The sequence below is a fragment of the Callorhinus ursinus genome, unplaced genomic scaffold (assembly GCF_003265705.2).
Source record: "Callorhinus ursinus isolate GAN/ISIS: 27379988/994484 unplaced genomic scaffold, GSC_fseal_2.0 scaffold5, whole genome shotgun sequence".
In the NCBI taxonomy this organism is placed as follows: domain Eukaryota; kingdom Metazoa; phylum Chordata; class Mammalia; order Carnivora; family Otariidae; genus Callorhinus; species Callorhinus ursinus.
Window position 1 is genome coordinate 76,000,752 of NW_027397067.1, and position 125,569 is coordinate 76,126,320.

At 45.3% G+C, this 125,569-nt stretch overlaps 3 long non-coding RNA genes across 8 annotated transcripts; 2 read left to right on the forward strand and 1 right to left on the reverse strand.

Moving 5' to 3' along the window:
- Positions 1-4,615: 4,615 nt before the first annotated feature.
- Positions 4,616-98,036, reverse strand: LOC141372854 (uncharacterized). 4 transcript variants are annotated; one of them, XR_012378364.1, is made up of 4 exons: positions 97,899-98,036; positions 93,321-93,409; positions 80,149-80,213; positions 4,616-4,854 (listed from the first exon to the last, which is right to left on the reverse strand). It is a non-coding gene; the product is annotated as an uncharacterized lncRNA (long non-coding RNA). The 4 variants fall into 4 exon arrangements; XR_012378362.1 differs by lacking the exon at positions 4,616-4,854 and adding an exon at positions 59,697-59,942; XR_012378361.1 differs by lacking the exon at positions 4,616-4,854 and adding an exon at positions 77,573-78,329.
- LOC141372856 (uncharacterized) lies at positions 10,306-71,483 on the forward strand. Of its 2 annotated transcripts, none has more exons than XR_012378368.1 (3): positions 10,306-10,409; positions 65,700-65,866; positions 71,370-71,483. It is a non-coding gene; the product is annotated as an uncharacterized lncRNA (long non-coding RNA). The 2 variants fall into 2 exon arrangements; XR_012378367.1 differs by lacking the exon at positions 10,306-10,409 and adding an exon at positions 65,473-65,576 and having other exon boundaries at positions 65,680-65,866.
- Positions 98,037-99,457: 1,421 nt separating the features above from the next.
- On the forward strand, positions 99,458-108,201 carry LOC141372855 (uncharacterized). Of its 2 annotated transcripts, none has more exons than XR_012378365.1 (3): positions 99,458-99,565; positions 104,284-104,397; positions 108,051-108,201. It is a non-coding gene; the product is annotated as an uncharacterized lncRNA (long non-coding RNA). The 2 variants fall into 2 exon arrangements; XR_012378366.1 differs by lacking the exon at positions 108,051-108,201 and adding an exon at positions 106,626-106,864.
- Positions 108,202-125,569: the final 17,368 nt, after the last annotated feature.

Sequence of the window (125,569 nt, forward strand, 5' to 3'; positions counted from 1 at the left end):
CATTCTGACTGAGGAGTTCTCAATTTCAACCCTTAACTGGTCTTAACCCTTAACTTTTAAACTGCTTAACCCTTCATTGTTCTCTCACTCCTATGCTTGAAACCTGGACATACAATATTGAAATAGAAAGGAGACTTCAAGTTCCATGGTTTCTAGGAAGGGAAATAGATATTTACCTCACAGCCAGTGGGAAAGGCAAATCCAGCTAACTGTGAACTGATCTTCTCTAATTTCTGAGCTGAGAAGCCTGGAGCCCGGAAGGTCATTGTCTTAGTGTGTCTTTGAAGATGATGGAATTAATGCCAGGGATGGTGGTTTGCTTGCCATCTGCACAGCTGTGGGTGCAGCATGAGCTGCCGGTGTAAGAGTAACTCCAGTTTGGTTCAGGTGGCTGGAAGGGTGACGGGACCGGATGGGCTCAGGTATGGAGAAAGCCAAGGAGGAAAACAGAGATGGGGCTGTCCTTCTAGAACGAGATGTGGGACACAGAATGGAGACATGTTCAGGGCCTGGAGGGATGACTGAAGGAGGAAGCCCAAAAGACTCAGGTAGCAAGAACCCAGGCACTGGGGACAAAGAGAGAGGATCCAAGTCCTTGAGAACAGGCAAGAATAGTGAGACAAAATCCAGAGAGCAGGCGGGGCTCAAAACGAGGAATGAGACCTTGACAAGGCAGATGGGTCCCAGAGCCAGGACGGAGATGAGCATTAACTGGACACCACACTGGTTATCTCGGGATACACTAAGCACGTAATCCTCACAACAGCATTATTGGGTAGGTATTCTAACTCTTAGTTACAGATGTGGAAGTAGAGGCTCAGAGAGGTAACTGACATAGCACATGGCTGAAACTGGAACCCTGATCTTTTGTTGACAGTAAACAGATCTCTCCACTACCCCAGTGGTTCTCAATAGGGGTAATTCTGCACTCCCAGAGCTATTCGGTAATAACTGGAGAGATGTTTTGTTGTCACATTTGGGGGTTTCTATTAGCATCTAGCAGGTAAAAGCTAGGGATGCTGCTAAACATCCTGCAGTGCACAGGACAGCTCCCTGCAGAGAAAGAACTATCCAGCCCCAAATGGAAACCCGTGCTGTGGTTGAGAAGCCTTGGTCTACACAGCCCATCTCAGAAACAAAGCATTTTGGAACAAGTGCTTTGTATTTGTAATTATGCATTCATTTACTCTCCCCACATTTATTGAGTGCCTTCGACCAATATCTATCTCCCCATTTCCCCCACCCTCTAGACCCTAGAAATCATTATTCTACTCTCTGCTTTAGTGAGTTCTATGTTTGGAGATTCCATATGTGAAAGAGATCATGCAGGATTTGTGTTTCTGTGTCTGGATTATCTCACTTAGTATGATGTTCCCCATGTTGTTGAAAATGACAGGATTTTCTTCTTTTTAAGGCTGAGCAATATCTCATATATATATGAAAAATTATATATATTTATATTTATATGGTTATTGCCAAAAAGACACAAGATAAATGTTGGTGAGGATGTGGAATAAAGGAGGAAACCCTTGGACATTATTGGTAGGAATGTAAATTGGGGTGGCCATTGTGTAAAATAGTTTAGGAATTCCTCACAAAGTTAAAAATAGGGAACTATCATATGATCCAGCAATCTCATTATCTCACCTCTGGGCATATATCCAAAGTAAATGAAATCCAGGCACTGTTTTAGACTCTGCAGATACAGACTTGAATAGAACGGTTGAAGTCTTGCTGTCCTGAAATTTACATTCTAATGAGAATACTGACAATAAACACATCTGCCAGCAAGTAGGCAGCACAAAAAGCCTTGGGACTAAGTGGGTTCATCAAGTGAAAGAGTGCACAGGGAGAAGAGGGACAACATAGTCCTGGGCCCTCGACTTTAGAAACTGGAAAAGGAAACAAGATTGAGCAAAGGGCTAGAGAAGGAGTGGTCATGGTGAGGAGGAGAAGCAGAAGAGCATGGATTTCTTGGGAATCCAAAGAAGAGAGTGTTTCAGCAAAAGGAGGGATGCTCTGCTGGGGTGAGAAGTCACGATTGCAGATTACAGCCACACCACTGCCCTCCAGCAAGATGGCCCACTAGGCTTCCAAGAATCTCCGGCTATCATCCAGAGGCTCAGTTTTTTCTCCTAAAAATGGGACCTCTGAATGCTATTGTTAGAATAAAATCAGTGAATGGATATGGACTCCCTTTATAAGTTGCTTTATGAATGAAAGCAGTCATCATTATGTCCTTGAGAAATCCTGTGCATCCAGAGTTTGGTTTCATGTTTTTTTGAAAGCGTAACAAAGTGAGGTTGCTGGCGAGAACAGAAGGATCTTTTCTGATGTGGCACATCTCATAAAGTGCATTAGAAACAACCCAATAAAAGGTGGAGGGAGGGATTTTTTCAAGCTCACTCTGAATGCTTTGGCCAAATTTTTCTTTTTTTCTTTTTGTAGTTTATTTTAAACAGATTCACTGAATGAACTATTGCCCTGTCATTGGAGTAGAGCCTATGTGGTCCTATAACTGCTCCATTGTCACACAGAAGGAGGTTTGAGGGTGTTTCTCCAAAGGATATTTAGGGGATTTGGGGAAAGGGAAAATAGGGAAATGAACACTGAGTGGGCAGCCAAAAATATTCACTAAGGTGAAGACTCATTTCTTTAAATCTAGGAGGAAACTTACTTAAATAGGGATCCTCTGTTCTTAAAAATAGCAAGTGTTTGCATTGCGCTTTCCACAGGCGAGGCATTGTTCTAAGCACTTTACACATCTTGATGCATTTAATCTTTGCAACAACCTTACGAAGTGGCTGTGATGGAGATCCTCATTGTACAGATGGGAAAAGTGAGGTTGAGAAACTCCCAGAAGTCACCTACGCTCCTAAGGAGCCACGCTGGCGTGAATGCAGTCTGTGCTTGTCATCACTTTCTGGGACCCCTCCTGCCTCTCCTCTATGTCCCTTCTCACGGTGGAGATGAGCCCACAGTGGGACAGAGTGGAGAAGGGGCTTGGCCAAGCCTGGTCACTGGTTAGTGATAGAGCAAGGGCAAGCTTTCCGTTTCTCTGTCTCAGCCGTCAAAGTGATTAAGCAGGCAACTTTTGAAAATGAAGATCTTAGGGATTGTTAGGAAACATATAAAGACGTCTGTGGTTGGCCGGAGAGGGGAGGAATGGAGGTAGGGGCAGCACCTGCCTCACAACCACGGGTTGCTGCAAAATCCTCGGCCCCCACAAGGCTCGTGTCTGCCTTTACCATCCCTTGTCCGTGGGCTCCCAACTTCTGTGGGTGAAACCACGTGGACTGGCCATTCCTTGGAGACATTGTCAGCATGGCTTTGCTCTGTTCCAAAGGCTGAGCACCCACGAGAAGTGAATGTGTCTGCCTCCAGCCATTCTGTGCATTAAGATTCCATGAGTACAGCTTCCTGGGCAATGCTGAGGAAATCAGCCACTGGACCAGACAGCCAGATAAGTGTGTTTCCCTCTGGAATCCACACAGGCTACAAAAGAATTAACGAGGACGAATTAAGGGTTGTCAGACCTTGGGGAAGGCAAGCTATTTTCTACCCAGGAACAATCTGTTAAGATCATAGAAATCTGGACAAATAGCTGGAAAGCACATCTCAGGGAACAATTTTGGACCAGTGAGCAATACAAAATGATTGTCTGGCTAAGCCTTGTCCATCTCTATCATCTCTGATCCTATTTTTGGCAGGTCTCTGTAGAACCATCTAGTCAATATTATCTCTCAGCAGGGCCCTACCTTGGGACTGCCCCAGAGGAGTTAGTACTCTTTCCTTCCTCTGATTCCCCCCGCCCCCCCCCCCCCGGCCATCCAGCCCAGGGAAACTCCAACCTGAGCTCTGTCCTGAGCAAGGCATTTCATTTCTGAGTGACTCTGGTTCGTAATAAACAAAGAAGGATATGCACGTCGATGCTAAGGCTGATGGGGAAGTAGAGGCAAACGTGGCATTGTTTCTGTGTCTTTGATCTTTAAAGCATGTTTTTCTGATTGATCTTAGAACTTACACTTTTCACCCAGCCAAGAGAGGTTTATTTCTTTTATACATTCTTTGTGTTTAACTATTGAACAAGGAACATTAGCAGACTCCCTTGCGTAAAAAAAAAAAAAAAAAAAAAAAAATTATTGTTGAACATTTGCCAAAATATGCATATGGATGGATGGGTGGGTGAATGCAAATTTAAGTGTGAGAAGCACTTTCCCCAGCCAGTGGCTTTCAAACTTGATTGCACACTAAAATCACCTAGAGGAACTTTAAAAATATCCTGATGCCCAGGCCATGGCTTCCACCAATTATGCCAGAATCCCTGACATCAGACTTCATCAAGTTTTAAATTCCCAGGGTGAAAGCCCCACCTTATGAAATTTCTTCTCACCCCCCTGACCTGTGGACTTTATCCTCAGCAAATACTCACCTGTCACACAAAGGGCATAATTTGTGAAATAAGAATTTTTAACCCTAACTTTGCAAATATGGCTCTCTTGGTCATAAGCCCCTCTCCCTGCCCCCCTCCCCACCCCCGGAAAGCTTAATTGGAACAAAGAGAACTTGCCACTGGTAAGTAGGAGAGGATGTGAAATGGATTTCCCTGCTGGTGATAAGTTGGCAGCCCCGGCTTCCTGCAGATGGCTGGCTGTCGCAGACATGGAGCCACATATCTGACACATACGTGTTGGGCTCAGTGTTCTTTCCTGAGCCAGAGCAGACGGATTTGGGAAGAGAGGACAGCGGGTCTTCAGAGAGAAGGAGAGCACACTGTCCCGAGTTCTCATCGACAACAGGCTCTGTTCTTGAGGAGCAGCCAAAACGCTGATTTCTCACCAAAATTGAGTCATACTGAAAAAAAAGCAAGAAGTGGAGCCAAGATACAAACTTTTCTCGAAGACCTTTCTTCCCAGAACTTCAGGCTGGTGCCATGTGCCTGTGTGTTTCCTTTGAGCCATTCCTCCCTACACTCCCATCCCCTGGCCCTGAATCTGTGGGGGAGGGGGAGCAGAAGATACCCCCGACTAGAGTTTCTGAGCCTTCCGTGAGACCCCTGAAACTGGCAGTAACTGCTGTTATGCTTTGAAAAAGTGACACAAATCTCTGAATTTCATCCCTTGGAACATTGTAAAAGTAACTTTTCTCACCAATTTACACCCTGAGCTCATACTCCTTCCCCCCCCCCCCTTATCAAGGATGAGGACCACTGATGTTCAGGCCCTTTCAAGGGTACTATAATGGACGTGATCAAGGGAAAAGTCAAAGGCCAGGAATTCCAGATTCTTCATAGGGTTTGTCATGAGTCAACCTCTCTATCTCCATCTCCTTCCAATGCCTGGTCCTTTATTCTCACTCCACTCCAGCGGGTCTCATCCCCTGTCATGGACCCACCTGTCTCTGTCTCAGTGGCTCATGAAGCTATGTCTCCAGTCTGGGCTGAAGCTCCTGATTCAGGCAACTTGATGGCTTCAAATTCAAATTGTCCTCAAATAAACACTGTGGGGTCCCTGTTCCATATGTACCCACGTGTTCATGCCCACAGAGACATATCCGTGCACATGCACAGACACACTCACACTCAACAGAACTGGAGCTTCCTCCAGGATGCCCGGCTTGGAGGAAGTCACCACTATTCATCATCCACTATTCCTTCTCAAAACCTGGCCTTCAATTGTGCCTTTTTTCCTTTTCCCCGGCAGCTTATTGATCGCCAGCTTCTACTGATGCTGCAGTGGAAATGCCCCCGCCGCCCCACACTTCTGTGCCTTCTCCGGGCTGTGAGCCTAACCCAGACCTCTGTCCTCGGTCATCCAGAGCACTGTCCAGCCACCAGCCCTGTCTCGAGCCTTCCCAGCACATCCTTCTCACAGCAGCAAAACGATGGATCCGGAATACAAATCTGATCCTGTCACTTCAGGACATTTCAGTGGCTTCCCAATGAGCCTAGGATGAAACCCATACTTTTCAGCCTGCCTTCAAGGAAGACCCTTTGGGAACAGTCCCCACATGTCCCTACAGCCTCGATTTCCATCGGCCCCTCCTCACAGTCAGCATAGCCAACTTCTTTCAGTTTTTCAAACACTCTGTGCTTTTCCTCACCTCCGCCGCTGTGGGGACACCTGTATCTTCCTTTCTCTCAACACCTCTGTTCCTGGACATTTTCCCATCTTATAGGCTGAAGGTGTAGTTTGGCCCCCTGCAGGAAGTCTGACCTGCAGAGATTGGGTTGGGTGTCCCTGCTCATTGCTCTCACACTCGCTGAGTCTCCCTGGACGTAGAACTTAGCAGACACCTGCTGTGTGTCGACTGGAGCCCAGACCAGGCAGTCTTCTCCCCAAGAAGAGGATCCTTGTCTATCCACCCAGAGTTCTATCCTCAGTATCAGAGCAGACATCCACAATTGTCTGAGGAATGACTGCTGGCTCCTGCCATTCTCTTGATCCCATACAAGGCCGAAGTCTAGTCAACCTTTTGCATCGCTCCAACCCCACTGCTGTTAGGTCAGTTCACACTCTCACCTCCTTCCAATCTCATCCCTATTACCAGGCCCTCCCAAAATGGTTTCCCACCTTCCTACCCAAAGGGCAACCTGCTATCTCTGTGCCTCTTCTGAAAATGCAGAGTTGATCATTTCTCTTCCTTGGTTAAATTTTTTCATAGATACCATTGTTCTCAGGGTAAAATTTGATCACTTCAACACAGCACAGAATTCATGGTCATGTCCTCAGCTTTATGGATCACTGTTTTATCACCAGCATCATACCTCATTGGCAGGTTACCTTGAACCCCTCAATGATTTCCAAATACTCCAGAGTTTCCTTATGCCTTTGAAAATACATCTCTTTCTGCCCAAGATGATCTCTGCCCTTCCTTCCTTCTCTGTCCTGCCGGGGAAACACTTCCTTGTCTTTGAAGATTCATGTATTTGTTAAACAAATATTTACCAACCATCTACTCTATGTCAAGGTGTATACTAGGCACCAGGGGCACAATGTTGAACAAGACAAACATACGTATTCCCGCCCCCCCCCCCGCCACCGCCAAGAGTTCAGAATCTGCTGGGGAGAAAGGTGTGCTCATGCTTCCCTTCCTAAATGATGACTTTCCTGACAACCACCACTTCCCCTGCTTCTTTATGCTCCACTCTGCCTGTACCCACCCACCCCCACACACTCACACACCCTTATACCTTTGTGTTTACATAGCTGTCAGACCATACAGGACCGGGACCGTGCCTGATTCATCTTATTTCTTTAGCACCTGAGCACAATGTCTGGCACATGGTGGGTATTCAGTAAGTGTTTGTGGGATGAATGAGTGAGAAATCAATGATTTCTTGGTTTTTACTAGTAATTGAGGCTTTTAGGAAATGGGGCACAAAACAGATAAGTATGATAGTGGAGATGGACTGAAAAATAATGCAGAGTGGTGGTGTTCCATGGAGGAATGAGACAAGTTGGACATCCCAGTGGAAATAGCTCCACAGCCAAAGGGCAGCAGAATGGGACTCATCGGTGAGCAATGGCTCTACCATGGGAGACTTGAGGTTCCCCTTACCAAAATAGGGATTTTCCTACCGAACTCTCAATATGTCACCCCCATCTCTCCCATATTTCTACTTGGGGCTTGCCCACTGCTGGTATGGTTCTCATCAAAAGCTACACAGCTGAGTGGCAGAGCTTGGATTCAAGCAAGTCCTAGCCTGACCCTACGCCTCTGCTCTTAACCATGCCTCGGAAGTTCTGTAGCCAACCTCAAAGTAGATGACTCCAAACCTCTCATTTTCACCTGGAAAATATTCTGATTCTTGTACCTGTAAGCTTTGTCCTATGATTGAACGCATCTCTTAGTTGGCCCTGGTCCAAGAATTTGTTGGTGTTTTGTCAATAGAGGCTTGATGCCTTCTTGGTCTCCATTTACCTTATATGCCTGGGAATTGAAGCAGACGATGCAACTGGAGTTTATCACTCTAACCTCCTTTCCCATAAGTGAGCCCACATATGACCACAGGAGAGATCGGGAGGAAAGTGGAGAACCTGATCTGCAGCAAGGTTGCGAATGGATATAGAGAAAATGACAGGTGCACTGCTTTATTGATGCAAGCTGCAAATAATAGTGTCTAGAAAACTGACAGTTTCTTAAGTGATTTCTATATTGCAGAAATTTGAGGAATAAATATTAAAGGAGATGATGTCTCAGAGCATGTTTCTTCCTGAGAGTCGCTCACCATGGAAATGACATGGTTAGCCCAACATTTATGAGAGTCAGGTGGTACCCTACCCAGGTGGCTGAAGTTTGATCCAAGACTCCACTTACACTCAAATGCCCTTTCCTTGTCTCCTTCAGAAACACTGGGGCACTTCAAGGGAGGCCTTAGAGCTCGAGGAAGTGATTGACTGACTGATATGATTTACCCCTTAATTTTCCCTGCAGTTTTTCCATGAAGCCTAAAATATTGCCATTAGAGGCATACCTTGAGTTAGAAGACAGCATTGTAAAATGGAAAGATTATGCTGTCAGTATGCAAAATCACATTTGGTGAATGCATAATATCCCATTGAATATTTCTGTTATTAGACATAAAGACTATTTCCATTTTTCACTATTTTCAAGCTGCACTAATTTAGTACTTTTATATATACATATCTCTGTCAATGTCTATTATTATTTACTTAGGAGAACGTTCCAGAATATTCTATCGGGTCAAAAGTCCTGAAGTTGGTGGAGATGTATATTGGTAAAATTTTTGAAAAATAATTTTCCAACCTATACGATTTAAAAAAACTTTAAATACTTCTCATATAGGTTGCTGTTAAACCATGTATCCCTGTCCCTTACCTGTGCCATCAATTTTTTGTGTCTCTATTCATAAGGGTTAACCTTATTTCCCCATTAAATGTAATCCTGCTAGTGTGAGTCCATAATTATAGTCTGATGCTATCCCTTAGAATTTTGCTACAGCTGTCAAACATCTGATCTATCCCTCTCAACACTGGGTCAAAAGTAAGTCTATCTTCTGAGCCTCTGATCATAGTTGGAACACACCACAGGAAGCCTCTGTCTAGGTTGGAATGAATGCATTAACACTCATGAGCATAGATGTTCGTCCAGCTCAAATCTGTGTCAGTGCATTATGGATCCTGGACCGCTCGTAAGAATGTCCTTGAATATGGTGATGATCATCCCCCTCACACCATTTCAGCAACAGTGTCAGTGATGGAGAAGTACCTGACATAGGGCAATTATGTTGACCCCTGGGGACTGTCACTTTTCTATGTCCCCCTCCCCAAACTGTAGAATACTAGGTCATAGAATATTTCTGGACAGGCACTGATGTCCACTCGGAGAAAGTGATATTTAAACTTAAGGTATGAATAACAAGGAAAGTCAGTGAGATGAATATCAGGAAAAGAGCAGTGTCGAGGACTTACAGTCTCTCAGGCACAGGGCTGAGGGACTGAGGGAAGAATTTGACAGAGAATTGCAAACAGGCCTTGAAGCTGTGGCAGGTGGAGCTAAGAGAGATACCAGCTGGCCGGAGCTGACAAGGAAGGAGGGTGGAAGCAGCAAGCAGTGGGTGGATGCTGTTTTTATGACATTTTCTTCAAGTGGTTTTGCTTTCTGTTCTAAGATTTTGTTCTTCAATCCAACTTAGAATTTGCCTTCCCATTACTGATGATGTGATATGTCATATATTTGTTTATTCCCTTCTAGTTTATGCCAAAAGAATTCTTACCTACTCCAAACATGGGGGAGTATTTGTGTATATACGCATGTGTTCTTTAAGCACATGGGATGCCACTCAAGGTTGGGGTGGGAAATGATTTGCATGTCAGTTAGGGAGTATTTCAGGGGACCAAGGCTGCCCCTGCACCTCTCTGTGTGACAGAGAGATATGGAAGAGTCATGGGGACTTTGCCCAGTTTGGTCAAAACATGCCTCCTGTTACTAAGGAACAAGGGCTTAGGAGTCAGGAGATGGGGTCCGAATCCCAGCTCAGCTCCTATGTGACTTTGGTTAACTTCCTTTACCTCCACAGTTCTCCATTTCTTCATCTATCAAACAAAGATTCTCTAAACAAGTCGAACAAACCCACTGTTATGCCTGCCCTGGCCAATGAAAGCAAGCCCTCTGCTCTAGCCGATATTAGTCATCCACCTGAAACCCTGCTCCCTCCTCTTTCTGCCCATATCCAATCCCGATGAGACCCCACTAGAATTTTCCCTGCTTCTGAGCTCTGCTATTCTTGCTCTGTCCCGGATGACTGCTCTTCCACCCCCCGTCCCCCGGTTTATCCATCTTCTTGATCTTCCCAAGGAGGTAGACCAACTCTTCGGAACTAGGTACAGATACCTCTCTGGCAGAATGCAGCGGGACAAAGGTGGTTTGAGCAGACGTGCAGGCATGTAAATCAGAAAGTTTTCATATATTTCCTGAATTCTTTTTGTTTCTTTGCCCCTTGCTCACCTTACAATTTATTGGAGGCTTTGGGAACATTCCTTGTGGCTCAGCTGAACTCTGAGCACAAAACTGGAGTTTTAGCCAGGCATAAACTAGAGCACTGAAGACAGAACAGTCCCTTGGGACAGGTGCTGGGACACTTGCTCTGAGTCTTTGAGTTTCTACTTGAGGCGTCGTTCTGACCCTTCCCCAACCCCAAACGCTTCCCCAAGGGAACTCAGGAGGGGAACTCAGTGCTCTGATGAGTGAGATGGGGAGATGTCGCTGAGACCCCTGGCAGCCTCAAGAGACCCACATCTGCTTACCCATGTGATAAATTCAGCGAAGTAGCCGGCGCCTCCACCCCTGCAGTGGGGAGGCCTGAAGGCTGAGCTGGCCACATTCAATGTGGCAGAGGAGGGCCGGTGGGAAGCTCAGTTCATGGTGGCTCACCCGAAGCCAGTTCAGTTATAGAGCTGATATTTTATTTCCATTTTTCTACTTCTATGTGTCATTTCTCAATTTATTCCAAACCCTGAGGGTACATAGCTGTTTTTTATTATCCCCTGAAAGTCCCACATATTAAAGGGTTTGCCTTGAACCCTCAGACATTGGCATTGCAATCGGCATTTGGAGCCCAGAATAGCACAGAGAGACGTTGTGTCCAGCTTGGCCACAGTGCTTTGAGAAGCTCTCGTCCTGCAGGGGTTTTGCCTGTGGTCTGTAGCATTTCCACTGTGACTGCTTGAGGGTCTGTTAAACAACACCATGCCCAGACCACAGGGGAGCCTGCTCCTTGGGTTTTGCTGTCTGATTCTGACTTGAGCAAGTACCACTGAGGCAAGCATCAGCTTACAGGAGGAAGAGTCTTTTAGGCCCGGGGAAGGTCTAGTCAGAATGGCAGAGTTTCAGTTTATGGTCTTTTTAGTTGGAAGTGGGAGGAATAATTTTCTGCTTCTTTTACTGTGTTTCTCAGGGAGGGTTGTAAGCCAGGACTTAAAATTGAAAAGCGGCTACATTCCACGTGGGCTCAGAGGCACCAGGGTATGAAAGTTAGACCTTAAAATGGGCCTGAGTGGATCAACCTCCTGTGCTTAGAACCAGTTTTCCCTGACACAGACACAGTGGGTCAGGCCACGACCTGAGGGTCCAGGGACCCTGGCTGCCACTCCATCCAGCACAAGGTGTGGATGGCATCAGGGACAGAGGAAGTTGCAGGGTCCTACATGACATGACAGGTGTGGGTCCATTTCTCATGTTGAATGAAAAAACAGTGTTGTAAGTTTTACAAATCAGATGGACAAGAAAGATGTTTAAAAGTTCTGTGTCTAGAGCTCGCTTTCTAAATTATGGTTTGCCTAAAAAACTGCAGGAGAATTATACTGGCTAAAAATGTGCTTCAGATGGGGTCAGGGTGATGAAGCCTGGGGAGAAGCCTAGTCTCCTTTGTAGGGGCTGAGATTTGGGCCCAGACAGCCGAGAAGGTAAGTAAGATCCTGGGGGACAAGATGGCCTGGTGTGGAAAGGGAGCGAAGAGGGGCCTGTGCCCAACCATCCTGAGCGATGGAGCCAACAGGAAAGAAGTGCTTTAGTGGTGGCTGGGTCATAAAATAATGATGGGGGCCAAATGAATCTAATAGAGTGAGACAGAGTCAGGAATTGGGAGAGCAGATTCGGGTGATACCTCCAGGCCCAGAAAATATGCAGAAGTTCAATCTCAAAGCCACAGGTGGACACTGTAATTGGAACACCTGGACAACCCCTCCTTGGACTCCGGGAGCATATGTGACTATTTGACCTGGTCACACACACCTAGACAGATTTGAAAGGGTTTACCTGAGAAGGCTGGCAGTATTACGTAAGCCCAAGGGAAGCAGTGTAGAAAAACGTGCTCTGAGCAGGCACACTCAAATAATCTATGGACTTGGAACCCATGGAAGACAGGGGAACAGGTGAGTAATAAGAGATGACTTCGAGGGGCACCTGGGTGGCTCAGTTTGTTAAGCATCTGCCTTTGGCTCGGGTCATGATCTCAGCATCTCGGGATCAATCCCCATGTCGGCGGGGGGGTGGGGTCCCTGCTCAGTGGGGAGTCTGCTTTTCCCTTTCCCTCCGCCACTCCCCCTGCTTGCTCTCTCTCTCTCTCAAATAAATAAATAAAATCTAAAAAAAAAAAAAAAAGAGAGAGAGAGAGATAGATGAAGTGGAGGCATGAGCTAGAGGTTGGCCTGATGGAGGAACAATTCCTAGGGGAGGATGTATAGCTGAGAGGGACGCAGGTGGTCAAGCTTTGCACAGAGGCTTCTGGAAGCGGCAGCTCTTCTTGATGACATCCATTGCTGTGCTATACTCACACAGTAAAATCTAGATTTTATGTGTTAGAAAAACAAATTCTCTTGTCAGTAAGACAGCAAATGAAAAGAAGAAAGAAGGGACTCAGCCAAGGGGGCAGAAAAGGAAAGGAGCCTATTTAAGAAATAAGTTAAAATGTTAAAGACTCAATGATCATATGGTTTCACTTATTTGTAGAACATAAGGAATAGCTTGGAGGACATTAGGAGAAGGAAGGGAAAAATGAAGGGGGGGAAATCGGAGGGAGAGACAAAGCATGAAAGACTATGGACTCTGAGAAACAAACTGAGGGTTCTAGAGGGGAGGAGGGTGGGGGGATGGGTTAGCCCGGTGATGGGTATTAAGGAGGGCACATACTGCATGGAGCGCCAGGTGTTATACGAAAACAATGGATCGTGGATCACCACATCAAAAACCAATGATGTACTGTATGGTGATTAACATAATAAAAAAATGTTAAAGACTCAGCCAAGGGATTTTGAAATTAGTTTAGAAACATAGTGAAAGTGCACCATCAGGGGCACATGCCATGACTGCAGGGAAATATATGATGGAGGGAACACTTTAGCTGCTGCTGAGTCCTACCAATTACCCAGGCCCCAATAATTGCAGAGCCAGGGGAAAGCAAAGCTCTGGGGGCGAGGCCAGGGCACAGTGATCGGAATTCACACGGCCGGCAGTGTCGGAACTCCAGAAGTCTTGAGTGCATCTCTACCTTGGGAATCTGCTGAGGATGCTTCTCCAGCTGCAACAAAAAGCCAGCTTCACAGACGAAAATGAAGCCACAGCCACAGGCAGGAGCAGCAGCTACTGAAGCTCGGGCACATGGCACTGGACAGAGCTTACGCTCATCATGGCGCCAGGGACTGGAGGGAGGCAGGATCACCCCAGCACTGGCAGAGGGCATGGACTTCAAGAGGGTCTGAATGCAGCCTGAGGAAGGGGAGAGTCTCAGGTGGTCATCTGTAAAAAAACAGTCCAACATAAAGTCACCGCCACAATGTCTCAACTTTACAAGGAGACAGAAATAGCTCAATGGCCACCTCCTGAAAGAGAAGAGAGTGTGTATGAGGAGATGTGGTTAAGAAGGCACCAAAATTAACCTTCTGATGTGAGAGTGCTTCATTCACAGTTGACAGATCCAGACAATTTAGACTAGTTGGCTTCCAGAAACCAAGTATTTCTCTGCCTGCCCTAAGATGCTCCAGAGATGCTCCTGAGAAGCTTCTCATCTTTGATGACTGTGGCATTGGTCTGGATTAGGAACTGGGCCCTGGGGGCTAGTACAGGGGATGAGGTTGTCTGGACGTTGGGTGAGAAAGCCTGGCATTGATATTATTGTTCTGTTAACTCTTTAGACTCCTTAAATGGGAAGACACATTTAGAAAGACCCTTGGGTTTGAATTAATTTTGGCAGAAACTGTAATCATTCTATGAAAGGCCTTGCCCAGCAAGCCCAGGCAGGTCGGCACCATGGGTTCAATGTCCAAGTTGCCTTCCTTAGAGGATCCTTATGTTGACCACTTACTCAGCACAGGACCCCTGGGTGTTTCTGTTGGACAACACCCTGGATGTAAATGGGATTTGGAGTGAGAAATCGGCTGTGATTGTGTAGCCTAGAATTCAGGGAACCACATTTCGGGTCTTTTTTGGCAAAGGTTAAGTAGTCACCAGCAGTCCCAGGAGGAAGAAGGAAATGGGGAAGGATGTGGAGGGAGCTTAGAAAGGTGAGGGCAGAGTTTCCCGGATCTCTTCCTCCTAATGAGAGCTGCACTCCTGGCTGACCATCCCAATAAATGAGGAGGACACATAGCCCCAGGGGGGTCAAGGGGGATGCTTTTCCCTGTCACCTTGACTTTCTACTTTCAACTCCTCAGTGCGATTGCCCAAGAGAGGAAGAGACACTTGCCTGAGATGCTCCAGTTCAGTTCACAGGGACATGAATGAGGAGGTTTAGTTTGCTCACACAGATGATATCCATCCTCAAACCCTGACTTTGTCGTAATCAAACTCATATTATTTTGTAATTTTCCAATTTGCAAAATATCATAAACTGGCTGGAAGGGTTACTGCCTCCTTGGACCCCAAGAGCTGCTTGGTGGATATCAGGGATAGTTTCAAAAATTATGGAGGGCCAACAGGGAAAGTTAACTCCAAGGATGCTACTTGATCCACCTGCTTCCAAACCAGAAACTGCTTTTCTTTTCCTAAAACTTCGGAAGCTCTATGCTTTGATAGGTTGAGAGTCATTTCTCTGACACAGCATAATATTGTGTGATAATTTAATTTTGCGTCTGATAGAAGGCTGCATCCTTTATTGGCACCCTGCTATAAAATCCTTACACGAATCCTATGAGGAGCTTCTATTTTTATCCCCATTTTTCAGATAAGGAAACTGGCTCAGAAAGATGAAGTGACTTATCAGGACTACAGTAACAGCAGGTTTCAGGGCTGGGATTCAACCCTAGCTCAGTCTGAAATCGATCACAGACCATTACCTAGCCCCCGAAATGTGAGTTTTAACACTGAGAAGAGTGAAGGATGAGTCTCCACTGTAGTGCTCACACCAGTTCCCCTAGGACTTTTCAACCACTATTGGAAGGATGCTGATGTCAGAAATTAAGAACAATGGAGAGACCCCATGTTGTCAAGGGCCTGGATAAATATGAGCTCAGATACACAATTGTAGAAATTGAGGCACAACCTCGACAGAGCTCAATCCATTGATGTGTAGGTATTTGTTCTATGAAAATAATGATACCAGGGCACAAAGATCCTTGTACAAAGCCATTCTCCAAAACATCATTTGTCACAGTAAAATAGCAATTTAATCAACATACAAAACCATGTCTAGGAGGATCAATTAAATGTATTAGTAAACCATCTGATGTGTTGGGCCATGAACATTGACAATGGTCATACAGATTTGTATGCATTGATTCATGCATATGAGTCAAATATGTTAACTGAAAATGGCAAGTTACATGAGAGTATGCATAATAGAAACTATTTCTCTGAAAATTTTTTTTCTTTCTTTCTTTCTCTTTTTTTCTTTTTTGAGAGAGAAAGAGGGAGCATGAGAGTGGTAGAGAGGGAGAGGGAGAGAGAATCTCAAGCAGATTCCCTGCTCAGCATGGAGCCCAACGTGGGATTCAATCTCATGACCCTGATATCACGACCTGAGCTGAAGTCAAGAATCAGATGCTTAATTGACTGAGTCACCCAGGTGCCCTGAAAAAAAATTCTAAGGCTGGGGCATCTGGGTGGCTCAGTTGTTAAGCATCTGCCTTTGGCTCAGGTCATGATCCCGGGGTCCTGGGATCAAACCCCACATCGGGCTCCCTGCTTAGGGGGAAGCCTGCTTCTCCCTCTCCCACTCCCCCTGCTTGTGTTCCCTCTCTCACTGTCTCTCTCTCTGTCAAATAAATAAAATCGTAAAAAAAAATATCTGAGGTGTGAGTCCACACAGAAAAAGGCTGAATGGCTATGCCAATTAAATCTTTGCAGAGAAACAGTCTAGCCTAGAGGTCAGGAGTGAGAGGACCTAGCTCCCATTCTTGGCTCCTGCCTGAGACGTTGGACAAGTCCCTGAACCCTCTCGGCCTCAGCATCCTCATCTGGAAAGTGGAGATTACGGTGGTTATTTTATGGCGTTGACTTGAGGATGAAAGATGAGGCAGAACCTATACCCATATATCTTTGTATTTTGCAGATATATGATATGTGCCTCTATAATCTAATGCATGTCAAGTCTCAGCATAAAGCACATCACAGGCTGGGCACTCGGTCGATGGTGCCGATTTTGATATTTATGTGGTTATTTTGTGTGGTGTAAGTAACTAAACCCAAACTTAGTGGCTTCAACAAGTACCATTTTATTAGGTCTCACAAATTCGGTGGGTCCCAAATTGGGCAGGGCTGGGCTGTATCTTTGCTCTCTGTGGCACCACCTGAGGTCACTCCTGGTTCCTGGCTGGTGGATGCACTCTTTTGGAGCATCCAAAATAGTTTCCCTCACATGTCTGGCATCTTGGTATGTGTGACTAGAAGGCTGGGCTCAACCGTGGCTTACCTGAAGCATCAATACATGGCCTCTCCAGCATGATGCCCTCAGGGGATTGGACTTTTTATGTGGGGGCCAGGCTTTCCCCAGAGCCAGCGTCCCAAGAGAAACTGGTGCAAGCTGCTTGGTCTTTCCAGTTTATCCACAGAACTCACACAGCTTCACTTTCAGGGACTCTGTTGGATGATGCTGTAATAAGCCCTTTCTGATTCAAGGGGAGGGGACATAGACCCTCCTGGGTCAAGGATAGGAGTGTCAAAGTCTCATCATAGGCAGACATGCGGGATTTGAGATGTTGTTGCCGCCATTTTTTGAAAAATGTATCTGCGGCAGAACCTACACCCGGATATCTTAGTATTTTGCAGATATATAATATGTGCATCTATAATCTAATGCATCTCGCTATAAACAGAACTATAGGCACTTTTATATAACAAAATACTTGAGCACACAAATAGATGTGTACGAAGACATGTCTAAATTCTGCATTAGCATTGCTTTGGTTGAGGAACAGGCCTGTTGCGTGTGAAGTGTGGAGTATTTGTGTAGGAAAGCACTGGAAAGAGGAAGGAATTGCTCACTTGTTGTATATATAGCATAGGTTTTGCCCTTTACAATAAGATCATGTGTTTCATTTTGTTTTCTCTGTTGCTATGGTATCTGTCACTTTATTTATAACTGTGTCTGTTCAGCTGCATCCATGTACTTGAGAGGCTTTTCTGCTCTGAGAAGGAGCTGTAGCAAGCATAGGAGGCGCCCTGGGTCAGGGGTGGGAGAGATGGAGGTCAGGGTGTTCCTGCTCATTCTCTTTCACTACCCTGTCTGAGTTGCCTGTCCAGTCCCTTAACAGCCCACAGACAGAAGGGTCTAACCTGCATCCTGCACCCCCCAATTGCTCCTGCACCTCAGCCCTGACATCTGCCCTGGGCTCTATGGGACATTGCTGGCCATGTAAACCTGGGCAAGTTGCTCAGGGTGTCTGAGCCTCCCTGACCCGACTCTCCCCTTTGTAGAACAAGAAGCCTAAAGCAGACTTTACGAAGGCCTATGTCCAATCTGCCACTGTCCACGGCTCTTTCAGTTTCTGGATAACCCTGAGCCCGGTCCACCTGACTTTCACGTACCTGGCTTCCTCTGCTGGTTAGACTCTCCTCTGCTCCCCCTCATCTTTAAATATCCCCTCCTCTGAGAAGCCTTCCTTGGTTTGCCCATTTGCAGCAGATACATGTGATGCTCATGGGCTCACATCACCTCAGATCAGGCACTTCCATCATTTGGACATTGGCTTCCAGAGTGTGCTTTCATTACCAACAGCCAGCATCTGAGTCTCTTCATTGGCAGGCTGCCCTTGGTCTCCCAGAAGCTGCTTTGCCAGAAATCAAGGGGAGCTGAAATTCCTGGGCATTTATACTCCCCAGGCACAGCCCTTAACAGTGGAGAAGGGTGCTAGAGTGTAAATACTTAAGCTCTTCTGTTGCTGATCTGGAAAGCTATGCCCTACACTGTCTCCAGAGCTCCCCTGTTGATGGAGCCACTGTCCCTTCTTTGGGACTTTGCTTGATTTCACCCACTTGCTTGGTTTCCTCGCCAACCTGTCCCACTGCCCTCTTCCCCACTCCACTACCAGGTTGTCCTGGGAATACTTCAAAATACAAATGCTCCTCTCAGACGGTGGACTCTGAGAAACAAACTGAGGGTTCTAGAGGGGAGGGGGTGGGGGGATGGGTTAGCCTGGTGATGGGTATTAAAGAGGGCACGTTCTGCGTGGAGCAGTGGGCGTTATGCACAAACAATGAATCATGGAACACTACATCAAAAACTAATGATGTAATGTATGGTGATTAACATAACAATAAAAAATTATTAAAACAAAAACAAAAAACAAATGCTCCTCTCAGGGTCAGCGTCTGGAACACCCACCAGGAATCACTTTGGAAATGGGATCCCACTATAGGATTGCCTAACTCTGTGTCCTGTTTGTTTTCCAGGATGGCATGGACCCCAACTCATAAACACCTATTGTTTACTTTGTAAATCTCTCTCAGAAGTGTGTTCCAAAAAGACAGAGACTATTTCTGTCATGTGCACTATTTTGTGTCATAATATAGTTCATGGAATAGGAAATGTGCTCAAAAAAATTTTTTAGATGAGTCATTAAATGATTATCCCCTTATACAAATGCCCACATTGGTGCCTTCCCCTTTGCTCTTGGTGTTACTTAAGATACCCTCACTATCATGCCTCCATTCAAATTCTTTCACTTATTATAACCAGTAAATAAATGCTTGAAAAATACACAATCTCACAATTTATCAAATTAGATTAACATTAGACCAAATATATAAAGAGCTCTCATATTTAAAAAAAAAACAAATAATCCAATTAAAAATGAGTAAGTAGACATTTCTCCAAAGATACACAAATGTTAAATAAGCACATGAAAAGATGCTTAATATCATTAGTCATCAGGAATATGCAAATCAAACCACAGTGAAATATCACTTCACACCCACTAGGATGGCTAGAATAAAAAAAATCAAATAATAATGTGTTGTCAAGGATGTTGAGAAATTGGTACCCTCATACGCTGCTGGTGAGAAAGTAAAATGGCGCAGCCACTTTGAAAAGGAGCTTCGCCATTCCTCAAAGGGTGAAACAGAGGTACCATCTTACCCAGCAATTGTACTCCTAGGTGTCTACCCAAAAGACACGAAAACATGTCCACACAAAAACTTGTACACAAATATTCATGGCAACATTATTCACAATAGCCAAAGGTGGAAGCTACCCAAATGCCCATCAACTGATGAACGTAACATGGTATATCCGTACAATGGATTATTATTTGATCATAAAAAGGAATGAAGTGCTAAAAATGCTACATTGTGATGGTCCCTGAAAACATGTCAAATGAAAGCACTCGTAAAGACCCACATTATATAACTCCATTTATACGAACTGTCCATAATGGGTAAATCTAGATAGAGAGGAGATTTGTGGTTTCCTAGAGCTGGAGAGGGTGAGGGTTTGGAAAATGATACTTAAAGAGTGCAGAGTTTCTTTTGGGGGCCATGAAATGTCCTGAAATTGCTTTTGGTGATGGTTACAAAACTCTGCGAATATACTGAAAACCACTGAGTTGTACACTTCAAATGGTTGGGTTTGTATAGTATTTGAATTGTATCTCAATAAAAGCAGTTACCAAACAAATTTACAGGAGACAAAGTGACTATTTTAACTTCTTAACTTAGTTAAGCTATAATAGTCCTGGTGAGTGAGACAGTGACCAGCTCGGTACCGTCATAGCCGGATGGTGACACTGTCATGCATTATAACCCTTTGGAAGGCATGCTGATACTATTTATCAAGAGTCACCAGAACATTCATACCCTCTGGCCCTGCTGTTCCACTTCCTAGAAATGCAATTTGAGGACTTACCCTGAAATTTAAAAAGCAGTGACATACATGAAGATGTTCATCCAGATGCTGTTTGTTATAATGAATAATTGAAAAGAATCAAAATGTCTAACAATGAAGGAAGAGGTAAATGTAGCCATGTGTAAAGGTGATGCTGCTGTAAGGTCAGTAAGAAACACTGGCATGGGTAATGGCCTGGTGTGCTGATCGCACCATGACCATGCATGTAAGGAAGCCTGCTGGAAGGCGGGCTTAGAGAACGTTCTACTCCACGCCTCCGAATTCTCTGTGACATTGATGCATTCATTTTATATCAGTCCCAATGTTCATCTGATTCTCAGCCATAATAATCCCCCAGGTCACACAGCTCTTTCACTTTTCCGAATTCCTAGACGATTTGTGGTTTACAAGACATGAGGTGGCCCACGTTTGAGAAAAATCATACCAACAGCTGTCATTTACCGAACGCCCTCCAGAAGTCAAACACTTCACGTGCAGTATTTTACTTACTCTTCTCAAGACCTTGAGAAGTATATAGGGACTCTTCTACTCCATTTCTGGATGGAGCAATTAAAGATGAGAAGGAAAGTGGCATCTAGATGGCTCAGTTGATTAAGCATCCAATTCTTGGTTTTGGCTCAGGCCATGATCTCTTGGTTGTGGGACTGAGCCCGGAATTGGTCTCCCTGCTGGGCACAGAGTCGGCTTTGGATTCTCTGTCCTTCTGATCCCTCTCCCACTCACGCATGGTCTCTCATTCTCTCAAAAATAAATAAATAAATATTAAAAAAAAAAAAAGAAGATGAGAAGGAAAGGAGCCCATGCAAGGTCCACCTGCTTGTTAGTAGCAGAGCTATGGTATGACCCAGGCCTCTCAGAACCTCTCCCTGTTGGCAGGTCACCAGGTGGCTACAGCATTTCTACAGGGGAGACTGCCACAGACACTCTTGGGGCCCCATCCATGTTCCCTCGAGACTCATCTTTCACATAGGGGCTCCTTGTTTCCAGCACGTGGGACTCTGCCTGAGAGCTTCCCCTGGTCCATGAGCACGGTCCACCGATGCAGAGGGCAGGCCGGCAGGATCAAAGAGAAGCATCTCTGGAGCAGCATTCATCAGTGACAAGGGAGTGGTGTGTAAATGCCCCAGCTTGCCCTTCTGGGGGACATTTCTGAGGCGTGTTCCACACTGAGCCACGGAGGTCCCTGGGAGATTCAGTTTCAACTGCTCACTGCTGTACCACGCATTGGCTTCCTTCCTTCCCTGTCTCTCTCCTCCATAAATGTTTCCTCGGATTAGCTCCCAAATGAGATGCTTGCATTACATCCTATGTCAGGAGAACTTAACCTTAGACATAGCCACGAGGGATTTGAATCTGGTAGGAAGCTGGGTCCAAGAGCTTTTACTTAGCATTTGCTGATAATTGGGGTGGTGTAGCTTCAGGGGAAGGCTGATGGCGATTGCAGGGTGGTGGTGGGGCAAGCCAGCCATAGTGGCCTGCATGGCGTATCTGTGTCTGGTAAATTTCTCCTGGTTCTCCTGCAAGCCAGCCTCAGCTCCCATACACGAGTACCTGAAGAATAGGCTCAGGGCCTTCAGAGTCTTTGGGACCCCTGGCCCCACATCACCTGCTACATATGGTCACTGATGACCGATTTCACATGCTGACCTGATTTGAATGGACTGTGGGCTACCTCTAGGATGACAAAAGCCTGCAAGTTGAGAAAGCAAACCTACAAGCCTCAAGGAGGCCCATCTCATAGGAGTGCAGGTTTTCTCCCCCAGCAAGCCTGGGTTGCTGTCCTCCATCTGCCCCTTTGTAGTTATGTGTCGTGGATAAGTCACTCAGCTTCTTGGAGCCTCCATGTCCCCCTATTGCACAACGGACACAGGGCAGCACTGACCACGTAGGGTCGGTCTGGGGGCTGAATGAGTGGCTGGTATGAAGGTGGAGCTCAGGATCAGTAGTTATCTATAACATATAAATACACTCTGCTGCTGCCTGTTGCTGAAGCCCCCTCAGCTGTGGCCGATCTTTGCTGGAGGGGAGTGTGAGCCTGAACTCTAGGCGCATCATGGAGGCTTGGACATATAAGTAACCTCTCACACCTGCCTTACCCCAGCGGGGCTTCCCTGGCCCCTCCGGTACCCAAGACCTCCATACACTCGGCAGCTACCTCGAAGCTCTGACCTGAACTACGGGCTTCTCTTCCGAGTAGGCAACAAAGCAGCAAAATCCACCAATAGCTCAGGGTCCTTCTGGGCTTCTCATGCCCCACGGCCACTCGGTCAGCCTCCAGCCCCTTGTGCAGGTGACAGAGGCATGAGGTGCCATGCGCTGGTGTGGGTAAAGAGCCCCAAAGAAATGGGGATTCCCTAGTCAGAGGGCCCCAGCTCTGGCACAAGAAGGCACTAAAGGGGTACTTGGAGGTGGCTGGGACCTAGGGGCTGGTCATCACTCACTGACTCTGCCAACTTATGTGGTTCACTCTTCTTCCTCCCTCATCTGTAAAATGGGCACAGTAAGGGCTGGTATATCTTTCTGAGGATTCTATGAATCTTAGTTACGGTCCCAGCACAGCACCTGGCACAGGAGAGGGGCTTGGGGCTCCTTGTCCTTCCGTATCAATGAGCCCCAATTTTGCCTTCAGGCAAAGTACAAGCACTTCTAGCAGGATGAGGTTAGGGATCTGGAGTCCAGCAGGATCGGCAGCTCAGAGCAAAACCTGGGGTTTGACCTTCTGTAGTAATTGTCCTCCTCTACCCCCCTGTTTGTCCACACCCTCCTTTTCTCTTCAGGAAGTGAGACCCCGTGGTCCCAGAGGGCCTGTGGCTGTGTCCTTGAGTGCAGCAGGGGACAGGCAGTTGTCAGAGGGCTCGCCCTCACTGCTGTCCTGGGAGAGGTGGTGCCGAGGAGGGGAAAGGCAGGGGGCGCAGGGATATGGGAGGAGGGCAGCTTGCGGGGCCCGGGGCCAGCTCAACTCAGGAAGGTCCCTGGAGCTCGACATTTCCAGAGTCTCCAAACAGGGACCTCCCAGACGGGACCACCAGGCTCCAGTGCCCACCATCCACAGGGACTGGGACTCGGGCTGCCACAGCAAGAACCAGCATTTCACAGGGTTACATCCCAGAGGAGTGTGAAAGAGAAAAGGAGGGACAGCGTCACCAGCCCAGAATTCTTCAGGGGCTATCGGGAAAGGGCTGCACCCAGCGACCCCTGTTCCCTGGGCTGCCTCTACCCACTCTCTCCTTCCTCGCCCGCCGATTTCCCTGCGTCCCCTGGTCTGTTTGCCACCTGCTGATGGTAAAACCTCTTCATGTATCAATGTGCTCAGGATGGTGGCTTGGGAAGCAAATACTCCAGAGACTTCCACACTCTGTATACGGGGATGAGAAATCATCCCAGGATTACAAGAACGGGTTTACTCTGCACTGCACCTCATGCGACAGGGAAGACCAGATAGAAAGTAATTTCCTTTACTGTCTGTGTGGTTTTGCCCTTTGATAATGGCAGCAAGAGTCACTGCTAGCCTGCCAGTGGCCCTTGCTCTTCCAACCGTGACAGGTCTTTCAATGGGAAGACAGCACAAGTTTGAGTTCAGAGGAACTGAGTGTAATTCCCACTTCTGCTAACTAATGAACAGCTGTGTGGTCCTGGGAAGTTAGTGGACCTCTCTGAAGATCAGGTGCAGCTTCTATAAAACTTCAATCGTTATAATAAGTAAGTCACTCGGATGGTGGGATTATCAAGATGACTAATGTAAATGAAAATCATTTTGGAATTTTAGAGCTATTTTGGTATTCCTTTTGAGATTTTCCTCTTGCACTGGTTGGATTCCTGCTCATCCAGAGACTGTCATCCCCTAATTATTAGTAGTATTCCTGGTTTCCAGCCTCCAATCCGAATGACAATGGCAACGACAAATACTTAATGAATGAATACATGAATGAATTGCATCCATAAATTAATCAGCCAACCCATGAAACCGAAGACAAGAACCCAGGCGTGGACTCTAAAATTCCCTGTGGATTGTGGGACTGTCATCTGACTGGAGAAGCCACAGCCTCAGACAAACGTGGGGTCAGGAAAAGATTTCAATCCTAAGGTAAGCTCCACGGAGAGAAACCTTCCAAAATACAGGCAAAGATGGTGGATGGGAAATGAGGTGGGGACAGAGAGAAGGAGTGGGGGGAAGCCAGAAGGGCAGGGGGTGTGAACAAAGAAATCCGAGTTGCTCAAAGCCCAGGTCCTGCACTCAGAGGTGCTGGAGGCGGGTCCCAGGGATGGGTTAGGCCACACAGCCGGATCAGAGGGACCTAACCCAGAATCGACTGATCGCATCTTTAATAGTGGCCCAAGCTCCGCTCCCATCAACGGCCTCCTGGAGTGGGATACCAGGTGGGAGGAGTTGATGTCTCAAATCCTCTTGGAATAAGAGAGCAAAAGTAACAAGCAACAAAGGAAATACATCTCTGAATCTGGAAGGTTGGAATCTGTCATCAGACCAATGGTGGGCTGTTGCCGGCAATCAGTGTCTCCCTCCGTTATTGGATGACAACAGTAAACCCACTGAGACAAGAGCAGGGCCGCCTGTTGGCCAGCGATGTCAGCACTCACCTGGCCTGGTGAGGAAAACAGGAGCAAGGCCATGCTTCCGTCCTCACAGGACTTCCAGCTCAACATGATATTAAACACCGAACACACAGAGCAAGCCAGAGTGGACACCAAAAACTGCCACAGGAGTCATGGTTCCTAAATACATCATTCATTTTTATGATTCTGTGTCCATGCATAGAATCTCCACCTGCTCTGCCCCCTCCCGCATCAGAAGACAAGTCCCGCTCATCCTCAGTGTGCAGACGCCAGACCTCCCTCCCCAGGGCTCCAGGGGCACCCCACAGACTGCTCACGTGCTGCAGCTGCTGTCTCGACCCCTCCAGAGTAAGGGTTCCCTGAGGACAGAGACGAGAGCACACACCATTGCTACATGTCGTTGGAGGGAGGAATGAACGCTGAGTGAATGGGTTTCGGAGCTGACAGCTACCAGCCAGCGGTCCCTCGGCATGCTAGCTAACCTGTCTGAATCTCACTTTTCTCCGTAGAAAATAAGGAAGTAGACGGAATCAATGAGGTTTTTGGGAATCTATGATTTTTTTTTTAACCTTGCCCACTGTCCGCAAAGACTTTCTCCGTAATTTCTTACTATGGCTGGTATTGCCCCCAAATTTTATATTAATTTTTTAAATATAAAATGATATGATCATATTTAGCATGGTGTTATAAAACATATATGCTCCCCCTCCCTGCCCTCCACTGCCCTCTTGAGAATCCTTCGTTACTCCTTATTTCATCCTCCAAAGAGGACTTTACCCTCAGTTCTCAGGGGTGATTTCCATCAACATACTCACTCAAAACAAGTATATTAAGTATGTCCCAGGTGGGAGGTGATGGGGTATGCTGTGAGCAAAGTGTTTCTGCTCTCATGGAGCTTACTGGCTGATAAAAGGGCAGCGATGAGCAGGCAGCAGGGAAGGGGCCTGGTGGCTGATGCGCTGACACGAACGGAGAGCCTGGGTGGAGTCAGGCCCCGAGCCAGGGTGCAGCATGCAGCCCCTCGCCGTAACCCCGGGAGAGCCACGCAGAACAGGTGCTCCTGCCCCTCCTGGTTTTACTAGTTTGCACTGAAATCGGGAAACATCAGGCCATCTGTGTCAGGCAATGGGAAGTAGGGGGTGGACCTGGGATCCAGCCTGTGTGGTCTTCCTTTAGCCTATGTTCTTAACCCCTGGACTGTATTTGATTACATGGAGAAGCCCAGGGTGCCAAGCGAGCCAGAGCAAAAGCAGTTCAACGGTGTGTGCGATACCCTCAGGCAAAGAGCAAAGCCCATCTAAGGAAGTTCACTAGGGCAGGGCACCAAGTAAAGGGTAGGAAAGTCCAGAGACTGGACCGGCAGCTCTTCTCTGCTTCTCCATCTGATCTGAGGAGTCTCAGGCCCTAAGCAGACCTAGAACTTCCCTGGGGCAGGTGTAGCCTGTCAGGCTCAGAGCCCTCTTAACTACCTGGAAATGCTCCTTCCCTTTTACCTCCTGCCTCCTGGTCCCAAGACCACTCTTAGCCTAGCAATTTTCCTCTCTTTAGTTTTTTGGGTTTTTATTTTTTCTCCGTTTTTATGAACCAGATCTGACAAGCATAGGGATGGAGCCTCCACACATTTCCATAAGCATTTGACGAGTGCATAATGAGAATCGATTATCGGAGAAATATGCTGTAATTAGCCTGGAACCACAATGCCATCTGTTTTTTTAACATCCAAATGTGGTTGGAGAAGCTCTCCTGGTGACATGCAGAGAGAAGCAGGGTGACACCTGAGGGGGTTCCCAGGCAAGGATGCGGCCATGTGGTTAGGGCCGAAGGCTGCAAGAGGCCCGGACCTCTCCTGGTGACTCTGTGGGTGGGGCTTTAGAGTCAAGTCTGGCTGGGAAACTGGGAAGAACTGTCATTGTTCAAGTTTGGGGCTCCTCAGGAGAGAAAGATGGGCAGGGACACATCTGTTCCTTTTTAAAATCACTTTGTTAATTGGCTCTCAAAGGGAATATGTCCTATTTGATGGAAAACACAATGAGCTGTTCATCGTAGGCACTTGATAAATATTTGCAGGATTGAACCGCATAGGAGTTTCTCTTAAGTCCAGACGGACTCTCTGGAAGGTCTTGGATGAGATGCCCGGAGCGTCTCTCCATGCACAGCACCTGCCAGTGGGCAGGGGGGAGGAGCCACGGGCCAGCCGAGCAGATCCAAATTCGGAGAAATATACTTTGGTTAGGTTTGATCTTGAACAACTGAGTCTTAAATTGAATCGGAACATTCCTTAGCATCCCTGGCAAACTCATGAAGTTGATAAAGTTTGTCCTTTGAGACGCCCACTCCTCTCGGTTTCACTCTCCTCCCCCAGCTCCCTCTTTGCGCCCCGGTGTGATTCCTGGCAAGCCAGGTAACATGGGCCAAAAATTCCTGCCTCTGTGAGGAATGACATTTGGCTGCATGAAGAAAAACCCAGCCAGGGTGACTTGGCCAGATGGGCATCCGGAGAGGGGTACATCCCACCAGAAATCAGAGAAATCAAACAGCAATGATAGACTCCACAGACTAGTGAAGAGCTAGTATTTGTGGGACTATGGAGGAACGACCACTTTCACAGTTACTGATGGTGGCTGAAGCCACTTAGAAAGCAGACAGACAATATCTGGTGATGATGGAGGAGTGTGCCCCACTCTGCGGCCCCACAGGTGCTGTGCCCTGGGAGGCACCGGCGCCGTGGACAAGCACTCCAGCTGGGGCACCCGAGCAGCATCCTGTGGGACAGTGGGCAAAACGGAAGCAAAGAACCTACCTACTCATCAAGAGAGAAATGGATGGATTATGATATGTTTGTCGGATACTTACTCAGCAGTTAAAACTAATGAACAAAGCATATTTTTGAACATAATGTTGAATGAGGAAAGCAAATTACAAAAATATTCATTTGCATAAAACCATAAACACACATGCAGACGCTTTAATATACACAAAATAAAAATATATGTTGCTTACAGAGCTATGTATGTATAGTCGAAATATAAAAACATGGTTTGATAAGATGCGCACAAGTTTTAGATCCTGATTACCTTGGGAGAGAAGGAGAGTGCATGGGGGGCTTCCATTGTATGTTTTCTTGCCTTTACTTTTTAATAATCTATGAAGCAAATATTGGGACGGAAGCCTGTTGTTTGTCATTCCTGGTACTTTTTAGTACATTTCATAATTAAAGATGATAGCACGCACAGCTGTCAGAGCCTGGGTAACAGGAGATGCTGGTAGAGCTGGGACGGCCTCTGGCCATGTAAGATGCCCCAGGTCTGGCCTCTTCTCCTGGTCATGAGGTCTTTTCTGGGGGGCCGGGGGAATCTCATCTTTCAGATTTTGGATGCGATCAGCACCTCTGCATCAAATCCTAGATAGTTCTGACCATCTTGTACTTTCTGGAGCCAAGATCAGCCTCTCTGGCTTTTAATGATCTTATTTTGCTTAACTTTTATATGCCAGGTGGTCTGGATTCTTAGCTGGGATCTTCAGAGGTTGTACTCAAGGAAAATCAGGGAGCACAACAGAGGTAGTCGGCAGCAATTATGTGGGAGAAAAAGGGGAAGTTTTTATGCAAATGTCTGGCCCCTTAACCTAATCTACCTTTAAGGGAAGTCAAATCCCTGACATTCATAGGGGACGGGGGAAGGGAGTCATGAATACTTCCTATCTGCCGAGCTGACTCCATTCTGCTTGAATACCAAACTTCCATAAGCACAATATTCTCAGGACAACTGATCTCATCTCATAGGTAAACTGATTTGCATGAATATTACTGACAGTGACTATCAATACAGTCCTTCCCACTTGCCAGGCACTGCACAGGCCATTACATAACGTTACCCCTGTTAATCTCCACAACTAGGATATGTGTATGTTTATTCTTATTCTATGGATACAAAGAGGCCAAGAAATGTATCCAAGGGCACGTGGATGAGATGGCTGAGCTAGGACTCAACACAACAGCTCAGCTCCAGCTTCGCATGTCTGTGGAGAATATCAATATTTATGCATGAGTCCTTATTGGACAGCCCCTCTTGACAGCATCCACACACTGAAGCAGATTACATCTCTGGTCCTTACCGCTCCCTTCTGCCCCACATTGCCAACTCCCCCACCCAGCATGGATGTCTGATACACGTCTTGAGTTTAAGATGAGTCCCAAAAGGACTCTGATTTCTTCCACAAACTGTTTGCCCCCGGTCTTTCCTGTTTCAGTGAAGGACATCAGCATCTACTCAACAACTCAGACCAAAAACTTGGAAGACACCCTCGAGTTCTGTCTGCCCCTCAAACTCCATTCAACCCACCAGCAAATCCTGAAGCTCCTACCTCCAAAAGACACCGTGGATGTGAGCCAAGCAGCTCCTTCCTCGGATGACAGAGCTACTCTCCAGTTGGTGTCCCTGTTTCCATCCCTCCCTGCTATCCCTTCTCCAGGACAGCCAGTGAGTTAAGTGGAATTGTTCATTGTACCCCCTGATTTCAGCTCTCCGGTGCCTTCTCAGTGAGGAGACTAAATGGCCCTACATACATGCTGGCTTTATGGGTGTGTGACCTGTGCCATCGTGCCCAGAAGGCCCCGTGGTTGGTTTGGTTGCTGTCTCTGGCTTGGAAGCCTTAGGAATTTTTGAATAAGGGCTCCTGCATTTCCATTTTGCACCAGGCACCATGAATTAGGTAGCTGGTCTGTCCACACAACACCAGCTCCCTAGTCTTTCTGTGACCTTATCTCCTATTGCTCAACTTCTTGCTTTTTCTACCCTAGCAACACCAGTCTCCTGGCTGTTCTTCAAACCCACCAAGCTTATTTCCATATCAGGACTTTTGCCTGTGCTCTCCCTTCAGCATGAAATGCCATTCCTCAAGGAATATGCATAGCTCCCTCTTTCCCATCAGTCAAGTGTTAGCTTCAAAGCCAGCTCCTCGGAAAGCCTTCCCAGAATGAAGTCACCCCAGTCAACAAAGCACCTTCTTACACCCAGTTACCTTCTATCCCATTACCCTGCTCTACTTTCTGCATAGTGATTATCTCTACCTGAAAATACTGTATATTTTTTACATACTTATTATCTGTCTTCTCCTACTGTAATATAAGCCCCATGAAGAACAAGGACTTGGCAGTTTGAACCAGCACTGAGTCAGACTTATGATTACTGGGGAAAGATGAAAGAGGGGGGAAGGAAAGGAAGGGACCAGCCCTAAAACAGGGCACTCTGACCCCCAAATCCTCAGGCTTGTCCTTGTATCACTTAATATCTCTGAAAGAACCCTACATGCTCCATGCAATGTAATCTGATTTCTGCTGTTCCAGAAACAGTATCAGAGTTAAAACTTTCTGCATTTTGTAGGTCTTCACCAGCACATAAATGAAAAATGTGCCCTTTCTCTGACCCCAGATGATGACCTCACTGAGCATCACCCTGTCTGCAATCTACCTGACCACACAATTCTACTTGTAACAGTGTAGTTCATTTCTTATGCAGCCATGTGTAGGGATGAGTAACATTTCCTGTGGATACCATGATCCATGTGGGTCCCATCAAAAGTCATCAAACCACTAGAAGAACCCCATCATCTGACACTCTTGCTGTAGAATGTGTGTTCTGATTCCTCCTACAAAATTGGCGGATGATGAGGAATGTTGATATATTCCCAGGCATTTCAGCTTGCAATTCAGTAAGTACTCAGAGCACAGCCAGGATGTAGAACGCAGAGTACAATGAATGTTACTCTGTAAACAAATTAATGACCACCCACTATATACCAGCATTACGTTATATATGGGAAGCACACATTAATGGGACATTAGGAAGAGCTATAATCAAAGTAAAAATAACATGCAGCAGGAATGCAAAGATAGGACTGATTAATTCTGCCCAGGAGGAGATATGTGAGTGGGGTCTAAGGGAGGTCTAGTTTGTGCCATGCAGAGGGCAGGCATCTCTAGTAGAGCAACAAAAATGATCCATCTAAATTATCTGTATCTTTAATTGGCATTTAACGAGGAGAAGGAGTTTAAAATCCTGGTCCGAGCCCTGGCTTCCGCACTAGCTTGCAAAGTGGTTTTAGGCATGTTATTGCCCTCTGAGCTAGTTTTCTCATGTGAAAAATGGGGTTACCCTCATTAGATTTGACACAATATAAATAAATGAGATACTCTGTGTGATGGTGTTCCCTGTGCTCTGAAGAATTATACACATTAGATTTACTACTTAAGTATATTGTTATGTATTTATTATTATTATCACTAATAAAAACATTTTCCCAAGCAAGGCAAAGTTTAATAGGGGGGTTACATGGGACCAAATATCTTAACTCAGAGTTTTTCCAACTTCAGGTTACCAACCATGATAGGTCCTGAAAACGAGTTAGTGTTTGTTTCTTTAATGTAAGAAAATACGGTTCCTGATTAAGTACACACAGTCAGTTGTGATGTAAAACTTATTATTGCTGGGGGAGGTAGTCATAACCAAAAAGTTTTAATAACTCTACAACCAGAAGAAATCCTAGAAATGTCAGAGACTAGTGTATCAGTTATTTGATTTTAAAAGACCTACAGGTGCAGCCACTCTGGAGAACAGTTTGGAGGTTCCTCAAAAGTTAAAAATAGAACTACCCTATGATCCAGTAATTGGACTAATAGATATTCACACAAAGGATACAAAAATACAGATTTGAAGGGGTACATACACACTGATGTTTATAGCAGCATTATCAACAATAGCCAAACTATGGGGAGAGCCCAAATGCCCATCAACTGATGAATGGATAAAGAAGATGTGTGGTGTGTGTGTGTGTGTGTGTGTGTATAAATAATGGAATATTATTCAGTCATCAAAAAGAATGAAATCTTGCCATTTGCAATGATGTGAATGGAGCTGGAGAGTATTATGCTAAGTGAAATAAGTCAGTCAGAGAAAGACAAATACCATATGATTTCACTCATATGTGGAATTTAAATAAGAAAACAGATGAACAGGGGCGCCTGGGTGGCTCAGTCGTTAAGCATCTGCCTTCGGCTCAGGTCATGATCAGGGTCCTGGGATCGAGCCCCGCATCGGGCTCCGTGCTCTGTGGGAAGCCTGCTTCTTCCTCTCCCACTCCCCCTGCTTGTGTTCCTGCTCTCGCTGTGTCTCTGTCTGTCAAATAAATAAATAAAAATCTTTAAAAAGAAAGAAAACAGATGAACATATGGGAAGGGGGGAAAGAAAAAAAAGGAGGGAGGGAAACAAGCCATAAGATATTCTCAATGATAGAGAACAAACTGAGGGTTGATGGAGGGAGGTGGGTGGGGGACGGGCTAGATGGGGGATGGGCATTAGGGAGGGCACTTGTTGTGATGAACACCAGGTGTTGTATGCAAGTGATGAATCACTGAATTCTACTCCTGAAACCAATATTACACTGTATGTTAACTAACAAAATTAAAAAAAAAAACTATAGGAGATGATTGGGTCCCTCCACCCTCACTGATTGGTTAGAAACCTGGTGGTCCCTCCGTTGTACAGGGGCAAAGGCAGGTCACAAAGCCCAGATTCCACAAGACACCTAGTCCTCAGTGCTGAATCAGGAAGGGAGGGGCTCAGAAACAAGAGGTCCTGTTTTCTAGGACTCAGAATATTTAACAACAGATGTTTATTGAGCTCAGCTCTGTGCCTAAGGCCACCTCTGACCTCAAGTTGCTGCTTACACTTTAATGGGAGAGAGAAAAACATGAACACAACAAGTGCACTGAAAAAATGAATGAAATCATTGCTGGTTGGAAGAAACTCAATGAAGGAACTAAACAAAGGAAGAGATAAGTAGAGTGGGATGGGGGTGCACACGGAGGTGGTCAGGGAGGCATGTCTGAATAGGCTGAAATCTGAACGATGGAGGTTTCTGAGCTTGCCTCCACCGTGCTCTTATTTAAGCCACGAAAAAGGGGTAGAGGGAATGTGCTTACTTACCTTTGGTTAGGAAAAACAATTGTTACCAGAGGAAAGAGTTCTGGTTAATTCTCATGGGGCAAAGCCTGTGACCTGGCCACGCTCAGCTGCAGTGTATGCTGGGAAAAGGGAGTAGCTCACTCGACCTGATCCTGCTGCTTGCAGACAAAGCAGGCTTTGCCAATCACGGAGGAAAGGGACCGTGTATATTGGGTAGGTTGTTAGAAGTGATTGTTACACATCTCCTTCTACTACACATTTCTGTGCATTTGTTCATATAATTCCTTCTACTCAGCACACCCTTCTTCATCTAATGAAAGAGAAATAAGCATATGGCACCCCTGTTTTCCTCTCCAATGCCAGCAATAGGCACCCTCCAGACATCAAGTTACATGAAAAAACAAGGTACTTATATAAGCTTTCTCTTACTTGCAGCCAAGCAAAATCTCAACTGACAATGAGGCAGCGTGAGGAATGAGCAGCTTCTGTCACTACCCATGGCACCTGTTGGTTCCCTTATATGGTGTACCATCACCACAAACCCTGAAGACCCTGTGGGAGGGAGGTTGCATCTCCCTGGGATTCATTCCTATTCTGATGCTGGGTGAGTAAAGCCCCCAGTGTCACCTCAGAGTCACCTCAAGGTCTCTAATACTGACGCTCATGTCTACTGCCCTGACCCCTGCCTGCTGCGAGCCTCTTGCTGACCTCTGATCTTTATCAAGTGCCCCAACTGATACTGGACTGCTTCCACAGCTTTTGCTCTCAACCCCATTAGTCCAGAACCCCTCACAGACTCAGCTGAATCCCATGTCTCATTCCTAACTTTGCTTCCTTTCTTTACCTTGACCCACCCACCTGTGATTTCCAGCTCTGTCTCAGGAAAGGTCATGCATGGAATGACATAATCATGTCTGATCACATTTTATCTACACCCTGCCAGATAGGGGACTTTATTTTTCTAATGAGCAGCACATTTCTCGATTCATAATTTATTATACATTATTATCCCCAGCTTTTGTTGGTATGATTGTTACACAAATTGCAGACGCCCACTTTAAATGAATGCTGATTATGACTTTCCCCCAGGTGCATTATCTTACATTTATCTATATTAAATCTCATCTCATTTGCTTCCCAAAACTTTCATTCTTCTCTGTCCCTTCTAACCTCTCCAGTACTCATTGAGGTTTAGAATTTGGTAGCATCTGAAATGTCATCAACTTGTCTTTGTTTCTAAGTCATAAATGAGCTAGAAGAAATCCCTCTAACATGTATAGGAGAAAAACTAGTATTTATTGTCTGTTGACTGCCTTGTCTGGGTTCCTTAGATTAGGATTTGATGCATAGTGTGTATGTGGAAGGAGCTCCTCGGAGGCACAGTGATGGAATGTGAAAGGGGGACAGAATGGAGAAAAGACAATAGAGGGCAAGTGAGGGGCGCCTGGATGGCTCAGTAGGTTAAGTGTCTGATTCTTGGTTTTGGCTCAGGTCATGATCTCAGGGTTGTGAGATCCAGCCCTGTGGGCTCCAAGTTCAGCGGGGAGTCTGCTGGAGATTCTCCCTCTCCTTCTGTTCCTCCCCCTCCTCACTCTTGCTTTCTCTCTCTCATATAAATAAACAAACAAACAAAATCTTTAAAAACAAAAGAGCAATTGAGTGGGTGACTACTGCTGACTTCTGGGGCGCAACTTGCGGAAAACCCTCTCAGAGATGATGTAGAGCACACCTTACTAACTCCTGCCCACTATTACTTGATGCTTGCTTCTGGGAACATTAATTCCCTAACATTTATGGTCAGATTGAGCCCAGCAACCTCCTGTAGGCAGAGAAAGCTATCAGCAGAGATGCAGATGCTAAAGGAAGAAGGTTTTGCGGGTACAAGATTTGTCCATAGAGCTTTGTATGCCTCTGAGTCATCCAAAGAGGCCATGGGCTGTGCATCTGCTACAGTCCACCTTGTGCTCCACTCAGATCCACTCTCGCCACACATGAAATCTACTTTGTTCTGTCACTGACTCTGCATGGTGGCATATCCTTGCATATTTGTCATCTCCTTCCTCCAACACTCATTTGAGATTGTCCTCTGTCTTGGCCAATATTTCTGCTGGTGTAAGTTGCTCTCCCAGTGGGTTAACTCAGAGCTTCATCACTGAGGTGTCTGAGCCCCTGGTTACAATGCTTTTGTCATGCTGTGGCTGATGAATTGCCACTTGCAGTTACTGATGGGCATGGAAGCACCAAGGAGCACCCCAGTGAATCTGCTGAGTTCCATACTTATGCTTGTCTGCTCCCAGTATAAGCAGTAGCCCTAGCACCTCATGTCATTTGTCCCTTCAATTGTAGTAACTTTTTATTTTCCCCCTGTGGTCTATCAGCTTGTGAAGCTAACTAGGCATCAACCATAACTTTTGGCTTAGTAGAACCCTTCATATATTGCTTGACAGATACATGCTTCTCTTGGAATCTAAGACCACTAGTCCAGCAGAGGCAAGAGTAGGAGAGAAGAAAAGCCCAATGAGTTGCTCTTCTCTTCTGTCCCAGAGCATTTCACTTCAATTTGCCTAGGGTTTCAATAATACCTAAGTGTTCAATATTGTGGATTCAATACTATAAGAACTTCTTTGAAATCCAGAAATTATGCAGGAGCACCATGGACACAGTGAGTGGAACCACCAATATCCTGATCATTTGCATATTCTGTTTCAGCATAACAGTAGAAACGATTCAAACAATCAAAACCAGTGAGAAATTAAGGAGGCCATATGTGTCACAAGGGGCTGAGAGGACTTTTCAGGCAAGGCAGAAAGCTCTAGAACTGTAAGGAAGGAAAGAATACACATAGACCGCAAAATGGCTGACTTCTGCCTGACAAGAGTATAAAACAAAGTCAAAGGTCTATGATAGAATGGGGAAAATATTTGCAATCCTCATGACAGAAAAAAAATTAATGTAGAAAGAGCTTGTACTAATGAATAAGAAAAATGCCAACAACACAATTTAAAAAAAAAATGGGCCAAGGATAGCAACAGTTATTTCATAGCAGAGGTTGTACAAAAGGGCAATAGACGTCACAATTTCCAGGTAGAAACTGATCCATTGCAATAAAAGGCTCCTTCTTCTGCACTTTGGAGAATAATTTCATGCTGAATGGAATGAAAATAAAGTGTCTAAGTCTTTTGGAATGGGGATAAGCAAGTTGCAATAAGAGCTCCCTCTGGCTTGAGCTCAGTAGAGCAAGATAGTTTTCCCAAGTGAAAGTACCTGGGACACTTAAAGCGCCGGGAAGTCTGCTGGAAACATTTAGGGAGGCACTGAAGAGCCGTGTGAACCTCACTGGCACACTTATTCACAAAGACACTGTATCAAGTCTGGTGAAGGGAAAAGGGCCAGAGCTGTATTTGAGCCCCTCACTGCTGTTTACTAGCTAAATGGCCTTGGCAAGCGTTGAATGGTGTCCTCAAAGAGATGCATAGAAGTTCCAACCTCCAGTGCTTCTGTATGACCTTGTTTGGAAATAGGCTCTTTGCAGATGCAATCAGTTAGATGTAGATGAGATCATACAGAAGTACAGTGGGCCCTTAATCCAATATGACTGGTGTCCTTATGGGAAACGGAGAAGAGACACAGAGACACACAGGAAAAAGACAATAGAGGCAGAGATCAGAGTGATGCATCTATAAGCCAAGGAATGCCAAGGATCACTGGAAAACACTAGAAGCCAGAAGAGGCAAGGCTTTTCCCTTACAGATTTCAGCGGCATTGCATCCCACTAGCACCTTGATTTGGGACTTGTAGCCTTCAGAACTGTAAGCCAATACATTTTTGTTGTAATTTTGCTGTAACCCAGTTTGTACTTTGTTATAGCAGCCACAGGAAACTAACATGACTGGTGTTAAAGAAAAATTATTCACAACACTTATTAAAATGCTAAGGCTTTCCTATATTTAGGACTATCTCAATAGTTACAGGGACCACTGAAATGGGGTTTTGCAGTAAGGGAGAGAGATCGGGGTCATCTCTGAATACAACATGGAAAAGTAGGGATTTTATAGCCAAGAAGTAGGGGAAGGTGGGGGGTCAGCAGTTGGAAAATCACCAAGAGAGTAGGGTAATTCTTGCTAACTGGCTGATGGGATTCTTGGAGAAGACAGGCCAGGGTGATCAGATGCTACTCCCGGGATGGGAGGGGATGAGGAAGGTGATCAGATCCAGAGGGTGATCAGATATGGAGAACAGGGGGTTCTGGCATTCGTTCTGTTGTCTCTTCTGCAGTCAGATCTCCCTCCAACCCCCTCTTATAAGGCCCCTGTGATTACATTTAGGGTCTACCCAGATAATCCAGGGTAATCTCCCCACTTAAAATCCTTAACTTAATCACATTTTCAAATTCCTTTTTTTTGCCATATTAGGTAATACAGGTTCCAGAAATTCGGTGTGAATATCTTTGGAGTCTACCATAACATTCAACTTTTCTGAGCTCGTTTCCTTAAAATGGGGATAGTGATGCTTACCTAACACGGTTGCTGATATGGTTTCCTAAATTAAACTATGCATTTGAAAGCTTCTAGCACCAGCTCTGGACAGTAGGAACTGAGCGGTAAACACCAGCTGGATTTTAGGGTCTTCTAGAATGGCAGGCAGGCCTGGGCTGTGGAAACATGCTTCATTGGTAAGTCCTCCAGCACTGCTGTTCCTTTGGTGGCTGGTCCGTCCTGCACCTGCTTCAGCTGGGGACAGATGCTCTACAAGTCAAGCGCAGTCTTCAATTTCCAGCACATACCCAATATGACTCTGTGACACACTAGGTTCTTCTTTTCCCAGCTCTTGTGTGAAATGGATCTCACCAAACAGAAATTGCTTTCCTCTTATTTCTCTTTCAACCTTTAGGGAAAAGTAGTGCTATTTTTTTCTCCATCCTCAAAACCTTTTAATAAGAATCTGCCTGCAGATACCCATGGCTTCAAATAACTGCAGCACCAGGCACTCTTCTTTCCGCTCTCTTCCCCCACCCCCCTCTACCCCTGTGTCTCTGGAAAAAAATCATCATTCCCTTTATTTATGCTTGATTCATTCAAGTAGATACAACTTTCATACCGAATTCTTTAATTAGTTTTGCTATTGACGTGTTTTAATTAGATACCCGCTTAGAAATTTAGTCAGCACATAAAATAACCTTTTTCCCCCCTTTCAACTGGAATTGTAGCAAACGCTATGTATCAAGGCTGACAAGTCAATTGTGAGAATCATTCCACCAGGTCTCTGTAAAAAATCAGGTGTGAGAACTTTTCAAAGAGAGTTCTTCAAAACTCAAAGCGGCCTGATGATCTGGGTCATGCATTTGGGTGATGCAGAGAGGGAGCAGGGAGAGAGGCTGGGAGGGGCCCTGCCCAACAGCCCAGCAGCGAGGCCACGGCCACTTTGGACTGTTCTTCTGCGCTTTTCTGACTAACTGCACGGCCTTGAGCAAGTTGGCATTTTTGGGGTCTTGGTTTTCACATCAATAAATGCAGGACAATTCAATTCTCCACCATGTTGTTGTGGAAACTAAACAGTATATGTATAGTGCTGGAGGTGTGTGTGTGTGCACATACGTCTAGTGATTTACGGCCCTATTTATCCATATCTTATATAAACAGATGTAGACACGTAGCTACAGATGCGATGTAAGTAGAGACAGAGCTACAGACGGAGAAGCTCTTGCTCTCCTCATGTGTGTTTGTTCTTTTCCGCAGCAGGAACACATAGAGCGGCACAAGACATCTGAATGGACTCCTCCATCACCTGTTTATTCATTCATTCTATAAAGATTCACTTGACCCAGACTGATGCTCAGGGATGTAAAGATTTTGGCTTCCCCTTTCTCGCAAACACTGCTAGTTGCCTAGTGAGGCAGGTGCTGCCAGCGCCAAATCCCATGACTTAATACAACACAAATGTATGATCTTACCATTCTGGAGGTTAGCAATCTGACACGGGTCTTGCCAGGCTCCAATCCAGATGTTGGCAGATCTGTGTTCCTCTCGAGAAGCTCTAGGGGAGAATCTGTGTCCTTGCCTTTTCAGCTTCTAGAAACCACCCCATTCCCTGGCTCGTGGTCCCCTTTCTTCATCTTCACGACCCCCAATGCTGTGTGATTCTGTGGATGCCTTTTACTGCAGTCACACCTTTCCTGATTCCTCGGTTTGCCCCTCTCTTCCCAGTTTAAGGACCCCTGAGGTTACACGGAGCCCATGTGGATAATCTAGGAGAATATGAAGCCAGCTGATTGGCAAGCTCTATGACCTTGAGCACATGATGTCATCTCTCCAAGCTCAGTTTCCTTATAAATTGAATGGGACTGAGTCTGAGAAGAATGCCTACCTCACAGGGACTGAAGACTTAAGTGAGGAAGTGCCAGCAGATGACATTGTATTAAAGCTGCCATGGGCACAAGCAATGAGGGTCAGGAGCCCTGGGTTGGATCCTGTGTCTGCCACTCGCAAGCGGGGACCCGGAGGGAGGGAAAGCTCTTCCCTTAGAGCAGCGGGGGGTCTCTGCAGTGAGCCAGGAGGGTGGGACTCTTGCTCTCTGAGTGAACTACAGGCAATCCCGCTACAAGCTTGGCAGCCCTGCAAGCTGGCTGGGCGGGCTCACCCCACCCACCCCCTCCTCCCCACCTAAAGTATGCTGACCTCCTCCCCAGGGACTCCCCAGCACTGGCAGGTCTCACTTCCTGGGAAAGCCCTGGACCCCACACCCCATGAGGCTGAGGGCATGGAGGGCAAGCCTCTCCTTGGAGAGGCCCTGGGGTAGTTCTGAATCAGTGAGGAAGCCGAGGATGAAACTGGGACTACTGTAAGGAGCTCCCTGGGGTCAGCCCGGGGCATTCCACTTAGAAGGGACTTCCTGGGATGCCCCCCGCCCCGCCCTGTGCAGGGCAAAGAGCCCGCAGTTGTAGTCAGCCGGACGGGACCCCAGTTAGGAATGTCGTTGTGTGCTCCCTGGAGCCACGAAACCCTGTGTGGGTTGGGAATGGTGACTTGACCAGCCTGCCTTTCCTGGAGGCTGATGCCTGAGGATCAGAGGCACAGGGGAGAGGCTCTGCAAACAGCAAAGGGCTACAGAAATGATAGACTGACTTACATTTTTAAAAACACCACTCAAGAAACACATTCAGATGAGAGGTAAGTGTGAGGTCCCAGGTTCCCTCTCTTCGCTGGCTTTGACAGTACTGACTTTGGAAAATACAGGCTAAGCCGCCTAAAGATCAACCAGAAACAATGGAAGCCAGGTGAGGACAGACCCCCAGCCCTGAGGGAGGCCAGATCGAAACCTAAATGAGAAACAAAGTCCAGTTAATGAAAAGGCTGCAGGTTGTTTGCTCAGGCGATCAATGTGGCTTATCTAAGAACTAGGTCCTGATAAGCCATGGAACAAGGACGCATGTGTTTCTGTGACACACGCACGGAAATGGCCTCTTTATTTATGCAGCCAGTTAGCCGCACAGAACCTAATGCTACTCTAACCTGCAAAGACTCACAGATGTGATCTTAGCATTGCAGAGTGAAATCTGACCAGTTCGTTGGAGATCATCAGGGGCAGGTGTTCCTGCCATTTTCCCCTCCTGAGCTACTCACAGAAAATCCAGACCAAGCCTCAGAATACTCAGCACACCCAAGTATTCATTTTTCATGTGAGCAAACCCTGCTAGGTTGTATGACTTAATCAAACATATTTTTCTCCTATATAAGCTATATGAAATAAAGGATCAAAGAAAACATTTTAAATGAACATAATATAGGTTTAATTGTAGTATACAGTTAGTCTAATTAAAATAATTTTGTGGAAAGAAACAATTAATTTCCCATCACTCCAAACTCTTCCCTGATCTGTATAAACATACAAATTTACATTTATTTTACCTAGTTGTAATCAACATGTACATTCTATTTTCCCTTCTGCCTTCTTTACTCACCATCAATCAGTGTGTGCAATTGTGTGTTTACTCCAGAGAATTTTTATTTTAATGGCTGTATATTAGCTCATTATTTTGCTGTACCAAATTCACTCTATTATATACCTTGTGACAGCTTTGTGCAACAGCTTGTGTTCATTTGCTAGGGCTGCCGTAACATACTACCGTACGCTGAGCAACTTAAACAACGATAACTTCTTTTCTTGTAGTTTTGGAGGCTGGAAGTCCAAGATGAAGGTGTTGGCAGGGCTGCTTTCTTCTGAGCCCTCTCTCCTTGGCTTGTAGATGGCTGTGTTCTCCCTGTTTCTTCATGTGGTCTTCCTGTCATCCCCATCTGCATCTTAATCTCCTCATGTAAGGACCTCAGTCATCCTGGATTATGACCCAGCCTGATGATCTCATTTTAATATAATTACTTCTTCATAGACTCTGTCTCCAAATATGGTCACATTCTGAGATTCTAGAGGTTAGGACTTTACCATATGAATTTGGCGAGAATCATAACTCAGCCCGCAGCAACTTCTTTTTCATTTGGACTCCGCTTTTAGGTTTTTCAGACCTGGAACAGATGTCACCATCACTCTTGGCTGTCAGCATCTCATCCTCAGCCCATTGCTACCTTGTGATGTGACCTGGAGTTTATACCCAGTGGGTAACACTTGCTCTGGATGTGACAGGAGCTGGGAAGATGTTGGCATCTTCCTTTCCCTTCCCCAGTAAATCATCCCAATCCACAGTGTCTGGGGATGGCCCACCCAACCAAGACTCCAGCTGTGTGTCCCTGGGAAAATGGAATAGCTATCTCAGTTCTGGGGCTGCTCTGTACCTTCCTGCCCTCTCCCTTGTCTCTCTAGCCTCCTTCCTACTGTATTAACCACACGTTTCTTTTTTTTAAGATTTTATTTTATTTATTTGAGAGAATGAGAGAGAGAGCACAAACAGGGGGAGAGGCAGAGGGAGAGAGAAAGAGAGAGGCAGAAGCAGACTCCCCAATGAGCAGGGAACCCGATGTGGGGATCGATCCCAGCACCCTGAGATCATGACCTGAGCCAAAGGCAGACAAGTAACCAACTGACCCACCCAGGTGCTCCTAACCACACATTTCTGACACTTTGACATCTGGTCCCTCCCTGACCCTGGAGGGATAGACCCTCCCAGGGGTAGCCCGTTCTTAGAGATGGTAAATGACTCCCAGGTGAGTGTGCCTTTTATGTGCATACCAACCAATCCAGAGCCCCCTTCCACACCCCTCTGTCTCGACTAGACTCTCCTACTCTGGCCACTGTCTACCTGCCCTGATAGCCCCAGGCCCAGGTACCAGACAACCTCTACTCCCCCGTGTCCCAGAGCCCTCTGAAATTACTCCAACTAGCTGATCTTAGACCGGCTGATCCCACCTCACCCATTCCTTCCCACGGAAACCACAATAAGGGCTCTCGCCCCATTTCCCCAACTCCCTCTGCTACCTGATCAACGCTGGTGCTTCCCTGTGGGGCCCTAGCTTGCATAGCATCTCCCTTCCTCTTGGGAACCCTGAGTCACAAACTATGGCAGCCCTCTCCTGATCTGTTTGCCTCACCATGCCTGAAAAACAAGAAAACTTACATTTTAAAAGACCTGCCTCTTGCTATCCTGGTATTTTCTTCCTGCATAACCATGAGCACGTAGGCTGTGCCTCAGTCTCTGTAGGAAGACCGAGCTAAGGCATTAGAAAAGGAAAGAAGACACAGTTTTCCTTGCTGGTCTACTAAGTGCCAGGCTAGGTGCTCAGACCCTCACCTATTTAATGTCATTTGAAGTCATTTATAAATAAAAAGAAAATCATTTTATAAACCTGGCTGTATCTTGGCTTCCTCCAGAAAGATCAAGCAACGTGAAACTCCTGTTTCTTATGTTCAGGAGTCAATTAGAAGCTGCTTTTATTTAACAGTTACCTCAATTGCTAATGAAGCTATGCATTTTAAATAAGTTATTTTGTTTGTTTGTTTCACTGCCAAAGTAATGTATTTGGCATAAGCTTCCGCCTCAACCTCTGGTCTTGGGACACAGCAGCCTTACAGGGACTGAACCAGCTCTTACGCTACAGTCAGGTTCTAAGAACTGGCCTCCCAGAACTGGGTGGGGGGGCAAATTCCTGACCTTTGTGGAGGCAGAATCTCATGCCCTCTGATTCAGTGACCCCCAGATCCCAGGCCCTTTGGGGAGGTGAAGCTGAAGTGGTCTCACTACTTGCTCCTTCTGCGTGCTACACCTGCGTGTTATACATTTAACCCTCACGGGGCTTTGTGCTCAGCCAGGAATGTGAGCCCCCCAACCTGGGGGGCCTTTGAGCAAATCCCTTGTGAAAAATAATGCATGTTGGTAAAGTACTTTGAGATTCTTCCAAGAAACCTAGATTCTCAGGACAAGGTGTTATTATTTAGTTGATGGGAAACAAATATCCACATAATAACCATAATTATATTGTCAAAACTGCTTAAAATATCTACCCTGCTGGGACGGCAATGATGTCAGGAGTTTTGTGACTAGTAAATTGGAACGTTATCATGAAATTAAAAGAGAAAAGTTATATTACCAAGTAATTCATCAGAACGATTTGATATTTCAAGGATAACCACTAAGCAATTTCAGGAATATGTAATTAATTTTTACTTGCTATTTTATGATGCATTACTCAGTAGCTGTGTGGTTGACTGTGCCTTTTAAATGGAAGAATAACGAATAACAAGTCATTAACAGATCAAAGTCTAGGTAGCAATACAACTTAGATTTTCTTGATTCTCTCCTACTTTTGGAATCAAAACACTCGAGCAGTGACAGGCACTCTGCAGTCTCTGGTACCTGAAGCCCCTGGAGCATTCTTGGCACATACAAGGGGCTCAGTAAATGCTGACATACTCGTGGTTTCCTCATTATCTCAAGTTGCAAGTCTCCTGGCCTTCCCATATGCTACTTTCTTTGCTGAAATCCCACTTTTCCTTTGGCAAACATTGAGTCAGCCATAAAATGGTCCAAGGATCACCTCCTCTGCAAAGCTCTTTCGGGCATCCCCAGGTAGACCTAGATGTATTTCCCATGGTGCATCGCGGTCCTCTCTACACACCTCTATCATAGACTTACCACACTGAATAGAATTGTCGGTGCCCCCTACTGGGTATTTACCCCAAAGATACAAATGTAGTGATCCAAAGGGGTACGTTCACCTCGATGTTTATAGAAGCAATGTCCGCAATAGCCAAACTATGGAAAGAGCCAAGATGTCCATCAACAGATGAGTGGATAAAGAAGAGGTGGTATATATATACACACACACACACACACACACACACACACACACACACACAATGGAATATTATGCAGCCATCAAAAGGAATGAAATCTTGCCATTTGCAACGATGTGGATGGAACTGGAGAGTGTTATGCCGAGCGAAATAAGTCAATCAGAGAAAGACGTATCATGTGACTTCACTGATATGAGGAATTCTTAATCTCAGGAAACAAACTGAGGGTTGCTGGAGTGGTGGGGGGTGGGACGGATGGGGTGGCTGGGTGATAGACATTGGGGGGGTATGTGCTATGGTGAGCGCTGTGAATTGTGTAAGACTGTTGAATCACAGACCTGTACCTCTGAAACAAATAATACATTATATGTTAAAAAAAAAAAAGATAGTAGGAAGGGAGAAATGAAGGGGGGGAAATCAGAGGGGGAGACGAACCATGAGAGACTGTGGACTCTGAGAGGGGAGGGGGTGGGGGGATAAGTTAGCCTGGTGATGGGTATTAAAGAGGGCATGTACTGAATGGAGCACTGGGTGATATATGCAAACAACGAATCGTGGAACACTACATCAAAAATTAATGATGTAATGTATGGTGATTAACATAACATAATTAAAAAAAAAAAGAATTGTCTGTGCCCCAACTGTGCCCTTACTTATAGTAAGCTCCTTGAGGGCAGAAATGTCCTGCCTGCCTTCTTTTCTGCCTCCAACTAACAGTATTAACTAAGCCTCTGTTTGGGTTGGGCACAGTGCGAGGCCCAAGGGATACAGTGGCAACGAAGCTAGACATGGCCCCTGCCTCATGGTGAATCTGGTTTCATGCAATGTTATTTCATGTTGCAGTCTGAGTTGCTGGGACAGATCCTGCTTAATAAATGTGTGAGGAAGGACTGATAGAAAGACGGAAGAAAGGATGGCAGGGACAAGGGGCCTTCGAAGAATCTGCACGGTGATGACAGTAGACTATGAAATTTTACTCCATATCCTGAAAAGACCATGGGAAGCAAGTGAGACTCTGATTTATCGAGTGGCAGAATGAGGGCCAGTGGCTAAGAGTTATAGGAAAGCAAATATCTCCATCATCCTCTATCAAGGGATAGCGAGTAGAAGCTGAATAGTATCCTGGGAGAGATGCTGTGAATGCTAGAAGGTTGCTTAGCCCAATGCCTGCACTAGGTTGTGGAAGCTTCTAGTAGGTTCTAGGTTCTAGTAGGTTCTGCAAGAAAGCAAAAGATTGCAGCAGAAAAGGAGTCCCAAAATATAATTGTAAAGCCTAGGGGAGATGAAACTTAGAATACGTGGGGAGAACAACTTTGGATTGTAGTGTACTTCACATTCAGTCAATAAGGAAGGCAAACTCAGGTGGTGAGTTTTGTGTGCATTCATGTGATCTCAGGCTGCCTTGGTAGAGCTTCTTTCCATGGTCGAGGTGGATGACATGACTGACCACACTGACATCCAAGGTACCTCACAACTCCAACAATTGATTAAGAGTAAAAACTGCCCCTGTGCGAGCCCTGATGCAGGACGCCATAGCATTAACTAAGCCCATGGCCTAGCAGTGGGTACTAATCAAGACACTCCGAGTGGTGGCCCTTTGCCTTAGGTTTATACCACTGCTCTGGCTTGTCTTTTCACAAATGATCTGATTCTGGTCCAGTCAAAGCAGTGATCTGGCTTCCATCATCTCAACTTCAATGTGTGCACAATATGGCTCTTTTTTTTTTAAAGATTTTATTTATTTATTTGACAGAGAGATAGAGAGTGCAAGTAGGCAGAGCAGCAGGCAGAGGCAGAGGGAGAAGCAGGCTCTCTGCTGAGCAGGGAGCCCAGTGCAGGGCTCAATCCCAGGATCCTGGGATCATGACCTGAGCTGAAGGCAGCCGCTTAACCGCTTAACCGACTGAGCCACCCAGGCACCCCCAATATGGCTCTTTTGTGGGCTGTGTTGTGTCCCTTCAAAATTCATATTTGAATTCCTAACCCCAATGCCTCACAATGTGACTATAATTGGACATAGGAGTTTCAAAGAGGTCATTAAAATTAGGTCATGGATCCAATATGGCTGGTGTCTTTATGAGAAGAGACAGGGCCCAGACACACACAGAGGAAAGACCATGTAAGCTCATAAGAGGAAGGCAGTCATCTGCAAGCCAAGGGGAGAGGCCCCAGAAGAAACCAAGCCCACCAACATCTTGATCTTAGACTTCTAGCCTCCAGAATTGTGAAAAAAATGCATTTCTGAGTTTAAACTGTCCAGTTTGTGGTATTTTTTTGTGGCAGCCCCAGCAAGCTAACATAGGCTCCTACACTGTGGAACATGCTTAGTCATCACGCATAAATAGTTCCTGCATTATCTACTTCACTGGAAATCCCTTGCTATTGGATTTCTGTTAATGACTTCATTTGAAAACACCACCACTTCCTGCCAAGGGCTATACCAGGAATCAGATATGACCATTTCCCAACAGAAATACAGTTTCTAGAAAATGGAAGGAGGGATTGTGCTCTTCTCTGGCTTGCCGGGATCCTACTTGTATTAGAACACTTCTTTCTTGTACTCAGTTCCTATTGATGTGTTCATCTTCCCAACTACACCCATGGACAACTTGAGTGCAAGTTCTCTGCCTTCACCATCCTAGTGTGTTTTGTGCTCTATGCATGCACACACACACACACCACACACACACCCACACACATACACACACACACACACACCAGAGTTCCTAGGGCAACAAATGGGCTGAGTGGATGAATGTCCACCAAACAAATTCCTATGAATAATTCATTTTCCAGTGGTCATCCTCCTTCTGGGGAGAGAGAAAGAACAAAGGCCAGGACCCACAAATCCACTTGTAATCTGGCCTCCTGGACAGGAAGCAAGTTTTCTCCTTATAACTTAGTCCGTTGATATCTACTCATCTATCATTATGATTCGTTTAGTGCCCATTAGTCTCCCTAAGAATGGGTGTGCTCTGTGTAAAATCCATTTTACAATGGATTTTACAAAAGAATTTCTAGTGGGTTTTTTCTACACATCAGGTGTTAACCTGAGCTTGGACTTTGCCATGTGGTGGCCTCTCCTCTCCCCTTTAGGCCTCACCCAGCCAGCCCCTGTCCTCTCCCCGTCAGGCCTCACCCCACCAGCCTCTCTTCTCTCCCCGTCAGCACTCACCCTGCCTGCTCTCAGTCTCCTCTGTTGTCGTAACACCTCAGTTCCTTCGGACTGCTATAATATAAATGCTATAAACTGGTGGGTGGCTTATAAACAGGAAACATGTGTTTCTCACAGTTCTGGTGGCTGGCAAGTCCAAGATCATGGTGCCGGCAGATTCGCTGTCTGGTAGCAGCCGGTTTTCTGGTTTGGGGATGGCTGTCTTGTCACTGTGTCCTCACACGGTGGAAAGGGTGAGGGCACTCATTCCATTCCTGAGAGCTTGACCCTCATAATCCAATCCTTTCCCAAAGGCCCCACCTCCAAATATCTATCATCCCATTGAGCATTAGGCTTCAACATATGAATTTTTCAGGGACACAAGCTTTCAGACCATGCTATCCAACCACCACAGTCTTCTTGGGTGGGCAAGCTGAAGGCAGTCACTTCCTCTAGCATCGCCGAGGGAGCCTCAGCACACACATCCGTCTCTGCTTAAAACCCTCAGTGCTTCTCTGTGGCCTTTCACAGTGGTTTTCAAAACAAGGTCTGGGAAAACAAAACCATGCTTTGCACTATTATTTCCATTTTATTTTAGTAACAATGCATAATTCATCTTGCAATTTTCAATAACGTTAAAGGAGAAAGTGTCTTTTTGATGTCTGTGTGTATGAAGAAAGTGAAAAAAAGAAGTCCTGTCTGATAAAAGTCCACATTCCTTAGAATTTCTGAGAACCCCACTGACCTGGTTCCTGCTTTCCTGGCTCTTAACCTCATCAGTCCCATTTCCTCCATGAGCCCCGAAGCCGGAGATCCTCTAAGACACTCGGGCCTTCTAAGCCATTGTGTGCTGTTTTCTACACCTGGAACGCCCTTCCTCTCCTCTCTCCTTGGCCAGTCCTGGTTAATCTTTAAGGTGCAAACCTCATCACCTGACAGAAGTTGCCCTAGTTTCTCTTCCATCATCATGATTATGTCCCTATGATAGCATTTAAGTTGGCTTTCATTTTTGGTTTTCCCCTTTAGTGGCAGGCGTTGTGGCTTCTCCAAATGTGTATCCCCCAGGCCTGGCACAGAATCAAGGACAGGGTAGGTGCTCAATGGATGTTTGCTGTATGAAGAAATGAGAGCCAGAGTAAATATGAGACACATTGGAGCAGGTTCATCTACGTCACATTCCTTCAACCACAGAGTCCCACCTGCCTTGTAAGTCTTCTGAGGTCTTGGGGGGCCCCGGCCCCACATTTCATCTTCCAATGGCTACAGGCCTATCAGACAGAGTCCCCTTCTTGAGACATCTGCCTAATTCACTTACGTCAACTCAAATTACTTCCCTGTGTTTGCTTCCCTTGCCAAACCTTTGTGCTTGATATTTGTTCAACAAGTATATCAACAGTGTCAGGGGTTTAATCGAGATGTATGGACTATAAAAGGATTTACAGTATTGGCACATGTGTATGTTGGAGCCAGAGCAGGAGTCATCAATCATGCCTGAAAACGTGTCAACAAGGTGAAATGGCCAGATGTCTTATTTTCACAATTTTGTAATTCTCTTTGAACAACCAAAAAAAAAAATTCCATCCAGACAATATGTTTCTCTTCTCATAGATGTCACCCCCAACTACAACTGTCTACAAAGCAAAATGCACTAGGTGCCCTCTATAACTCTCCTTGCTCAGATCTGATTTGAACCCAAACAATGGGACTTGGGAAAATGGAAAGAGGGAGATGAAAGCAGAGCTCCCAGTGGAACAAAGAATGAAAAATAGTGACACAGAAAGCACCGTGTATCAAATGGAAATGAGATCAATCATAGCAATCCACTGCAGGCATTCAGTGGGGTTACCCATGATCCTGGGTCTGGTCTTCAGCTCTTGTCCCAGAGACTCCACTTTTGGGGCTCCTTCCAATGTGAAGAGTTTCTGAAGGGTATAGTGTAGCAGAGTAGATAAAGAGATATGGTTTGGAATCAGAGATGACCTTGAGCAAGTGATTTAAGCACTCTGAACTTCAATTTTCTCATCTGCTAAATTTGGCCAATAACGGCATTTATCTTCTAGAATTGCCATGAGAATCAATAGGAATAATTTAGGGTAAACACTAAGCAAAATACCTAACATGTAGTAAGCACATCATTATTATAACATAGAAGAATGAAATGTGAACTATACAATGAAACAATTGTTTATACTAGGAGAAAGATCAGCAGTGTCATACCATGGTTCTTGGTAATGATCAAACTATAATTAGGAAATTTTTTAAAAAGTGACTTTCTGGACAAAAGTAGAAAATGCAACATTCTGCAAACAGACCTGGGTTTGAGTCTCAGAATCTCTACATTTAATTTTGCAAACATCTTCCCATCTTTATACTTAATCTTTAAAATGGGTTTGATCAACCCTCTTCACAGGGTTCATGTGAGAAGTAGAACAAACCGTGTCCAGAGCAGGCTAGATGTAGAGTCTGGAACATGTTCAGTCCAGGGCTGACGGATGATTAGTACCAATTCTCTTTAGTTTCTGCTAAAGATATGGAAAGAGGAGCACTTCCCTAGAGGGAAGATCCTGAGTTTGAATCCTGGTACTTTTAATAATAGGAGATAGATATTTATTTAATCTTTTGGAGGCCTCAATTCCCTCATGTGAGGAAAAACCAACAAAAGGGCATTCTAGTGGACTCAGCTATGAGCACAGCTATGAGCACTTCTGAAAAGTGCCCAGAATGACTCTCATGGATTTTTGCCTAAAGACCAACCAGGAGAAGTAGGCCATCCCACTGTTGAGAGTTGCCCCTGTGGGTGGTAACAACCTTGCACTTCAAGGTCGTCCATGGGGGCTTGCTAAGTATAACACACCAGCATTGGGGCATCCAGTGGATGAGAAAGATGCATGACCTCAGCCTAAGAGGGGAGGCACCAGCATACAGGGCACTTGATCCTACATGGCACCACCCACCCTGCCAGGGCCATGACCAGAGGTGAGGTTGAGAGGATGGGAGCCAGGACACAAAGAGGATGGATACATTATATGTAGTAAATAATCTTGAATTGACTCAAAGCTTTAGAACCAAAATGTTCCCTTCCAGTTCTAAATATTTGGTTCACCTTACCCTGAGTTGATATAGCAACAAAAACCAGGTGTTGGTTGAAAATGTCTTTCAATGAACTATGTGATGACAGATTTCTGAAAATATCTGGATGCTTAATGAAATTTATGTTCATTTTGCTCTTTCATTCACACACACACACACACACACACACACGCACACACACAAGGGGATAGAGGGGAGGGAGATATATAGAGAGGAAGCAGTAACCTGTGAATAATATCAAAGAGGGAGTGCTATGGACTGAATGTTTTTGTCCCCCTGCCCCCCTGCCAAAATCCATGTATTGAAGCCTTAATTCCCAGTGTGATGGTATTTGAAGTGAGGTTTTTGGGAGGTGAGTGGGTTTAGATGAAGTCATGGACTGTAACCCCCACAATGGAACTCATGGTGCTATAAAGGATGAAGAGACCATCCGGCACACTCTTTTTTCCCCCACTATGCAAGGATACAGCAAGCAGGTGGTCATCTCTAAACCAGGAGAAGGGCATTCACGAAGAACCTGACCATGCTGGCACCCTGATCTCAGACTTCCAGGCCTCAGAAATAAATGTTTGTTGCTTTAAAACTCAACACCCGAAGAACAAATAATCCAATCAAGAAATGAGCAGAAGACACAAACAGACATTTTTCCAAAGAAGACATCCAAATGGCCAACAGACACATGAAAAGGTGCTCAATATCGCTCGGCATCAGGGAAATCCAAATCAAAACCTCAATGAGATACCACCTCACACCCGTCAGAATGGCTAAAATTGACAAGTCAGGAAATGACAGATGTTGGCGGGGTGTGGAGAAAGGGGAACCCTCCTACACCGTTGGTGGGAATGCAAGCTGGTGCCACCCCTCTGGAAAACAGTATGGAGTTCCTCAAAAAATTGAAAATAGAGCTACCATATGATCCAGCAATTGCACTACTGGGTATTTACGCCAAAGATACAAATGTAGGGATCCGAAGGGGTACGTGCACCCCAATGTTTATAGCAGCAATGTCCACAATAGCCAAAGTGTGGAAAGAGCCAAGATGTCCATTGACAGATGAATGGATAAAGAAGAGGTGGTATGTATATACAATGGAATATTATGCAGCCATCAAAAGGAATGAGATCTTGCCATTTGCAACGACGTGGATGGAACTGGAGGGTGTTATGCTGAGTGAAATAATTCAGTCAGAGAAAGACATGTATCATATGACCTCACTGATATGATGAATTCTTTTTTTTAATAATTTTTTATTGTATGTTAATCACCATACATTACATCATTAGTTTTTAATGTAGTGTTCCATGATTCATTGTTTGTGCATAATACCCAGTGCTCCACGCAGAATGTGCCCTCTTTAATACCCATCACCAGGCTAACACATCCCCCCACCCCCTCCCCTCTAGAACCCTCAGTTTGTTTTTCAGAGTCCATTGTCTCTCATGGTTCGTCTCCCCCTCCGACTTACTCCCCTTCATCTTCCCCTCCTGCTATCTTCTTCTTTTTTTTTTCTTAACATATATTGCATTCTTTGTTTCAGAAGTACAGATCCGTGATTCATCAGTCTTGCACAATTCACAGTGCTCACCATAGCACATACCCTCCCCAATGTCTATCACCCAGCCACCCCATCCCTCCCAACCCCCACCACTCCAGCAACCCTCAGTTTGTTTCCTGAGATTAAGAATTCCTCATATCAGTGAGGTCATATGATACGTGTCTTTCTCTGATTGAATTATTTCACTCAGCATAACACCCTCCAGTTCCATCCACGTCGTTGCAAATGGCAAGATCTCATTCCTTTTGATGGCTGCATAATATTCCATTGTGTATATATACCACCTCTTCTTTATCCATTCATCTGTCGATGGACATCTTGGCTCTTTCCACACTTTGGCTATTGTGGACATTGCTGCTATAAACATTGGGGTGCACATACCCCTTCGGATCCCTTCATTTGTATCTTTGGGGTAAATACCCAGGAGTGCAATTGCTGGATTGCATGGTAGCTCTATTTTCAACTGTTTGAGGAACCTCCATACTGTTTTCCAGAGTGGCTGCACCAGCTTGCATTCCCACCAACGGTGTAGGAGGGTTCCCCTTTCTCCACATCCCCGCCAACATCTGTCGTTTCCTGACTTGTTAATTATAGCCATTCTGACGGGTGTGAGGTGGTATCTCATTGAGGTTTTGATTTGGATTTCCCTGATGCCAAGCGATGTTGAGCACTTTTTCATGTGTCTGTTGGCCATTTGGATGTCTTCTTTGGAAAAATGTCTGTTTGTGTCTTCTGCCCATTTCTTGATTGGATTATTTGTTCTTTGGGTGTTGAGTTCGATAAGTTCTTTATAGATTTTGGATACTAGCCCTTTATCTGATATGTCATTTGCAAATATTTTCTCCCATTCTGTCGGTTCTCTTTTGGTTTTGTGGACTGTTTCTTTTGCTGTGCAAAAGCTTTTTATCTTGATGAAATCCCAATAGTTCATTTTTGCACTGGCTTCCCTTGCCTTTGGCGATGTTTCTAGGAAGAAGTTGCTGTGGCTGAGGTCGAAGAGGTTGCTGCCTGTGTTCTCCTTTAGGATTTTGATGGCCTCCTGTCTCACGTTTAGGTCTTTGAACCATTTGGAGTCTATTTTTGTGTGTGGTGTAAGGAACTGGTCCAGTTTCATTCTTCTGCATGGGGCTGTCCAATGTTCCCAACACCGTGTGTTGAAGAGACTGTCTTTTTTCCATTGGACATTCTTTCCTGCTTTGTCAAAGATGAGTTGACCATAGAGTTGAGGGTCCATTTCTGGGATCTCTATTCTGTTCCATTGATTGATGTGTCTGTTTTTGTGCCAGTACCATACTGTCTTGATGATGACAGCTTTGTAATAGAGCTGGAAGTCTGGAATTGTGATGCCGCCAGCTTTGCTTTTCTATTTCAAGATTCCTCTGGCTATTCGGGGTCTCTTCTGGTTCCATACAAATTTTAGGATTATTTGTTCCATTTCTTTGAAAAAGGTGGATGGTATTTTGATGGGGATTGCATTGAATGTGTAGATTGCTCTAGGTAGCACTGACATCTTCACAATGTTTGTTCTTCCAATCCATGAGCATGGAACGTTTTTCCATTTCTTTGTGTCTTCTTCAATTTCTTTCATGAGTACTTTATAGTTTTCTGAGTACAGATCCTTTGCCTCTTTGGTTAAATTTATTCCTAGGTATCTTATGGGTTTGTGTGCAATTGTAAATGGGTTCGACTCCTTGATTTGTCTCTCTTCTGTCTTGTTGTTGGTGTATAGGAATGCCACTGATTTCTGTGCATTGATTTTATATCCTGCTACTTGACTGAATTCCTGTATGAGTTCTAGCAGTTTTGGGGTGGAGTCTTTTGGGTTTTCCACATACAGTATCATATCATCTGCAAAGAGTGAGAGTTTGACTTCCTTTTTGCCGATTTGGATGCCTTTGATTTCTTTTTGTTGTCTGATTGCTGTGGCTAGGACTTCTAATACTATGTTGAATAGCAGTGGTGAGAGTGGACATCCCTGCCGCGTTCCTGACCTCAGGGGAAAAGCTCTCAGCTTTTCCGCATTGAGAATGATATTCGCTGTAGGTTTTTCATAGACAGCTTTTATGATATTGAGGTATGTACCCTCTATCCCTATACTCTGAAGAGTTTTGATCAAGAAAGGATGCTGTACTTTGTCAAATGCTTTTTCTGCATCTATTGAGAGGATCATATGATTCTCGTTCTTTCTTTTGTTAATGTATTGTATCACATTGATTGATTTGCGGATGTTGAACCAGCCTTGCAGCCCAGGGAGAAATCCCACTTGATCATGGTGAATAATCCTTTTAATGTACTGTTGGATCCTATTGGCTAGTACTTTGGTAAGAATTTTTGCATCCATGTTCATCAAGGATATGGGTCTGTGATTCTCCTTTTTGATGGGGTCTTTGTCTGGTTTTGGGATCAAGGTAATGCTGGCCTCATAAAATGAGTTTGGAAGTTTTCCTTCCATTTCTATTTTTTGGAACAGTTTCAGGAGAATAGGTATTAATTCTTCTTTAAATGTCTGATAGAATTCCCCTGGGAAGCCATCTGGCCCTCGGCTTTTGTTTCTTGGGAGATTTTTGATGACTGCTTCAATTTCCTTAGTGGCTATAGGTCTGTTCAGGTTTTCTATTTCTTCCTGGTTCAATTTTGGTAGTTGGTACATCTCTAGGAATGCACCCATTTCTTCCAGGTTATCTAATTTGCTGGCATAGAGTTGCTCATAATATGTTCTTATAATTGTTTGTATTTCTTTGGTGTTGGTTGTGATCTCCCCTCTTTCATTCATGATTTTGTTGATTTGGGTCCTTTCTCTTTTCTTTTGGATAAGTCTGGCCAGGGGTTTATCAATCTTGTTAATTCTTTCAAAGAACCAGCTCCTAGTTTCCTTGATCTGTTCTACTGTTCTTTTGGTTTCTATTTCATTGATTTCTGCTCTGATCTTTATTATTTCTCTTCTCCTGCTGGGTTTAGGCTTTATTTGCTGTTCTTTCTCCAGCTCCTTTAGGTGTAGGGTTAGGTTGTGTATTTGAGACCTTTCTTGTTTCTTGAGAAAGGCTTGTATTGCTATAGACTTTCCTCTCAGGACTGCCTTTGCTGTATCCCAAAGATTTTGAACAGTTGTGTTTTCATTTTCATTGGTTTCCATGAATTTTTTAATTCTTCTTTAATTTCCTGCTTGACCCATTCATTCTTTAGTAGGATGCTCTTTAGCCTCCATGTATTTGAGTTCTTTCTGACTTTCCTCTTGGGATTGAGTTCTAGTTTCAAAGCATTGTGGTCTGAAAATATGCAGGGAATAATCCCAGTCTTTTGGTACCAGTTGAGACCTGATTTGTGAGCTAGGATGTGATCAATTCTGGAGAATGTTCCATGGGCACTAGAGAAGAATGTGTATTCTGTTGCTTTGGGATGGAATGTTCTGAATATGTCTGTAAAGTCCAGTGTTTCATTTACAGTCTTTATTTCCTTGTTGATCTTTTGCTTAGATGATCTGTCCATTTCAGTGAGGGGGGTGTTAAAGTTCCCCACTATTATTGTATTGTTGTCAATGTGTTTCTTTGCTTTTGTTATTAATTGCCTTATATAATTGGCTGCTCTTCCCTGTTAGGGGCATAGATATTTACAATTGTTAGATCTTCTTGTTGGATAGATCCTTTAAGTAGGATATAGTGTCCTTCTTCATCTCTTATTACAGTCTTTGCTTTAAAAATCTAATTTGTCTGATATAAGGATTGCCACCCCAGCTTTCTTTTGGTGTCCATGAGCATGGTAAATGGTTTTCCACCCCCCTCACTTTCAATCTGGGGGTGTCTTTGGGTCTAAAATGAGTCTCCTGCAGACAGCATATTGATGGGTCTTGCTTTTTAATCCAATCTGATAGCCTGTGTCTTTTGACTGGGGCATTTAGACCATTTAAATTCAGGGTAACTATTGAAAGGTATGAATTTAGTGCCATTGTATTGCCTGTAAGGTGACTCTTACTGTATATTTTCTGTGTTCCTTTCTGATCTAGGCTGCTTTTAGGCTCTCTTTTTGCTTAGAGGACCTCTTTCAATATTTCTTGTAGGGCTGGTTTTGTGTTTGCAAATTCCTTTAGTTTTTGTTTGTCCTGGAAGCTTTTTATCTCTCCTTCCATTTTCAATGAGAGCCTAGCTGGATATAGTATTCTTGGCTGCATATTTTTCTCGTTTAGTGCTCTGAAGATATCACGTCAGTCCTTTCTGGCCTGCCAGGTCTCTGTGGATAGGTCTGCTGCCAATCTAATGTTTCTACCATTGTAGGTTACAAATCTCTTCTCCCGAGCTGCTTTCAGGATTTTCTCTTTGTCTCTGAGACTCGTAAGTTTTACTATTAGATGTCGGGGTGTTGACCTATTTTTATTGATTTTTAGAGGGGTTCTCTGTGCCTCCTGGATTTTGATGCCTGTTTCCTTCCCCACATTAGGGAAGTTCTCTGCTATTATTTGGTCCAATATACTTTCTGCCCCTCTCTCTCTTTCTTATTCTGGGATCCCAATTATTCTAATGTTGTTTCGTCTTATCGTATCGCTTATCTCTCGAATTCTGCCCTCGTGATCCTGTAGTTGTTTATCTCTCTTTTTCTCAACCTCTTTATTTTCCGTCATTTGGTCTTCTATATCGCTGATTCTGTCTTCTGTCTCATTTATCCTAGCAGTTAGTGCCCCCATTTTTGATTGCACCTCATTAATAGCCTTTTTGATTTCGACTTGGTTAGATTTTAGTTCTTTTATTTCTCCAGAAAGGGTTTCTCTAATAACTTCCACACTTTTTTCAAGCCCAGCTAGTATCTTTAAAGTCATGATTCTGAACTCTAGGTCCAGCATCGTACTAAGGTCAGTATTGAGTAGGTCCCTGGCAGACGGTACTACCTCTTGTTCTTTTTGCTGAGGTAATTTTTTTCATCTTGTCATTTTGTCCAGAGGACGACAGATGAATGAGAGAACAGAATGCTAACAGGTTAAGAACGTCTCCAGCAAATATACTCTATACAAATCAGAAAGGACCTGAAACCAGGGGACAAGGGAAAGAAAGAAGAGGAAAAAGAAAAAGATAAAAACAAACAAAAACTGAACAAAACAAAAAAAACCAGAATATGATCAAATATGATCAGGCTAGTGCATAGATCAGTGCCACACACTAGCTTTTGGGCATATTTTGGTCTGTTAGAAGAAAGTGCCTGCTAAAATTTTAAAGGAAGAAAGACTTATATATGTACAAAATAAGGGTTGATACAATTAAGGGATGGGAGATGAATGTAAAGATGAAAATTATAAAAGATTTTATAAAAGGACTTGATAAGATAAGAAGTTGTTTTTAAAAAGAAAGAAGAAGATTTAAAAAATAGAAAAAAGAAAAAAAAAGGGAGAGAATGTGATCAGGCAGGAGACTAGAACAAAGCCATACACTAGTGATTTAGGGTATATTTTGATCTGTTAGAAGAAATTGTATCTCAAAATTTTAAAGAGAGAACAACTTATACATATATGCCAAAAATAAGGGTAACTACTACGAAGGGATAAAAATATGACTCTCAAAATGAAAAATAAAAAGTTTTTTTTAAAAGGGATAAGATGTTGTTTGAAAAAGGGAAAAAGAAAAATGCAAAAAAAAAAACTGTTAAAAAATTAACTTTGAAAAACTAATGAATTATGGTAAAAAGCCATGAATTCTATGTGCAGTATTCCCCTAGCGCTGGAGTTCTCCCGTTCTCCTTGATCGGTAAACTTGGTCTTGGCTTGCTGGCTGTTCGGCTGATCTTCTGGGGGAGGGGCCTGTTGCCGTGGTTCCCAAATGTCTTTGCTGGAAGCGGAATTGCACCACCCTTGTGAGTCCGGGCTAAGCAAGCTGCTCGGGTTTGCTCTCAGGAGCTTTTGTTCCCGCAAGCTCTCAGTACAGCTTTGGAGGACCAGGGTGAAAATGGTGGCCTCCCAATCTCCCCCCGGAGGAGCTGAGAACTCGGGGTCCCGCTCCTCAGTGCGCCCCCAGAGAAAAGCAGTCACTCCCGTCTCCCCGGTCTCCGGCCGCACTCCGTGCTCACCCGGCCTGTGACCGAGCGTTTCTATCTCTGGCACCCGACCCCGTGTGGAGTCTCCAAACCCAGCAGATCCCTGTGGTGCGCTCCCGCGCCGCTCCTCCCGGGGGAGGAAGGGGAGTCTCCCCAGATCTGCCGCTTGTTGGGTCCCTGCTGGAGGAGCAGTGGCCCGACTGGGCCGCGGATCACAGTTTATGGCCACCCCGAGCTGAGAGCCCGCGCCTCAGCTCCGTCTCTGCAGCCGGCTTCCCCGCTCCGATACCTGGGAGCTCTGCCGCACTCAGGCACCCCCGGTCTTTCTGTGACCCCGAGGGTCCTGAGACCACACTGTCCCGTGAGGGTTCCACCCCCCACTTAGCCACTGGAGTGACGTCCCTCCGCGGAGCCGGCTTCTAAAAGTTCCGATTTTGTGCTCCGCGGCTCTAGCACTTGCCAGAAGCGGCCGACGGAGGCCCCTCCCCCGCCGTCTATCCTCCCGAATATCGTCTCGGATTCACTTCGCACGTCCTACCTTCCAGAAATGGTCGCTTTTCTGTTCAGAGTGTTGTTATTCTTCTTATCTTCAATCTCCTGTTGAGTTCGTAGGTGTTCAGAATGGTTTGATCCCTATTCAGCTGAATTCCTGAGACCAGACGAAATCCAAGTCTCCTACTCCTCCGCCATCTTGCTCCCTGATATGAGGAATTCTTAATCTCAGGAAACAAACTGAGGGTTGCTGGAGTGGTGGGGGATGGGAGGGAGGGGGTGGCTGGGTGATAGATATTGGGGAGGGTATGTGCTATGGTGAGCGCTGTGAATTGTGCAAGACTGTTGAATCACAGATCTGTACCTCTGAGACAAATAATGCAATGTATGTTAAGGAAAAAAAAAAAGAAGTTAGCAGGAGGGAAGAATGAAGGGGGGGAAATGAGAGGGGGAGACGAACCATGAGAGACGATGGACTCTGAAAAACAAACTGAGGGTTCTAGAGGGGAGGGGGGGTGGGGGGATGGGTTAGCCTGGTGATGGGTATTAAGGAGGGCACATTCTGCATGGAGCACTGGGTATTATGCACAAACAATGAATCATGGAACACTACATTAAAAACTAATGATGTAATGTATGGTGATTAACATAACAATAAAAAATTTAAAAAAAATGTTTGTTGCTTTAGCCACCCTGTCTGTGGTATTCTGTTATAACAGCCTACATTGACTAACACAAGAGGAAGCCCAGCCTCCACCTGCCCCACCCCATTTCTCAGAGCTGAACTCCCAATCTGAGGCTAGCACATGGGTGGAAGTCTCATCTTACAGAGATGATGGTATAAGGGTAAGAGACATCTATACATTGAGTTTCACTAAAGCATCATCCTAAGGTCTTTGAAATTTCTCATTCAAAGCCTGTTATAATAGATGGATAATTGGTTTCACCTTTGGAGCAGACCATTCTTTTGTTGTAGGAATACTACCTTTCAGATGGGAAAAGAGTAGTGCTGTCCTTCAAACTCACCCCTTCTTTCCTTGCTGCCAACCCACATACGTAGAATAAAGACCCTCTTCTGAAATGGGGAGCTCTACGATGCTAAGTTTTAAGCAGCTGACTACCTATGAAAAGGTGCTTGTATCATGGGCAGAACTGAATGTCTGCAACTCGTGTTTTCTAGCAGAAGCTTACTTCTCTATGGGCTTTAGAACTGAAATGTTTCATTTGTTCTTAGATGTGTGTATATAGGGATGTCTGCATGATCATTTTCTCACAAGACACCAGGAATTGAGACCTTAAAGATGCAAAAATAATATGTGGGCCTGATCACCATCTCCAGTTCAAGGAGAACATGCAATTGACCTATATTAGATTGCTGATGTCCCACACAGAGTAAAACAGAGTTAGCAATTCCAGAATGAAGGTCACCAGCTAGATGCGTTGTGCTGCGTTTGGATGACTACCTTCTGATGGGATTGTCCTGCTGGAAGACACAGCACGCGAGACACACAACTCTTGTAAGAAGGAGGTGGGGCTTCCAGGAGGGAGTGGACTTTCTCTGCAAGAGCAAACCTGGAAACAGAGGAGAGGCATCTGAAGGCAGGCCTTAACATCAGGAAGGAGAGGGCTTTGTCCCATGGAGGACAGAGATGTACTCAGTGTCTCACCAACTGGTGTGGAAGGGAAGGCTGGCCTCTGCGTAGGGAGGGAGCTAGGAGTGGTTACAAGACACTTCTTACAGGACCAGCCTGGGGAGAGTCTCTTCCTGCAGAATATGAGAGTGGTTTCACTCAGTATAAGTACTCTGAACTGTAATTCCCTTATTACACAAGTCTGCAGGTAACTTCTGTTGAACATCACAGAACCACCTATCTTGAGGTTGTGGGGTAAAAAAGGAAGAGGGTCCTTCCTTCTTCCTGAAAGGCATTTGACCCAAGAGGGGCTGGTGCTTCCAGAGCTGTGGTGCCAGGTAGAGACCCCTAAGTGAAAACTCCAGTGAGTGAGACATTCCAACCCAGTGGGAATGGGGGAGAGCCCCAGGGGGGACACACGCTGGGCACCCTCACATATACTAGAGGGAAAGACCCAGGACTGGCTGAATTCCTGCCACCACTCCAGCAGGGGTCATGGGAGCAACACTGGTTTGGACTTTCCTCCTTTCTTCCAAAATATTTAAAGGTCCAACTCAATTTCTTGCCAGGCTAATCTCTCCTTAGGAAGTTGCCTGGAATACAAAAAGCTGTCTGATGTGTGGTGTTACCATCTTTTAGTTGAAAAGGGAATAGTTAATGAAACCCAGGTTTTCATAAACTTAAATTTTTTGCCCTTCACATCTGCCTTTACCCCTTTTAATAGAGAAATGGAATCTGAGATGAGCTTTTAATTAAAAATCTCATAATAATATACAAAATATCCAGGAGATAAGAAAATTAAATATTAAATATGGATTTTTTTCCTTCTCTTTTCCTCTCCACATTTCCTGTTATTTGGCGTGTGCAAAGTTTATTAGAACAATAGGAGACAGAAGATCTTTCAGTGTCAGAAAGGACAATGCTGGAGAGGGTTAATTTTGGTGGTGTGAATGTCCAATGGCCTTTTAACTCATCAGTCCAGAACCAGACCAAGGGGTGGGCACCCCCTTCTACACCTGGGGGTTTGGACACCACCACCCCACTCTCAGCTAGTCAAATAAGTGAATGACAGGCCACAACGGCAGTTGGGTATTCAACTGGGGAGGTGGGGAGGGCGGGGCTGTGACCAGGGGCTTGAGTGGACAAGGGGCCTGAATAGGGGAAAAATAGAGATTCTGGGGAGAGAAGCTCTCCTGAGAAGTAAGGAATCTCTTCTGGATTCTTTTTTGCATCTGACAAGCTACTAGTGACACTATTTGATTGTGGAACATGCAACCCCTTTTTTCCATGATGGGGGTAAGAGAGTGTGGTCACAGGAGAAATAAAAAATCTTAAATGTTTGATGTTTCTAAGTGATGTTTATTACTTTGATTCTAATGAAATTTTAAAAAGAAAAATGATAATGTCTTGCAGTTCTATAGGAAATTCCAAATATCTTGAAGTTCTTGATGAAGGGAGGATGCCTAGTCCCTTAGTTGGCCTCCATAGCCATATAGTCCCAGGACAGGAAGCTTTAGAAAGCCGGAACACAGACCTGCTGGTGACATTTTTTAGTATTTCATAAGCCAACTCATGGCTGGTGTCAAGTAGGGGAGATTTTAAAACCTACCATGGCAATCACTGGTGTAAAGATCTACGTGGCATGACAAGAGCAGGTTAACTAGTATCTCCAAGGGTGGGTAGAAGGGATACAATGATAAGAAAGCTGGCAAACACGTCAATGCTTGTCATTGCGAATTCACAAGGACATGTTCGTTGTGTGTTTGTTTAAACCTAACCTCATTCTGAAAAGAATCTGAGGAAACCCTTACATAAAGCACAGCAAGATAAAAAATAAAAATAAATTAGAGAACTGAGGCGAAGGGAAAATAAGCTGGAATACTAAGACGAAAACAGAATTTAGAAAAGTCATCAAGCAGAAAAGCATGCTGTGAAGTTCTGCATGATTATTCCAGTTGAGCCGCAGACTTACTTCTGAGCAGGATGCACTGATTTTCTACAGGGTAGAGGCACATAGGCCAGCCCCCAAATTAGCATTTGGACCTGTTTCCATATGGCAGGTATAGCTAGATGGAAAATTTATGTGAGCAGAGCTCTGTCCCTACTGCTGGGGGGAAGGCCACATACATTATTCCATAAGAAAAAAAATTCTAAAGCCTTAATTTTCATTTGATCTGGGAGTGTCCATGAAAAAAACCTCGAAGCCAGTTTCAAACTTCAAAGCCAGAAGCCAGATGGTGCATTCCTTTGCTCATTCAATAATGAATTGACAACCTAATGCTGCCAAGAACCATGCGAGGTGCTGGGGACAGAGAAACTGGTGGATCAGGGTTGCTGCCCACATGAAGCTGGGGGGGACAGACAGGCCAGTAACTTGGCAGGGGTGGGTGCTTCTCATAGGGGTGACTGTGGGTGTACAGAATTGGGCACACTATAGTGTAGGGGATTATGAAAAAGGCAGTCCCCAAGAGGTAGAAACTGAGATTCTTTTGGCCTCTGTGGGTTTCATTCATTCATTCATTCATTCATTCATTCATTCATTCATTCACACATTCATTCAGACCAGGGACTTACAGAGTCACATCTCCCTGAGTCTTATTGTCAACTGGCACATCTTCAACCTCATGCCTCTCTAGCTTTCTATCACTCCTACTATACCTGCTTTTCAATTACAAAGAGAGAATCTGATAGACCTATATTTTTGTTCTAAGGGGCATTTCTGTTAAATTATATCTACATTTCAAAAAAAATGATTTTGTATCTATTCTGTTATTTCGATTACCACAAATAACATGAAGAGAAAAATGTCCAGTTGGAAAAAGTGCTGGAACCTAAAAGCAGAGCATCTTCATCATGCTCTTAGCTTTGATGTTTTTAGCTGTGTGACCTTAAATAAGCCAGTCAGCTTCTCTGAGCCTCAACAACTCACCTGTCAAATGGGGATTAACCAGGGCCTACCTCATAGAATTGAAACTAAATGAAATACTGGATGCAAAGTGCTTAGCACTCAGACAATATTTGACAAATGTTTGACAAATGCCAATTTCTCCTTGGACTAGAAATTATCTTGAAGAAATGTTTTTGTGATCGATTCAGTTTTTAATCAAACATTCTTTTTCAATGTATACCAAGCAGGGTAATGGGGTTAAGGAGAAGGATAGCACTCTGCCTACTGGAGGTAAGTCCATGACCACTAGTGCACTGGTACCCACCCTCATCATCTCAGGGTCATAGTACCTCCTTCCTAATTCCTGTTCCATTGTAAAGGATTCTCAGAATTTCTCTGAGACCAATCTGTCAGACACTGTCATTTCCCAGTGTAACAGCGACACCAATGATCACTGCCTCCCAGTATCTTCACCCTGTATAAATCTCCTCCAAAATGTATTTACGGCTGGCACTTTGACCAAGAGAATGTGTGGTAGAAGTGATGCCGTATAACTTCCAAGACTGGGTCTTAAGATATATTCGGTTTTCCTTTTCACTTCCTGGAATCCTCCCTCTTGGAACACAGCCACCATGCTTTAAGAAGCCCGGGCCACATGCAGAGGCCACATGGGAGAGAACCAGGGTCCTTAGTCATCAGCTCCAGCTGAGGGCCCGGTGACAGCCCATACCAACTGCTAAATATGTGAGTGAGCTTTCTTAGATGTGCTAGCCCAGCTGAACTCCCTTATGACTGCAGTTCCAGCTGGTATCACATGGAAAGGAACTGACCCATCAAGCTCAGTCAACCTACATAATAGTGAGAAATAATGAAATGGTTGTGCTTTTAAGCCTTTATGTTTTGGGGTGGTTTATTACACAGCAACAGACAATTGAAACAGCTAGTGTTTGTCCTGTTCTTTGTCTCTTATTAATCTGTCTTTGGCCAGTCTAATTTGCCAGGACCCAGCTGGAGAACATAAGAAGTGTGGAGGATGAGCTCTTTTCCTCCCCTACAAAGCCACGGGGCATATAAGACAACATACAACCACCGATATCCAGGCTGATGGCTTTTTCTAGCACTTTGGAGGGCTGATATGCCCAGTGCCTGCTGGGATTTGGGATATAAATGTCCCCGTTCACTTGACCTCTGGTGGGATAATGCTGAGGTGTATGCTCTTCATCATTTCCTAGAGCTTAACCATGGAGCTAAGCTCCAAGACCTACTATGGCAGTTGGCTTAAAAATGCACCCTCTAGTGGCTTCCTACTCTGGGGGAACCCAAATTAAGACCTTTGTATGGGACAGACTGTAAATGGTTGTGTATGGATGTCTAGGCTACTATAATCTTAGAACGGGTATCTGTACAGTCCCTAATATTCTCCCCACCACATAGTAAGTGTACAAGGAGAGTAATGTACATTTATTGAGCACTTACTGGACACACACATTCTGAGCACTGTACACATATGACTCATTTAATTCTTACAACAACACGTCCAGATAGGTATTATTATCATCATCTCCATTTTGTGGATGAAGAAGCTGAGGGTAAGGGGTTAAGTGTCTTGGCCCATGGTTACTCACCCAGTAAGCAGCAGAGCTGGGATTTGAACCTAGGTTGTGTGCTAGGTTCAGCAGAGGCTACCCTGTAATAAGCACAGTGCTACACCACTTCTTACCAACATAAAGCCCTTAGCTATTAATGGAAATGAAGTGACACCAGGCTTTCAATGCGTTCAAAATATTAAAATTTAAGAGAAAAAAGACAAAGCCTGCTGTTTGGTTAAAGAGTTGTATTACCTAGCAGCTAGCTATATAAACTCAACCTGAACACGATTTTGACTTTCTCTGCATAAACCCAACGATCAAAAATGGAAGGTGCGGAGCTGCAGTCTTTGGCTCATCCTATAGGAGAGCTTTTTAATGGTCAAAAATATTTGACAATTAAACAGGCTGCTTGAGCAATTTCTTGAACACTAAGAGCAGTCATGTCATTTGTACTAGAGTTGTGGAGGGGTTTTGTGCATCCAGTGGTGGTTATATGATAAGATGTTTAAGATCCCTGCTGATCCCAAGATTCAACAACACAGATTAATTGGTGCTTATGACCCTAGACTGTTACTTGTCTGTGTCAAAGAGATATTGTGTCTCTAATGTGGAAATTAATGCCCTGCACACTTTCCTTCCATCCTCCCTTCCTTGCAGGGCTGTTACAAAGATAAGAAATAATGCATATAAAGTCCCAGGCACATAGGAAGCAAGCATGATGGGGCCATGAGGTGGTAGCTATTTATGATGTAGCCTGGATGTCTGGCTCCTCGTGTTGACCACGTAGAAGGTGCTGGACCTTCAGATAAATGGTCCCCTTATTTCTCACAAAAACCCTCAAGGTAGGTTTTTTTTATCCTTAGGAGCCAGGACACTGGGGTTGAGAGAGGTGCCCAACGTCACACCGCCAGCCGATGGGGGCACTACATCTGCCTGATTCTAGAGCCCTTTCTGCTCCCTCTGTGGAGCCCCTGAAGGGCACCAATCAATTCTTATCCATCACGACTCAGGCTCTTTTCTAAAACAACCTCTCCTGACTTTCGGCGAGAACAGCAGGAGAGACTTAATTGAAAGAAAGGGTATTTTGCAGGAAATAAAGGTTGTCATTTTGTTCCTTTGACTGTTGGTCCCTAAAACATACACACGATTAATGAACTCACCGTAAGCAATCTTTCTGAAATTTTTTCCCCTGAATCCCACAGAAATTGTGATTGTTTTATAGTAACTGCTGCTGTGACACGAAGTGCCTTTAGCAAACATCAAACGTGGTTAATGCCTTCACCAAGGGGACAGCTGCCTATGGAATAACAGCCCAGCCAGGTGGGATCGCCAGCAACAGCCTTGGCCTCATGATTGAGACCTTTGAACATCAGCTATAACCCGGCCCAGGTGAGCTTCACTTGGAATCGAATGTATTGAAATGCAACTTAAAAATATTAGTTGGGCAGTTTTTGTTTTTTGTTTGTTTGTTTGTTTGCAAAGGGGGTTTTTACTTTATAATTTTGCTTAACATTCTTCAAATTGCAGCCCTACAAAATAGGATGGAAGACTCCAGGCCTGCTGTAGGAACGCTCGTTCCCGATGCTCACCTTGGGCAAGTCATTTAACTTGTTTGGCCCTCCAGCTTTAAGGAATAAAAGGAGGGTGGGGAGAAGGGAAGGAGAAAGAAGAGAGAAGGAAAGCGAGAGGTCCACGGATGGGAGCTGGAGGCAGGACGAAGAAGAACAGAAGGAGAAGACACAAGGGAAATCCCAGAGACTGGACATGTTCCTCAGGCCATCCTGCATCAGAAGTCTGGATTCTCTGGTGATGTGTGAACCTTAGTTTCCCGTGTCTGACACTGTGGCTGACCCAGGGTCTCAGGGCTCCCCGTCTGTTCTTGTAGACAGGGCATGCAGATGAGCCAGGTGACAATACTATCATCAAACCCCAAATGCCCTCCCATCCCGGCAAGAGCAGAGCTATGCTATCTGACCTAGAGCTGTGGGAGCTGGGAACTGCTGCATACCATGTGAAGGCAGAGCAGGAGAAGTCCCCGGCCGCATGTGCAGCAGCGCTGGATACGGGATGGCTGTAGCCCGTGGAATGTGGGAGGGAACATGTGCCGCTTCTTTCAGAATGCCCATCCTTCATCCTGGTCCCAGAGCGAAGTCCCAGCGCAGGAGAGTCACAGCCAGAACAAGGTCACAGCTGCCCCGGGAGAGCAGGAATGAGACATACACCTTGTTGTGTGAGCCGCTGAGAGCTGAGGGTCGTGTGTCTTTACAGAATTACTGTGTCATCCCAATACCTACTGGTTATAGGGAGCCTCGGGGATAGGAAAAATCACATGCTACAGTACGTGGCAGGGCTCAGGGGTCCCTCGACTGCACCAGGCATGCCTGGCTCCAAGCTCCCGCTCCTGCTGCGGTGGTCCCTGCAAGCACATTCACGCTGCGGGGGCCTCTTCTCCTCCCAACTCAGGCTCACCTGACCTCCTCTTAGTTTCTGATCCCAGGTAGAAGCCAGACTGACCTCACCTCCCCGCCCACCCCAGTGGCTTTGTTCTTAGCTCTGGACCCATAGAGAATGCGGGAACTCTCTGGGTAACTGTAGCTCTCCGGAGGCACAAAGAACTTGCCAGAACACTGTGTTGAGAGACCTGGCTAAGCTTTAGCCTGGCTTCTACCTGAACTAAATTGCACCCCTAAAGGTGTCTCCAAGCTGAGTCAAGGCTGCTAAACAACTAAATCTATGTTGTCCCAACCCACATTGCCAAACCATGCTCAGTGAATCTTTACTTAGTTGCCTTCTGTGATTTTCCATTTCCCCACAGCCCTGCTAGTCCCTCCTTGTTTGCTCTCCTACTTCCCATGGCCTCCTCTTCTCCCCTCTCTATTCTCCCTCCCTTAGAAACCTCATCTCCCTTTCTTAGGTAGAGTTGAGCTCAGTTTAGCCTGGGGTCTTGCTCCCCTCCTACAGTAGTCTGAGCAAAGTCTGTCTTGCCACCTTCAACAAGGGTCCAGTGTGCTTCTCTTTGACACCAGGGACTCCAGTGTCAGGGAAGTAGGTATCTTTCCATCAAAAGACACCATTGCCCCCTCTACATGCCTTTGCATGCAGCCTGCTCTGCTCTGGGGGTGGGGGTCCTCTCTCCCATGCTCTGCCCAAGGGACTCTCAAGACATGCAGCCCGAAGTCAGCCTCGGAATAGGGCCCTCATCCTGGGGAGGGAACAGCCAAGCGGAGCATTGGGCACTTGACACCTGGTGAGTAGGAAGGCGAAGGAGGTGTGGATATTCCAGGTAGAAACACCAGCTGGAGAAAAGGTCTAGAAGGAAGAAAAAAAGCATGCAAGCAGAAAAATGTTAAGACATTTTAAGACAGGCCAGGCAGGAGATGAGACTATAGAGCTGAGCATGACCGGAGCCATGGGAAGGTTGTAAGCAGGCACAGTCAGAGGCCTTCATCACAGGATGGCTGGGAGAAGGGGATGGTGGAGGAAAAAAAATCCATCTTACTGACTTCTCCCTACCCAGCCTTTAGCACAGTGAATGGGACGTGGCACTCAATGTACACAGCTATTCCCTAATTCATTAGCAAATGTCTAAATGCTAACATTTACGAAAGGGCCTCATACTCGGCTAGGTATTGGAGAAACCTGCCTCATTTTATCTTCAAAACAAGCTGATGGGAGAGACTCTGTACTTACCCTCATTCTACCGGAGGTCGGGCGGCGGGAAGCTAATGCTTCATTTGGTTTCATAATTCATTCAGGGTTGCAGAGCAAGAAAGTGGTAAAGCCGGAATCTGACCCCAGGGGTCAGCTTTAAAGCACCCGCATTCCTAACTCCCCAGTGTTCCCCAAGCTCCCTGAAGATAAAAATCCTCCAAGGCACTCCTTAAACTTACAGATCACTGGGGGCTTCTCAGCTGGGCCCCCAAAGTCTGCTACTTTTTCAAGTCTGTTCATTATGACAGGAGTACCGGGTGATGCTTATCCTCAAGGAAGTCTGGAAAAGAGGGGTGGGGTGGGGGGATAATGAATCCTTGGTGAACTGGCCCAGAAGGTGACAAAAGCGCCTGGTGAGAAATGACAGTGCCTCACTGAAAGCTGACTGGCACGAAGAGGGGGTGCGGAGCTGGGAGGCATGCCAGCCCTGACAGAGGAGGAGGAGAATGCCAGGGACCCCTAGGTGTCAGCGCCCCCATCTAAGCAGCAGGCAAGACCAAAAGAGACGGAGAAGAGTCCTCGGGTCACCCCCGAGCCATCACTGAAAACATCCTAAACTTGCCGGAAGACCTGGGCACTGCCCAGCAGCAAGGAGTCCTCTGGGATCCTTCTCTGGGGTACAGGCCCTGTGTGAGCCAAGTCAGTCCGCTGCGGATGGGCTCCCAAGTCTGTCCAGACACAATCGAGCTCACTGTCTGGGACTCTTTCCCCCTGGGTGACTTGACCCTCTCCTTAAAGCAGCCCCACACGTCCCCGGGTGCCATCCCTGGGCTTCAGACAAGGCCCCCTGAGGCTCCCAGGGTTTGGCTGGTGATGTTCATCCCGTCCCTCTTTGCTTTGTTTTCCTCTTCGACCCTGTCTGGGCCCCCTAGGCTCCCTACCCTTGATGTCATCCCCCATGTCTGGCCACATTCCTGACCTCTCACCTTGACAACTGACTGGGGTGTTCTCTGTCTGAACTGCAGCATCTATAAGGACTCCGGCTCAGACACCACAATCAAGTTTCTCTCCTTCCTCGTGGAGCCCACCTCCTGAGCCCCGCCCACCCCGCCGGTGCCTGTGGACCTGCCACACCCTCAAAGACTGAGGCTCCCCTGGGAAAAAATCCATTTGCCACAGACCCAGAGCCTTTCTTTCCTTTCTTTCTCCTTTCCTTGCTTCCTTCCTTCCTCTCTCCCTCCCTCCGTCCCTCTCTCCTTTCTTTCTTTCTTCCTTTCTTTTTCTTTCTTCCTTTCTTTTTCTTTCTTTCTTTCTTTCTTTCTTTCTTTCCTTTCTTTTCCTTCTTTCTTTTTCTTTCCTTCCCTCTCTCTCTCCCTTCCTTCCTTTCTTCAAGATTTTATTTATTTATTTGAGAGAGAGAGAGAGTGAGCGTGAACAGGGGAGAGGCAGAGGGAGAAGGAAAGAATCTCAAGCAGACCCCCCGCTGAGCGTGGGAACTCTATCTTACAACCCTGAGATCATGATCTGAGCCACCCAGGTGCCCCCGAGGCCCTCCCCGCCCCAGGGCCCTTTTTAAAGGCCATGGCCAGTGTGAGACTATTCTGGTGGGGGCACAAGTGATTGTGATTGGAACATACTTTGCCTAAATCAAAGCTTTTTACACATAATGTGCAAATTACCTGAGGAGCTTGTTAAAATGTAGATTCTTGCCCGAGGAGGGGGGAATGGACAGGTGGTGGAGAGTCTGTGCTGTTGACACACACTCAGATGATCTCAGGCTGCTGGCCCAGGGCCCTCATTTTGAGTGGATAGGCAGGACAGATTCTCAGGCAAACTCAGCAGACAGAGGCCGTGTCACCTGGAAGCCCACCCTGACCTCCCACCCCGGCTCGCCTGGGTTGGGTGTCCTTCTGGCACCTCTGCAGCAGCCCACTCTGCCTACGATCTCCGTGGTAATTACCACCTACCCAGCAACAACCAAGAGCTCTCTGAAGGCAAGAATGGGATCTTCTGGTTCTCCCTCCCAGGCTCTGGCACATTTCATATTAGCATTTGTTGCTTGAATGAATGAATGGATGAATGAATACAATATGTCTAGGTAGATGAAGTTAAGTGTACCAAAGACCTAGAGCAAGGGTCAACAAACTTACCCTGTGAAAGGTCAGATTGTCACCATTTTAGGCTTTTCAAGCCATAGGATTTCTGTCACAACTGCTCAGCTTTCCCGTGGACCCTACATATATGAATGGGTGTGGTTGGGCTCCAATCAAACTATTTACAACATAGGCTGTGGGTTGGATTTGGCCCAAGGATCATAGTCACTAAAGAATTTTCTTTTTAATTTGGACAAACATTCAAGTCGTTCAAATATGGTTATTTGTGCTTCATGATTTTTTTATAGTGTCAACCAGGTTTTTTTGTTGAATTATATCAGGGCTACAAAGATTATTGGGTAGAGGATTGACTTATTTAATCCTCTGTAAAATGAGAGCAAGACCCATAGACTCCAGGTCCCTTGATTCAGGCTCTGACACTCCCACCTAGAAGAAAGTGGTGTCCCTCTGTGCTTAACTGAAAATGGAACTTGGCTTTCCTCGCAGACCTGGCCTTGGTTCACTCTTCCAGCTCTTGGCTTTGCTCTTGGCTCAGGAAACAAGGCCTAGGCTCTAGCACAGGGAAGCCATGTCTCCTTATGGGTCTGTAGCCCAGCCCAGCCCCAGCCCACTCTCTGTGACCATCTGAAGGAGCTCAGGTAACTGTGGTCAAGAGAGGAGCTGGTAGGACACATGACATGGGAGGCAATCTGTCCACATCCCTTTCTCCACCTCCTCCCGCTCCTCCTCCTCCTCCCATTGTCTCTGGAGGAACACGTCGCTGCCTGCAAGATGCTGGTTGGATAAAAGGGATGGCAGGGGAGACGAACCATGAGAGACGATGGACTCCGAGAAACAAACTGAGGGTTCTAGAGGGGAAGGGGGTGGGGGGATGGGTTAGCCTGGTGATGGGTATTAAGGAGGGCACGTTCTGCATGGAGCACTGGGTGTTATGAACAAACAATGAATCACGGAACACTACATCAAAAACTAATGATGTAATGTATGGTGATTAACGTAACATAATAAAATAAAATTAAAAAAAAAGGGGATGGCGGTCAGGCAAGGTTTCTTGGCTTCCCTGGGAGAGTGACAAGAAATGTAACAAGCTCACGGATCACACCTTCTTGTCCAACTGTTCCCACCAGATTGGCTTCTCACTTTGAAAGATTGCCCAAGCAGGTGGCACAGGACAGAGACACCTCGGCGATGTAGTGCAAACAACTTCCACCGTAATCCAACATCCTCCAGTAACACTCGTCTCTTCACACATTTCTCAAGGAGCCCTTTTCCCTACTCCCTGTTTCCCAGAATCAGATCCGCGCAGACCTGTGAGGTTTTCACCAGTCCAAGGTGAAATGAGGAAAAGCATCTGGGAGCTCTCTCTTGTTACACTGTAAGTGAATCCTCTGTTGTTTCAATTCCTGTCCTTCAGAGCATTTGTCCAAATCATTAATTATAGATTTATGTAGATGGCTCCCTACAAGCTGATATTTTCCATGAGAAAAGAACCGTGTTTGTTTGGTTCACCTCTGGATGTCCAGCAGGAAGGGTGATTTTCAAAATATGGCACAGCGGGTCCTTGCCAATCAGAGCAGAGGAGGGTCAGTTCGCTGTACCAGGGGGTTCCAGCAGATGATCAGCCCTGCCCAAAGCCAAGCATGGTGCCCGATATGGGCTAAATTCTCCACCAGCATTTTGGAATGAACGCATGAGTGTAGTGTGTTTTTCACAAAGCTAAGTTAGTCAATTTAAAGAACTGAGCTTTGTTCTAAGAGTATGCTTAGAAATCAGAATATTCTTTCTAAAAGAAATTAGAGTGGTAGTAGATAGTAGAGTTTGTGTGGTTTTCATTTAACGTGTTATTTAGTAAAACTTTTAAACAATTGGCAAACCTTGTCAGACCCCAAATTATTTTGAAACATTGAAAATTTAACAAATCCAGGGTTCAAGGAAACTCTGCCCTATTCTATCTTTGTATTATTTTTGTTGCTGTTATTAAGGTATAATTCACAAACCATAAAATTATTATGCACCCATCACCGCTATCTAATTCTAGAATATTGTCACCACTCTACAAGAAACCCAGCACCTGTGAGCAGTCAGTTACATTTCTCCCTCCCTCCTCCCCTGATAATCACTAATTTGCTTTGTGGCTCTACAGATTTGCCTATGCTGACCATTTTGTATAAATAGAATCACAAAATATGTGGTCTTTTGTGTCTGGTTTCTTTCAATTAGCACAATGTTTTCAAGGCACATCTACACTGTATCATTACTTCATTCCTTTCCATGGTTAAATATTATTCCTTTGTATGGATATACCACATTTGTCTATCTATTAACCAATTCGGTTGTTTCCACTCTCTGGCAATTTATGAACAACACTGCTGTGAACATTCATATACAGATTTTTGTTTGAACACTTGTCTTAATTCTTTTGAGTATATGCCTAAGAGTAGAACGGCTGGGTCGTATGGTAAATCTACGTTTGACTATAGGAAGAACTGCAAATTGTTTTACAAAGTGGATGCACCATTTTACTTTCCCACCAGCAACGTATGAGAGTTTCAATTTCTCTACATGCTGACACTCGCTATTGTCTGTGTATTACAGCCATCTGCCTCAGTTCAGGCTGCTATAATATAAACACAGTAGACTGGGGATCTTAAACAACAAACATTTGTTTCTCAGAGTTCTAGTTACTACAAAGTCCAAGATCAAGGTGCCAACAGATTCAGGATCTGGTGAGGTTTCTCTTCCTAGTTTTCAGGTAGCTGTTTTCTTGATATATCCTTGCATGCAAAAGAGAGAGATCATCTCTCCCATGTCTCTTCTGATAAGGACACTAATCCCTCCACCCTCCACCCTCATGATTAATCTAATTGCCTCCAAAAGCCCGACCTTGTAACACCATCACACTGGGGATAGGGCTTCAGCCTATCAATTTAGGGGGGATACAAACATTTAGTCCATAATACCATGCTAGAGGGTATGAAGTGAAATTTCATTGTGATTTTGATTTGCATTTCCCTAGTGGCTAATGATGTGAAGCATCATTTCATATGTTTATTGGCCATTTGTATATCTTCTCTGCAGAAATATCCATTTAAATCCTTCGACCATTTTAAAAAATAGGTATTTATCATGTTACTGAGTTGAAAGAATTCTTTATGCATTCTGAATACTAGTCCCTTAACAGATATATAATTTGCAATTTTTTCCCTTTCTGTGGGTTGTCTTTTAACTTCCTTGATAGTGCACAAGTTCTTTGTTCAAGTTTTTTATTTTAATGAATAATTTATTTAATGAATATTTCTATTTTTTTCTTTCTTCACTATGCATTTAGTGGTATATCTAAGAAACCATTGCCTGATCCAAGATTGCAAAGATTTACATCTATCTTTTCCTCTGAAGGCTTTATAGTTTCATCTTTTATGATTTGATCTATGATTCATTTTCAGTCTATGGTTCGTCCTGAGTTGATTTTTATATACTGTGTGAGGTAGGGGTCCATTCTTTTGTATATGGGTATCTAGTTGTATCAGTGCCACTTTTTTTTTTTTTGAAAAGACTATTCTTTCTCCAATTGAATTGTCTTGATATTCTTGTTACAAATCAGTTAACCATAAATGTTTGGACTTATTTTTGGACTTTCAGTTCTATTCCATTGATCTACATGTCTATCCTTATGGTAGTACCACATTGCCTTAATAACCTGTAGATTTCTAGTGAGTTTCGAAATCAGATAGTGTAAGTCCTTCATCTTTGTTCATTTTCCATCTTAGATTATCTTGGCTTTCTGGGAATTTTGCATTTCCTTGGGAATTTTAGGATCAGCTCATCAATTTCTGCCATACACTATTTTACTGAGGCTTTGCCACAGTTCTCAATTTCTCTGGATAAAGTTGATGACTCAGGTCAGGACCTGGAGGGAGTGCATGACAGGGCCTGACCAGAACCAGGACAAGCTCTTGCTCTGGCAAAACTACTCAGAGAAGCCTGCGTGTATGGGGCTCTACTCTGATAATGTGAAGTTTCTCACTTTGAATTCTACTTGTTACAGAGCCACTGGTCCCCCAATTTCCAGAAAACCTGCCCTTCCTATTCCCTCTGTCCAAAGAGAAATGCCAGTGCTAAAGGATCTCACCACCAAGGATACCCAAAGCACACTGTGGCTGCCTATCATGGCCCACCTTGCGCTATTATCACTGTTTAGTCTTTTTCTCATTTACCTTAAGCCGCATGAGAGGAGAGGCCATGTCAAGTGTCTTCTGGGCCATTCCTGGCCCTCTAACCCAGCTCGATCCCCACTTGTTCCAAGCAACCATGGCCTACAAAGTAGAGACAGTGTTCTGGACAATTTCCCAGACCTCTAGTGTATTTTTGACCAGATTGTTCTAAGCTTAAACTCTTGCTGGACTTAAACTCATGACTCTGCAATCACAGCCTACATCTTCAACTCTGACAACTTCTTCTCCCTGTCCCCCAAAGATAGGTGAGTCTGTGCTCCCCCAAACTGCAGCTATCACCTCTCCACCACACCCTTCAAGCTGCCAGCTTGCCCCTGATTTGGCCAAAGTTAAGAGAAACCAAACCCACGTCCAGCTTTTCAGTTAGTGTCTGGACCAGCCATAGTCTACTCTCCTTATCCTATCAAAGGGTCACAGGTGATTGTTCTTAGGGCGCAGTCTGGAGCAAGGGTCAGTGGGAGAGGGAGGAGAGTGATGGGTGCCCCTCAGAGGAAGCCTCAAGAGAGAGTTAAGGAGAACTTTGTGGGTGTGGAATCTGAAAAAGTGAACTTTTAAAAGAGTGCAGAAAGTGTTCCATAACTCACAGAAGACATTCATTAACTAATTTGAGCCATGGACTGTGCTAGGAAATGTGGGAATGTGGACTCAGTTTTGCCCTCATGGATCATCCAACATTAAAACATGCAAGTCATTTCTAAATTCTAGTGTAGTAAGTGCTGCAGAGAAAAAGTTCAGATGCTATTACAGCATACATGACAGACACTGTGGTCTAGTTACTACAAAGAGAGAGATCATCTCTCTTATTGGTCTGGGTAACCCAATAGCTGTTCCCACCTGTACCCCCCCTACCCACACTACCACTTTTCCTCACCACCTTCCATTGTGGAGGCTGGAGAGCCTGATACTTTCCCAGCCTCTCTTGTAGCTAGGAGCGACAATGAGATGTGGTGCTGTTCAACAGGATGCAAAGGGAAGACCGTTGGACACTTCTGAGAAAGCTTTGCTTTCCTAATGAAGAGGACATCACCATTTGGAATTGCTTCTGCTCCCTTTTTATTGCCTTAAACATGGTGTGATGCCTGAAGCTGTATCAGCCACTTTGCAACCATCAAGTGACAAGCATGAAAATGAAGAGACTAAATGATGGAATGGAAAAGTAAGACAGCCTGGAGTTTCTGGTGGCCTCTTTGAACAACCAAGCCTCTGCCCACATTAGCAATCACCTACCTCCAGAGTTTGTCCTCTAGGACCGCTAGAGAGAGGGGTCAGAGATGGTGTCACCTGGATGTCCTCCATTGCTTTGTGCAGCTGCCTGCACATGGCAGCGGTTCAGTGAATATGTGGTACACTGACCAGCAACTCCTTGTATCTCATGCAGCCCCCAGTACTTAATTTAAACAAGACCGCCTGGCTGCCCAGGCACTGAGAGGTGAGGACCTGCCCAAAGTATCAGGCGATTACTGGCAGAGCTAGAAACAAAGCTTTTTCATTACTCATAATTTTCCTTCTAAGGTGGGGTCCTTCTCTGGGCTCTGGTAAACAGCCTTACTTTTACTGTACAGCCGCATACTCCCAAGGTCTCAAGGTGCTTTGCTTCCTTCCAGAAGAACGCAAGACATTTGCAGGGAAGAGAGGAGATGATAAATTCACAGAACATCCGTGTTCAAAGACATTCTAAAACCTCCCAGCTTGGGAGTATAAATTGGTGCGACCGACTTTGCAGAGCCATTTGGCAATCGCTAATAAAGCATATGCATAAGCAATTCCCAGCTATCCACTCATAGGTATACTCTTCAGAGGAACACTTTGATGTGGGCATAGAAGACAGGCACATAGAAGTTCATTGTCATGGGTTTTGTAAAAGCAAACACATTGGAAACTCCCTAACTGTCCTTCCATAAGGGACTGTATCAATGACTTACGGTCTTATGGTGCAATGGGATCCCACACAGAAGATAAAACAAATGTACTGATACACGGGGGATAGGGGGATGCAGGTATATCTCAAAGCATACTGCTGAGAGAAAAAAGCAAGTTACAGAAAGATGAAAGAGACTGGATTGCTGCTTCAACCAGGTCAGGCTGTCATAATAAAATACCACAGACCATACTAGGCGGCAAAAACAACACAATGCTTTCTCACAGTTCTGGAGGTGGAAGTCTGAGATCACTATGTCCTCATGTGGCCTTTCCTGGGGTTCAAATCCCATCAGACCAGGGCCCTTCCTTCACAACCTAATCACCTACCAAAGGCCCCACCCCCAAATACCATCACATTGGGGGCTAGCACTTCACTACGTGAATTTTGGAGAGACACAAATAATCAGTCTATAACAACTGCTAATTCCTGCCCCCCACTTGGCAGACAGGAGGACTCAGCATTTTGGGGGGTCATAAGCTTGCCTACAGACACCCAGCCCATAGATAATAGAGCAAGTCTCCCTAACCTCAGCACCAGAGCAGGGATAGCCATACCATATTAGTCTTCCCCATTCCATATTGGTCTTCATCAGCCATACCCATTCCAACCTGCCACCATCATTTTACTTGTGAGAATGTGTATTATCATTACTTTCTTCCATAATGCTGCCTACTATTCTTTCCTACCCCACCCACTTACCTGGGATTCAACTGGAACATTTGTACTCTGCACCCTCTCTTGCCTTTTGGAAGGAATTTTTCTTTGTCTCTTCAGTGTGCCTGTGTGTCCCTGTGCCTTCTCCCAGGAGCTTCTAACACATGTATTCAGCTAGCCTACCAGTATTTGTTGAGTGCCTATATGCCAGATACTGTACCAACACTGGGGACTAAAACAATAAGATGTGGTTTCAGCTCTAAAGAGTTTGGAGTTATGTGGTAAATAAATGTAAAACCCTCGCTCTATGCCAGACACTATTCTAAGTGCGTTACTGAAATGGATATATTTAATCCTCACAACATTATCAGTCCCATTTCACAGATAAAAATACTGAGGCAAGGAGGTTTAGGTCAGCTTCCGAAGGTCCCACTGCTAGCAAGTGGCAGAGGCAGGATTTGATTTCAGGGAATCTGGCTCCAAAGTCAAGTAAGGATAAAAATCCCCAGGATATGTAAGCAGACAAAGACGGGGCACTGTGCTGAGCTGTAAGACCCAGTTCTCTGGAGGCCGTGGGAACCCAGAGAAAGAAATGTTCTTGGAAGTCTGCCTTGAGGAAAGGACCTTTGAGCTAATTCATGAAAAGGGCCAGAATTCATCCAGGTGAAATTGGACAGATATTCTCCAGACGAAGGGGAAAGCACATGCAAGGACCTAGGGTATGTGAGGGAATAAATATGTTCAGGGTACTATGAGATATTTGATGAGGCAGAGTCAGGACTGAAAGAGGGAACATGCAATCCATCCATTTTAAAATTCTTGCTCTATTTTTTTTTTTTAATGAGGCAGCACAATGTAGTTTAGTTGCTCTAAGTGCCCATGTTTTAGACCCAAGGACTGTTTGTGTTTAAATCTCAACCCCAAAGCTTCTTAGCTTTGGATCTCACGGTATCTCATTTCCTCACCTCTAACATGGGGATAACGAAGTTCCTGCCTCAGAGTTGGGGTGCGAATTGAATGAGTTAGTATAGAGCTCTTAGAACGAAGTGGTCTTTGTCATCCTCATCACCACCACCATTTGGCTCATTCGTTTGTTTGGCATACTTGTCATGTCCCAGGGTCACGGGATACAGGATGGAGTTGTGGGGGCAAGTCCTGCTCTTCCCACTCAAAAGTAAATCCAAGGCTAGTGAGGGGAGGGAGCACTTTCAGCCTGTCACTTGGAGTAATGCAAAACGGCCCCACATGTCCTTTTCTGATGACAGCAAGCAAGGCCACTGCTGAAAGACAAGGACTTCTATTAACAAGGAGCACAAAGGAGCTGGGCATATTAACGTTTGACTTTGCAGAAGGAGAGACAAGGGCACAGACTGGGTCTCCGAGGCAGATATGGCTCAGTGGAGAGTGGCTGGCTCCCCAGGGGCCTCCCACAGCAGGTGACCCTGGAGCCCGCAGGAAGGACCCAAATAGTAATGATCTCAACATTATCAGCATTGCTATTTTTAACAATCGGGTCCTAACATATTTCTAGGATGTTTTACTTTCAATGGGCACTTCTGTTCATTAGTTTCTTTAAAGCTCACCATACCCTTGTGAGTAAGTAGAGGCTGGGCTTATTTCTCCTATCTTGATTAGCAAACTGAGGACCAGTTACATGACCTACTAAGTGGTAGGGCTAGAACCATAATCCAGATTCCACACGTCAGGTAAAGATCCTTTTACTAGAAATATATCCCTGCCCCATGATTGTTCTTGAAGTATAGATAAGAACCAGACTGTTTCCTGTTCCACTTAAGGAGGAGACTTCACAGTCCAGACTTCTATAGCGTGAGCACCCTCCACTAGGAGAGCTGTAGGGGAGGAAGTCCTACATTCCACCCATTGGTTCCCAGAATTTGGAATTTGATGTATCAGTAAAATTTTGGATAATATTTTGAAGACAAACATAGGGTGGCCGATTTTGTGTTTTGTAAATTGAGAACATAAAAAAAGTTAAAAAATTATTCCATAAAGTATCACAGAGAGAGGATATTTCAGCATTCCCTCAAAAGCCCCCCAGAGTGGAAAGAACTTAACATCAGATGAAGGACATTCCCTGCAAAACACACAAGGGGAGGGCCTTAGAAAAATGCACAACCCATTCAGGACAGCTGTGAATGACTGTACAGGTTGTGCACTGCACAACTTTAGGGCTGGGATTACCATTCACAAGAACTATCCTGATGTGGCCCTTATTCTCATTTCCCTACAGACTAGCAGAAACTTTTGTTGGAAGTAAAATGGCAGATCAGAGTCCCTTCTAGCATGTCATTTCTGTAATTCTCAATGTTCAAAAAGGACATATAAAAACTATCTGGTCCAGATACTTCAAGGTGTGCTTTGAGGATCAAATGGAATCCACTAAGTCTTTTCAAGGACCACTTAAGCTACGCAGAATAAGTTTTAATTCCCTTTTATGTAGTAGTCTTCCATGCAAACATTTGTCAAAGAAAGTGTTTTGCAGGGAACAAAAGTTGGGAAGCCCCTGGTCTTTTCCACACACCTAATTTTACAGAGTAAAACAAAGTCCCTGAGAGGTCCTGTGACTTCTCAAAGAACATGTGGTCTGTTAATGGTAAAACCTGTTTGGCAAGTGGCTGGAAAGATGGGGACCACCTTCGGGCCTGGAAGCTGACACATCAGTCTAGACCCTCCCTACACCCATCTCAACTCCACAGACACTCAGTACTGAGGGAGTCCACGTGTACTCCTGGGTGCTTCTTTACACATCTTTTCAAGTTAAAAAAATAAAATCATTTTGACTGCAAAACAGACCCTATTTAGACTCAGCCTTAAGTTCAAGTCACAAACATTTATCTATTGCTTACTCTGTAGCCCGCCCTCTGCTGGGTAGTAGAGCCTCCTTCACTTAGAGTTTCCAGGTAATCAGATGGACTTCTTCCTCAGGATCATCTCTTGAATCCTTAGGAGAAGTTCCCTGGAATCCTATGTTACCGTAGCATTGAAGGCCTATGTAATGACCTCCCTGTGTCTATGACCTTTGCCCTATAACTTGTAGTTCCCTCCCATTCTCAAGATGGGCACATCCATGTGACTTACTCTGACCATTGGGATGTTGGAAAACTTTATGCAAGCGAAGGCTCTTTCCTCTCCCAGCTGGCTTTCTGGAGGGATGAGAGAAAAATGAAGAGAGTTGGGTCATTTTATTTGAGGACCTTCTAGATCAGGCTGCGTGGGACAAGTAATTGCTTGGAACATAACATATTAAAAGATGATTGTTTATCTGAAACTGATCAAATATAAGTGAGTGGCCAGTCGTTTTATTTTCTAAAACTGGCTTCTCTATCTCTATTCTCAACAGCTCCCAGAGGATGTGTCAGCTGACTGCAGACACATGAGTGAGCCTCCCAGCCAAGATGAGCCAAACCTGGCTGGATTGGCAGAACTGATCCAAGCTGATCCACGGGCTTGAGAGAAACATAAATGTCTGTTGTTTTAAGCCACAGAGTTGTGGGGTGGGGTGGGGTGGGATTACTTTGCAGCATTAGGATGGATATGTCCACACAGCACCTTAGAAAAAGCCCTCTGTTGATACAATCAGCTGTAATAGAAGAGAACCATCAAAAAATCCTGTGTGGGCAGAAACAAAACTTGCCTCATAAACAGGCTCTTGATAATTGTGGATTTTCTGAAAATCTTACAGTCTACTGTAGTTTGTGTTACCGTTGCTAGCACACCGAGATGTGTGATCAACAGGAGGTGTGTTAATAGTTCACATGTCTTGTGGGCTCACGAATGTGTGTGTGAGCTCCCATAGATACACATCTCCAGATCTTGAGAGACGCTGGCTGTTTACGTGAGTGGTCACTGTTGGTCTGAGATACACTTTTGAGAGCTGAACGGCCAACCATTCCAGTAAGCCATGATAACAGAGGTAGGGCTATGCCTTAGACCTTGATGGTTTCTGAAACCTGGGGCAGGGGGGCTGATGGACTAGGAGAGGCTCCCAGGTAACTTCAGACAGAATGAAGTCACTGTGATCTGGTCTGTCTACCTTTCGTCTTTCTTCTTGTTTGACTTTTTTCTTAGTATCACAAGAAACATGAATACGTTTTCATTGGGAAAATTTCCAGTAATTCTAAAATACATAGCAAAGGGCAAGAAAGTCCCTCAAATCCTGTCCCCTCCCCGACGGGACAGATTTAACCTAGCATTGCATGTGCTTGCCATCGTTCTCCGAGCCCTCAAACTTGCACAGGAGATAACAACATAATCGTGGTTCTGCAAATTGCTGTTTTCTCTTAAAATATTAGCCATAGTTCGCTGCGGTGCCTGACTGCACAGATGCAGGGTCCCCCCGCCCCAACCCCACACAGGCCACGCATTGTAGAACCATTTCCCTTTTAATGGGCAGTTAGGTTGTTTCCACTTTTCAATGTTAAAAATAAATTTCTAGTTCATATCCTAGAATTCACGTACTTGTGCCCAAGAATGATTCTTTATCTAGAATGTTTTCAGAGAAGCAGAACTTGAGCCAAGGGTACATTTTAAAGTTTGATGGCTATTGTCAAATTTCCTTCTAAAAAGTCTTAACCAATTCTTCCCCCATCAACAGTGCCTGAATATGCGTATCTCCATACGTCTTTCCAGCCCAAGATTATCAATCTTTAATCTTTGCCGAACTGAGAGGTGAAAAATGTTAACTTATTTCCATTTGAGTGTCTTTAGTAATTAGAGAAGTTGAGTATTTTTCCATGTGTTTCCGGACGTATGTGTTTCTTTTATGACTCTGCCTATTTTTCTATTGTACCTCTTGGTTTTCTAAATGATTAAACAAAAGATCTTTCTATATTCTGAATGTTCATGAAAATATTGACAGTAATCTATTCCAGCAATTTAATTGTTTTCAACTTTATTCATTGTGGAATTTGTCAAATATGTTATCTTTTACTTTTTAAAAATAATTTTAAATTTAGAATAGTTTTAGATTTACAGAAAAATTGTGAAGATAATACAGAAAGTTCCCATATACCCTACATTCAATTTCCCTACTATTAATGCATTACATTTAGTAATAGTACATTTGTTGTAATTAAACCAGTGTTGTTACATACATTATCATTAACTGGAGTCTGTGTTTTATTTAGATTTCCTTAGTCTTTTTTTGCAACTGTATCAATAATAATTTTATTTGTGTGTGTATTTTTTTTAAGTTTTTATTTTACTTCCAGTTAGTTAACAAACAGTGTTATATTAGTTTCAGGTGTATGATATAGTGATTCAACAACTCCACACATCACTCAGTGCTCATCATGGACAAGTGCATTCCTTAATCCCCATTGCCTATTTAACCCATCCCCCCACCAACCACTGTCTGTTGTCTATATTTAAGAGTCTGTTTCTTGAATTGCCTCTCTGCCATTTTTTTCCTTTACTTGTTTCTTAAATTCCACATATGAGTGAAATCATATGGTATTTTTCTTTCTCTGACTGACTTATTTCACTTATCATAATATTCTCTAGCTCCATCCATGTCATTACAAATGGCAAGATTTCATTCTTTTTGATGGCTGAGTAACATTCCATTGTGTATATATACCACATCTTTATCCATTCGTTTGTTGATGGACACTTGAGCTGCTTCTATAATATGGCTATTGTAAATAATGTTGCTATAAACATAGGGGTGCACGTAACCTTTTGAATTAGTGTTCCTGTATTCTTTGGGTAAAGACACAGTAGTGTGATTCCTGGATCATAAGGTAATCCTATTTTCAACTTTTTGAGGACCCTCCACACTGTTTTCCATAGTGGCTTCATGAGTTTGCATTCTCACCAACAGTGCATGAGGGTTCCTTTTTCTCCACATCCTTGCCAACTCCTGTTGTTTCTTGTGTTGTTGATGTTAGCCATTCTGAGAGGTGTGAAGTGGTATTGCATTGTAGCTTTGATTTGCATTTCCCTGGTGACTAGTGATGTTGAGCATTTTTCCATGTGTCTGTTGACCATTTTGATGTCTTCTTTGGAGAAATGTCCATTCATCTCTTCTGCTCATTTTTTAGTTGGATTATTTGTTTTTTGGGTGTTGAGTTTTATAAGTTCTTTATATAGTTTAGATACTAACCCTTTATCAAATATGTCATTTGCAAATATTTTCTCCCATTCAATAGGTTGCCTTTCAGTTTTTCTGGTTGTTTCCTTTGTTGTGAAGAGGCTTTTCATTTTGATGATGTCCCAATGGTTTATTTTTGCCTTTGTGTTCCTTGCCTCAGGAGACATATCTAGAAAGAAGTTAGTTGCTATGGCCTATGTCAGAGAAGTTACTCCCTGTATTCTCTTCTAGGATTTGTATGGTTTCAGGTCTCACATTTAGGTCTTTCAACCATTTTGAATTTATTTTTGTGTATGGTATAAGGACGTGGTCCAGTTTCATTCTTTTGCATGTTGCTGTCCAATTTTCTCCACACCATTTGTTGAAGAGACTGTCTTTTTCCCGTTGGCTATTCCTTTCTGCTTTGTCAAAGATTAATTGACCATATAATTGTGGTTTTGACCTAATGAAATTTTTCTCTTCTAGGATCCCACCCAGGATACAGTGAGTCATCATGTCCCCTTAGGCTCCTCTCGGCTGTGACAGCTTCTTGGATGATCCTTGTTTTTAATGACCATGACAGTTTTGATGAATATTGATCAGGTATTTTGTAGGATGTCCTTTAACTGGAATTTGTTTGATATTTTCCCCATGATTAGATTTTGGTTATGGGTTTCTTGAAAGAAATACTACAAAGGAAAAGTGCCATTTTTATCATATTATATCAAGGGTACATACTATCAACATGACATCACTTTTAATGTTAACCTTGATCTTCTGGCTGATATACTGTTTGTCAGGTTTCTCCACTGTGAAGTTACTCTTTTCCCCACCTTTCCATATTGTACTTTTAAGAAGAAAGTCACTTAAGGAGTGATGCACTGTGCTCTATTTCCTGGAGAGCAGAGAATCTATGTAAGTCATTTAGAATTCTTCTGCACTGAAGGATTGTCTATTCTCCCCCATTTATTTATTTATTCAACCATTTATTTATATCAGTATGACCCATGAATATTTATTTTACAATTTGGGTTATAATCCAGCGAATTTTAATTTTTGGCTTGAATTGTCCCAGCTTTGGCCATTGGGAGTTCTTTCAGTTGGCTCCTGTGTCCTTTTGATAGATTTCCCTCCATCATTGTGACTTTAAAAAAAAAAAAAATATTTATAGTATTATAGAGCTTGTCTGGTATGTTTCATGCTCCAGTCTTAGAATCAACTATTTCTAGATGGAATCTTAGTTCCTTTTATTGGACAATGGCATTACCAACCAACATTGGGGTGGTAGGTATGCTTGTTGGTATTGTCCAATTTTTTTGGATTTTAACCACTCTAATAGGTTCATAGTAGTATCTGACTGTTGATTGAATTTGTTATTCTCTAATGACAAATGATATCTACTATTTTTCCACACGTTTATTTGCCTTCAGCGTATCTTCTTTACTGAAGTATATTCAGGTCTTTTGCCCTTTTAAAAAATTGTGGTAAAATATATGTAACATAAAATTTACCATTTTAACCATTTTTAAGTGAATATTCACATTCTTGTGCAACTGTTACCAATAGCCATCTCCAACACCTTTTTCCTCTTCCAAACTAAAACTACACCCATTTAAAAATAATTCCCCAATCCCCCCTTCCCACAGCCTCTGGTAGCCATCAATCTACTTTCTGTCTCTATGAATTTGACTATTTTAGAAACCTCATATAAGTGGAACCATAAAATATCTGTCCTTTTATGTTTAGATTTTTTCACTTAGCATAATTTCTTTAAGGTTAATACGTATTGTCACGTATGTCAGAATTTTCTTCCTTTTAAAGGCTGAAATATTTCATTGCATGTATATACCAGTTTTCTTTTTAATCCACTCATCTATTAATGGGCATTTGGATTGCTTCCACCTTTTGACTATTGCAGATAATGCTGCTATAAACATGGGTGTATAAATATCTCTTTAAGGGGCGCCTGGGTGGCTCAGTTGGTTAAGCGACTGCCTTCGGCACGGGTCATGATCCTGGAGTCCTGGGATCGAGTTCCAAATCGGGCTCCCTGCTCGGCGGGAGGTCTGCTTCTCCCTCTGACCATCCCCCCTCTCGCTCTCTCTCATTCTCTCTCTCTCTTAAGTAAATAAATAAAATCTTTAATAAATAAATAAATAAATAAATAAATAAATAAATAAATAAATATCTCTTTAAGTCTCTGCTTTCAATATTTTGGGGTATACACCCAGAAGTGGAATTGTTGGATCATATAGTAATTCTAGGTTTAATATTTTGAGGAGCCACCATACTATTTTTCATAGTGGCTATACCATTTTACATGCCCACCACAGTGCACAGGGGTTCCAATGGCTCCACATCCTCTCTGATCCTTGGTATTTTCCATTTGTTAATGGTACCCCCCCAACAGGTGTGAGATGGCATATCATTATGGTTTTGATTTACATGTCTCTAATGATTAATGATGTGGATCATCACTTTATGTGCTTGTTGGCCATTTGTATACCTTCTTTGGAGGAATGTCTTCTGAGGCCTTTGCCCATTTTTTAACTGCGTTGTTTGTTCTTTAGATTTTGAGTTATTTGTGCATTTATTGTTTGTTTTTGTATTGTTGAGCTAGGATTTTTTGTATGTTTTGGTTATAAGTCTTTTATAGATATGTGTTTTATAAGTATTTTCTTCCAGTCTGTGGTTTGGCTTTTCAAAATCTTAACAGTATCTTTCAGAGTGAAGTAAATGTAGATTCTCTCCCATACTTTATTCTAGAAGTTTTATAGTTTTTTATTTACATTTGGTTCTATGATCCATTTTGGGTTCATTTTCATGAAAGATATAAGGCCTGTATTTATGTTGTTGTTGTTGTTGTTGTTGTTGTTATTATTATTTTGCATATAAATATCCATTTTTTCCAGCACCATTTGTTGAAAAAATGATACCCTCTCCTTTGAATTTCTCTTGCTCCTTTGTCAAAGATTGTTAACTATATTTGTGTTGGTCCATTTCTGGATTCTATTCTGTTCTGTTGACCAACGTGTCTATCCTTTCACCAATACCATGCTGTTTGATTACTGTAGCTTTGGAGTTTGTCTTGAAATTGGATATTGTTAGTCCTCCATCTTTGTTTTTTTCTTCAGTATTGCATTGACTAGTTTTGGTCTTTTGCCTTTCCATGTAAACTTTAGAATCATTTTGTTGATATCTACAAAATATCTTACTGAGATTTGTATTAGTTTGCATTGATCTACCGAACAAGTTGTAAAGAATTGACATCTTAACATTGACTTAACATATTAATATTGACTCTTCCAACCTGCAAACATGGACTAGCTCTCCATTTATTTAGATCTTTGATTTCTTTCATCAGTGTTCTGTAGTTCTCCACATACAGATCTTGTACATACAGATCTTGTACATAAGTAATTCATTCTCTGGTTCCTACTATAAATACAAATTTTTCAATTATAAATTCCCATTGTTCAATGTCAGTTTATAGGAAAGCAATTCACTCTTTTTTTTTTAAAGATTTTATTTATTTATTTGACAGAGAGACAGAGAGCACAAGTAGGCAGAGTGGCAGGCAGAGGGAGAGGGAGAAGCAGGCTCTCTGCTGAGCAGGGAGCCGGACATGGGGCTCGATCCCAGGACCCTGGGATCATGACCTGAGCCGAAGGCAGCCGCTTAACCGACTGAGCCACCCAGGCGCCCCGCAATTCACTCTTTATATTCATCTGTATCCTGCAACCTTGCTATAATCACGTATTATTTCCAGAATAAGGAATTTTTTGGCTATTTTTAAGATTTTCAACATCAGGGTTGCCTGGGTGGCTCAGTCAGTTAAGCATCTGCCTTCGGCTCAGGTCATGATCTCAGAGTCCTGGGATTGAGCCCTGTGCCAGGCTTCCTGCTCAGTGGGGAGTCAGCTTCTCCCTCTCCTTATGCCCATGCCCCCCAACATGTGCTCTCTCTCTCTTTCTCAAATAAAGTTTTTTTTTTTTTAAAGATTTTCTACATCAACAAACATGTCATCTGTGAACAAAGTCAGTTTTATTTCTTCCTTCTCAATCTGTATACCTTTTATTTCCTTTTTTTCCTGTTTTTTGTTTTGTTTTGTTTTTTCTTATGGCACTAGCCAGGACTTCCAGTGTGATGCTGAATAGGAATGGTAAGAGAGGCCATCTTGCCTTGTTCCTAATCTGGAGAAAAAGCACCTAGTTTCACACTATGAAGTAGGATGTTAGCTGTAGGGTATTTTACAGCTGCTCACTATCAAGTTGAGGAAGTTACCTTTTATTTCTAGATTGCTGAGAGTTTTTATCATGAATCGGTATTGTCAAAAGCTTTTTCTGCATAAATTCACATGGTCATACGGGCTTTCATCTGAAACCTGTTGATATGGTGGTTTACACTGATTGTTTTTGAAATGTAAAACCAGCCTTGTATCCCTGAAAGAAATCCCACTTGGTCATGGTGTATAATTCTGTTTACACATGATTGGATTGGATTTGTTAATACGTTGTTGAAGATTCTTATGTCTATGTTCATGGGAGATATTGAGCTATAACTTCCTTTTGTTGTAATTTCTTAAACTGCTTTTGGTGTTAGGATAATTTTGGCCTCATAGAATGAATTACGAGTGTTCTCTCTGCTTCTATTTTCTGAAAGAGATTATGGACAACTGCTATCATTTGTTCCTTAAATGTTTGTAGAATTCACGAGTGAAACCAGTGAAATAAATGATCTTACAGCACTCTTTTCACTACATCAAACAATTTTTTATAAGTTTGATTCTCAATTTGATTTAGTTCAAAATATTTTTAAATTTCCCTTCAGATTAGAGGAGAACTCAAGGTGAAGGCTTTCTGGGTCAAGGACACAGCAAGGAGGAGGGAGAGAATGTGCTAAGTTTGTAGTTTGCAGATTAATTTTGTATGACAGTTACAGAATATAGGAGTAGTACCCAACAACAGAAAAGACAAGACGTAGGAAGTCAGACCATGAACACCCTCACCTGTCATGCTAAAGAGTTCAGATTTTATCTTAGAAGTAATGGAGTGAAACACTTTACTTATTAGTGCTGAGCCCAGATACTTTAATCAAAATGCTTTGTTGTTATTCTGGAATTTTTGCTACCCAGCATCTATCTAATCAGTATGGCTTACAAGAGCCAATCTTCACAATAACCTCCTGTCAGGAAAATGTGGAATGCTAGTCCCTCCCCTGCACTGAAACCTGAACAAAGGAAATAAGAGGAGTCTCTTCTTCGTTTCCCAGGTTATAGTAGGTTACTCAGCAGTACACTCTCAGGGTACTCCAGAACGTATTCCTTATATAGCATGAACTGTAATTTTAAATAAATAAATACAATTGCAATTTACTGTCTATCTCCCCCTCTGAGGGTTTGGAGGAGGGTGCAGTGGATTCCCTGACCTTTTCTCCCTAGCACTTGCAATGACTGAGCAAGATTCTAATCACCTGTATTAAATCCCTTCCTGCTTAGAACACCTGAAAGGCTTTATCTTTTTCTGAAACACACCCCAACTGCTTCAGTATGTGCCACAAGGATGGGCCCAAGGAACAGGACATCTGCTGTGGGTTATATCTGAAGGTGGTAATGGCCTCATCTCGGGTGGAAAATCGAATGTTGGGAGTGCTTGGCAAATACTGGCTGTTTGACAAGGCATGACAAAAACAAGATGTACTCAGGGGACCATTAGCTGGTTTATAAGCAAAAATAAAAGAGAATAGAGAGAGTCCAGAAATGCGGGACCTTGCAGGATCAGAAAAACCTGACTGACTCCAGATTCTAGATGGTGGAAAATAAGATTTAGAAAGCCTTTTATTTAAAGAAGCAAGCAAGTAAACAAACCAACAAACCTTGCAACAAAGATAAGATTAAGAATGTGGTTTTCTCACTTAATCCCAACAGTCTCATGTACCATGAAGTTAAGAGAGAAAGGCATGGGGGTGAAGAAGCAAAAAAACAAACAAACAAACAAACAAACAAACAACAAAACAAAACAAAAAACAAGTAGATTTGAAAAATATGTTCAGGAGAGATTTTTGGGTACTGTTATTGGCTCATGGAACTGACAGGAAGCAAAAAGATCAGAAGTCTACTAAGGTTTTGGGAGGATTGTATTACCAAGGAAACCACAATTTCAAACTAAAAAGATCCCTGACAATTTGAGACTTAAAACAACTCTCACCCCTCCAGCCTTCCATAAACAACCAGCAATCTCCAAACACTGTACAGCCCCCAAGGAGATCTTCTACTCAGCACCTACTTCAGGTGTGCTCACCGAAGGAAATGAGCAAGGAAGGATTCCCCCAGTGGGTTAAAGCTGGGGTCATTGAGGAAAATGGACATGTTGGTTCTACCCAAAGCGCAGAACAAAAGTCTTGGGAACCTCTCTCTCTGCTAGGGCAAGGAAACTTCATAATCTCTACACTGCAGGATTTCTACTTTGGTATGGATAAGCAACTATTATGTGCCTTCTTTCCTCTCCTTTTTTGAATGGGAGATTTTACTGTGGAATTTCCGTCCGTATTCCCCCATTGTACATCAGGAGAAAGAGACAATTTGTAATTTTAGTTCATAAGTCCCCAGATCCCTAATATCCCATGTGATCCTCCATGTCCCTTCTTGCCCAACTGTGTTTGGAGATTAATACTTAGGATGACCTTGAGAATCATGTACTAAAAATAGTACGCCCACTAGCCTGGGTCCCTGAGTGATGGTAGAGAGAAAGTCTTTTGCTGACCCATGTTGCATGGTGATGTCAGAAACAAATATTTAATGTGTTAGGAAGCCAAGTTTATGCAATTGTTTGTGATAGCATCTAGAGTTAAGTATCCTGACTAATACGTTGAGAGATTATTTCAAACCACATAGTAACTGAGACAAAAAAACACACTCAGAACCCTGGTCTCTTGACCCCAGTCCAGTAAGTTTTCCACTGGTGGAATATGTCCTGGGCTGACTCTAAAATGACAGGTCACTCCCCCGAAGGCCCACCTTCATTCACTAGAATGATGGCATGGTCCTGATGTTTCTTAGCCTATGGATCTTGCTAGGTCAGCAGGCATGAAGGAGGCATCATCTGCTGTCCCATGTTCCCTCCTTCTACTTGTTGAAGGGTTTTTATGAAGGTCTGGAACTAGGTAATCGTCCTCGTCCTTTCTGAGCTGACAACCTTCCCCCCCGTCTATTACATTTACTGTCCTTGCTTGCCCAGGTGCTTTTAGGACTGGGAGAACAATTGCCTCGCTCTTGAGAAACTCAGGATTCTTCCTCAGTGCTTTGTATAACTTGTCACAGTATTTTTCATGGCTATTCTTCTCAAGTTTGCTGTGAGAGCCTCGTGCCGGCGTCCGCCCTGACGGCGCTGTGAGGCTGGAGGGCTCTGACAGTGAGGTCATCCCCTTGCAGAGACAACAGCTACTTCTCAGGCCCCAGCCAGCATCTCTGTTCTTTACACCCACCACCCATGGTCTCCTCATGAATTCAAAGGCCTGAGGCCAAAGGCTGAATTTTAAGGGCTTGCTTTGCATGGGAAGAGAAAAGAAAGGAACATAAACACATTCACATGTAACCTGTTTGCACCCATACAACAGTTTGTGGTGGGGAGTGGAGTATTCTTTTGGTACAAGGTCTTGGAGGTTTTGGCCACCCTGGGAAGATTCTGCTACTCCGACCACCATCACCTTATCTTATTTAGATGACTTTGTCTTTCCTTTGTTCTTCCATAATATCCTACACTTACCTCTCTTGCAATATTTATCTGTTTTGAGAATAAAACAGCCATTCATCTCTGAGTCGCAGACAGCTTAACCGGTGCCTGGCACATAGCGAGCAATCAATATTCATCAAGCCAACATTGATTAAGCACATACTATACACCAGGACCTGTACTAGGCTCTCCAACACAAGGGTGACCTATACACACGAAGCACCTGATCTCAGAGAGGTTTAATTCATGGGAGATAGACAAGAACCAAGGTCACAAGGAGGAGAGTGTTGGAAGCCACTACCGCCACGGAGACCATAAGGCGCTGGTGGTCCAAGGTTGACCAGAGGCAGAGGGGAAATGGTGCGGTTAGGGAGCCTCCTTGAGGAAGACCTGGGAATTGAAACCCGAAAGAAGGGAGAGGGAGAGATCTGGGTGAAAAGAAAGTCCAGGGAGAGGGAACAGTCCAGTCCTCGATGCGGTAGTGGAACAGCAAGGACAGCAATGCTGCCAGATGGGAACGAGCAGAAGGTATGAGGCTGGATGGGCAACCAGGGGCCAGGCTGGTGCGGGGAGCACGGCTTCATTCTGAGGACAGTGAGAAGCTACTGGAGGGTTCAAGCAGGGGAGCAACATGATTCACTGCGTATTTTTAGAAAGATCCTTCTGGACTGCTAGGCAGGGAAAAGCTGGCAATGCTGAATGGCCACAGGGATGGGAGGGAGGTGTTTGCTGCTCCCAGCAGGGGCTGAGGGTTTGGGCAGAGGCACAGCAGTCAGGCTGGGTTGTGTTTTCGAGGTAGAGCTGAGGGGATCACAGTTCCCTATTTAGAAGGGGCTAATCCAGCCCCCAAACAGGATATGACATATACTCCATTCCAAGTGCTTTACATTTGTTACCTCATCCCTGCATTCATAGAACATTTACAGTTCATCCTACAGGCCAGGCACTAGGAGGTAGAAAGAATCATCCCCATTTCAATACTTGAGAAGCTCAATGACAGAAAGATAAAGGGCTCTAACCAAGGTCTCAGAACTGGGAGCAGGATAAAAGTCTCACTCCAATGTCCCTGTCATTTCTATTACAGGAAACTATATTTCCTCCCACGGTTCTCAGGGAGGCAAGAACCCCCATGGCCTGATCTCCTTCTTAAAAATACCATAACCACAAATAATAACCACACCTGCCATTTCTTGAGCACTTACTATGTCCTGGGCACCGTGCCTAGCGAACGATGTGTATTATCTCATTTAACTCCTGACACCCCCGGGAGGTAGATGATGGAACAGGCTGAGGGAACTAATTAGCCCACATTAATACAATTAATATAGAATGCTAGCAAGAATTAGTAAATAGCGGAACCAGGTTTCAGGAATTGGCTCTGCATGAAGGACTCTTGACCAACATGGTTTTCTGTCTCCAGTGATACACATAAAAGATTGGTATTGTCCTCTACAGTTTATGGAGTCCCCTCCCTCCCCTCCCCCCCAGGAGCCACATCACCTCCTGTAGGGTTTGGACTGTAGGGTTTGGACCCCAGCACAGGCTTAGGCAAAAGAATGACACAGAGATGCAGGAGGCTGTGTGGACACAATGTCTGCCGAGACTCCCCCCTGTTGTGCCAACTTGTTCCAGAAGGAAAGCAGTAGCCCAACCCTGCATTTACCCATGTGGGTCAACTTCCAAGAAGCACATCAAAGCACCTGAAAATATACCCCAGACAGATCTTTTGGACTGACACAGGAGAACCACCCCAGAATGTTATTGAAAACATTGCCAATAAAAGTGATGAACCACTTCTGCAAGTGACCCAAGACTAAAACTTTTTTTTTCTTCTTTGCCTAGAATGGCATCCCCTTCATCTGTCTTATATTGTAATCAGATACAACCTTGATAGAATGAAAGTAGAGGTCACACTGAACAAACTGGCACTTTACGTGCTCAGAAAAAGGCTCCTTTGTAACAGGGAAATTATAGCATTTCTATAGCGGGATTTTTCTTAAAAGGACAGGTTGCTTTGTTCAAATGGTGCTGATTTCAGTGCTCTGAGGAGAGGGTCCTTTCAGAGTGTCGACAGGCTGAAATTTGTGGGCTTCCTTTTGTTTGTAAAAAGCTGAGTGTATTACAGGGGGGTGTATTAAAATAGAAATGATAAGCCATTTGACTAGGCAATGTTTTGATTGTCCAAAAACATCAGGCCATTTTACATTTCGCTTATACAGTGTCAGATATCCTAGGAGCACTGTGTGAAACATGGTTTAACAGATCTCTGTGGGTCCTGAGTTACACTTTCTGTCCATAGCATGTTGATTCTCTTGGGAAGAGAGCTGATATTTTTTAGCAATGGGAATCCAGATCATAGTATTAGATGTACATTTGAAAGGACAAACAACAGCAAAGCAAAACTCCCGAGTTTAGGTGATGTACAGGAAGAAAGGAAATAAAACTTGGACCTGTGGTACTCTACCATCCGCTGGAGCCAAGCCAAGCTTCAGGAAATCACATTGCAGAGCAGAGTGTGAACACAGGAAATGTGTTTGAGCTAAAAAAAAAAAACAAGGTTTTGTGTCAATCGAAATGCCAGGCATGTCATGTCTCAACATGTAACGTTATCAAAAATTAAGCAAAGTGTTTCATTTTCCCCGTGTCAATTTTAACACTTAACAATATTTTTGGCATGGCAATTACTGTTTTCATTCCATTAGGCCTTCTGTGAGTGGGAATGTTTTGTCTGCAATCCTAATAATCATACTTTTTACGAGCAGATGTAGTGCTTCATTAAACCTGATTGTTTATAACTAATAATAAAAGTTTTACCAAACCTACTATACCCCATATTTGTGCTGCAAATGCTTGCTTCTCATCCCCTAAGATCTGCCAAGCAGATGAAATCAGTACCGCCATTTTTCATGAAACAGCTGTACCTGCGGTGGGGTGACGCAATGAGAGTTCTAATCTCCTCTCCCAGGTAAGAAAAAGAAGGAATTGCAGTGTGATACTCTTCAATTTCATTCACAGCATACAATGCATTATAATTTAAATCTGGGCAGGAAGAGATGCTTCCCCCTATCATCATAAGGCCACTGCATTATTTCCCAAGAAATAGGGTATGAGTTTCATCAATAGGAAAGCTATGAATGTTTTGTGCCTTCTAGCCACTCAAGAAGGAGGAATGAATCAACCCAGAGGCAGCCAGATGGGCTTGATTTTAGGCTGGGTAAGAATGAACTAGCTACCGCCCAGAGAAAGAAGATCCCCCCCGACTCAGGCATCCATTTTGCAACCCGGTGCTGGATGTGCACGACCCATATGCTTTCTCGGCGTGAAGCCGCTGAGCTGTTAAAGTTCATGCATCACTATAGCAGAGCCTAGCCTACTCTAACTAATAGATACTCGCCTCTCTGGGCGGTGGCGAGGTTCGCATGAGAGGTGTTCGCAGAGCACCTGCGGCAGACGGGGCCTGACTCTGGCACATGCGCAACGAATGGTAGCCCCTGCGGCACCCATCCTGCACCCACACCTGAACCGGGTCATCAGCACACAGGAGGAGAGGAAGGCTCAAGAAGCAGGTTGTTCCTGCCTCACCTCTCTGAATGTCATGACAACCTAGAAAATGTTATAAAGCCCACGTGGGCATATGCAAATGAAGTGTGTGGCTGCCAGATTTATAGAAAGTTGATAACAGAGCTCTTGGGCAAACAAAGGCAGCTCTGGAGTAAAAGGTTGGAGAGCATTTTGATGCAAATGTATGAAGAGGTATTTTTCTCTCCCTGTCAAATCTTCCTTGGCTGAGATAATAAACAACTGAAGCATCCTGGTCCTGTCCCAGGGAGGTTAATCAGATGTGGCACCCGATGGAGATGAGGTGGCAGGTCAGCCCTGGTGCTGGCCGTGAGCAGAGAAGCCAGTGGGGTCCCACCGGGCCACTTGCTCTGACTCAGGGAATACCTCCATTGCTACAGTAATCCCGACATATTCAGACTGGAATGGGCGTATCCTCTTTGTTCCTTTCTGGACACTTAGTAGGCAGCTGCCAGCTTCGCATCTCTTTTCTGCCTCCAACCAGCTGTATGCTTGGGACGGTTGTATTCTCCCTAGGACTGCCTTCCCTCCTCTGCACACAGGTGGATGGGAACAGAGCAGGGCTCCGCACATTTCATGCAGCAACAGCAGAACCCCCGTTTCAAGCAAAATCTTATGCAGAAAGGCAACATAAAGCATGAAACAGTAGAAATGTTTCAGTTGAAAAAGGAACAGGGGTTGAGAGACACTCCACAGCCCCCTCACCGGGCAGCTCCCCAGCATTCCTAGCTCTGCAGGCTTTAGTTTGAAAACTTCAGGCATGGATCATCTTGCTGGTCCTTTTTGAACTCTGAAATTTTGCAACTTCTATCCTTTCATTAATGCACGGTTTCCCCTTCCCCAGCGGGGCCCTGAGCTGCCTGCTCACTGAGCCCCTGCTTTCCAACACTCAGTTTTGTCTCTGGCTTCTCTGAAACCTTAAAGATGGAATTCTTTCTTTGAACGGACTAGAAAGAAGTTCTTTAACAACTTGGAACCAGCCTCTGTTCCTGAGGACCCACCTCTCTTTTTTCCCCTTTGGAGAAACAAGAAGATACTGATAGGAACGCTTTCCCATGTTTTCATAGTACTCATAGTCTGCATGAGTAACTTTATTTATTTATTTTTTTAGATTTTATTTATTTATTTGTTTGTTTATTTGAAAGAGAGAGAGAGCGCTTGCGGGGGTTGGGGGGGCAGAAGGACAAGCTGACTACCCACTGAGCACAGAGCACAGTGGGGGCTTGATCCCAAGACCCTGAGATCGAGACCTGAGCCGAAATCAAGAAGTCAGGCACTTAAGCAACTGAGCCACCACCCAGGTGCCCCTACGTGAGTCATTTTAAAGCCTTCCCTCAGTTTAAGAATATGGAAAAGGGTGAGAGAAGGTGAGACCATCCCCCTCACCTATTAGATGGTTCCCAGATACCACCCAAAGAAAGATCCTGGGGCTCAGTGAGGTGCCTTACAGGGGCTGTTAACAGAGCGGGGAGAATGGCGCCACCCAGCTCCTACCCCTGGAACTACACACAGCATCCCAGCATCCACCCCGAGCTTTGAACTGTGTCTGTGAGCATCTGTGCTTTATCTCCGTTTATTTTGTGCATCTTGGCAAGATGTGTCCTTAGGTATAAGAAAAGACTAAGGAGGTTATTTTTTGGTCTGTGAATGCTCAAAATATTTTCCATAAGAATGAATGGTAATTGCTTCTTTGCTTTACATCATTTTGGCTTACAGACGTTTTTGTAGGAACACTCTGCTTTCAAATGGCGGAGAACCCTGTACTGGGGAAACAGAGTGTCCCTGAGTACTTGGACAGTATCCGGGAAGACGAATGGAAAGGGAACAGTAAAGAGGGGAGGAACAGAGAGAGTAGACCTCGAATAGAGGGAGTATTTTCCCAAGAGACTGAATGTACCCGAAAGGGCTGTTTTAGATGGGAAGAAACCGAGTTTATCTTCTCCCCACCACCCATTACCCATTACTGTCTCCAACAGCTGGAACGAGGAAGGCTCTGGAGCAAGATGAGATCACCTATAGAGAAGAAATTATCATTTTTTGCTTCTGAGTTGGTGTGTAAATTCCAATTCTGCTACATAAACAACAGCAAGAACAAGATATAAAGAGGGAATTATCCACAAGGGAGGTGAACGGTGGACATTCTTAGCTGGCATGGTCAGGGCGGGTCTTACCGATATGGTGACATTTTAGCGATGACCTAAAGGACAAGAAGGAGTCAGACACACAAAGATTCCCGGCAAAGAGCACAACATGCAGAATGGCCCTGGGGTGGGGAGGCGCTTGGCATGAGCAGCAGGAGATGGAGGAGCAGGACGTGGATGAGATTGGAGGTGGAAAGAAGGAGCGGATGATTTCGGTCCCCATAACCACGGTGGAAAGTCATTGCGGGCTTCCAGTAGGGCAACGATAGAATCCAATTCATAGTGTTTGAAAAGATCACTCTAGTGATGTGTAGATAATACTGTAGAGGAACAAGAGTAGAGCAGAGGGTCTGCAGGAAGCTCTGGGCATACTCCATGTATGAGATGTTGGGGGCTCTGACTAGGGCAAGAGAGAGAGGGAGAGACATGGATGGATGTGCAAATGCTTTGGAGGGAGACTCACCCAGATTTGCTGATTGCTGGTGGATTGGATTTAGAGGGGAAGAAGAGGCAGGGATAAAGTCCCAGGTTTTTGGCTTGAGCAGCTGGGTAGAAGCTGTTGTCATTTATCGAGATGACGAATACTGGTTGTAGAGATATTAAAAATATGGCTGCAAATCGTTACCTTCCTGACCCAAGAGGTGGGTTCTGTGTCGTCTCCCCTTGAATGTCATGATTGCGTGGGCCAATAATGTACAGAAGTGACTGTGATCCAAGGCCAGGCCATAAAAGACTAGGAAGTCTTCCTCTTCTTAGCTGGAGCATGTACTCTTGGGTCCCTGGGCTGTCACTATTCCAGTTACTATCGTTACAAAACAAGCTATACAGAACTTTCGTGATGTCTAGCAACCATTTGTTACGCTCATGGATTTTGAAGACCAGTGAAGAATGCTCAGAATGCTCATCTCCACTTGGCCACACTGGTGACTCGAAGGTGGGGGGGCTGGGCTGATCCGAAGGTTCTCTCGTAGGGCTGGCACCTGGGCTGGGAAGACTTGAACGGCTGGGGACTGCAGCAGCTGGAGGCCTTTGGACATCTCTAGCTGTCTGTAGCATCTCTGCCTATTCTCTCCAGGCTTCAGGGTCACCAGGCTTGCATGTTTCAGCCCAGTACTCCAAGGCTGAGAGAATGAGCCAGGTGGAAACGGTACCACCTTTTCTAACCTAGCCCCAGATGTCACACTGCATCACTTCCATTCATTGGAAGCAAAGCACTAAGGCTAGTAGCCCATATCAAGGGGGGGGAATTAGACTTGACCTTTTGTGCAGTTTATGCAGGAGGTATGGCTGTGGGAGGAGTTTGCCTACCTTAAGACCACCGTGCTGGAGAGGCCACGTCGGGACACGCCGTCAACAACAGCCCAGTGGAACCCAGCCTTCCAGAGATCCCCACACAGCCCGGGCATGCGAGTGGATCCCCCAGAAGAGCCCATCTGCCAACCGAACGTCACCTACTGACCACCATCGAAGCCACACGGAAGAGAAGAGTCACTCAGCTGAGTCGCGTGGGAACTCCTGAGCCATGAAATTATAAGGTCTGGTCAAAGGACAGCTGTTTTCACTATTAAGTTTGTGCGTAGTTTGGGACACAGCAGTGGATAACCGTAGCACTCGGGAGGAGAATCTATTTTTGGTCTCCGAGGATGGTGGGGGAGAGAGAATCAAGAGTCTCCTAGGAAACCTCAAGGAGGTGGTTAGAGGAGTCGGCCGGAGCCGAGGGAGAGGCTGCCAGGAGCCGTGGCATCGTCAGTGGACCGCGTCAGGGCAGCCGCCCTGGAGGCGCTGACTTAACAGACCCAAGAGAACATGCTTCCGGTTCCGCCGCCCCCTCTTCGCCGCGCATGCCCAGCACGTACTCAACCGCTCTGCGTGGACAGCGGGGAGTCCTGGGCCCGTGTGAACCAATTTTTGCCTGCACGAGGGCATTCGGCAGAGCCTCTCCCCCCACCTTCCCTCTAAGGCTAAAGGAACCTTATAAATGAGGCCCAGTGTGAGGATGGCACCCCCGCCCCACCTCAGGATCATCTTCACGAAGTAGAGAAGATGACTATTTACATTGTGAGTGTTATATTCAAGGTATTATGGGATAATACCTTGGAAAGAACAATGTTCTAAAATAACTTGTAATTTCTAAACAATATCTAAAAACTCCAGGATTCAGGTGACCTCCCCAGCCCCCCACCTCTCCCCTTACATAAACAATCAGGAAGCCTGGGTTTGTTTATTTGTTTTTAACTCAAAACATCCAGGAAAAAAAAAAAAAAAAACCCTTTTCTTCTTTTTGACTCCTGAATGGTATCCACATCCCTCCCTACTCTCTGTCAGAAGTTTTTTTTTTTTTTCTTCAGTTGTGATCGACAAATCTGAAAAAAATCCCCCTTGCACCAGAGACCCTGTTTAGGAATGAGAAGGAATGGAGGCCCTGCTGGGTCCTTCTGTCTGTGTTCTTGTCTTTCATGCAGTCAACCCAGAAGGAGAGGAAGGAAAATTAAAGATTGGGAAAGGCCACGAATGCAAAACAGCAAACAGACACGCTGAAATCAACACCAGGGTCACTGATGTTTCCAAGTTGGGTCCTCAATTGGCGAGGGAACACGGAGGGCACGGCTTTATTGAAATTTGGCCTCTGGGGAGTAACCTGCCACTGCCATCATCTGCCTTCACCCTTCACCACCAGACCCTCCCTCCCCGCTCCCCATGAAAGAATTTGTCTTACCCAAAAACAAGATAATAAGGCCATAATCGTTATTTTTCCAGAGCTAAGGAAAACATCTTAAATCTATTATTGGTATTTGGGGGGAAAGGGAGATTTGGCTGGGGCCTCGAAGAGTGGAGGAGGTGTATGCTAATTGCATGTTTTCAGTTCAGTTCTCCGGATCCTAAACACAGCCTGCTCCCTGGCGGAAACATCACAGAGGTCTATAGAGGCTGCTTTGAGGCTTTCAGAGGCTCGGAGAGAGCCCTTCGGAGCCCAGGTACGATGATCACTGACTTTCGTCCTGGCCCCACGGTAATGGAGCCACTCAGAGCCTTTCTTCTACCGAAGTGAGAGGTGGGGACGGCAGACAGCAGGACAAGGGCAGCCTAGCAGGCTGTCGGGAAGCCACAGGAGGCTCTGACTGGTGCTGGGCGAGCCAGATCTGAACCTCAGAGAGGGCTGCTCACAAATGAGCTCATCCCTAGCATGGTACCTTTCACCCAACGGCCACTGACTGTTTGGGCTGTTTTGAAGTAAGACAAATATATCTCCCAGCGGCTTGGAATAGAGGAGCTCATGGTACAAAGACCAGAGTGACAAAGCACAAAGTTGAAAGCTGCTCCTGCTGATTTGGCAAAAGGGAGGGTGGGGAGGTCCAGGGGAAAAGAAGACCCTGAGCTTTAAAGATGCTGTCAGGGAGTGTGACCTTCCTACACCACTGTTCACCAAGGCCGGGAGCTGGAGTTAGAAGCCACGTTGGAGGCCGGCGGGTCAAGGTGGCTGCAGGGCGAGTGCAAGTCTTCCCAGGGCTCCAGACGCTGGGGTCCCAACCTGCCTATCTCCCCTGGAGGTCTTTTACAAAAGACAACGTCGCCCCCCCCCCCCAGGCAAGCACTCTGCCCCATATTTCCAGGGCTCGGAAGGCATTTTATCCGCATCCTGCTACCCTTCAGACAGGTCAAGTGCCTGCAACCTCCTCACGCCCCCTCCCCACGTTCTCTTTAGATAATTACTATCCTATAGCACCAAGGTTGGCTTTGAAGCTTGAGCTTCTGACCTTGTTTGCACTGCCTTCATGTGCAAATGCCCTCAGGCCCTTCAGGAGACTAGGCTAGGCCATTTGCCCTCGGACCCTGCACTTTAGGCAAGTATGATCCCCTCTTTTTTTAAAACTTAGCCACTCATCTGTCAAATGAGGGATGGACTGGGTGACCGTCGGAGGGGTTCAGGACAGCCCCCACATGTGCCCATTTGGCATGCAAATTATTCTGAACTGAAGGCAATCAAGAGCCTGTGGACTCAAGCTTTTGCCCTCCCTTAACTATGTAGAAGAATCTAAACTAGGGGTATGTGTGTGTGTGGGGGGGGTCTTTCCCAGAATGAGGGTTATTAGCAGAGATAAATGTTATCTGTGTGACCCCTCTCATCTCATTACTAAACATCTGCTCTTCTTCATGTCACCCATGAAGTGCATTCCTTTCCTTTGAAGTCCCAGACCACTGCCCCTTTTCCTTACTTCAGGATGACATACCTACCTCATGTTGCCTAATTTCCGTGTCTGTGTGGATTGCCAGTACTTACGCTATTAAATTTTATTTTCTCCTGTTAAAGTTTGTCTCATGTCAATTTGATTCTTAGTCCAGGTAGAAGGACCCTTGAGGGGACAGGAATTCTTGTTCCCAATACCCTCTGGTGCCTTGCATCTCCCATACCCCAGGGACAGCCCATCTGGGCACCACCGTCAGAAACTGGATATTGGGCTGATGGCTCCCAGCCTATGTGGCTCTTCTGATGCCAGTAGGGTTGGTGTGAAGCAAATTAAACTGATTCTTCTAGAAGGGCTCAGAGCAAATGAAGGCACGTTGTAGAGGAGATGGGAAGTCATCCCTCAGGAGCCAAAGGCTCCAGACACAGAGATAGCCGGATCTGTATGAGTTTCCCCTCATTGCTAGAGCAAATTACCACAGATGTAGGGGCTTAAAATAACACTTATCATCTTCTAGTTCTGGAGGGCCCGAGGTCTCACAGGGGTCTCGCTGGGCTGAGGTCAAGGCATTGGCAGGCCGCCTGCCTTCTCGAGGCTCAGGGGGGAGTCATGTTCTTGCCTCTCCGGTTGCTGCGGCCTTTCTTGCTTCCGTCGGCTTGCAGCTTCCTCTTCACATTCAAAGCCAGCAGCGTAGCCTCACCCAGTCTCCTTCTGACTCTGACCATCCCTCCTGGGCCTCCCTCTCTGACTCTCCGGGACCCTTGGTATTGCATGGAGCCCACCCAGATAATTCAGGATACTTTCCTTCTTTGAAGGTATGCTGGTTAGCAACCTTAACTATCTGCAATCTTAATTCCCCTTGCTGAGTAATGTGTCCATTCACAGATTCTGGGAGATTTGGACATCAACATGTTTGAGAGGCCAGTATTATTTATTTATTTATTTATTTATTTATTTATTTATTTATTTGAGAGAGAGAGAGAGAGAGAGAAAGAGAGAGAGAGAGGTGGGGGGAGGGGCAGAGTGAGAGGGAAAGAGCATCTCAAGCAGACTCCCCACTGAGCACAGAGGCCAACACAGGGCTCCATCCCAGGACCCTGAGATCATGACATGAGCCAACATCAAGAGTTGGACACTTAATGACTGAGCCACCCAGGTGCCCTAAAAGGCCATTATTTCACCAATCATGAGATCTGTACTATGGCTCTTAGACAAGACAAGAAAAGGCCCAAGCCTGTGGCCTCCTCTGTGGCCACTGACTCCATAAGTGGGATGACATCTCCTGCTATTATTAGCTCCATAGCTCCTCCCTTGCCCATCATGGAGCCCTGAAGAGTTTAACTACTTGTTGAATAGCTGTTCTGTTTCTTACATTGTAACTTCTGTGAGGCAGGAAACAGTGTCTACTTTCTTCAATCTGCCACACCCTAAACAGTATATTAGTCAGCATTTCCTGTCAACAAACACCTCCCCACCACCAAACCTCAGTGAGTTACAATGTTTTATTCAGTGCTGCAGACTGAGTTCAGGCCTGTTCCACCCGTTTTCATGTTCAAGGACCCAGGCAATGGTGAGGATGTGTAATTCTCTTACAGGGAAAAAGCAAATAATAGAGAATAATAGTACATTCTATCCTACCTGGGATCTATCAAAAGTATTACTTACCGAATAGATGAGCTACATCGGTAAAAAAAAAAAAAAAGAAAAAAAAAAAAAAAAAAAAGGCAAGAATCAAGAATGACTAGGAGTTCCTGTATATTACCACCTCTTTTAATCTTTATAACGAGTTTGTCAGAAGGTCTTATAATTTCTATCTTCAGATGAAGCATCTATTGGTTGAGAACCTCCTCAGGAGCTTTGTGTGAGTGTGATCTGAAACTGGCCGCCATATGTAGAGGACAGGGAGAGACAGAAGAAAGACATGGGCCATTCTAGTTGGGGAGGCAGTGGGTCGAATAAGCAAGAGAACTTACTTACGAGGTTTGTCTTGGGCACCGCAAGGTGAGTAGATCTCTGCATCTGCTGGCCAAATCTTAAAAGCTTATATAGAGGCTTGGGTTGTCACATAGACCATCCAGAAGGTCTCCACACCGCATCACTATCTCAAGGCCGTGTCCTTGGGGCAGCTTCTGGGAGTGGGGGAAACAGGTGGAATGTACATTCCAAGGACAGGGGAAGGGGTGAAGAGCCTCCCATTGTTGGGGTCCAACTTACGGGTCAACTGGTGGACATGTGCTTTTAGTGATCTCCCCCAACAGCACCTTTGTGCTGGAGTAAGAATTAAATCTGGTTCTCTCTGGTCCTATCGCCCTGCCCTTCATCTGACCTATTTCCCTTGAATAATTATTTGGAGAATAGGGCATGCTAAAATGTCATCCTAAAGGATTGACATTTAGTATATGAGCATAAATTATTATTAGTGGGGGAAGTTTGATTAATATGAATATGTACTGTGAAAACAATAAGGATCTGATATATAGAAGCTTTCACGTCCTGTCTTACAAACATGAAGCTGTGTTTGTAGCAGGAGCTTGAATCCAGCTTTCTCATCCGTTCAGATCCTTTTCCACTCTGTCTCTCTGGGCCAAAGCTTCTTTTCCCTATAGCAACATGGATTAGTTGACAGGTAACTGGTGAAAATTGCATTTGCTTTTTACTGTCTACCAGGATATGAGAGTCAACGATGCAGTAATCCAATTGTCGGGTGCCAATTTCATTTGAAATAATTGCTGATAAAATCGAAAAGAAAACTTCAGCAAATCTGAAAACAGATTATGGCAGAACTCAGTGGCACAATGGGCTGATATTAAATATTGTTTCAGTACTTAGGATCAGACTTCATATTGAATCTAGATGAACACTGGGTCACGGGATTTGGATAAAAGCCAGGCAGAGTCAAGCTTCCCATCATTCATGGTACTTGGATTCTGAGTGGGGCCCGATTTCCTAAAGCCACTGCCCTCACCTGAGTCCACAGTGATGACAGATTTGAATTCGAGAATAGCATTGTCTGAAATTAGAGTAATCCTACCGAATATTCCTCCTATATACCCATGCCATCCCACATAAGCCTCACATCCCAGGAAGGGGGTATTTCTTCCCTAATATAACAGAGGAAGAATTTGATTCTGGCCCAACTTCACACAGATAGCGAGGGACAGAGCGAGGATTGAAACCTAGTGGTTTGTCCAAGGGCTGTGATCATCCCACTGGACCACATTGCCTCTTAATCTGTCTGGAACGGTGGTAGCCATATCATATAATTGAGGGTCGAAATCTACCTTGGATAATCCTATTTAGCTTTCTATGCTGATTAGTTTAATTATATTACTGCCACAGTCCACTTCATAAATGCTGCGCAGAAAAAGCTGAATGTAATTAAAATAACCACCTATTCAAACAGATGTGCATCTGCAAAGCTGAGCGCAAATTGAATTTTTAAGCAACATATTGTGTTTTATATGCAAAAACATCTCCATTAATTTGTTCATTCAACAAACATTTATTAGTGCCTTGATGCCGGCAGGCACTATAATAGATCCTGGAAACAGAGATGAATGTGACCCAGCATCTGCTTCCAGAAGCAGAGACCCCAGTGAGGAGTGACAGACCAAGGAAATCAAGTAAGATGAGGCTCTCCCTCTGCCTAGACCATCCCTCTTCTGCGGGTTCCCATCTCGGAGACACCCGCAGCTCTCTCCCCGTCTCTGTCATTATCCCATCAGGCTGCACTGTCCCGGGATGGTGCTGTGTTCTCTTCCCCACTGCAAGGGTCCAGACCGACTGTGCATTAGAACTGGCTTCTCTCCTCGTGTAACTCACGTGTCAGCCAAGGTCTCCTGCCCCTGACACACACAGATACAGTAGTGTCAGCCACATTCTGATCCTTCCCCAGCCCATGGAGATCCCACACTTGCCTGTGTGATTTCTGCGAAGTCCAAGAGCCTCCCTTCTGTGGGACTTCTTCAGCCTTTGAGGTCTCTTGCTGTGTGTGCTGTTTCTGTCCTAATGCCATGCTGAGCCCAACGTGACAGCAGGCTCCTTCCCCGTTTCTATGAGGCACCCACACCCACACGCATGCATGCTCCTCTCACAATAGGCGTTTATGAGTTTGATAAACCTTAATGAAGATTTGGCAGCTGCAGGAAGGGGTGGGCTCACACATCACATGGCTTCCTGCAGACTAAGGTCAACACACAGAGGGAGCTCCCCATCCCCTTCTCTTCCCATCCTCAGGCTCAGGTTCAAGTTCAGTTTAGAAACGTCTCCCAAACAGCGGCCACCCCCTTGGTCTCGGCGTTCCCGTAGTGCTGCCTGCCCTCAGGAGAACAGACCAGGGAAGAACCCTAGAGGCCCAGCAGGTGGATGGGTTAGCGGCTGCATGGGCAGGGAATTCCAGAGTCCCATGCACCCCAAACCTAGTCTGGCAGGGGCTGCGGAGGATCCCAGTGGGATGTGGCCCAGACCTCTCTGATCTAGGGCGGTACTGTTGCTATCATTGTCTTGTCTCCATCCTTATGGGTGAGGAAACTCATGGCACAGATTAAGTAACTCACCCAAGGTCAAAGGGCTAAAAAGAGGCAGAGGCAGGATTGGAACTCAGGCAGCGTGGCTCCTAAGATTCTTAGCCATTATGCTGTATTGACTCCCAAAGACAGAGTCCCTTGCCTCCTGAAGCTCAGGGCTCAAGATAATCGTGTGTGTGTGTGTGTGTGTGTGTGTGTGTGTGTGTGTGTGTTAAGTAATTACTGTTCTGAGTTCTGCGGGCGCCATACACTAGGAGAGATAAAAGCCCAAGGACTGGGGTTGCCCAGAGGAAATACTCCCTGATCTGACTGCCCTTGGGGGAGACAGGCTGGACAGGAGGAGATCAGAGAATGCTTCCCTGGGGACATGACGTGGAGCCTGAGCTCTGGGTGATGAAGAATAACACATGCAAAGGCTCAGAGGCATGAGAGCATAATGCTGTTTTCCGAGAATATAATAAAAACCATTATTTATGTTTATTGAGCTAATTACAATTCAGCCTTCACTACAGCCTGTCAAGCAGGTGCTGCTGCTAACCCCAGACTGAGGAAAGATGAAACCAAAGCTGAGGGTCAGAGCTGTCAGACCAGCTAGTAATAGGATCACCCTAGGTCACCCAGCTAGTGAAGGGAGCAGCTCTGTTTGTAACTACTTCGCAGTGCTACCTCCAATGAGCCGAGAAATGTTTGTAGAACTGGGTTAGTTGACTGAGGGGGAAGCAACAGCTAGGGACCCACCCACTAAGGAAGACCCCTCCCAAACGTGCCCCCCCAGATCCCTCTTAAGGGCAGTCTTCTGGCTCAGGACCAGGCCACCCACCAAAGTGGGGAATGTCTTTGAAATGTCAACTTTGATCTGAACAATTCAAAGTTTGCACTCTAGACCAAGGTATCTCGCTGTTTTTTTTTTTTTTTTTAAGTTAATAATATTGTTAGATTGGTTACTATTAAACACAATCCTACCCAGGCAGGACATCTGTGTTTTGCTGTGTCCTTCCCAGCACACTGTTGAGTACCCCAGTTGGGAGCACCAGTATGAGTGATGGAGGCCACTGAGGGTATGGGGCTGCTTGATCAGATTTCCCTTCTAATTAACTCTTTTTTTTTTTTTTTTTTGTCTTGGGTTATCTACACTGATCAAATTAGCATACTTCCTTTGCTTTGAGGGGTGTATGCTGACTGGACGCCACTGGCAGAAACTCTTTTATTCTTTAGCCCTGTATGAGCCACCCTAATGATCTATGTGGGATGAACATTTCAGAATCAAGCTTTTGTTGGAGCTCCTTGTATTTGTTTCGATCTATCCCTTATCACTTTACCAACAGATGGGAAAGAAGCCTAAGGCAGCTGGACTGGGCGCCTAGGAGCCTGAGTCCCCTCCTGTCTCCTGATGTGCCTAGTACCTGAAACTCCAGGCCACGTCCCCCGTGCCTTATTTTGATCCGCTGCCTTCACCTGGAGGCTGAGATGTTTTCACTTGAAAACTTGGCTCTCCAGGGACACCTGGGTGGCTCAGTCAGTTAAGTATCTACCTTCGGCTCAGGTCCTGATCCCGGAGTTCTGGTATCAAGCCCCACATCAGACTCCCTGCTCAGCGGGGAGTCTCCTTCTCCCGCCTCTGTCTTAGCACCCATTCTGTCCCCTTGGTTCCTATGCAAGGACACCCTGCCTGCTTTCTTTGATCCTTCCAGGAAGAGCATCTGGGGCAAGTGGTTTCAAAGATGGCCCCCGTCCATTCCTCCCCTCCCTGTATGTGCACGCAGCTTCCCACATCAAGAGGTGCAGTTTACCGCCCATCTTCCTGAATCTGCTTGGCCTGAGTGACTTGTTTGGGTAATAGGATGCAGCACAAGTGATATTCTGGAACTTCTGTGGCTAGATTCTAAGAAGTCTTTAAGATCCACTTGGAGCTCTTTAGGAGGCTCATTCTTGGCACGCTCACTGTTGAAATGAGCCACTCTGATGGAGAGGCTGAAGCCAAGTGGAGAAGGCACGTGTCAATGCTCCACTCGTCAGCCCCAGATGAGATGCCGGCGAACAACCGCCATCAGCTGACAGTCACGTGAGTGAGCCGTCCTGGACGTCCAGCCTTCAGGGGCCTTCCGCCCCAGCTGACATCTGACTATGCCCACAGGAGAGACCCCTAGCCAGACCTGTACAGCAGAGCCTGGCCCATCCACAGAGTCACGAAATAAAATGATAAGTTTGGGGTCGTTTTCTATATAGCAAAGCTCCTGGAACAGTGTTGTAGCCAGCCACCTTGTCCGAGGCAGCTAGACTAAAGTTCACGTGTTATCTGACGCTACTCACGCAATCCCAGGCAGAGGGGTTGGAAAGGAACTAGGTCTTGTGTTAGTGCAATTGTTTTTCATGCAGTCCTTCCACAGGGCTGGGGGACATCTGGGGCATCTGGGGGGCCAGGCTGCACACTGCAGTAGTGTAGTAACTCAGGAAAATGCTTATAGATCCATCGAGTGTAAAAAAGCAACAAAGATTGTGTGCATACAGCCTGATGTCCAAGACATGATGAAGGGCGGGGTACTGTGATACGCCCCGTCCTCTTTCAAGGAGGAGGCCATAATAGTTGGAGTGGTCAGATTCCAGGTTGCTGATTTATTGCACCCTAAAGGTCAGGACATGGGTGTCACCCTCTCCCCCACTCCCTTCCTTACTGATTGGGAGTCTGTGGCCCTCTCCTCCCCTACACCCACAGCAGAAGTACTAAGAGGCTCTCTTTCTTTGACTTCTAGGTACTGGTCAAAGAGCGATAAGACTGGAAATCTGGCTTGGGGATGAGGTGGTAGAAGACCTCTTAGGCCCCCACTTGAGGCCACTGGCCTAGCTCTGCTTTCCAGAGTGCTCCTTTGGGGGTTGGTGTCAAGGTCAGCTGGCAATAAAATATTATGCTAATTTCTGCCTTACACTGTTTCTTATGTACATATCTTCCTATAGCCCTCACTGGGAACGAAGCCTATGGCTGGCCTGGATTCAGATGTCCCTGCATTCCTTGGCCATTATAGCATCTTGATGCCACTGAATAACACCCAAATCCAACCTTTATTCCTTTATTCAACGTATGTTTATTGAGCACCTACTATGTGACTGGCACTGGGAATAATACATCAGAGAACCAAAAAGATTGCTGACCTCATTCTGGAGGGGGAGGAAAGGCACTCAAGGGCAAAACCAAAACGTAAACCATATACCATAGGGTGAAAACTGCTGGCAGGTGTGAATGACTTCTGCCGATGCAAATGCCAGGGGGCAGGAGAGTGCCGACTCCAGAGATCATGGCTGCCTGCAGCGAGCTGGGGTGAGAGCCGCCAGAGCAGTCTGGAGACCCACAGCAACCCACCTATAGTCCAGAGACGGGTCGTGAGAAGTGGTCCATTCTGGATTTATTTAGAAGGTAAAAGGAACTTGAGTTTTTCTTGGCTTGGGTGTGGCATAGGAGAGAAAAAGCCTTTTAGCCTCGCAACAGGCTGAAATGAAATGAAATGCGGAAAATCACAGGAGGTACAGTTTTGGAAGGCAATTCCCTTGAGCCTCTTAATAAATATGGTAATAATTATTTACATGAGTACTGTTTGGAATTGGAACTGGGCTCTGCCCCTTACTAATGGAAGAAGCACAATTGAATCATTTCACCCCTTGACCCTCAGTTTCCTCATCTGTACAATGGGAATCATAGCAACCACCTTACAGGTTTGGTATATGGATCTTCCATAATGGGGTTAAGTACCTTGCATGGTGCCTGACGCATAGCAGGTGCTCGATTGATGTTAGCTGAATGTGTGCTTGAATGGGTGATACTGGTGCACATCGTTAGTAGCAAAGCCCAGAATTATGTATACTACATGTTCACTCATTTCTTTTTTTTTTTTAGTATGCATTCAAAAACATAGGGGATTTGTAGTAAGCTTTGATTCCTAGTTCATCCAATATTCCACCCAAAGGTGCATCACTTTGATGGTAGATTTTAAACCTATAAGGAAATGGGAAGCTGGTTGGTGAATTTCTTGCCCTGTCTCATTTGGCAACAAGGCCATGAAGACAAGGCAATAATTGTTCTTATTTCTTCTCCAGTGCTCCAGACAGACAAGGCAGGTATTTGGAATAAACTGTTTAAACTCCTCTTTCCATTTGCGTCCAAGGGAGTTTGCAGCTGGCCCAGTTTGTTACTGAGTAATGAGATGGATTAAATGATCTATTCAAACATAATAGTTACTTCCTTGATGGTTAGAGCCCCGCCTTAGCTTTTTCTTGTATCTTACATAGCAGCAAACCTGTGCAGGTAGAACAGGTGCTTAACACATAAGCTGGTAGAATTTTGATTATTCAGCAAACATGTGTTAAAGAACAGCACCAAGCCTCAAGTCATGGCTTACAACGCCACCTTCCAGGTGGTGGAAGTGATGATGCTGTCGCTGATTGTGAACATGAAGTGGGCACCTACTGTGTGTCAGACCCCACAGGAGACCTGATGAGCTTACCACTGATCTGCCCAGCAATCCAATGGAGTATGATTATCCCTATTTTAAGATGAAGACCCTGAGGCCATGGGAGCGAGATGATTTGTCCAAGGTCCCACCACTGCTATGAAGAAAAGTTCGGATTTGAACCCGTATCTGCCCAGGACTTTTTATCACACCATGAAAAGGAAAGCCTATTCCCACTTGAATAAATATTTCTCCATCAGCTACCTGAGCACAGTGGAACCAGATTCAAATTCCATGATTCCCAGCCAGCAAGTCTAGATTTAACTCAGCTCAATTGGCTTCACTGTTTGAGCAGCCAGAGGGCAACAGGTGCTGTTCTCTGCACTGTGCCGAGTGAGGAAGACCTCCCCTCCCCACCGTGGCTGTACTGTTGTCTAGATGAGCGGGGACCCTAGAGTCGTCCTGAGTCTGTGGGTGCTTTGTTGGCTCCATGCAAGGCTGCCAGCAGTGCCCCAGGCTCCACATCACCAGAATGTTGGGATGTTTTGATATTTGGGGGATATGGAGACGGGGTGGAAAAATGAGAGGATCAAAGAAAGGGAAGAAGGGAGGAAAATGTGAGTTACCTCTACCAGGAAGTTTCTGCTCAATTTAAAACAAAGTCTTAGAAAGAATGGAACCAGCATGGTGAAATCTCAGAGAACAGTTAGTGGAGAGGTGGAGAAGACAGTATTTGGGGATTTGAGACATATTCCAGAGACAACTAAACTTCTCTAATGAGGACTCTGCCTATTTTAAGAATTTCTTTGCAATCAAGCATTATAGAGGGAAAAAAGAGGGGTCAGGTGCATTATGGGAAAAGCACTTGGTATTAGAAAAATAATGGTGTTGATATCTTTTCAACAGATCTTTAAGTATAATTTGTCCCTTTGCTTAATTAATTGCAGATTGAAGAGAACTTATTCTGTGATGAGACTTTGTTCTATTGACACTACCATCTGATGAAATATAGATTATTTTAGACTACTTCAGAAAATGTCTTGCGTATAGATTCTGATTACACAGACATTAAAATAAGCGTGGATGATCGGGCTATATCTTTCCTTCCCCCAAATTTCACCTATTTCAACAATGGATCTTTGATCAATTGTTTTGTGTCTGTACCTGTTAGCACAAAATTCCATTTCAGAGTAAAATTATGTTGTGTGAGAAAAAAGCAGTTTTTAGATATTATGAGAAAACATTTAAAAAAGGAGCATGGGTACAAAAATAATTCCCCCAATGGAATCACCATGATTGGTTTTCATCAATGATTCATAATGAGATCAGAAAAAAAGGGAAATATTCAAAGGCATCTATTTGAGTGGATTTAATCAAATAAGATCACAGACTGCTGGAGGTAGAAAGATCTCAGAAATAACCTAGCCTTATTCTGTGCTTGTGAAGATGAACCAATTAAGCAAGGCTGTGACTAGTGGGGAAATCTTGGGCTTTGGGAAGAGAAGATCTTTGTCTACCTCATCTCTGTCCCTGGCCTTCTCTAAGAATCAAAATGCTCAGGCCTCCATCTCCCCAACTGTAGAATGAGGACACAGGCCAAAGTGATCCTCCTCTAGCTGCCACTTCCCTGACCACCTGATTTCAGTGGGTCACCCATTGTTCTTCATTCAGAGCACCTATCACATGTGTAATTTCCATCTTGGTGTGTGAGCTTATTGGTGTAAGATGTGTATTCCCCAGACGAGGAGTAGAGACCATAGCTCCCTGAGGCTGAGGCCATGCCCCTCGTGCTCCGCAGTGCCCAGCAGAGGGACCCAATGATTTGCTGAACGGATGAATGAATAAAGGTCTGAAACATACTCTGATCATCGTGGAGGTAGACACTATCACCTGAATTTCACGAATATCAGTTATAGGAGAAAAAACAAAAACAAGATTTGGGCTCATACGGATTTCAGTTTTATTAAAATGGATGTAGATTTCATTTTTTTTAATTATTGGCTTTCTAGACCTGACATGTAACAAACTGTTAAGTAATTTAACACACTTTCAAACTTTTAGCTGATAAAACCCAGAAATTTGATGCTTCTCATGAGTACAGGAAATGAATGCCCTGTATTTGAAGCTTTCCCCACCTCCACTTCCTTAAAATTATCTAGATAATAGCTATAGGCATTTTTTTTTAACCTAAATGTGAAAACTAATTATCCACAAGCAGTTTCCCTGAAACTACCACTTCTCAGAACACATCTGTCCAGTATAATATGTCGGATATAATGTATGCAGATGGCTTACACGGTGCATGTTAAACCCAATTTTGTTTAACTGATTATGTGGAAAGACTTGCCACAAACTCATGGCGACAACAATGATGGGTCATTTGTTCATCTACCCACCTAACATTTGTTGAGCACCTATTGTCCCTGGGCTCCGAGAAAACACAGCCTGGTGGGGGCAATGGATGAGTGTTTAGAGGAGGCCACCATACACTTGGAGGAAGAAGCCCAAGCTCTGGGAGCCCGGAGGAGGGGCACCTCAACTAGGTTGGGCATGCTGTCAAGGAGAGTTCTCCAGTATGAATGGGAGGATCTGAGGAGGGAGGAGGAGGAGCCTGTGGTGAGGGTTGGGGAACAGGAAAAGTGATCCTTTGGAATATAGAACAAGAGCAGGAGAACGCAGCTGTCCCAGATGCTGGAGCACAAACATGAAACAGATAAATTGTCATGCAGCCCATTCTCCAGGGTGCTTCAGACAGGTAGATGATTTCATCATCAGATGGACGCTTTGACAGGGGAGGTCAGAGTGGGCTCGGAAATGTGATGAGAAGTAACGGCTTATGGAGACCGAAGCTCAAACGATCAATTATTATATGGGCCACAGAAGGCTTACCCTGGACCTGGCAAGACCAGGTGTGAACACACACAATGATGATTCTCAGGGAGAAAGAGTTTCACCATTTCGTTCAATGCCTCCAGTGGCTTAGAAGCTGAATGAGCTTTGGCTTCACTTTCTTTCTCTATGAAATGGTCATGACAGTAGCCTTCGGTAGATACTGCCCGAAACACTAATTCCAACAATGCCCCCCAACCCAATCCTAACAGCCTAACGTTGTGGCCTCTTCACACCTCCCTTCTCAGAAATGAGTCCTAACTCTTATTTCAGAGAATGTGGCTTCCTCAGAAAAGGTGCTGTTATAACTGAGTGATTATTCAGCACTACTTCCAGCTATGAAGAAATAGTGCCTTTCGCTCCTCCAGAATCATGGAGATCAATCTTCTCTCCTTGCTCTCCCTCCCGTCTCGTCCAGTGTTGTCAGGACTTTACGATTGAGCAGGTCCCCAGACTTCTGCAGTAGGCCACAGGAGATGCAGGCAAAGAAGAGAGGGAGGCAAGCACAATTTCAGCTCTTTGGAGAGGTAAATCTGTCACACACAAACAAGAAGACATCTCCAACTAAACATGGCCAAGGCCCTGATTTTTCCAGCTCAGTTCAGATCACCATAGCCCCGAGCAAACTAGAACCTTCCTGAAAGAGGGGAACACTAATCAAGAGTAGGATTCAGCCTGACAAACGGAGGGAGCCTAAGAACTCAAGAGAACACCCCCTCTCCCTGCCGGCCCCCGGAAGTCGGTGCACGGGGCAGGAGCATGGAAAACAGCCTGAAGACACTCTGGACAGCCTACCGCTGGACAAACCTAGGCAAGCTGCCACATCCTCAGGGCCCCTCTCCCCTGTAAGATGGGGAGAAAGCATAGAATCCTCTTTACTGAGACATCTTGAGGAGTAAGGAGAGAATTCATGAAAAAGGCCTGAGTTAGAATTGGTGTTCCAGCCATGTGTTAGCTATTGCAATGGTCTGGGCTTCGACAGAGTGATGAAGGGGGCAAGACCCAGGGTCTAGAGTTAGATTGACATGGCTTCCAAGCCTGACTTACTGGTTATGCAAATGGTCCCAAGAAGGCAATCGTTAATTTTGGAGGATGCTTGGCATGGGGAGCAGATGCAACCCAGCATTTATTAAATGCCTACCATGTGTAAGGCTCTCTGCTTGGTGATTTACATGAGTTCTGTTACTTAAATTCTACCACACTGACATAATTTCCTTCATTACTATTACCTTCATGATGTTGTCATTAAAACTGAGTCTCAAAGAGGCAATGGGGCTCACCTGAGGACACACCCTGAGATGCTAAAGAGAAGACATTTGAACCAGATCTGTGTGCCTAGCACACCCATATTTGCTCTGCTACATCCCAGACCCGAGTCCTCTGGCTCCATGATTCTCACAGCTGGCTCCTTCATGTCTTAACCGTAACCTCTGTAGAGGGGCCTTCCCTGATTATTCCACCTACGTAAGTTTCCCCTGTCATTCTTCCTCAGGGCCCCAACTCCCTTCCTTCAGAGAACTGGTACAGTCAGCAGTCCTACATGTCTTCCTTCACGTAACAATAATAACACAATACTGTTATTTATTGAAGACATTATCCTGATACTATCCTAAGCACTTTTCTTGTACTATGTCATTATAGCTCCCATCAACCTTATGAAGTCAGCAAATGACATATGCTACCTTATTTCATTGCATAACGTGCTGTGAGGGTGACATCCGTATTTTCAGTTTATAGGTAAACTGGAACTGGGACACAGGGAGGTTAAGTGACTTACTTAAGGTCATAAAGCCAGGAAGTAGCATGTCTGTCTCCTGCACCAGACTCTCCACTTTGTGAGGGCAGGGTCCCTGTTCCAAAGCCTGAAGCAGTAACTGACACATGATTATACACACTCCGTAAACGCTGATCGATAAAGAGATGAACACTAAGGAAAAGGAACACAGAAGCATTATGAACTGGTGAGAAGATGTGCCCTTTGTTCTCAGAAACAACTGTTCTCTCTCTGGCCACACTGATTTACCTAGTGCTTGTCGAGTGTCCAGGCACTGGCTGGGCTGTGATGGTCTGGGGAGCGATGTGTGTGCATGTGTGTATGTGTGCATGCGATGCTCTGATGGATTGAGGCTATGGGAGGTTGGTTGAATCTGTCTTAGTTCTCCCCCAGGATGTTCTGGTGGACCAGTGAACCATACTTCTTTTGCAGCCCCCACTGGGAGAGGCCAGCCACAGAAGAGCTTTGGGCTTTGAGCGCAAAGAAGGGGAGAGGGAATGAAGGAACGTGGGTCAACAGTCAGATCCAGAGGGGAGGATGGCACATGGGTTAACAGAGTCAGAGTCAGATGGATGCTTGGAGCAAAAGGAAACCATTGTAGGTTATGGAGCATCCATTCAATGAATTCACGGTACATTCCCCCAAACCCACAGATCATTGTGACTGGAGAGGGAAGAGACTTGAAAAGTAGGCAGGGCCAAATCATGCAGGCCTTTCTTGGCTAAATAAAGGGTTTTAGTCTTCATCAGAACAAACAGCAATGGAGACCACTGCCAGGTTTTCGGAGAAGGAAATGACCAGACTTGCACTGATAAAGATCAGCCTGGGTGCAACACAGATGAGGGACACATTCAAGGCCAGAGGGCAGGAGGCTTCTACGGAGAAGGCAGAGCAGGGAGAGAGAAGTGGGGGGACTTGGGGATATTTGGGAGAGGAAATCAGCAGGAACTGCTAACAGAGTCACTGCGGGGCTGAAGGAGAGGGCAGTGGCTTCCAGGTTTCTGGAATGACAGAGAGGACCCTCAATGAGAGAGAACACTGGAAGAGAACAAGATTTGGGGGGCTGGGGAAGAAGAGTACAATAAATTTTTAAAGGATAGATAACTATTTTATGAAGGGCAAAGAAGCAAATGCAAAATAAGACCACATTAATCTTTTAATCAGAGGCTCGTTTGTTATAAGGGTTCTTAGGCTAATTTGAGGGACCTGTTATAAGAGCCAACTTGACGTCTTGCAGAAACTATTCAGTGACTTAACTGCTCTGCACACAGCCTCAGATCCTCAGCCAATTTTAAAGATCTGCTTGGAAGCAACTTCTCCGGCGTTAAGCACCTACTTGGCCCTTACTTGAAGTAAATTGTCCTCATGCCATTAAAACCTGATGCCTTCTTCAGTGGAGGTGGCATGATTTCTTTAGAGTGTAATGTTCTATTCCATTCTGTATTTCAGGAAATCTAGAAAATAAATCATTAGTGAAAGAAATAATTTCTTTAGATTTTTTTCTTTATCCACTTTACGGAGGAGCCTGTTTGATTTGACGAGAAGCCGAATTTTCTATCAAGGGGACATGCACTTACTGTAACAATTACCATTCACCAAGCCCCCAATTTATGTGCTGGGGAATTTTTTTTAAAGATTTTATTTATTTTTTGACAGAGATAGAGACAGCGAGAGCGGGAACCCAAGCAGGGGGAGTGGGAGAGGGAGAAGCAGGCTTCCCGCGGAGCAGGGAGCCCGATGCGGGGCTCGATCCCAGGACCCTGGGACCATGACCTGAGCCGAAGGCAGACGCCCAACGACTGAGCCACCCAGGCGCCCTTACGTGCTGGGGAATTTATGAACATAATATTAGTTAATTAACCTTAGTATTTCTGTAAGGTAGACACCTACAGTTAAGGAAGCTGAAGCTTAGAGAAGTTAAGTCCGTGGTCTTGAGTTTTCAGAAGTGAAAGACCCTTTAAAGCGAAAAGAGAAAGAAAAGAAAAGTTGTCACTTGTTAAAGGAGTTCACAGGTTAAGCTCCAAAGTCTGTGCTCTTCCCACTATGCCTCTGAGGTATGACCCCAAAGCAAAATACTCAGAGCGAAACCACGGAGCCTTCTGATCCGCACAAGCAAGAAGCATCCCTTGCACATGGCTTAGTTAAACAAACAAACCCTGCTGTACACTTGGCTCCAAATTTGTTAACGCTTAAGTCACTGAGCCGTCTGTGAAATTCAGTCTCCCAAACTAGTTCTTTGCCAAACTTCCTCCTGGCTTACAAACTTTCAAAGACAAAAGATTGGAGGACACCACTTGCATTCACTGAGAAACTGATGTGTGCCTGGAGGAATGTTTGATGCAGGAATTAGTAGCCCCATTTCACAGATGAGACAATGAAGGCTCAGAGAAAGGCAGCATATCTTGGCCAAGTCACACATTCAAGCTGGGCAGGGAAGAGGTAGGATTTCATTTCCAGTCTGCTAAATCCTTTGTTGGTGGTCGAGAAGTATCAGCAGAGCTTTGTTTTGTCCATAAGACAAAAAAAAAAAAAAAAAAAAAAAAAAATCAAAGCCTTTTCAGGCTATAGAATGCTGAACAATGGATCTCAGTGACTTATGTCAGTGAATGGACCTCTCGATTTTGCTGACTTCATCATTTTCTATCTTTTATCCCTGGACAGACACAGTTTTGCTTTGCTCTCAGCCCCCGAGGGAGAACAGTGTCTCAGACCAATACTGAACACCGAGGAAATCAATGAGCCAAAATTTGTTTGCAGAATTGAGATTATTCTATTTAAGAAACGTTTATAAAGCACATATTATGTGCCTGGCCCTGTTTTAAGCACATTCAAATATTAGAGCTAACTTCATTCTCATAATAATCTGATGAGGTAGGTGCCACTGTAATCCCCTTTCTCCGAGTGAGAAAACAAGCACAGAGACGTCAAGCAGCTCAAGGTCACCCAGCTAGACAGAAGCCGGCTCTGTAGACGAGGATCTGAACCACTAAACCAAGCAGCCCTCTGCTTGAACGGGGCCCAGGTATTTCTTGGCAGAAGCATGGGGGCAGTGGCTTCTCTTCTACCCTTCCTTTTCCTGAGGACAGGGAGCCACCCCTCATGAGCCCTGTCCTATACTTGGTTCATGCTCAGATGCTCAAAACATTGGCTTCTACTGTATCTACCCAAACAGGGTAAAGGAAGAGACATTCCTACCCCCTCTTTTATTATTTTATGCCTTTAAGGATTCTTGGTGAAGGTTGGTAATATTAGTAATGATAACTGCGGGTATCACCTCTGACAGGGGCTACCAAATGTCCATTGGCCCCTATTTCTTCCTGAGGAGCTCCACGTCTGTAGGGGTATCAACATATCCGGGTAAAACACTATATTTACCAGCCCTGTCTTGGGCAAATAAGGGTGGTCATGTGTGATACGGTTCTGGCTAATGATACTTAAGCAAGAGCCATGACGTGGGGCTTCTAATAAAACTTAGCGGAGCATGAGAGGCAATGGACTCTGAGAAACAAACTGAGGGTTCTAGAGGGGAGGGGGGTGGGGGGATGGGTTAGCCTGGTGATGGGTATTAAGGAGGGCACGTTCTGCGTGGAGCACTGGGTGTTATACACGAACAATGAATCATGGATCACGACATCAAAAACTAATGATGTAATGTATAGTGATTAACATAACATAATAATAAAAACAAAAACAAAAAACTTAGCAGAGCAGACTCAACGGGTAAGGATCATTTTCCCATTAGCCCTCCCCCTCCCCACTTTTTCCTGCCTGGAATGAGGTCAGATGCCCAGGGAGGGGTGGAGACATCCCATCCTGACACCCTAACATGGGTGAAGCAGAAAGATTGAAGGACCCTGGCACACTGAGGACATCTTGGAGCCACCCCACCAGTCCTGGGCAGCCAACCTTGGACTCCACGTGGGGTGAGACCGGGACACATCTTATTTGGTTGAGTGCTGACAGCTGGGGTTTCTATTCCGTGCCCTTGAACCTCTTGTTCTGATCTGCACTGCCTAATACCACAGCCACTAGCCACATGTGGCTAATGAGCACTTGATTTGGGGCTAGTATTTGTGAAGAACTGGTGCTCATGGTATTTAATTTTAAATGAATTTGAATTTTAAAATGGAAGCTGTATAAGGTATTCTTCCATTAAATGCGTCTTTATAGGGGTGCCTGGGTGGCTCAGTCGGTTAAGCGTCTGCCTTCAGCTCAAGTCATGATCCCAAGATCCTGGGATAGAGCCCCACGTCAGGCTTCTCTCGCTGTCAAAGAAATAAATAAATAAATCTTAAAAACATGCATCTTTATAGTATTGATAGGACAACGTTTTACTTTAACCATTCGCATCTGGATTGAGAAGTGCTATAGGTGCAAAGTACACACCAGATTTCAAAAACTTAACATAAAAAAAGATTGTAAAATATCTCAATATTATAAAGGCATTGGTTACATGCTGAAATATTATTCTGGACATAAGGGGTTAAGTAAACTGTCTTATTAAAATGAACTTTACCTGTCTCTTTTCACATTGTTTTGTTTTTTTTAAAGATTTTATTTATTTATTTATTTGAGAGAGAGAATGAGAGACAGCGAGAGAGAGTATGAGGGAGAGGGAGAAGCAGGCTTCCCGCTCAGCAGGGAGCCTGATGCAGGACTTGATTCCAGGACCCTGGGATCATGACCTGAGCCGAAGGCAGACACTTAACTGACTGAGTCACCGAGGAAAAGAAGTTTTCACCTTGTTAATGTGGCTGCTAGAAAATTTAAAATTGCACATGCGGCTCCCATCATATTTCTGTGTACTTTACATATACACCACCCATTCTGTGCTCGCTAAGTGTCAGACTCTGTGCGGAGCACTTTACATACATTTACCTCATGGAGATCTTAAAGGAACTATTTGTGGGGAATGATACTGTCTTCATTTTGTAAGTGGGCAGAGAGAGGCCAGAAGAGGCTGCTTTACACAGAGTACTCAGTTGATTAGGGGTAGATGCATGGCTGGGTTTGGTTCCTCAGCTGGTGGCCGCAACCATTACATGCTCAAGGGCAACTGACTGTGTAGAACTGTGCCCAGATCACTGTGGTTGGTACAGCTAAGCTGCCGTTGCTTCGCAGGGCTGGTACCAGTGCGTGTGGCTAGGAAACCTCGAGAGAATTGATTTTCAGGCTACGATTTACCAGAGGAAGCTGGAACTTCCCCCACGTACCCCACGCACCAGCTGCCACCCCAGGCTGGATCGAGTGAATCAAGATTGCGTATTATCTGGTATCTTACCCTCCTCCCCCATTAATAGCAAGCAAAGGATTTCGAGGTGTATATCCAGCTCATAGAAATCCAGACAGGGTAGTGATGAAGGTTGTGTATGGGGAAGCTAGTGCCATGTTATACTGAACCCAAAGAATAAAGTCCATAGAGACACTCGGGAAGCCCACGGGTTACTGACAACAGTCCACTTCTGTTTTGAGATGTTTTCTCATGCACTTCAGTGGATGTGAGTAGAGAACCTCAACTTCACGTCCCTTCTTCCTCCACAGCCATTTTTGTTAAGAGTAGCTCTTCATTTTTTAACTACAGAAAAGCACAAGCAAACACTGGCGTTTTTTATGTGACTTGGATGTGATTGCTTTGCAGTGGACTCTACGAAATGTCATCACCCCCTTGAGGGTTGATTGGACACTAACTTGACACTTCCCAAAATGCTTTGTTTGATCATTGTGCTGAACTCAGACATGTGCAGGTTTGTTGTAAAGTATTCCACTAGTGTGGCTGGAAGTGTTTTGTGGGCATCTCTCTGCACACTGACAAGAAAGAGTGGGTTAGGAGATGGACATGGATCTTTTTACTACTGTGGTAATAATATTTTACATTTCAACAGCGACTTTCAAATCACAGCATCTCACAAAGCACCAGAGGTTGTGATAATTTGATGCATTGTTGAAATATAGCAAGTGCGTTGGCAGTCCAACACCACAGATCACCTTTTAGTGCAGGAAGCAGGGGAGAGAAGACTGCTGCTGCAAGGGGAAGTAATACAACACACTTCTATGATGGTTAGACCTGGGAACTCAGAACACTTTTCAGGGTTTTCTCTGCAAATCTTTATTGTTCTAATCAGATCTCAATAAAGTAGGACGAGAACAACAACTAGTAGCTACTCCTTTACAAGCTCAGAAATAGAGACAGAGAAAGAGTTGGACTTTGGAAAGATTACCAAGTCAGGCCGTGATGGGGTCAATCAGCGGATGACCTGGCTCTTCCGTACCCACCTGACTGGTCATGACTTGCTGACCCTGGACACGTCAATTCTTGTTATTTCCCATTACATCAAGTGCCTATCCTTGAAACAGAGAGAGGCTTAGCATAGAGAAACATCCCTCCTGTAAGCTTGCCCATTCCCTCGGGCTCTCCTGCTCTCCTGTGTTCTTCCTTTCTCTCCCTTCCCCTCCTGTCTTCTTCTCCCTCCCTCACATTTTCCCCTTTCTTCTTCTTCTTTACCTTCCATGTTTGACTCTTTCACCTAAGAAAATGCTTCACTCTCCTCTTTTCTGGGAAGGAGTTAAGTCTTATTTGTGATTCCCTTTTGGTGGCTACCAGGTCCAACCCAAGCGGTTATCAACCCGACTCATGTGATTCCCTTTTGGTGGCTACCAGGTCCAACCCAAGCGGTTATCAACCCGACTCAACAAGAACTTTGGGGGGTATGCCCTTCCACATTTGGCCACTAGGGGGCGTGTGCGCAATACTGTGGTTTTTATCAGCGGCTCTAAGACAGAACCCGGAGGGCTCTCTTCCGGTTGAAAGAAGAGTCGGCTAGAGGGCCTGGAGTTTCCATCTCCAAACAGCGAGGGGAGGGACTTGACTTTTGGGGAACATGGGTATAGAGACAGATAGGTATCTTCAGTATGTGAGTGCCTGAGCTGAAAGGTCCCGTTCCATCTATCCTTAGACATGGGTGGAGAGTGTGTGTGTGTCCGGTTCTCCACCTACTACCTTCAAGTCGCTTAAATGTTCTGGGCAACAGTTTCTTCACCTCTAAAAACAAGTGACTTGTGAGCTAGCTGATCTCTGTGGCTCCTTCCAGCTGTATTTCTATACATTGAACACAGGAGGTTTGGGGACATTGAGTAAAATAGGACAGAGCCCCTAACAGACCAACCAGTCCTCAGCGAAGGCATTCCTGATTTCTGGCTGGGCTTTGAACTTTGGAAGGCTCCGGACTTTGAGGAGTTCCTCCGTGGCCTCCTCATGTGTTAAGCCTTTTTAGTCTACTCAGGGTTTGAAAATGCATTTCCTGGAACTGTCTGGAGCCAGGGATCGGAGCGAACATTCTTGGTGCCTTTCTGCCTGACACATAAATGACTGATTTCTAGGTAAGGCTGTGCCATCTTTTGGTGCTTGTCTTACATGACAAACTCATTTGTCTCAGGTAGCTGGGAAGTGGTGCTGTCAGAGGCTGTGTTTGAGGACAATGGACTTGAACGGGTGTCAAGGGCTTGCTGTGAACTGACCGCCCAGCCAGGTGCTAGGGCTGCGGAGGCAGAGGGGTCCGAATATGACTGGCCCCCGCTGCAATGTGTGCTGTGTGCCCAGGAGCAGGAACAATGCTTGTGGGGGTTGGGAGGACAGAGAGTCAAAAGCTTTCAGCCCGGTCACTTAGTGCCCATGATAAGCCTTACGGATCTGCTTTGCCACCATCGTGGGAGATCAGGATTTCCTCTCCCTGCGCAGAGACATCGAGTACCTAACTCAAGATCACACAGCTAGTAAGCAGGAGATCCAGGGGTCAAACCGAGGTCTCTCAGGCTCTTGGTCCAGATTTCAACTTCACCACCCATGGCCCTGGGTCTTGGGGGATCTGGAATAGGGCTCACCATTCTTAAACCAAAGGAAGAGGACACTTGTGTGAACAGCAATCTGGCAACAGACATGCAACTCTCTCAGAAACACGCTGCCTGCTTTTGTGTATTCTCTGAGGCATGTGGTTGCTGTGGCGATGTCTGAGAGGCTGGCAGGTACTTGTCCACACCAACACGTGGGTGTGGTAGGTGGGAGCTAGGTGGGGATTCTGACAGACAGCCATGGTGGTGGTTGGCTGGAATAACGGGGCAGCTCCTTAGATGGCATGGGGATGGCGACACTTGATGAGGCGGTTTTAGAAGTGCCTCTCTGTCTCTGGGGCTGGGAGGTGAACCCCTGACGTATAAGAGCTAGGAGAAAAGCTTCTTACTACAGCTGAGGGCCTCCACTCCAGGCCAGATGCAAAGTATGCAGATGGGAGAGTGGCCCCAGTGGCCCAGGCTGAGGTGGCTTTGCAGAAGTCTGTTTGGTTCATGGCTGGTCACTTGTACCCAGAGCAGTCCCTGACCTTGGCATGTGCTCGGGAGGTACTGGTAGGTGCCTGGAGAGACCCCTGGCCTGAAAGTCAGAAGACCTGAGTTTTGAGTACCATCTGCAACGGCTTGCAAAATAATCGGAACTGTTCCCAACATCAGATTTTCTCATCATCAGAGGGATCCGAGGGTTAGTGCCCTCAGGAGGGGGTCCAGGTGCAGAGGGGCCCCACAGCCAGCAGCTCAGCCAGGTTGGTGGGTGGGGACAATTTCCTGAGCATTTCACAGAGACATTCGTCTCCTTCCTCCCTGGAGGACCCCATGTGGGTATTCATTGTACTGGGCACCTGCCCTCTTGGAAGGTTCAGAGAGAAGGAGGGTCCGGAGCAGAAGATTCAGTGCCTCTGCTGTCAGCTTCCTGGTATACAGCCCTCCTCCCCAGCTGCCAGCAAGACTTCTCTGCCAACCTTGCCAATGGAGGAGGGCTGGACTCTCACAGACTGACCCCTGGGAGGGAAGAATGGGGAAGGGAGGGAGGCCTGAGGGTCCATGAGTCTAGGATCCCTTACTGACAGCCGTGGGACTTAAGCAAAGTACCGAACTGCTGTGAGCCTTGGTTTCCTCATTTGTAAGTGGTGATAAATAGTGTCTTCCCTGCAGGTTCTTGGGAAAACTAAATATAGTGAATGAAAGAGCCTGGCCCTTAGTAAGTGCTTAATGAAAACAGCAGTTACTCACAGTGTGGAATGTTACTGGGGTAGAGGGTCTGAATGGAAAGGAGACCGCAAGGCCAAGTGATGAGGGGGCCGCTGAGCATCCAGCATCTACTCCCCCTTCTCCTCCCCTGGGGCTCACTGACATCCCAGAACTCCCTTCTGCCTCCCTCCCTTTAAGTTTGGCCACCAGGGACTCAAACCCTAGCATGTAGGTCCTGTGATGCAGGGACATGAGCCAGAGGTATGTGCATTCCATCCCAACGCTGTAGGAGAAAACATTGCCCCATGAACTTTTCCAACTGGCCTCTAGGGCTGTGGGCATACCCCTGGATTTGAAGATGTGGTCTCGGAAGCTCACACAGGTGAATGAGCCAAGGTCCCACAGAGTCAGGGAGGGGCTGGGGCTGCAACCATCCATGTTGCTGTCCCAGAAGCCCCGTTCTGGGCCCCGGGTGAGAAACAGAGCCCTGGAGTCCCAAGTCCTTCACTCAGTCTGCTGGGGCAATGCACGGTGTCCAGCAGTGAGGACCCCATGGGGTAGTGTTTGCTAAGTGCTCCTGGGAGCTACAGTTGAGGGGAAGGAGAGATTTGGGAGACCAGAAGGAGAGCCATGCAGGAAGAACCCCAACAAAGACCAGCTAAGTAGGCACTCACTAGGCGCTGGAGACTGTTTTGGGGATTTCATTATGAGTTGCCTTGTTTAATCTTCATGGCTCTGTTATGAAATAGGTTGTATTCTCATCTGTACTTTACAGATGAGGAGACTGAGGCACACATAGGTCACAGCTAGTGAGCACAGAGCCATAATTGCAAATCCAGGCTGTGGGGTCCCAGAGGCCACGTATTTAACCTATCATTTGACTGCCTCTTGAGAGTTCAGACCAAAGAGAGACATGAAGATTCTTACTGGGCACTCTGAAATGACACTTCTGCCGGGAGCCACTGCAGTCTAGGGGTGGAAAAGGGGATGGGGTGCTTGTGCTTGAGGACAGTGGGTACTGGGGGCTGGGACTCAGAGCAGCTTAGCGCTACTTGATTTCCACTCTCAGCATCTCTGGCTGTGGAGGCCTTCATGTGCATGGGAGGAAGAGTCTGCTCCAGGCAGCTGGCCACAGGAGTGGCATTCCACTGGTCTGTTCCTTCAACAAACATTTCTGGGGTGCCCCCACACCTGTCCCAAAGGCACCAGGTGTTGGGAACCCTCCCGGCAAAACAAAATTCTAGCTCTGCCCGGAGATGCTCATGGTCTCATGGAAACAGAATTACCAGCTGTGAGCCAGGGCTGACCGGAGCAGGGTGGGGGAGGGGAGTGAGGGGGCATGGTGCCTTCACTGCTTTGTAGAGGAAGTCTTGGAAAAGCTGTCCAGGGGAGGTGACACTGCGGCCAGGACTTGGGATGGGGTTTGGAGGGGGAAAGGCAGCGCAGACTCAGGAGTCTTTGGCCGGCTGGGGAACATTTTACTCCACATGCTGAGGAAACCTGAAAATGTCCTTAAGGGAGGGCTTGTTGGGGAAGGGGACGGAAAGGGACGGAGGACATCAGCACCCACGTGCGTCCAGGGGACAGGCTCCTGCAAGGCTCCCTCTTCCTCCTCCAGGCACAGCCGGTTTATGGGAGATCAGAAAGACAAGCCGGTGGCAAGTCGGGATGACAAAGACGCCCTGAAGGGCACGCGTTTTTATGTAATCGACCTCAGCACCTAGGGTCCCGCGTTAGGCGCCGACGAAGGACGGCGCGCCCGCCTTATTTCCTTGCAAATAGGAGGGGACAGCAAAGCGAAATAAGTTAGGGAAGTCCTGAGAGCCTTAAAAAGCAGGGCGGCTCGTCCGCCCCGTGGCCTCTCCCCAGAGCCCGCCGCGGCAAGCCCGGGCTCCCCCAGCCGACCTCTCCCCCGGCCGGGCCCCCGACCCCCCTCCCGGGAACGCTCGCCGAGTGACCTTGGGCGAGCCGCGCGACCTCTCCGGGCCTGTTTCCCGGCCTTCGCACCCGGCAGCGCCGTGACCACACAGCGGGACTCTCCCGCGCCCCCGGGGTTGGAGCAGAGCGCGCGGCGGGCGGGAGGCGCCGGGACGCCCTTCCCGGCGGACAACCGCGCGGCGAGGGGCGGACCCCC